The sequence below is a fragment of the Ranitomeya variabilis genome, chromosome 1 (genome assembly GCF_051348905.1).
Source record: "Ranitomeya variabilis isolate aRanVar5 chromosome 1, aRanVar5.hap1, whole genome shotgun sequence".
In the NCBI taxonomy this organism is placed as follows: Eukaryota; Metazoa; Chordata; class Amphibia; order Anura; family Dendrobatidae; genus Ranitomeya; species Ranitomeya variabilis.
This window is the reverse complement of record NC_135232.1, coordinates 1,107,780,632-1,107,924,810: the sequence shown is the minus strand read 5'-3', so window position 1 is coordinate 1,107,924,810 and position 144,179 is coordinate 1,107,780,632.

Here is a 144,179-nt window from a genome sequence, read left to right as displayed (position 1 = left end):
CAAACTTTGTGGTCCATTTTCTCCTCATACTCTTGTGAAAATAAAAAAAAGGGTTCCAAAGTAAATTTTTTGTTAGAAAAGTAAAATGTTCATTTTTTCCTTCCATGTTGCTTTAGTTCTTATGAAGCACCTGAAGGGTTAATGAACTTATTTTATTTTATGTTATATTGACCCCCCAAACTCACTTCAAATGATTTTGAAAATTTCGTTGGAAAAATGAGAAATCGCTGATCAATTTTTAACCGTTATAACGTCCTAACAAAAAAACAATGTTTCCAAAATTGTGCTGATGTAAAGTAAACTTGAGGGAAATGTTATTTCTTAACTCTTTTGTGTGATATGACTCTCTGATTTAAGGGTACAAAAATTAAAAGTTTGAAAATTGCTAAATTTTCAAAATTCTTTGCCAAATTTCCTTTTTTTTTTCATAAACGCAAGTTATATCGAAGAAATGTTACCACTAACAAGAAGTACAATATGTCATGAAAAAACATTCTCAGAATCAGTTTGTGGCGTTGAAGCGTTCCAGAGTTATAACCTCATAAAATGACAGTGCTCAGAATTGTAGAAAATGGTCATTAAGTACCAAATTGTCTCTGTCACTAAGAGGTTAAATAAAAATAACAACAATTATTATTTAAATAAATAAAGTACAATTTCTAATAAATCTTTTTCCCACCGTATTAATATATTTGTGTTCAGCTCATCCTACTTTACAACCTGCTGCCCTCAGACAGTTTTCTTCTTTTTTTTTTTACACGTATACCTGGATGAAATAGAAGAATGTTGCTCTTTACAATAGAAAAGAAATGTTGTTGCTTGTTCAAGTACATCAGAAAAAAGCATTTCAATTCCTTTATGCTGTTGGCTTATGAGAATATACCACTCCTGGCAAAAATTATGGAATCACCGGCCTTGGAGGATGTTCATTCAGTTGTTTAATTTTGTAGAAAAAAAGCAGATCACAGACATGGCACAAAACTAAAGTCATTTCACATGGCAACTTTCTGGCTTTATGAAACACTAAAAGAAATCAAGAACAAAAAATGTTGTAGTCAGTAATGGTTACTTTTTTAACCACGCATAGGGGGAAAATTATGGAATCACTCAATTCTGAGGAAAAAAATTATGGAATCATGAAAACCAAACAAAAAAACACTCCAACACATCACTAGTATTTTGTTGCACCCCCTCTGGCTTTTATAACAGCTTACAGTCTCTGAGGCCTGGACTTAATGAGGGTCACACAGGACTCTTCATCAATCTGGCTCCAGCTTTCTCTGATTGCTGTTGCCAGATCAGCTTTGCAGGTTGGGCCTTGTCATGGACCATTTTCTTCAACTTCCACCAAAGATTTTCAATTGGATGAGATCCGGACTATTTGCAGGCCATGACATTGACCTTATGTGTCTATTTTCAAGGAATGTTTGCACAGTTTTTGCTCTATGGCAGGATGCATTATCATCTTGAAAAATGATTTCATCATCCCCAAACATTCTTTCAATTGATGGGATAAGAAAAGTGTCCAAAATATCAACATAAACTTGTGCATTTATTGAAGATGTAATGACAGCCATCTCCCCAGTGCCTTTACCTGACATTCAGCCTCATATCAATGACTGTGGAAATTTGCATGTTCTCTTCAGGCAGTCATCTTTATAAATCTCATTGGAATGGCACCAAACAAAAATTCCAGCATCATCACCGTGCCCAATGCAGATTTGCGATTCATCACTGAATATGACTTTCATCCAGTCATCCACAGTCCACGATTGCTTTTCCTTAGTCCATTGTAACCTTGTTTTTTTCTGTTTAGGTGGTAATGATGGCTTTCGTTTAGCTTTTCTGTATGTAAATCCCATTTCCTTTAGGCGGTTTCTTACAGTTCGGTCACAGACGTTGACTCCAGTTTCCTCCCATTCGTTCCTCATTTGTTTTCTTGTGCATTTCCTGTTTTGGAGACATATTGCTTTAAGTTTCTGGTCTTGACGCTTTGATGTCTTCCTTGGTCTACCAGTATGTTTGCCTTTAACAACCTTTCAATATTGTTTGTATTTGATTTTAGACACAGATGACTGTGAACAACCAACATCTTTGCAACATTGCGTGATGATTTACCCTCTTTTAAGAGTTTGATAATCCTCTCCTTTGTTTCAATTGACATCTCTCGTGTTGGAGCCATGATTCATGTCAGTCCACTTGGTGCAACAGCTCTCCAAGGTGTGATCACTCCTTCTTTGATGCAGACTAACGAGCAGATTTAATTTGATGCAGGTGTTAGTTTTGGGAATGAAAATTTACAGGGTGATTCCGCAATTTTTTCCTCATAATTGAGTGATTCCATAATTTTTCCCCTATGCTTGTTTAAAAAAAGTAACCATTACTGACTACCACATTTTTTGTTCTTGATTTCTTTTAGTGTTTCTTAAAGCCAGAAAGTTGCCATTTGAAATGACTGTAGTTTTGTGCCATGTCTGTGATCTGCTTTTTTTTCTACAAAATTAAACAACTGAATGAACATCCTCCAAGGCCGGTGATTCCATAATTTTTGCCAGGGGTTGTAGAATAACGATGGGTGCACTTCAAACCTGAGATCAGTCAGTTTCCTTGTTCTGTCCCGATATCTTTGACAATACTACGGTGGCTTTAAATGTAATATGTTTGTAGGAATCATTTGCCTTATGATTCACTAATTCTAGCAATAAGCTTTAAAGCAAGTTGATTAAATGTGAAACTTTCCATTCTGTTAGCAGCATTTACTTTGGATCCAGGCACCGCCTGTTACTTTTCTTTATCAAGCCTTGAATTTGCCATAACCTTGAAAACATCGATGTGCGTACAGTTTTGAAAAGAGCTAATGGATACGATTCCGAACAATTACTGCCACCATGATTGCTGCACCGCTGACCTTGTTGACATTCTTACAGTGTCACTTATTATTTTGAAGATGATGCTTTAATAGCAGAAAAAAAGGAAACCTGTGGGAGGACTCCTTGTGTATGTCAAACATTACAGAGCACTTTCTTTAAGTGACAGCCCATTAACCTTTTACCAAGAGAGTTCATCTAGGCTTTATTTATATAGAGGGCAAAGAGACAAGTTTGCGAATGATTCGCTAGCTAATGATTTTCTCAATATCTCTATTAATTAGACCGGCAGAAGATATTTAGTCTAAGTGCTTGATAGATCACAAATAATGATGCAGAAAAAAAAAATGAATGAGATGTACTGTACATGGCTGTTAAAAATGTGATTGCATAAAATGAAATTAGATGTAAAAAAACTGATGAAAAGGGTGAATTATAGACATATTGCTCTACTTTTTTTTAACTACTTTTACCCATGTGAAAGCTTTTAAGGGAATCTGTCAGCAGGTCCGTCAGCTATGTAATCTGAGAGCATCTTGATGTAGGGGCAGAGATCCTGTGTCACTTACTGGGCTGTGTTTTGTTGTTTCAATTCAATCATTGTTTTATCAGCAGGAGATTATCACTACAGGACAATTGGTCTCAACATCCTAATTCAACTACGTTCCCATAATGATTAGCAGCTTTCCATCACTAGACAATGCGTAAGCCGAAATCTGTGGTTTCATCTGGTGAAACACAATTTAACAATTGCTCCTGTGAGGATTTTTTTCACGGGAAAGGGTGGAGCAAAACAGTTGTGTGTATGTGTATTGGTAACAAAGAGGAGCGATGTACTGCAGGATGAGCTGTATTGCATATAGAGGGGCTGAGAAGAGTAATATGCTATATGGTGCTATATATAAGGGGGCTAAAAAGCGTGATATACCTATGAATGAGGCTGTATGTGGCGGGCTGAAAAGTATGATATATTGCAGGCTGGAGGTGTGTATGGGGTGCTGAAAAGAGGGATATACTGTAGGATATAGCTGTATAGAAAGTGGCGAACATAGTGATATATTGAAGAATGGGGCTGTATTTAGAGAGGGCTAAAAAAAGTGATATACTGCAGGATGGTGCTATGTATAGAGGTTGAAAGAAGGCGTACATTGCAGGATGGGGCTATGTATAGAGGGACAAAAACAGTGATACACTTCCAGATGAGGTTGTCTATATTAGACTGAAAGCAGTCTTATACTGCACAATGGAGCTATGTATAGGGGAGTAGTACACTTCAGATGGGGCAGTATATATATTATGCTGAAAGAAGTGATATAATGCAGGATGGGTCTGTGTATAGGGTCTGAAAAGAGTTATGTACTGCAGAATTGGGCTCGGTATAGAGAGCTGAAATTAGTGATATACTGCAGGATAGGCCTGCAAAAAGTGATATACCAAAGGATGGGGCTATATATAGGGGGATGAGGATGATATACTGCAGGATGGGGTAGTGTAAAGGTGGTTGAAAAGAGTGATGTTCTACAGGATAGAGCTGTATACAGGAGCCTGAAAGGAATTATATACTGTAAGATGAGTCTATGGAAAAGGGACTGAAAGGAGCGATATGCAGCAGGATAGAGCTGTACATAGGGGGGACTGAGAGATGTGATGTACTGCAAGATGTGGCTGTGTTTAGAGCATCTGACAGTAGTTAAATTGTTCAAGATGGGTCTGTATAAAAAGTGGCGGAGTGGAATGGTGTACTGCAAGGTGGGCTATATGTAGAGGGGCTGAGTAATGTATTGCAGGATGGGGCTACACAAAAATGGGCATGTATGAACAATATACTGCAAGATGGGCCTGAAATGAGTAATATACTGCAAGATGGGAATGTGTGTGGGGGACCAGAGAGGAAGGATATGCTGCGGTATTGGACTGTTAAAGAAGGGCTAGGAGGACCTGAACTGTGTTTGTTGCCTGCCGTTGAGAGATTAGCAATATAAAACTAAAAATTCATCTCTGTTGATGCATATGCCTGAAGATAACCCTCTGCCATATGCATTGGCTTGCAAAAATATTCACCCCCTTGCATTTTTTTTCAGTTTTGTTACCCCACAAGCTGAAATTTCATTTTTTTAGTGTAGCATCAGTTCATGTAAAGAACATATCCACAACTATGAATATTTAGTTTTCTTTTTATTGTGAAGCAAACAACAAATAGTACAAAATAACTGAAAACTTCAGTCTGCATAACTATTCACTCCCCTAAATTCAGTACTTTGTAGAGCCTCCTTTTCTGGTAATTACAGCTGCAAGCAATTTTAGATAAGTCTCTATGAGTTTCCCACATATTGCCGCTGTGATTTTTGCCCATTCCTCAAAACAAAACTGCTCCAGCTTATTCAAGTTAGATGGTTTCCACTGATGAACAGCAATCTTCAAGTCTGACCACAGATGGATTAATGTCTGGGCTTTGACTAGACCACTCCAAAACATTTACACGTTTCCCCTTTAAGCCACTCGAGTGTTGCTTTAGCAGTATGCTTTGGGTCACTGTCTTGTTAGAACGTGACCCTCCGTCCCAGTCTCAAATCACTGACAGATTGAAACAGGTTTTCACAGTATTATAGAATCATAGAATGTTAGAGTTGGAAGGGACCTCCTGAGTCATCGTGTCCAACCCCTGCTCAATGCAGGATTCACTAAATCATTTCAGACAGGTGTCTGTCCAACCTCTGTTTGAATACTTCCATTGCAGGAGAACTCATCAGTCACCTCTCATGACAGCCTGTTCTATTCATTGATCACCCTCAATGTGAAAAAGTTTTTCCTAATATCTAATCTGTATCTTCTCCCTTTCAGTCTCATTCCATTGCTTCCTGTGTTTCCATGTGCAAATGAGAATAATTATGATCCCTCTACACTGTGACATCCCTTCAGATATTTGTGGACAGCTATTAAATCTACTCTTAGCCTTCTTTTTTGCAAGCTAAACATTTCCAGATCCTTTAACTGTTCCTCGCAGGACATACTTTGCAGTCCACTCACCATCCTGGTAGCTCTTCTCTGAACTTGCTGCAGTTTTCAACATCATTTTTAAAATGTGGTGCCAGAACTGGACACAGTATTCCAGATGAAGCTTGACCAAGGAGGAGTGGAGGGGGATAATTATTTCACGTGATCTAGACTCTATGCTTCTCTTAATACATCCTTGAACTGTGTTTGCCTTTTTTGCTGCTGCATGACATTGTTGACTCATGTGCAGTCTGTGATCTATTAGTATACCCAAGTCTTTTTCACAAGTGCTGTTGCTTAGTTCTATTCCTTCCATTCTTCATATGTAATTTCAATTTGTCTTGCTCAGATGTAGAATCTCCCATTTCCTGTTACACACCATTCCATTAGTCACTTCCCATTATTCAAGCTTATCTAAATCCTTCTGAATCCTTTTTCATTCTTCTCTAGTGTTAGGGTACCGTCACACAGTACCATTTTAATCGCTACGACGGCACGATCCGTGACGTCGCAGCGATCGTATGATTATCGCTCCAGCGTCGTAGACTGCGGTCACACGTTGCAATCACGGTGCTGGAGCGATGCCGAAGTCCCCGGTAACCAGGATAAACATCGGGTAACTAAGCGCAGGGCCGCGCTTAGTAACCCGATGTTTACCCTGGTTACCAGCGTAAACGTAAAAAAAACAAACAGTACATACTTACATTCCGGTGTCTGTCCTCCGGCGTTCTGCTTCTCTCCACTGTGTAAGCGCCATAGCCGGAAAGCACAGCGGTGACGTCAGACGTCACCACTGTGCTCGCTTTCCGGCTGGCAGACGCTCACACAGTGCAGAGAAGCTGAGACGCCGGAGGACAGACACCGGAATGTAAGTATGTACTGTTTGATTTTTTTACGTTTACGCTGGTAACCACGGTAAACATCGGGTTACTAAGCGCGGCCCTGCGCTTAGTTACCCGATGTTTACCCTGGTTACAAGCGAACACATAGCTGGATCGCTGTCACACACAACGATCCAGCGATGTCAGCGGGTGATCAAGCGACGAAAGAAAGTTCCATACGATCTGCTACGACGTACGATTCTCAGCAGGATCCCTGATCGCTGCTGCGTGTCAGACACTGCGATATCGTAACGATATCGCTAGAACGTCACGAATCGTACCGTCGTAGCGATCAAAATGGTACTGTGTGACGGTACCCTTAGCTATCCCTCCTAGCTTTGCATTGTCTGCAACTTTGATTAGTTTACCTTCATTTCCCTTATCTAGATCATTTGTAAAACTGTTGAACAACACTGGGGCCAGGACAGAGCCTTGTGGTACTCCACTTGAAACATTTCCATTTGGATGTGCAACCATTTATTACCACTCTTTAAGTACAATCACTGTGCCAGTTGTGAATACACCTAACCGTGGGCTTGTCAATTCCCAATTCATCTGGACCAGGAGATTTAAATTCATTTAATTTAGCTAAGAGTTCCCTCACCATGTCTCTGTTTATGGATAGAGTGGATTATTTTATTCCTTCGATGGCACCGTGAAGATCAGTTGATGTTACATTTGCTTTCTTAGCGAACAGAGATGCGAAATAAGGATTTAAAAGTTTGCCCTTCTAACCATCATTTTGACCACTTCACCATTTTCATCCTGTAAAAATCCTATAGCATCTTAGACTATTCTTTTGCTTTTGATATACCCCAAGTTTTGCTCAATAATTTCCCTTTATTTTGCACCATCCATCTTACTTGCTTATTGCTTCTCAACAGCATTGTCCCTGACTTGTTTGGAGATTTCCATGGCGTTGTTTGGTTAGTGGTGTTTCTAGAATGTGTGATGATCTGAAATATACATTTTCACATAACGCGGTCCTTTTAGGGTCCTTTTAGGCCCTTGTGCAAATCATATGGAGGAACTCAAATAAATAAACTTTTACTATTTATTTCAAAATTGCACAACATTGTAATTATATTTGTTTGCAAAAAGTAAGCTACCGGGCCTACAAGGCCTGGGTTACGCATTCTATGATGTTGCAGCCTCTGCGGCCATTCAGAAAAAGTGTGCATATACTTACAGACCATGTGACAAAGAGGTGGACTTCCTTTCACTAAGCATGTTACTTATGAAGGTAATTGCTTTCACCAGAAATGTTTAGGGACTTCATAGCAAAAGGGTGAATACATATGCACATGCCAATTTTTTTTTTTTTTTATCCCTTACATTTAATTTATGCCTATATTTTTCTCACTTCACTTCACCATCTTAGACTATTTAATGCAGATGCATCACACACAAATCAGATTACAAAAATATTTAAACACAGGTTGTAATGTAACAAAATAGGTAAAAAGCCAAGGGGAGTGAATACTTTTGCAAGCCACAGAATATCAGTAAAGCAGCCTTTGTCGTTTCACATCTGTCAACAGCAGTTCTTCTCTTTACCGCCTAGAGTAGTGTTTGGTTGTAGAGGAATGCAGGGGCTCTGAGAAAACAGTTAATGATATGAAAAATACACAGGCAGCTATACTTCAACACATGGCAGAAGATAAAATTGGTTAAGTAGGATATTGTACAAGAACGTAGTGTACAGAAACGTAAAGTGAAATCTACAATTAGGCTAGTCTTGAAGATTACGCACTGATGTCGGAACTAGTCAGGAGTGCACAGGAGGAGGAGGGGCCTGCAGAACCAAGGAGAAGCAAGTACTGCTGGGAAAAGTTGCTTTAGCAGTGTTAAAATTTTACCATCCTATCTACTATGCGAAGCTTCATACATAGAGGAGCAGAGAAATGAAAAAGTCATACAAGTATACAAGAAATAATCTTTATGTTGGGCTTAGTCTGTGTAATAATACAAGTTGTCACTTGAAGCAAGGAAGCAAGCTACGACTTGCCTAATTTGGACACATCATCCAAAGAGAGCGATCACTGGAGAAGGACATCATGGGTGGAAGAATTGAAGGAACAAGATGAAGAGGAAGACCAGTAACCCGATGGCTTGATACAATCAAGATAACAGTGAAATCCCTGGTGAACCTATCTAAGCTTGCACATGATCAATCATCCTACAAAGCTTTCATCCATCAAGTCGCCATAGCTTGAGTTTGAGCTAGAGACGATGACTGTTAAATAATAACAACTCCCTTCTAAAAACTCCGTGAATCCAAAGTCACTGACTATCAAGTCACACACTTAATCCAAACCACACTTTGAAGAACAATACAATATGACTGTCCATTGTATGTCTTCTACACTGTTATGATGCCACCAGAGCTGATGGTCCATGTTCAGCCAAATTATCTACCATTTGATGTTTGCTGCTGCCACCATTGCCCAACCACACAGCGTCTGTGTTCTTGCTTTGTATCATATTGCTACACTGTACTGCTGATGCCAGGGAGGCGATTGCTGGCCCTATACTGCCACACATCTTCTTACCTGCCCCATCCTCATTGTTCTGCTGCCTCAGGTACAGCCATATAAGCCACTCATTTCTTGACTGCTCACTCTACTGATACTGGGAAACGTACACAAACATGAAACCACACCTAAATTAGGGTTATTTTTTAAAAGACTTTTTGACAATCCATTGCTTATTCCCTTTGAAAACAGCTAGCCTTTTCATTCTCCCTAAAAAAATAATCATTTTTTGACAGCTCGATAACAAGTCTTTGTATATGCGTAATCATTGTTAGAATAGCAAAGCTATTACAGATCCCCAAACATGGGAAACATTTTTTAATCTTATTTTTTCTCCTTAAATAAAGGGATAATTTTTGAACAACTTGTTAAAAAGCTATCACTTCTTAATTATTCCTCAAACAGAAATAATTTTTCACCCCTTCTGCGAAATAGCCAAGGCTTTTTACATTTACACTGTCTGCATATAAACACCAGCAAGGCAGACAACTGCCCCACAAAAAAAGATAATTTTTGGAACATTTTTACATTAAGTAGCCTTAAATTAAAATTTTACATTAAGTAGCCTTATAGTCTGATGCTGCAGGTTGTTGTTAAATAGGATGTTGAATAGCAAATATAACCATCCATTTACCCTTAGCCAGATAGTTTGAGGTCACAACAATAAGGCTGTATTTGTAAGATAGAGCTCACAGCAGGTTGGTTCAGTGGTTAGCACTAGGGTTGAGCAAAACAGTTCGTTCATTTTCAAAAGTCGCCGACTTTTGGCAAAGTCGGGTTTCGTGAAACCCGACCCGACTCCAGCGTGGGATCGGCCACGTGGTCGGCGATCTTGGCGCCAAAGTCGCGTTTTGTACGACGCCTTGCCCGCCATTTTTTCAGCCAATTAAGGAGTGTGGGCAGCGTGATGACATAGGTTCCGGCCTGGTTTCTGCGGCATCAAACAGCCATATTACCGTTTGGGCTGCAGTGATTTCCGCTGTCAAACACAACATATGCTTTGCACGGAGGAGAGAGAGAGAGAGAGAGATTAAGTAAATGTAAAAAATAATCCACATTGACTTGCATTGGGTTTCGTGTTCCGGTCCGAAACCCGACTTTACAGTAGAATCGGCCGATTTCACGCGATCCGACTTTCGAGAAGGTCGGGTTTCACAAAACCCAACTCGATCCTAAAAAAGCAAAAGTCGTTCAACCCTAGTTAGCACTACTGTTTTGCAGCACTGGGATCCTGGATTCAAATTCCACCAATTTTCACATCTGCAAGGAGTTTGTATGTTCCCCCTTATTTGCGTTGGTTTCCTCTGGGTTCTCTAGTTTCCTCTCACATACACAAAGGCATACTGATAGGTAATTTACTTTGTGATCCCCAATATTGAGAATGACAATAATAATAAGGTCTGTAAAGTGCTGTGGAATATGTTGCTGCTGTATAAGTAAATAAATAATATGGACGCATAATACACTTGTAGGAAATCTTAATGTTATACACATTTTTTCGGGCAATTAGAGGCTTTGCGGTATTTAATTTATACTCCACAACTTACATATTTTCTAGTTTGCTAGAGTTGTTCAATTCATATTTCAAACAATATGCTCTCATCTATGGATGGGCTGACTCGTGGATGTTCAGGTCCTTCCGGTTCTACTGAACTTTATAAAAAGTTTGGTTTGGGGACCCGAACCGTACCTGAACATGATGCTGAACCCAGACCCCATACAATTGATGCCGAACCCGGACCCCATTCTATATGACAGCATGGGAAACACTGGTTCTGATCGGTGGTAATGTGTAAGGCTACTATATTCACCAGCGTATGCCTGGTCTCACTGATAGTGAGAGGATTCACCAGCCGATGCCAGTGCATAGTAAGAAATATGTCAGTGAGATAGTTAGTGAGGTGCTTGTGTATTTTACTGTATATGTTGTAAGAGTCATGTCGGTCTGGTAGTCGGGGGCAGGTATATCTCGCCCAGGTATTTGTCCTATGTGAATTAGGCCACTCAGTATCTTCAGGATAATGATGGGTTAATAAGTGCAGGAATAAAGGATGACCAGCTGGGGGTTTCCAGCGTCAGCCTGGGGCACACAGATTGCCTGACTGTGTGAGACAAACGTGAGTGAGAGCTGTGCTCAAGAACTGTGTGATGTTAGCTGGGTGGGAGTAGCCCCCCAGTTGTTAGGCTAGCAACGTATTGGTTTAGTTAGTGCCGGACAGGCTAGGATTTATTTTTATGTTTTGTTTTATTTGTGTTGCTTTCACTTTAATAAATCTGACCTGAGGTCAGCTTACTCGGAAACCTGCTGTACGCCTCAGAATCCAATGCACAAACCACGTGACCTTTGACCCCAGCAAAGGCAATCCCGGAGTGTTTTGTCACAATGTATTTAGATAAATAAATAAAAGAAAAAATTATGTGGGATCCCCCTTCTTTTTACTAACCAGCTGAGGGAAGGTGGACAGCTGGAGGCTGGTGTTATTATTCTGGGAAGAGGTCAATATCCATGATGTTTCCCAGCCTATTAATATTAGCTCATAGCCGTCTGCATAGCATTTACTGGTTATTAAATTGGTATATCCCCCAAAAAATGATGTGGCGTCTCCCATATATTTAATAACCAGCAAAGCCAAAACAGACAGCACTTCCCCTCTTTTACCCATTTATTAATGTAAAAATAAAAATAAAAGTTATACTTACCTGTCCACCAATAATTCATAATGCTGATGTCCCATGATGAGCACCAATGTTATATCTGGTTGCATTGGTGAGCGGTGACTTGTTTTATTTTTACGTTAATAAATGAAAAAAGGGGATTATTCAGGGAGTGTTTTGTTCAATTAAAGGACTTTTTTCATTGTATGTCTTTATTATTTTTACTATGGGGTTAGTAAAGGGGATGTCTGATAGATGCCTTTCCATTACTAGCCCCTGAGCCTGGTGTCAGGGGACATAAAACAGCTGACTTCAACCTCAAAATCATTACCCTACTTGCTAATGCACCAGGGCAAGTGGGAAGAGTCGGGCGAAATGCCAGAATTAGAGCATCTAATGGATGCGCCTTTTCTGGGGTGGCTGCAGGCTGCTATTTTTAGGTTGGGGAAGGCCAACAACCATGGCCCCTAACCAGCCTGAAAATACCAGTTCGCAGCAGTCAGCTTTAGCTTGGCTGGTTATAAAAAATGGAAGGCCATCAGGCCATTTTCTTAAATGATTTAATTAAATTATTTTAAAAAATGGTGTGGAGGCCAAGATAAAGCTGACAGCTGAGTGCTGCAGGCCAGAGCTGTCAGCTTTACCTGCCCTGGTTATCAAGAATAGAGGAGACCCCACATTTTAAAAGAAATTATTATTATTTTTTTACACAGTGCACCGGCCAAGCACAGTTATGCCAATGGTTGACATGGCTGTGATGGGGCTGGAAGTGTCCACACAAAAAAGCTTGTGTTTGGGCTGCTGAACCCGAGCAGTCACACAGACTTCCGGGAGAAGTTCAGGGTCCATGAAAGGACACTAGGTGTCTGGTACAGACCCCGAACTTAACCGCTCTGGTTTGCCCATCTCTACTCATATTTTATAATAATGGTCACAAATCTCCTACAGTTGTGCACAATTTGTCTGAATGGATCGGTAGAGTTCAGAGATGAGTGGGTTAGCCAACATTTGAATTCCCCTGGACATGTGTTTTTTCCCCAGGAAATTTGCTTCTTCTTAAGAGAGTTTATACTCTCTAAACCCCAGAGTATATTGAGTGTAATATTTAGAAATAAATAAATACAATATTCATTATGCTCACCCTCAGGTCACCTCTCCAGCCCCTCCGGCTGTTCACCATCACTCATCGATTCATCTTCGGATCTACAGCTGCTCATGTTGGAATCTTTGGTCCTCTAGCACTATGTTGGACTTTTGGATGTAATATAACCTGGTAGGGTTCTGCACAAGCATGTAATAAGTCAGCAGTGTCATAAAGTGATGCCATGCACCGTAACCATTAGTGCACATGGGATGAACGATCAGAAGATGTGTTGAAGACCAGACAGATGGTGGTGAGTAGCAGAGGGGCTAGATAGGTGAATAGGGAGGTGAGAATGGTGGGTTTTTTTTGTAGCCTTTCTAGCTTGATGAGCATCAACAATTTTTCTTCTTACAATGCTTTGCTATGATTAATTTCCACAAACATTTTTTGAAGATCATACTTGATGATAAATCCCTGTTCTGTACATAAAATAGGTAGCCCAGTCACTTCTGATTTGTCATCTCGTTGATTGAAAATACCAGATTGATGGAAAATACTCCAATTTCACCTCCAAGTTATCTGTTAATTGAAAAGGTTCACATAATTTTGCCATTTATTTAAATGTGATGATAATGGATCATTTCCCCAAATAATACAAATTACAATTACAATATTTTTGACTCACTTGTTTGACTGTTTTTTTCTATCTTCTATCTAGACCCTAAAAATGTGGTGCAGTTTTATGTCCAATTTATGCAGAAGTATGGAACATTCTGAAGCATTCACAGATATAGAAATCATATCTATTTGTATAGGTGTGTATAAATATATGTATATATAGTATATAATAGATCTAAGTAACATATTTTCACTTTCCTTAATGTTTCTTAAAAGAAACAATTATAATTAGCAGAAATGTTCCCTGTCAGCCACGTACGAGAAGCAATGTACCTAGTACATATTCCTTTTTATAAGGAAAGTGCTTATAAATTGTTTTTATTTCTTGCGAGACATAAAGGGATGACAAATTTGTTCTTGACAGCATTGTTTCACAACAGTACATTGCTATCTTCTATTAAAGAAGGCGGAAAAAGTTCCCTTTTGTGGTTAGGTCTTGTAAAGAAAGAAATAGAATTCATGCTTTGTGTGTAATGCTTACCATTCAGAAATACAAAGACAAAAAAAACAAGCAAAACAAAAAACCCAAAATTCAATAAAATAAAAAATATATATTTTTTTAACATGTAATAAATAACTGTTTGGACCTTCAATGACAGCCATTCATAATGTATACAATGCTGTTAATGGCTGCAGAAAGCTCATCTCCTATTACCAAGAGTCACAAAGGAGCTCGATGATAAAAGATAATAGAAGATAGAAGCTGTATAGTCTAAATTACATTCTTTCAATACACTATTATACTGTTTCTTCTTGTTGAACCTTTTTCCTCAACCTTTCCTTTGGTTGAATGTGCAGATTCAACCACGCGCACACTCACACTTACACTCATACAAGTTTTAATGTTTTATACAGTATCTCCAGTTACAGACTCTTATGACTCGTCTCATCTCCTAACGTGTCTGTATTAATGGATACTTGTATTCCCAATGAAGTAACAATTCTGTAGCATATTTCCTTAAAACGCATTGTTCCTGTTATTCATCCAGGATTTTTTTTTATTAAATAGATAACTGGGTGTGTCACTATACACTCTGACAATCCTGTAAAATCAGTGCCGTATGGGGACACATACCTCTGTATAACTACTTACATTTTAAAGTAGCCATTCACTAACATCTTAGTTGCTAAATGGCTTGCTGCAATCACTGTGCATTAACACCCACTACTCTACAACTGTACCAATACTCTTTTCAACAATTTTTTTGAGGCTGTCATACCAACTAAATGGACTCCAGACAGTGGAATAGTCTATGAGTGAGAAATACAATACTGATAAATGTTTAACAAGTGTTTTGATTAGTGTTGAGCGATACCGTCCGATACTTGAAAGTATCGGTATCGGAAAGTATCAGCCGATACCGGCAAAGTATCGGATCTAATCCGATACCGATACCCGATACCAATACAAGTCAATGGGACACCAAGTATCGGACGGTATCCTGTATGGTTCCCAGGGTCTGAAGGAGAGGAAACTCTCCTTCAGGCCCTGGGATCCATATCAATGTGTAAAAGAAAGAATTAAAATAAAAAATAGGGATATACTCACCCTCCGACGCAGCCTGGACTTTACCGCCATAACCGGGAGCCGTTGTACCTAAGAATGCGCGCTTGAAGGGCCTTAGATGAGGTCACTGCGCTCTGATTGGTCCGTAGCGGTCGCGTGACCGCTACGCGACCAATCACAAAGCAGTGACGTCACCTAAGGTCTTTCAAGCGCTTGAAATACCTTAGAAGACGTCCGCAGCTTCTGATTGGTCGCGTAGCGGTCGCGTGACCGCTACGCGACCAATCACAAAGCAGTGACGTCTTCTAAGGTATTTCAAGCGCTTGAAAGACCTTAGGTGACGTCACTGCTTTGTGATTGGTCGCGTAGCGGTCACGCAACCGCTACGGACCAATCAGAGCGCAGTGACCTCATCTAAGGCCCTTCAAGCGCGCATTCTTAGGTACAACAGCTCCTGGTTACGGCGGTAAAGTCCAGGAGCCACCGGAGAGGTGAGTATATCCCTATTTTTTATTTTAATTCTTTATTTTACACATTGATATTAATCCCGATACCGATTCCCGATACCACAAAAGTATCGGATCTCGGTATCGGAATTCCGATACCCGCAAGTATCGGCCGATACCCGATACTTGCGGTATCGGAATGCTCAACACTAGTTTTGATGCTTATATAGCATGAAATGTGGCCAAGAACATGTAATACCCTATGGGTGAGCAATATAATACCTTTACATTTTGAACAAGCTTTTTGAGGCTTTTATACCAACAAAATGGATTCCAGACCATGGAATAGTCTATGGGTGAGCAATGTAATACCAATAAGGATATGTGCACGCAGTGAGTACAATTTCTCCACTATTTCTGCATCTCTTGGCAGGAAAAATGCAACTACTGTCTTTGATGTGTTTTGACGCATTTGTGATTGATTTGAGTGAAGTCAAAAAGTGAAAAATGCAGGGTCCCCCTGTAATTAATAACCAGCAAAGGCTGGGCAGACAGCTGCGGGTTGATATTTATAGCCTAGGAAGGGGCCATGGATATCGTCTCTGTCCCACACTATAAACATCAGCTTTCAAACACTCCAGAAATGGCGAACCCATAAGATGTGCCAAATTAGGAACTTAGCCTCGCTCTTCCCACTTTTCCTGGTGCGATGGCAAGTGGGCTGATAATATTGGGGTTGATGTCACCTTTGTATTGTCAGGTGACATCAAACCCAGGGGTTAGTAATGGAGAGGCCTCTATAAGATGCCCCCATCACTTTATCCACAGTTAAATTGTCAAAAAAAACCTCCCAGAACAAAGTCCTTTATTTGAGAAAATGACACAGACTCCTTTATTGACTCTAAATTAACCAAAAACATGTATACCCACCAAACGCCCAATCTATTGAAAGCAATGACCTATGTAAAAGAATTAAAATAATAAACAACCATATTCCTCATCTGTTCATCTAGATGGCACGCTGCATTTTTGCATGATAGAAACAATAGAGAAAATGGAGTTCCATACACATAAATAAGTTTTAAAAATTTATGTTTTATTGCAAATAATACTGCACAAATTGTCACAAAAAGTAACACAACCATGAAACAAAAAAAGACCCTAGTAAGAAATAGATAGGTCTCAGGCATGCAAATTGGTAATATGAGCCATTACCATGGTATTAGTATAACGCACTATAAACTTTAATGACACCCAAAATAAATATTGTTCATATAACATCAGTGTTAACCTTTGGTGTTGGATATCCCTCTCATAATGCGTTCCCCTTAGGCTGTCATAATGAATAGGGTTGAGCGACCTTTACATTTATAGGATCGGGTCGGGTTTCACGAAACCCGACTTTCTCAAAAGTCGGGTCGAGTGAAATCGGCCGATCCTATAAAAAAGTCGGGGTCGGGGTCGGCCGAAACTCGAAACCCAATGCAGTGCATTGGGTTTCCAATGGTTCCCAGGGTCTGAAGGAGTGGAAACTCTCCTTCAGGCCCTGGGATCCATATTTAAGTGTAAAATAAAGAATTAAAATAAAAAATATCGCCATACTTACCGTCTGATGCGCCCTGGTACTAAGCGGGAACCTTCCTTCCTTAGAATCAGCCTTCCAGGACCTTGCGGTGACGTCGCGGTGACGTCGCGGCTTGTGATTGGTTGCGCGGCCGCCCATGTGACCGCTCGCGCGACCAATCACAAGCCGCGACGTCACCGTGATGTCACCGAAGGTCCTGGAAGGGCTGATTCTTAGGAAGGAAGGCTGCCGGAAAGAAGCCGAGGGTGAGTATATTCCTATTAGGTATATACTCACCCTCGGACGCGCCCTGCTTCTTTCTGGCAGCCTTCCTTCCTAAGAATCAGCCCTTCCAGGACCTTCGGTGACGTCACGGTGACGTCGCGGCTTGTGATTGGTCGCGCGAGCGGTCACATGGGCGGCCGCGCGACCAATCACAAGCTGCGACGTCACCGCGACGTCACCGCAAGGTCCTGGAAGGCTGATTCTAAGGAAGGAAGGTTCCCGCTTAGTACCAGGGCGCATCAGAGGGTAAGTATAGCGATATTTTTTATTTTAATTCTTTATTTTACACTTAAATCTGAATTCCGATACCAATTCCCGATATCTTAAACATATCGGGAATCGGTATCGGAATTCCGATTCCAGATTCAGAAGATCGCCGACTTCATGGCCGACCCCACACAGGGGTCGGGTCGGGTTTCATGAAACCCGACTTTGCCAAAAGTCGGCGACTTCTGAAAATTGCCGACCCGTTTCGCTCAACCCTAATAATGAACAATACCTCTACAAGGGAAAAGAAAAATACAGTGCATCTAGTTGCATAATAGCTTACCCATGATGGACGTAACAAAATGCCAAGGGACCGGATCCATCCCCTGACGCGCATTTCGCGTAGGCTTTATCAAAAGGGACACAAATGAACACAATGACATAGGCTCCTTTATTGACTCTAAATTAACCAAAAACATTTATACCCACCAATCGCCCAATCTATTAAAAGCAATGACCCATGTAAAAGACTTCAAATAATAAACAACCATATTCCTCATCTGTACATCTAGATGGCAAGCTGCATTGTTGTATGATGCGACTATACAGCCTGCTATCCAGCAGAGACACTGAGCTGCGCATGCTTACTTATCTGAGTGCCTAGAAGTGACATGCTAAATTTGAGTGGAGCTCATATCGAATGAACTCCTTTAACCTCAGTGATGTAACCTCGGGCATCAGAAAGTTCTCACACTCATGTTACCGTCAGAAAGGTCAGAGCTATTGAACTCAGTTCAACTTAATTACGTCAGCGTGAGGCACTGAGTCTATGGCCGGCATCACACTGGCATGTTTTACGGACATATGAGAGGCGCAGAAAATATGGATTGCATACGGTACAATGATTCTCTATGGCCCAGCTCCTATCTGCTGTATTTTACGGATCCGTATTATACGGTCTTGTACGGCCATAGAAAATCGCAGCATGCTGCGTTTGTCAGCGTATTGCACAAAAAATCCGCCAATGAAAGTCTATGGGGGCGAGAAAATTATGGATTACACACGGACCATCCGTGTGACTTGCGAGAAATACGCAGCGGTGTTCTCTAGAAAAGCCGGTAATTCAGTGTGGTGTACAATAAAATCACACTGACAGAATAGTATAGAATAGAATAGGTAGAATAAATGTGTACACATAGAATAGTTACATAGTTACATAGTTATTAAGGTTGAAGGAAGACTTTAAGTCCATCTAGTTCAACCCATAGCCTAACCTAGCATGCCCTAACATGTTGATCCAGGGGAAGGCAAAAAAAACCCATGTGGTAAGAGTAAGCTCCATCATGGGGAAAAAAATTCCTTCCCGACCCCACATACGGCAATCAGACTAGTTCCCTGGATCAACGCCTTATCAAGGAATCTAATATATATACCCTGTAATATTATACTTTTCCAGAAAGGTATCCAGTCCCATCTTAAATTGAAGCAATGAGTCACTCATTACAACATCATATGGCAGAGAGTTCCATAGTCTCACTGCTCTTACAGTAAAGAATCCGCGTCTGTTAATATGCTTAAACCTTTTTTCCTCCAGACGTAGAGGATGCCCCCTTGTCCCTGTCACCGGTCTATGATTAAAAAGATCAGCAGAAAGGTCTTTGTACTGTCCCCTCATATATTTATACATTAACATAAGATCACCCCTTAGTCTTCTTTTTTCCAAAATAAATAGCCCCAAGTGTAATAACCTACCTTGGTATTGCAGACCCCCCAGTCCTCTAATAACCTTGGTCGCTCTTCTCTGCACCCGCTCCAGTTCAGCTATGTCTTTCTTATACACCGGAGACCAGAACTGTGCACAGTATTCTAAGTGTGGTCGCACTAGTGACTTGTATAGAGGTAAAATTATGTTCTCCTCATGAGCATCTATGCCTCTTTTAATGCATCCCATTATTTTATTTGCCTTTGTAGCAGCTGCCTGACACTGGCCACTGAATATTAGTTTGTCATCCACCCATACACCCAGGTCTTTTTCATTGACGGTTTTGCCCAGAGTTTTAGAATTAAGCACATAGTTATACATCTTATTACTTCTACCCAAGTGCATGACCTTACATTTATCCCCATTAAAGCTCATTTGCCATTTAATAGGTATATATATATATGTCAGTGAGACACATATATATACTGTATATATATTTATATTTCATATAGCGCTAGATAGCAGAAAAGCCAGTAATTCAATTGCCGGCTTTTGCTATCTCCTTCACAAACCCGACAGGATATGAGACATGGTTTACATACAGTAAATCATCTCATATCCCTTCTTTTATTACATATTCCTCTTTACTAATGTAACAAGTGTCTCTGTGTAAAATTTGGGGTATCTAGCTATTAAATTAAAGGGTTAAATCCCAGAAAAAATTGGCGTGGGCTCCCACACAATTTTCTCCGCCAGAGTGCGAAAGCCAGTGACTGAGGGCAGATATTAATAGCCTAGAGATGGACCATGGTTATAGGACCCCCCTGGCTAAAAACATCTGCCCCCAGCCACCCCAGAAAAGGCACATCTGGAAGATGCGCCTATTCTGGCACTTGGCCACTCTCTTCCCATTCCCGTGTAGCGGTGGGATATGGGGTAATGAAGGGTTAATGTCACCTTGCTATTGTAAGGTGACATTAAGCCAGGTTAATAATGGAGAGGCGTCAATTATGACACCTATACATTATTAATCCAATAGAATGAAATGGTTAATAAAACACACACACATCATTAAAAAGTATTTTAATTAAATAAAGACACATGGTGTTTTAATATTTTATTATACTCTTAATCCACCTGAAGACCCTTGTCACCTGAAATAAAGTTAAACAAAACAAACAACAATATTCCATTCCTTCTGTCATTACAGTCTTGTCCCATGCTGTAAATCCATCTGAAGGGGTTAAATCATTTTACACCCAGGAGCTCTGCTAATGCAGCTGTGCTCCTGTCTGTAAAACTTTGTGAATGAATGGAATGCAGGGGAATGCCCTGCAGTTACCTCAAGTCATGGTGATGCGCCCTCTGCTGGATGAACTCATATGAACTCGAGCCTGGGAACTTTTCAGAATATTTTCCCAGGCTCGAGTTCATATGAGTTCATCCAGCAGAGGGCGCAGCACCATGACTCGATGTAACTACAGTACATTCCCCTGCATTCCATTCATTCACAAAGTTTTACAGACAGGAGACACTTGTTACATTAGTAAAGAGGAATATGTAATAAAAGAAGGGATATGAGATGGTTTACTGTATGTAAACCATGTCTCATATCCTGTCGGGTTTGTGAAGGAGAGAGGAAAAGCCAGCAATTGAATTACTAGCGCTGAATTAACCCCTTAGTGACAGCCAATACGTCTTTTAACTGACCTGACATATAAGAGAATAGCCTCCCCATACAGGTGACAATCCAGCATCTGTTGGCTGTACACTATAGCTGACAACTTGCTGTATCAGCCACGATCAGTGTTTGCACCATCCATATCTGTTTAACCCCTTAGATGCTGCTGTCAATAGTGACTACATCATTATAAATGGTTAACAGAGTGTGGGGGCTTCCTCTTTATCCAAATTGGTGCCCTCAGATCATGATTTTGTGGTCCTGATGTTTGCCATGGCAATTCACGACCAAATACCAACCTAATAGTCTGCCGGCTGTAGTAATCTGTTCAGAAGTTAGAGACATTTAGGTGATAAAAATACACATTTTCATTTCTGTCATGCCACTTTGCATTAATTCCTGTAAAGCACCTGAGGAGTTAATAAACTACCTGACTGCAGTTTTCAATAGGTCAGGGGGTGCGGATTTAAAAATGGTATAACTTTGGGGGGTTTCCCAATATATAGGACCCCTAAAGTCACTTCAAACATGGATAAGTCTCTAAAAAAATAAATTTTGTAAATTTTCTTGAAAAAATGAAAAATTGCTGCTACATTTTTAAACCTCCTAAAATGCTACCAAAATAAAATAACATTTTACAAATGGTGCTGATGTAAAGCAGACATGTGGGAAATGTTATTTATTAATGGTTTGCTGTGGTATGACCATCTGGATTAAAGGGATAATCATTCAAATTTTGAAAATTGCTAATTTTTTAATATTTTTCTCAAATTTTTGATATTTTTTATAAATAAACACAAAACATATTGACCTAAATTTACTATTATCATAAAGTATAATGTGTCTCGAAAAAACAATCTCAAAATCAATGGGATTTGTTGAAGCGTTGCAGAGTTATTAGCACATAAAGTGACACTGGTCAGATTTCAAAAATTTGGCTCCGTCACTAAGGGGTTAAATATAAATATATATATATATATATATATATATATATATATATATATATATATACCGTATTTTCTGGTGTATAAGACGACTGGGCGTATAAGACGACCCCCAACTTTTCCATATAAAATATGGAATTTGGGATATGCCCGCTGTATAAGACGGGGGTCATCTTATACACCCAGTCATCTTATACGGCGTGTGGTTCCCAGGGTCTGAAGGAGAGGAAACTCTCCTTCAGGCCCTGGGATCCATATTCATGTAAAAAATAAAGAATAAAAATAAAAAATATGTATATACTCACCCCTCCGAGAAGCCTGGCTGTCACCGCTGCAAGCGTCTGCCTCCGTTCCTAAGAATTGCAGAGCATGAAGGACCCTCGATGAAGTCCCAGTCCTGTGATTGGTCCATGACCGCTCATGTGACCGGTCACCTGACCGTGACGTCATCGAAGGTCCTTCACGCTCTGCAATTCTTAGGAACGGAGGCAGACGCTTGCAGCGGTGACAGCCAGGCTTCTCGGAGGGGTGAGTATATACATATTTTTTATTTTTATTCTTTATTTTTTACATGAATATGAATCCCAGGGCCTGAAGGAGAGTTTCCTCTCCTTCAGACCCTGGGAACCATCCAGGATCGCTCCCTGCACATGCCGTACCTGGCGTATAAGACGACCCCCGACTTTTGGGACAATTTTTAGGGGTTAAAAAGTAATCTTATACGCCGGAAGATACAGTATATAGACTGTATATATGTTTTTAAGAATATTTGAGCCGATGGAATCATGATATGTCCATTTTGCAAGCCTGCGTGAAAAAAACGCCGTACGGAAGCCATACAGATGCCATACGGATGACACACGGATAAATTTGTGCGTAAAAATCGCATACTCACATTGAATACGGAACAGTGTTTGGGGACAATTTCTGCATATTACGGCCATAAAAAACGGACCGTATTTTCATACGCCTAGTGTGACGCCGGCCTAAGTCATTTGTTCAAATAAAGGACTTTATGCTGAGTGTTATTTTTTTGACAATGGGTCAATGGGTATTGCTCCCTTCCCTGGCTATAAACATCAGCCCCCAGTCGTCAGCTTTCCCAATGCTGGTTAAGAAAATTTTGGGGGAACTCTTGCCATTTTTTTCAGCAAATCATTTATTTATTAATAAAAGTAAATGTACAGTAAGCTACGCAAGCAAAGCACTGATCATATGTTTCACTCACATTTTTATATCTATCTTTCTGTATCTAATCTATTACAGTATCTATCTATATATAGAAGAATATTTCCGTTGAAAACTATGTGTAAATTACATAAAGAATTGGTCTATGTAAAAGCATATGTTAAAATCACATTGCAATTGGATCACATTCGCTTGAAAATCGGATGCCATTCGGATGCTAGGTGCTAAATATCACATTATACACGCAAGAAAATTGCATGACACTTGTCCCACTTTTCTGGACGGATATTGGACCTTTTTTTTATGGTGATGGGTATGAGCCCTTAGTATGATGGCTCAGCTTCAGCACCAGTATGAACACTACAGGCCTCTGATTCATTATACTGTGCACACACAGGCCTAGACAAACACTCTCTCCCTCCAATACAAGGTATCACAGAGCTGTGTAATGGTGCCAGTGTGCCGAGCCGGATGGCTCCTGTCTTTTTATAATCCCTGATGATGTGAGATGGCCAGCCAATCACAGTAATGCCTCAACCAAGACGTTTGCTCATCCCTAGTATGAACCGCTGAGGACTCTCAAATTTTTCAAATTTTAATATTTTTCCATCTACTGGTTAACACAGTACAAAGATATATATTTTTTGATACATTTCTGTATTCTTTGATGACACATGCGAATGTATAATATCCTACTTTCATGTCAAAAAATTAGATATGAAATAAAATTATGATCACACCCTCCCCAATGATAAAAAATTAAGACTTGAAAATAAAAAAAAAAATGATTAAAGATTTTTTTTTCTAAGCTGGACTAATATCCTATAAGTCATTGATTTATTTTTGTTTTCATGAGCAGTATACATTGATTGAAATAGAGAATTATGTAATGATCTGCGTTCAGAAAGCTTGCAGTCATTCTTCTACCCTCACTGTTATAATTCAAGGTTTTTCATGTTCTTCAGATATCAGTAAAGCGTTGAACCTTTACCAATACTTTATACAGTTAACATATGACAAAAAACATATACATTCAGTGATATCGTAATTATATCATATACAATAACAATGAAATGATTTAATTCGTTATTGTATACTAGCTATTGAACCCGTTCTACGCCCGGGTGGCGAGCATTTATATTGGTATATGGTCTCCATCCTGGTATGTGCTGCTCCCATCTTGCTCTCCCATCCTGTCATGTGCTGCTCCATCCTGCGCCCCCATCCTGTCATGTGCTGCTCCACCGTGTCATGTGCTGCTCCATCCTGCATCCCCATCCTGTCATGTGCTGCTCCACCGTGCCATGTGCTGCTCCTTCCTGCGCCCCATCCTGTCATGTGCTGCTCCACCGTGCCATGTGCTGCTCAATCCTGCGCCCCATCCTGTCATGTGCTGCTCCACCGTGTCATGTGCTGCTCCATCCTGCATCCCCATCCTGTCATGTGCTCCCATCCTGCGCCCCCATCCTATCACGTGCTGCTCCATCCTGCGCCCCCATCATTGCGGGCGGCTGTGCGGAGTGCGGGCGGCTGTGCGGAGTGCGGGCGGCTGTGCTGAGTGCGGGCGGCTGTGCTGAGTGCGGGCGGCTGTGCTGAGTGCGGGCGGCTGTGCGTGGCGCTGCTGGGTGCGGGCTGCTGTGGGTGACTGTGCTGGGTGCGGTGGCTGTGCTGGGTGCAGCGGCTGTGTGTGGCTGTGGGCGGCGGCTGTGCTGGGTGTGGCGGCTGTGCGCGGCTGTGCTGGGTGTGGTGGCTGTGCTGGGTGCGGCGGCTGTGGGTGGCTGTGCTGGGTGCAGCGGCTGTGCGTGGCTCTAGGCAGCTGTGCGTGGCTGTGGGCGGCTGTGCGTGGCTGTGCTGGGTGCGGCGGCTGTGGACGGCTGTGCTGGGTGCGGTGGCTGTGCTGGGTGCGGCGGCTGTGCGTGGCTGTGCTGGGTGCAGCGGCTGTGCTGGGTGCGGCGGCTGTGCTGGGTGCGGCGGCTGTGCGTGGCTGTAGGCGGCTGTGCATGGCTGTGGGCGGCTGTGCTGGGTGCGGTGGCTGTGCTGAGTGCGGCGGCTGTGCTGAGTGCAGGCGGCTGTATGTGGCGCGGCTGTGCGTGGCTGTGCTGGGTGCGGGCGGCTGTGGGTGGCTGTGCTGGGTGCGGCGGCTGTGGACGGCTGTGCTGGGTGCGTTGGCTGTGCTAGGTGCAGCGGCTGTGCGTGGCTGTGGGTGGCTGTGGGCGGCTGTGCTGGGTGCGGCGGCTGTGCTGGGTGCGGCGGCTGTGCGTCGCTGTGCTGGGTGCGGTGGCTGTGGTTGGTGCGGCGGCTGTGCGTGGCTGTGCTGGGTGCGGCGGCTGTGGACGGCTGTGCTGGGTGCGGTGGCTGTGCGTGGCTGTAGGCGGCTGTGCGTGGCTGTGCTGGGTGCGGCGGCTGTGCTGGGTGCGGCAGCTGTGCGTGGCTGTAGGCGGCTGTGTGTGGCTGTAGGCGGCTGTGCGTGGCTGTGCTGGGTGCGGCGGCTGTGGACGGCTGTGCTGGGTGCGGTGGCTGTGCTGGGTGTGGCGGCTGTGCGTGGCTGTGGGCGGCTGTGCGTGGCTGTGGGCGGCTGTGCGTGGCTGTGCTGGGTGCGGCGGTTGTGCTGGGTGCGGCGGTTGTGCTGGGTGCGGCGGCTGTGCTGGGTGCGGCGGCTGTGCGTGGCTGTGGGCGGCTGTGCGTGGCTGTGCTGGGTGTGGCGGCTGTGGACGGCTGTGCTGAGTGCGGCGGCTGTGCTGGGTGCGGCGGCTGTGCGTGGCTGTGGGCAGCTGTGCGTGGCTGTGCTGGGTGCGGCGGCTGTGCTGGGTGCGGCGGCTGTGCGTGGCTGTGCTGGGTGCGGCGGCTGTGCTGGGTGCAGCGGCTGTGCGTGGCTGTAGGCGGCTGTGCTGGGTGCGGCGGCTGTGCGTGGCTGTGCTGGGTGCGGTGGCTGTGGTGGGTGCGGCGGCTGTGGGTGGCTGTGCTGGGTGCGGCGGCTGTACTGGGTGCGGCGGCTGTGGGCGGCTGTGCATGGCTGTGGGCGGCTGTGCGTGGCTGTGGGCGGCTGTGCGTGGCTGTGGGCGGCTGTGCGTGGCTGTGCTGGGTGCGGCGGCTGTGCGTGGCTGTGCTGGGTGCGGTGGCTGTGGTGGGTGCGGTGGCTGTGGACGTAAGTGGCGTAAGTAACAAATAGCTGTGGCATGAAGTGCCACAGGCTCATGGCACAGCAATTTGTTACTTGCGGAGGGTGAGTATACTTACCTATCCCGTTCCACCGACGCCATTCCGGGACATGAATATCCCCCTGCTCCCGGAATCGGCGCCTGCGCAGTCCGCGCCTTCCGGCGCCATTTTCTTGAAGACACATTGCAGTGTGTCTTCAAGAAAATGGCGCCGGAAAGCGCGGACTGCGCAGGCCCCTTTTCCGGCACCAGGAGGACAGATTTTCTGTGTCCTCCTGGTGCCGGAAAAGGCGCCTGCGCAGTCTGCGCTTTCCGGCGCCATTTTCTTGAAGACACACTGCAATGTGTCTTCAAGAAAATGGCGCCGGAAAGCGCGGACTGCGCAGGCGCCGATTCCGGGAGCAGGGGGATATTCATGGCCCGGAATGGCGTCGGTGGAACGGGACAGGTAAGTATACTCACCCTCCGCCTCCTGGCTCGTCCCTGTTTCTCTGTTGGAGATCGCGGTGTGCATTCAGCGCTTACGCATACCGCGATCTCCTGGGAGCGTCGCTCTGTGGGGTCCAGACTGCGCCGGCGCTTGCGCTTGCGCAGTCTATAAAGGCTTCGGACAGAGTGACGCTCCCAGCATTATATTATAGATGATATAATTACGATATCACTGAATGTATATATTTTTTGTCATATGTTAACTGTATAAAGTATTGGTAAAGGTTCAACGCTTTACTGATATCCGAAGAACATGTAGAGAGCAAGTCAGGTAGCGGGTGTAATCAGTGGTCCTCACCTCTGTGAGCCCACCTCATACCTAGCAGATAATTTCTGTTACACTCAGTCAGTATATGCTTCTAACAGTCATGGGTGGAGTGGAGCAACTGTTAACCTGTTAAGTGCCACTGTCAATCCCTTACGGTGGTATTAAAGAGCTGGTATGTGGCGCATCATTTGATGCGCTCATCGGTGAACATGATGATGGGACCCTGATGGGTTGCTCTGATATCAAAGGATCTGTTGGAGACCTCAGTGACTGTCATCACAGAGCTCTGATGAGAACCAGCCTGTGTCCAGGCTTCAAGGGAGACTGATTTTTGCTGTATAAGTTCAAGTCCTATAACGGGATTTACAAATAGAGTAAAAATTAAAAAAGCAAACCATAACATAAAAGGTCGAATTAACTTACTCTTCATTAAAAATAAATATATACACAGCTCTGTCAAAAATTAAGAGACCACCACATCAAAACCCTGTCATGGGCAGCCCAATCTCCAGACCTGAACCCCATTGAAAACCTCTGGAATGTAATCAAGAGGATGATGGATAGTCACAAGCCATCAAACATAGAAGAACTGCTTACATTTTTTGCCCCAGGAGCAGTGTGATAGACTGGTGGAAAGCATGCCAAGACGCATGAAAGCTGGGATTAAACATCATGGTTATTCCACTAAATATTGATTTCTGAACTCTTCCTGAGTTGAAACATTAGTAGTGTTGTTTCTAAATGATTATAAACTTTTTTCTTTGCATTATTTGAGGTCTGAAAGCACTGTTTTTTTTAAAAAAAATTGACCATTTTTCTTTGTCAGAAAAAAAATACAAATGTATGCATTGCTTGGAAATTCGGAGACATGTTGTCAGTAGTTTATAGAATAAAAGAACAATTTACATTTTACTCAAAAATATACCTATAAAGAGAGAAATCAGACAAACTGAACATTTTGCAGTGGTCTCTTAATTTTTGCCAGAGCTGTATATAAAAAAAAACATCTGTGCCATCGCCGCATCCAGTACAGACTGATCTATTAAAATATAACATTAATTAACTACATAGATAAATTAAACACAATAAGCAGAAAAAAAATTCAAAACTTTAAAATTGCATCAAAATGTCATATTTATTCCAAAATATTATAAATAAAAACATTGTCCAGCCCCCAAAAATAAGCAATAACACAGCCCCATCTACTGAAAATTGAAAACATTACAGGTTTCTGAAAATGATGACATGCTCAATAATTTTTTTTGCAAACTTCTGAATTTCTGATTTTTTAAACCACTAAAATAATTTTAAAAAACTGGTATTGCTGTAATCATACTGACAAGAAGAATCAAATTTGTAGGCCATTTTTATCACACACTGTATGCTGTAAAAATTATTCCCAAAAAACTATGTCAGAATTGCTGGTTTTTTTTCACAATTTCAGAGTGCTTGGATTTTTGTTCCCATTTTCCAGTACACTATGTGGTAAAATAAATGGTATTATTCAAAAATACAACTCCTCCAGCAAAAAAAAAAAAAGCCTTCATACATTTATGTGGACAGAAGCATAATACTGCGTGGCACAAAGATGAAATCAGCCCTGCAGCTATATCATAGAAATGATAAATAAATGTTGAGGCATACGTGTGTGTACAGTTCTCTTCCATGACCCTTTTTTATGAGTCTTGTGTTTAGGTCTCTGTACTCCACTAGCCTAAAGACCTTGGTGAAAGAAGTTTCTTCTGAGCTTGGTGTACATTTACACTGGCCAAACATTTTCCAATAATAAGCTTGTCTAAGCAGGCAGCGAATCTCCTGACGAAAAAGCAAAACGCTCATTCGTCATTGACGAATATTATTTTTATGCTTAAAAATCATCGTTCTCGGCAGCACATTGACCTGTGTAAACAAGTCGTGCTGCCAAAAACAATGATACTTACACGCATATGCAAAAAAAGATCATATTAACAATTGCGTGAGCATGGAAGTGTGGTTGGCCTGTCTAAACAGCCTACTAAACGACTGCCGATCAACTTCATGTCGCCGATCAGTGGTCATGTTTAATGGGCGCAGCCTGGATAATGGGAACACAGCCTTAGATCTTATTGATTAACAACTCTAGTTGGGATATAAAAAAAATCCCTACAACAAGTGGCTGCTAGTAGTCATATGGCCACAGATGCTAGATGAGCAATCCGAATCAGAATCCAGATCAGAATCCAAAAGCCATCAAATACAACTGGGAAGGCTGGAACAACTATACCACCATAACAGGATCAGTTTTGTGGTTAAAGTAATTAAAGTGGTTATTTCCAAAGTATTTAGCTATCCCCTATGTAATCCCAGGATCAGGCATCTGTACCCAGAGAGCTGGGCAGAAGCTTGTCTTGAATGGAGCCGAGACGCTCATGTTCAACCTCCGATACACTCAATGTCCATGGGACTGCTAGAAATAGCCAAACACTTTGCATAGAGAATAATTAAATATTTTGGAATTAACCCTTTCAATAAATTAATAATTCCCAGATTGATTAAGTGCATCGCATACGTGAAGTCTGCTCACGTGGCTCCCTTTGTCCTGTTATATAAACCTGAAGAAAGCAATGGTATACTGACTTATGGGAATGGCAGTATGCATAGATGGAGAAGTAAGCTCCTCACATACAAAGAAAGACTCATTCAAATATGGTAGTGCTAGTTTTTCATAAGTACAGTATGATTTGTTATGTATTTTCTGTTTATTAGCGTGCGGTTCCAAAATATTCTGTTCAAAGCTTGCGGAAACAAATTCTGTAAGTGACTTGTGTGCTTTTTGGCATCTTATACATGTACAAACTGGCTTTTTTCCCTTTCTCAAAAGTTCTCCAAAGGGGGAAAGAGAAATCCTATTGACTATAAGAGCTTAGGAGCAGGGGAAAAAGGACCCCACTTACCATAAGAGCTTACACTCTACAGAAGAGAGAGGACCCCACTGACCATAAGAGCTTATACTCTACAGGAGAGAGAGGACCCCACTAACCATAAGAGCTTACACTCTACAGGAGAGAGAGAGGACGTCACTGACCATAAGAACTTACACTCTACAGGAGAGAGAGGACCCCACTGACCATAAGAGCTTACACTCTACAGGAGAGAGAAGACCCCACTAACCATAAGAGCTTACACTCTACAGGAGAGAGAGAGGACCTCACTGACCATAAGAACTTACACTCTACAGGAGAGAGAGGGCCCCCATGACCATAAGGCTTACACTCTACAGGAGAGAGAGGACCCCACTAACCATAAGAGCTTACACTCTACAGGAGAGAGAGAAGACCCCACTAACCATAAGAGCTTACACTCTACAGGAGAGAGAGAGGACCCCACTCACCATAAGAGCTTACACTCTACAGCAGAGAGAGGACCCTGCTGACCATAAGAGCTTACACTCTACATGAGAGAGAGGACCCCGCTGACCATAAGAGCTTATACTCTACAGGAGAAAGAGGACCCCGCTGACCATAAGAGCTTACACTCTACATGAGAGAGAGGACCCCGCTGACCATAAGAACTTACACTCTACAGGAGAGAGAGGGCCCCCATGACCATAAGAGCTTACACTCTACAGAAGAGAGAGAGGACACCACTGACCATAAGAGCTTACACTCTACAGAAGAGAGGACCCTGCTGACCATAAGGGATTACACTCTACAGGAGAGAGAGAGAGGACCCTGCTGACCATAAGAGCTTACACTCTACAGGAGCAAGAGGACCCCAATGACCATAAGACCTTACACTCTACAGGAGCAAGAGGACCCCAATGACGATAAGAGCTTACACTCTACAGAAGAGAGAGAGGACCCCGCTGACCATAAGAGCTTATACTCTACAGGAGAGAGAGGACCCCGCTGACCATAAGAGCTTATACTCTACAGGAGAGAGAGGACCCCGCTGACCATAAGAGCTTACACTCTACATGAGAGAGAGGACCCCGCTGACCATAAGAACTTACACTCTACAGGAGAGAGAGGGCCCCATGACCATAAGAGCTTACACTCTACAGAAGAGAGAGAGGACACCAGTGACCATAAGAGCTTACACTCTACAGAAGAGAGGACCCTGCTGACCATAAGGGATTATACGCTACAGGAGAGAGAGAGAGGACCCTGCTGACCATAAGAGCTTACACTCTACAGGAGCAAGAGGACCCCAATGACCATAAGAGCTTACACTCTACAGGAGCAAGAGGACCCCATTGACGATAAGAGCTTACACTCTACAGAAGAGAGAGAGGACCCCGATGACCATAAGAGCTTATACTCTACAGGAGAGAGAGGACCCTGCTGACCATAAGATCTTACACTCTACAGGAGAGAGGTGTCATGAATCCCCAATGGCTAGGGATAGCACAGGATAAGCAAAGTGTAATAAATATCGGACGAGCTCTAGGGTGATGGAACCTGGGCTGACCGCTGCCCTACGCCTGACAAACGCAACTAGAGATAGCCAGGGAGCGTGCCTACGTTGGTTCTAGACGCCACGCACCAGCCTAAGAGCTAACTAGTACTGCAGAGAAAACAAAGACCTCACTTGCCTCCAGAGGAATTAACCCCAAAGATATAGTTGCCCCCCACATGTATTGACGGTGAAATGAGAGGAAGGCACATACATAGAGATGATGTATATAGCTTTAGCAAATAGAGGCCCGCTGAAAACTAGAAAGCAGAATGACACAAAAGGGGACTGAGCGGTCAGCAAAAAACCCTAATCAAAAAAAACCCATCCTGAGATTACAAGAACCCATGTGCCAACTCATGGCACATGGGGAGAACCTCAGTCCACTAGAGCAACCAGCTAACAAAGAGACATTCTAAGCAAGCTGGACAAAAAAATCAAACAACTGAAAATCAGCACTTAGCTTATCCTGAAAGATCTGGGAGCAGGTAGGCAGGAACCAAACAGAGCACATCTGAACACATTGATAGCCGGCAAGGGAAATGACAGAGAGACCAGGTAAAATAGGAAACACCCAGCCTCTGATGGACAGATGGAAACCAAAGGCCGCAACCCACCAAAGTCACCCAGTACCAGCAGTAACCACCAGAGGGAGCCCGCAAACAGAATCCACAACAGTACCCCCCCCTTGAGGAGGGGTCACCGAACCCTCACGAGAACCCCCAGGGCGATCAGGGTGAGCTCTATGGAAGGCGCGGACCAAATCAGTCGCATGAACATCGGAGGCGACCACCCAGGAATTGTCCTCCTGACCATAACCCTTCCACTTAACCAAATACTGGAGTTTGCGTCTGGAAACACGAGAATCCAAGATCTTTTCAACAACATACTCCAATTCTCCCTCCACCAGCACCGGAGCAGGAGGCTCGACCGAAGGAACAACAGGCACCTCATACCTCCGCAACAACGACCGATGGAACACATTATGAATAGCGAACGATGCTGGGAGATCCAAACGGAAAGATACAGGGTTAAGAATCTCCGAGATCCTATAAGGACCGATGAACCGAGGCTTGAACTTAGGAGAAGAGACCTTCATAGGGACAAAACGAGAAGACAACCACACCAAGTCCCCAACAAGAAGTCGGGGACCCACGCGGCGACGGCGATTAGCAAACTGCTGAGTCTTCTCCTGAGACAACTTCAAATTGTCCACCACCTGATTCCAAATGTGATGTAGCATGTCCACCACCACGTCCACTCCAGGACAATCCGAAGACTCCACCTGACCAGAGGAAAAACGAGGATGAAACCCCGAATTACAAAAAAAAGGAGAGACCAACGTGGCCGAACTAGCCCGATTATTAAGAGCAAATTCGGCCAGTGGCAAAAAAGCAACCCAGTCATCCTGATCAGCAGAAACAAAACACCTCAAATAAGTTTCCAAGGTCTGATTAGTTCGCTCCGTCTGGCCATTCGTCTGAGGATGGAATGCAGACGAGAAAGACAAATCAATGCCCATCTTGGCACAAAACGTCCGCCAAAATCTAGACACAAACTGGGATCCCCTGTCAGAAATGATATTCTCCGGAATCCCATGCAAACGAACCACGTTCTGAAAAAACAAAGGAACCAACTCAGAGTAGGAGGGCAACTTAGGCAAGGGCACCAAATGAACCATCTTAGAAAAGCGGTCACACACAACCCAGATAACGGACATTTTCTGTGAAACCGGGAGATCAGAAATAAAATCCATGGAAATGTGCGTCCAAGGCCTCTTCGGGATGGGCAAGGATAACAACAACCCACTAGCCCGTGAACAGCAAGGCTTAGCTCGAGCACACACTTCACAAGACTGCACAAAGGTACGCACATCCCTAGACAAGGAAGGCCACCAAAAAGACCTGGCCACCAAGTCTCTTGTACCAAATATTCCAGGATGACCAGCCAACACAGAAGAATGGACCTCGGAGATGACTCTACTGGTCCAATCATCCGGAACAAACAGTCTTTCTGGTGGACATCGATCCGGTTTATCCACCTGAAACTCCTGCAATGCGCGTCGCAAGTCTGGGGATACGGCGGACAATATTACTCCATCCCTAAGGATACCAGCAGGCCCAGTGTCTCCAGGAGAGTCAGGCACAAAACTCCTGGAAAGAGCATCTGCCTTCACATTCTTTGAACCTGGCAGGTATGAAACCACAAAATTGAAACGAGAAAAAAATAACGACCAACGAGCCTGTCTAGGATTCAAACGCCTGGCAGACTCAAGGTAAATGAGATTCTTGTGATCAGTCAAGACCACCACGCGATGTTTAGCACCCTCAAGCCAATGACGCCACTCCTCAAATGCCCACTTCATGGCCAAAAGCTCCCGATTACCCACATCATAATTGCGCTCGGCGGGCGAGAATTTTCTAGAGAAGAAAGCACATGGCTTCATCACCGAGCCATTAGAACTTCTCTGTGACAAAACCGCCCCCGCTCCAATCTCGGAAGCATCAACCTCCACCTGGAAAGGAAGTGAAACATCTGGTTGACACAACACAGGAGCAGAAGAAAACCGGCGCTTAAGTTCCCGAAAGGCCTCCACGGCCGCAGGAGACCAATCAGCAACATCAGCACCCTTTTTAGTCAAATCAGTCAAAGGTTTAACAATACTGGAAAAATTAGCAATGAACCGACGATAAAAATTAGCAAACCCCAAGAACTTCTGAAGGCTCTTAACAGATGTAGGTTGTGTCCAGTCACATATAGCCTGCACCTTAACGGGATCCATCTCAATAGTAGAAGGAGAAAAAATGTACCCCAAAAAAGAAATCTTCTGGACTCCGAAGAGACACTTTGAGCCCTTCACGAACAGAGAATTGGCCCGCAAAACCTGAAACACCTTCCTGACCTGTAGAACATGAGACTCCCAGTCATCAGAAAACACCAAAATATCATCCAAATACACAATCATAAACTTATCCAGATATTCACGGAAAATATTGTGCATAAAGGACTGAAAGACTGACGGAGCATTGGAGAGTCCAAAAGGCATTACCAAATACTCAAAATGGCCCTCAGGCGTATTAAATGCGGTTTTCCACTCATCACCCTGTTTTATCCGCACCAGATTATACGCACCACGAAGATCTATTTTAGTGAACCACCTAGCCCCCTTAATGCGAGCAAACAAATCAGTAAATAATGGCAATGGATACTGGTATTTGACTGTAATCTTATTCAGAAGGCGATAATCTATACAAGGCCTCAGGGAACCATCTTTTTTTGCCACGAAAAAAAAACCTGCTCCCAGAGGGGACGAAGATGGACGAATATGTCCCTTTTCCAAGGACTCCTTAATATAATTCCGCATAGCAGTATGCTCTGGCAGTGACAGATTAAATAAACGACCCTTAGGGAACTTACTGCCAGGAATCAATTCTATAGCACAATCACACTCTCTATGGGGAGGGAGCGAATTGAGCTTAGGCTCCTCAAAAACATCCCTATAATCCGACAAAAACGCAGGGATCTCCGAAGGAGTAGATGAAGCTATAGAAATCGGAGGTGCATCATCATGAACCCCGTGACATCCCCAGCTTAGCACAGACATTGTTTTCCAGTCCAGGACAGGATTATGAGTTTGTAACCATGGCAGACCAAGCACTAGTACATCATGTAAATTATACAGTACAAGGAAGCGAATCACCTCCTGATGAACGGGAGTCATGCGCATGGTCACTTGTGTCCAATACTGCGGTTTATTCATAGCCAATGGTGTAGAATCAATTCCTTTCAGAGGAATAGGAACTTCCAGAGGCTCTAGACTAAAACCGCAGCGTTTAGCAAATGACCAATCCATAAGACTCAGGGCAGCGCCTGAATCCACATAGGCATCGACGGAAATGGAAGACAGTGAAAAAATCAGAGTCACAGACAAAATGAACTTAGACTGCAGAGTACCAATGGCAAAAGATTTATCAACCCTTTTTGTGCGTTTAGAGCATGCTGATATAACATGAGCTGAATCACCACAATAAAAACACAATCCATTTTTCCGCCTATAATTTTGCCGTTCACTTCTGGACTGAATTCTATCACATTGCATAGTCTCAGGTGCCTGTTCAGAAGACACCGCCAACTGGTGCACGGATTTGCGCTCCCGTAAACGCCGATCAATCTGAATGGCCATAGCCATAGACTCATTCAGACCTGTAGGCGCAGGGAACCCCACCATAACATCCTTAATGGCCTCAGAAAGACCATTTCTGAAGTTTGCAGCCAGGGCGCACTCATTCCACTGAGTAAGCACCGACCATTTCCGAAATTTCTGACAATATATTTCCGCTTCATCATGCCCCTGAGAGAGGGCCAATAAAGCCTTTTCAGCCTGAATCTCTAGGTTAGGTTCCTCATAGAGCAATCCCAATGCCAGAAAAAACGCATCCACACTGAGCAATGCAGGATCCCCTGGTGCCAGTGCAAATGCCCAATTCTGAGGGTCGCCCCGTAGGAACGATATAACAATCTTGACCTGTTGAGCAGGGTCTCCAGAGGAGCGAGATTTCAAAGAGAGAAACAATTTACAATTGTTCCTGAAATTCAGGAAGGTAGATCTATCTCCAGAAAAAAACTCTGGAATAGGAATTCTAGGCTCAGACATGGGAGTGTGAACAACGAAATCCTGTATGTTTTGAACCTTTGCCGCGAGATTACTCAGGCTGGAAGCCAAACTCTGGACATCCATGATAAACAGCTAAGATCAGAGCCATTCAAGGGTTAAGAGGAGGTAAGAAGCAGCTAGACAGCAATTAAGGGCTAGGCAGCAAAACTCTGAAGGAAAAAAAAAAAAAAAAAATTTTCCTTGAACACTTCTATTCCTCCTGCTTCAGCCCAAACAATTAACACTTTGTGGGCCGGCTATACTGTCATGAATCCCCAATGGCTAGGGATAGCACAGGATAAGCAAAGTGTAATAAATATCGGACGAGCTCTAGGGTGATGGAACCTGGGCTGACCGCTGCCCTACGCCTGACAAACGCAACTAGAGATAGCCAGGGAGCGTGCCTACGTTGGTTCTAGACGCCACGCACCAGCCTAAGAGCTAACTAGTACTGCAGAGAAAACAAAGACCTCACTTGCCTCCAGAGGAATTAACCCCAAAGATATAGTTGCCCCCCACATGTATTGATGGTGAAATGAGAGGAAGGCACATACATAGAGATGATGTATATAGCTTTAGCAAATAGAGGCCCGCTGAAAACTAGAAAGCAGAATGACACAAAAGGGGACTGAGCGGTCAGCAAAAAACCCTAATCAAAAAAAAACCATCCTGAGATTACAAGAACCCATGTGTCAACTCATGGCACATGGGGAGAACCTCAGTCCACTAGAGCAACCAGCTAACAAAGAGACATTCTAAGCAAGCTGGACAAAAAAACCAAACAACTGAAAATCAGCACCTAGCTTATCCTGAAAGATCTGGGAGCAGGTAGGCAGGAACCAAACAGAGCACATCTGAACACATTGATAGCCGGCAAGGGAAATGACAGAGAGACCAGGTAAAATAGGAAACACCCAGCCTCTGATGGACAGATGGAAACCAAAGGCCGCAACCCACCAAAGTCACCCAGTACCAGCAGTAACCACCAGAGGGAGCCCGCAAACAGAATCCACAACAGAGAGGACCCCACTGACCATAAGAGCTTATACTCTACAGGAGAGAGAGGACACCGCTGACCATAAGAACTTACACTCTACAGGAGAGAGAGGGTCCCGGTGACCATAAGTGCTTACACTCTACAGAAGAGAGAGAGGACCCAGCTGACAATAAGAGCTTATACTCTACAGTAGAGAGGACCCCACTGACCATAAGAGCTTATACTCTACAGAAGAGAGAGGACCCCGCTGACCATAAGAGCTTACACTCTACATGAGAGAGAGGACCCCGCTGACCATAATGGCTTATACTCTACAGGAGAGAGAGGACCCCGCTGCCAATAAGAGCTTACAGTCTACATGAGAGAGAGGACCCCGCTGACCATAAGAACTTACACTCTACAGGAGAGAGAGGGCCCCCATGACCATAAGAGCTTACACACTACAGAAGAGAGGACCCTGCTGACCATAAGGGATTACATGCTACAGGAGAGAGAGAGAGGACCCTGCTGACCATAAGAGCTTACACTCTACAGGAGCAAGAGGACCCCAATGACCATAAGAGCTTACACTCTACAGGAGCAAGAGGACCCCAATGACGATAAGAGCTTACACTCTACAGAAGAGAGAGAGGACCCCGCTGACCATAAGAGCTTATACTCTACAGGAGAGAGAGGACCCCGCTGACCATAAGAGCTTACACTCTACAGGAGAGAGGACCCCACTGACCATAAGAGTTTATACTCTACAGGAGAGAGAGGATACCACTGACCATAAGAACTTACACTCTACAGGAGAGAGAGGGCCCCGGTGACCATAAGAGCTTGCACTCTACAGAAGGGAGAGAGGACCCCGCTGACCATAAGAGCTTATACTCTACAGGAGAGAGAGGACCCCACTGACCATAAGAACTTACACTCTACAGGAGAGAGAGGGCCCCAGTGACCATTGGTGCTTACACTCTACAGAAGAGAGAGAGGACCCAGCTGACCATAAGAGCTTATACTCTACAGTAGAGAGGACCCCACAGACCATAAGAGCTTATACTCTACAGAAAAGAGAGCACCCCGCTGACCATAAGAGCTTACACTCTACATGAGAGAGAGGACCCCGCTGACCATAAGAGCTTATACTCTACAGGAGAGAGAGGACCCCGCTGCCAATAAGAGCTTACACTCTACATGAGAGAGAGGACCCCGCTGACCATAAGAACTTACACTCTACAGGAGAGAGAGGGCCCCCATGACCATAAGAGCTTACACACTACAGAAGAGAGGACCGCGCTGACCATAAGGGATTACACTCTACAGGAGAGAGAGAGAGAGGACCCTGTAGACCATAAGAGCTTACACTCTACAAGAGCAAGAGGACCCCAATGACCATAAGAGCTTACACTCTACAGGAGCAAGAGGACCCCAATGACAATAAGAGCTTACACTCTACAGAAGAGAAAGAGGACCCCGCTGACCATAAGAGCTTATACTCTACAGGAGAGAGAGGACCCCGCTGACCATAAGAGCCTATACTCTACAGGAGAGAGAGAGGACCCCGCTGACCATAAGAGCTTACACTCTACATGAGAGAGAGGACCCCGCTGACCATAAGAACTTACACTCTACAGGAGAGAGAGGGCCCCATGACCATAAGAGCTTACACTCTACAGAAGAGAGAGAGGACACCACTGACCATAAGAGCTTACACTCTACAGAAGAGAGGACCCTGCTGACCATAAGGGATTACACGCTACAGGAGAGAGAGAGAGGACCCTGCTGACCATAAGAGCTTACACTCTACAGGAGCAAGAGGACCCCAATGACCATAAGAGCTTACACTCTACAGGAGCAAGAGGACCCCAATGACGATAAGAGCTTACACTCTACAGAAGAGAGAGAGGACCCCGCTGACCATAAGAGCTTATACTCTACAGGAGAGAGAGGGCCCCATGACCATAAGAGCTTACACACTACAGAAGAGAGGACCGTGCTGACCATAAGGGATTACACTCTACAGGAGAGAGAGAGAGGACCCTGTAGACCATAAGAGCTTACACTCTACAGGAGCAAGAGGACCCCAATGACAATAAGAGCTTACACTCTACAGGAGAGAGGACCCCACTGACCATAAGAGCTTATACTCTACAGGAGAGAGAGGACACCGCTGACCATAAGAACTTACACTCTACAGGAGAGAGAGGTCCCCGGTGACCATAAGAGCTTACACTCTACAGAAGGGAGAGAGGACCCCGCTGACCATAAGAGCTTATACTCTACAGGAGAGAGAGAACCCCACTGACCATAAGAGCTTACACTCTACATGAGAGAGAGGACCCCGCTGACCATAAGAGCTTATACTCTACAGGAGAGAGAGGACCCCACTGACCATAAGAGCTTACACTCTACAGAAGAGAGGACCCTGCTGACCATAAGGGATTACACTCTACAGGAGAGAGAGAGAGAACTCCGCTGACCATAACAGTTTACACTCTACTGGGGAAAGAAGACCTCATTGATCATAAGAGATAATACTATACAGGAAAGAGAGAAAGAATAATAGATAGGACCTCATGACCATAAGAGCTTTCGCTCTATGGAAAATGAGAGAGCAAGAGTTTGAGAGGACCTCACTGACTATAAGAACTTACAATATAGAGTAGAGAAAGTGAGAGGACCCTACGGACCATAAGTGTTTGCACTGTACAGGAGAGAGAGAGAGAGAGGACTCCGCTGACCATAACAGCTTACACTCTACAGGAAAGTGAGACATACCCAGTGACTCTGGAGATTATAAACTGTCCTGCACTGGGAACTGCTGATCTCTGACAGGTACTGACCACAATTAAAGCAAGGTATGATCATCTGTAAGATATCATAGCTGCATGACATTATGGGGAGTCCCAAATGACCACACAAAATGACATTACCCTGCTCTGATACTATAACCGTTTAAGAAATGGTGCCCAGCAAATGGTTTTTAGCAAACTTCAAACCAAATCTCAAAATGTTCAAATTTGCAAAAAAACTTAACTTTCAGGAAACTCGGCTAAAATTCAATCTTCAACTTATAATATAATATATATGGGAATAGAGCATTTTCCTGAAAATTATTACAGATCCTTTTTCTCTGCACACGGTGATCAGGATACTGTAAAGGGTCACTTCATTTTGCAAAAGAAAAAATCTTTTTCTCATTGAAAGGACAAAGTTGATTCGGCTAAACTCCTTTTCTCAACGAGAATGTTTTATATTAATGCAGTTTAACCATTACATTAACTTAATGGCTTTTTTTACTCTGCTCCAAGCAAACTAAATGTGGCGATAATAATGAGGTGCTAATGCTGTCTTTCTGAAGTCTCCACGGTATCTTTACAGCTTTGCTTATCTTCTGCATCATAAAACACCATAATTTAGTGTTCAAACATTTCTTTAAGGAGGAAAAATGTCATATTTCTTCCAGATCAATCTGTGTAAAATAGTTAACATTTTGGGGATACATTTTTAAATGTCGTATTTTGTATGTACCGTAGTTTACATTAAACAGAGAGATGGTGCATGTAATGTGTGGAGTGACTGAGTCTGCATATCATACTGGATACAATCATGGATGTGTATTTTGTATTTATATACTCCATGTACATTATTATTATTTTTATGCTATACATATAGATTTCCTATGCACAAGACAGATATAGAGATTAAGGTGAATGTGTCACTTAATTTCTATTTCATTTATTTATGACTATCGGAGAAAAAAATTGAAGCTATCTAACTTCAAGTCAAGTGCAGACTTTGACTAGATCATCTTAACCCATTATCTACCAATGTCCTTTTTTTGGGATGCCTAATCTTTAGCTTCTAGCAACTAAGATTTTATAATTTTTATAATTAGGTCCAATTTTTGTGTTGTGTTTGTAAAATGATTTTTTTCAAAATAGGAAATCATGTCATTGTCATTTTTAATTGAATATTGGGACGCCCTTTTCTGAAAAATCCGTACTTGTAAAAAATTTTATTTGGCAAGTAATGGGTTAAAATGCACCATATTTATCACAGTGCTTCATGCTGTTTGATAGCATTGGCTCATCTGTCTAATTTATGGACTCCTTTACATTAGTCAATTGGCAAACTGAAAATGCTTATGATGCGCATGGTATGATCACCATTGATTGATCTTTGCACACAGTGAGTGTTCTCAGCAGCAGATGACCTGTTTACACAAGTTAAAACGCATCCGAGAAAAATTGCATTTTTTTTAAGCATGTCAAAAGCTGATTTTACCCTGCGAACGAGCATTTTGCTTGTTCATCGAATGATCGTCAGTTTATTTACACGACATGATCGTCAGAAACAAGTGCTCTTGCTCCTGATAATCGTGCAGTGTAAATGCACCCTGAGGCTAATCTATCAATTTAATTATCTTGGTCAACTATGTTAAAGGGAACCTCTCACCAGAAAAACACTATTAACCTGAATATATGTGGTTAATCTGCAGGATGATAGCATTATCAGCACTTAGCTGAACACTGAAGGGAGAAAATGAACTTTATTCCCCCCAGCAGCATTCCTGTTTCAGTCATGGGATGGTGCTGGTTCAGTCATCACTCTGAGTATACAGAGCAGTGGCTGCAACCACACCCCGGGCCTTGACTGACAATGGCTCTGCATTGGGGCTGGCTGTCAGTCCAGCCTGGGGGAGCGGTTACAATCAGAGCGGTGACTGAACTCACTCTGATGCCGCCCCCGTGGCTGTAACCCGAATTCCATTGGGGGAATAAAGTTAATTTTCTCCTTGCAGCATTCATCTAAGTGCAGGCACAGAGCTGTTAATCTGCAGATTAACGCCATATCTGCAGGTTAATAGCATTTTTTCTGATGACAGGTTCCCTTTAAGCCAAATTTATGGTAGACATTTTCTTCAATATTGGCACAAAGGATCTCTTTTTAAATATAGAGATGACTGAATGTATTTGACTTAAATTTTATGAAAATCTACTTATAGCCAAAATACAGATTTTTTTTGTAATTGACTTCCGCAATGTGGCAGCCACTGACTACCATTTTACTGACTAGAAAAGGGCCATCAAAGGTTATAAGTGAAAAATTGTTATGCTCACTTTACAGCTGACCTGTTTGGTCAATCCGGTCATCATTGTCACCCATCTGGTTCTTCTTGCATCTTTTGATCATCGCCATGAGAGCTGGTGATCAAATACTTATTTCATGCAATAAAATACAATTTAATTGTGTAAAAATCATAAAATTTGATTTTCTGTTTTTCATTTTTAGCTTCTGTCTCCCACAGGTGAGGTGTACCTACAATAAAAATTCAGAGTTGTCCATTCTTTGTAGGTGGGAAAACTTGCAAAATCAGCAGTGCGTCACTTATCTTCCCCACTGTAGATGGTTTGAAAGAAAGACACAAATTGTGCTAGAACTTACTTAGGCTGCAGTCACACTAGCGTATTGAATCCAATGCGAGATGTGCTAATGACCCTCGGCTCCTGCTCTGCTGCGAGCGGGAGCCGAGTGTCATGCGTCTGTGCTCCGAGCCTCTCACAGAGAGCGGGTCGGAGCACAGATGCGGAGGAGGCGGAGAAACTAATTTCTCCATCTCCTCCATTGCTGGGGTCAACATTTAACACACATCACTCGGATGATATCCGAGTGGTGTGCATTGTCTCACTCGCACCCATAGTCTTATATGGGTGCGAGTGTGCCGGGAGTCGGCCGAGTGTCCTTGACAGTCGCAGCATGCTGCGATTGTCTCAGATCGAGGAAAACGGCAGACAAAAAATCAGCTGCTGGGAGCTGCCACATAGTGTAACATTGGTCCGAGTGCAATGCGATTTTTTATCGCATTGCACTAGTCCGTTTTAGTTGCCAGTGTGACCCCGGTCTTAGGGTCTCCCACAACAGTCCTATCTCCCATTATCAGGAAGTTGATAACTGGAGCATTAGAAGATCTTAAATTTTAAATATTTACTTTAATATAAAAAGACCAAAGTTCTTCAAGTTTATTCAAGCGATGGGACAGAACAAAGGGAAGGTGCACATGCGCAACCACATTGCATGATCCAGTCTACCTCAAAAGAGCTAATCTTTCTCTTTTGATCCCAATTGTTGATCCACAGGACCAAGCATTCGGAAAAGACTTTTACAAATTTAAATATTACATGTTATTTTTTTCTAAAAAGGAACCAAGCCTTTTTTGAATCCATCAAAGTTATCTGTTGTGACCAGTTCTTGAGGTCCACAGGTTAATAGTTATCATGGTAAAGACAGCCTGTTGCCTCTAAAGATTGACCCTTTTATTCTTTCAACTGTTGAAGTGCCATCTTCTTTTTAAGGGCTTTTACATAAAGCAGCTTTTCATTGTTTTTTGTTGTATTGACTATATATTGTCTGCCTCATAGCCTCGAACAGCTCATTTGCATATACCATAAGAAAGAAGTTTAAAGCTCCCCTAACCAGGATGGGCATGTGTGGTGAAAACTGAGTGATAGGGCCAACCACCCATGTAATAATGGCTTCGTCAAGGTTCTTGTTTTGCACTCAGTGATGAGTTTCCTGGAAACAGAGTATGTCTACTAGCCTGGTGTGGACATATTTAATCACCAAGCCCCTCTTGTCCCTATCACCATGATACAAAGGAAATCAGCCTTGCCACAGTTGGTATGATGTAATTTGTGTCAGCCATTGGGAGCTTAATGGTTAAATAATTGTAGGGTGGCCCTTCCCAACCAATATACCCACTACAAATCGACCCCATACATAACAGGACACACAATAAACAAAGTAGTAGAATTAACACTTAAAACCTCCCATTCCATCTCCCTCCCTGCACATAAAGATATCTACATCCAAACCATCCACATAGGCATCAATATAAGCAACGCTAAGTGAGTGTCAACATTCAACTATACAATGGTACAAAAGAGAAAGTTACACAGGTTAATTATCCCTGTGGTGTTCTCTCTCTCTCTCTCCCATGTAGAGTGCAAGCTCTTATGATCAGTAGGGTCCTCTCACTCTCTCTCCTGTAAGAGCTCATGATCAGCGAGGCCCTCTCTCTCTTTGACTCTCTTTCTCCCATAGAGTGAGCTGTTATGGTCACCAGGGTCCTATCTCTCTCATAGAGTGTAAGCTCTCATGGTCAGTGAGGTGATCTCTCGCTCCTTATGATGAGCGGTCCTCCCTCGCTATGTTTCTCTCTCTCCCCTGTAGAGTGAGCTATTATGTTCAGCGGTATCTTCTCTCTCTCCCCTGTTCAATGTAAGCACTTATGGTCAGCAGGGTCCTCTCACGCTCTCTCCTGTAAGATCTTATGATCAGCGAGGTCCTCTTTCTCTTTGCCTCTCTCTCCACCATAGAGTGGGATATTATGGTCAGCAAGGTCCTTTCTCTTTTGTAGAGTGTAAGCTCTTATTGTCAGTGACTTCCTCTCTCTCCTCTATAGTGGAAGCTCTTATGATCAGGGGGGTCCTCTCTTCTCTTTGTCTCCTGTAGACTGTAAGCTGTTATCATCAGTGGGTCATCTCTCTCTATGTCTCTTTCTCCTGTAGAGTGAGTTGTTATGGTCAGTGGTGTCCTCTCTCTTTACGGTACAGTGTAAGTTCTTATGGTCAGCAGGGTCCTCTTTCTCTCTCTCCCGCCTGTAGACTGTATACTTTCATGGTCAGCAGAGTAATCTCGCTATGTCTCTATCTCTCTCCTGTAGTGTGAACTATTATGGTTAGTGGAGTCCTCTTTCTCTTTCCTGTACAGTGTAATGGCTTATGGCCAGTGAGGTCCTCTCTTTCTTTCTCTCTTTCCTGTACAGTGTAATAACTTATGGTCAGTGGGGTCCTCTCTCTTTTTTTCTCTCTTTCTTGTACAGTGTAATAACTTATGGTCAGTGGGGTCCTCTCTCTCTCTTTTTCTCTTTCCTGTACAGTGTAATGGTTTATAGACAGTGGGGCCCTCTTTCTCGCTTTCTCTCTTTCCTGTACAGTGTAATAACTTATGGTCAGCTGTGTCCTCTCTCTCTTTCTTTCTCTCTTTCCTGTACAGTGTAATAACTTATGGTCAGCGGTGTCCTCTCTCTCTTTCTTTCTCTCTTTCCTGTACAGTGTAATAAGTTATGGCCAGTGGGGTCCTCTCTCTCTTTCCTTCTCTCTTCCCTGTACAGTGTAATAAGTTATGGCCAGCGGTGTCCTCTCTCTCTTTCCTTCTCTCTTCCCTGTATAGTGTAATAACTTATGGTCAATGGAGTCCTCTCTCTTTTTTTCTCTTTCCTGTACAGTGTAATAACTTATGGTCAGTGGGGTCCTCTCTCTTTCTTTCTTTCCTGTACAGTGTAATAACTTATGGTCAGCGGTGTCCTCTCTCTCTTTCTTTCTCTCTTTTCTGTACAGTGTAATAACTTATGGTCAGTGGGGTCCTCTCTCTCTTTTCTGTACAGTGTAATAACTTATGGTCAGTGGTGTTCTCTCTCTCTTTCTTTCTCTCTTTCCTGCACAATGTAATAACTTATGGTCAGTGGGGTCCTCTCTCTCTCTTTCTCTCTTTCCTGTACAGTGTAATTGCTTATGGTCAGTAGGGTCCTCTCTCTCTCTTTCTCTCTTTCCTGTACAGTGTAATCGCTTATTGTCAGTAGGGTCCTCTCTCTTTCTCTCTTTCCTGTACAATGTAATCGCTTATGGTCAGTGGGGTCCTCTCTCTTTCTTTTTCTCTGTCCTGTACAGTGTAATGGTTTATGGTCAGTGGGGCCCTCTTTCTCGCTTTCTCTCTTTCCTGTACAGTGTAATAACTTATGGTCAGTGGTGTTCTCTCTCTCTTTCTTTCTTTCTCTCTTTCCTGTACAGTGTAATAAGTTATGGTCAGTGGGGTCCCCTTTCTCGCTTTCTCTCTCTCCTGTACAGTGTGAGGGCTTATGGTCAGTAGGGTCCTCTCTCTCTCTCAATTATAAAAGTGTAAACATTCACAAAAATGTGTTTGCTGCGGATCAAATTTCAGGGGAACATTGGTCAAAGTTAGTGATATCGAATTTCAAAAGATCCACCCATCTCTAATTGTCTTCATGAGACAACACCAGTAATATGGCCACCAAATAATCATAAGAGTGGAAAAAGTACTCAGCAATCTCTGTAATACTGCCTAAACTGCAACATGTGCTACCAGCCTCGGCCTTGTTGCCAGCTTTACCCTCTAGCTAAGCAGGAAGACAGTTGTAAATGTTTTTTTTTGCTAAAGATTCAATTATTTTCAACACAGTATATATTTTTAATTAGGCTGTTAAAATATCAACTCTGCTTGCAGATCTTTAACCACCTGAATGGATTTTCATTACCCTGTAAAATAATCCTGAGTGTTCCTGTGGCTATTCGAATAAGGAACCACATTTCACAGCTCTTGGACTAGAAGTAATTGTAAAAGTATTAGCGCAGGATCAAAGTCAGCCAGGTACAACATTGGTGGAAACAAATGCAGGAAAGGAAATTGGCAGGTACAGTCAGCCGAGCTCGAGAATGTTCCTTTGTAGATTATGATGCCTAGCAATGAATTGTTATGCCTGCTTTATCTGTGGACAGTCTGTATAGCCTCGAGGGCTCTATCCTTCAAATGTCATCAGAAGTATCGGAAAAGCTGCTGGTTGAAAAGTCCAAGGCAATATCTATTACGGAAAGGAAGCCAGAACCATAACTTTACATTAGTGAACTTATAATGCAAAGTAATAGAAAGTTGATACATGTAAAAGACATCGCTGAGACAATTAAACACTGAATTCAAAGGAGTCGTATCAACAGCATGAATATTAATTAATGAGGACAGATTGCCATATATAAATACTTATTTTCCACCATAATTTGCAAAATAAATCTTGCCAAGTCAGACGAGGTGATTTTCTGGATTTGTTTTCTCATTTTGACTCTCATAGTTGTGATTTACCTATGATGTCAATTACAGGCCTCTCTCATCTTTTCAAGTGGGAGAACTTGCACAATTGGTGGCTGATTAAATACTTTTTTTCCCCCACTGTATGTTGTATCAATTAGTGCTGCAGCATTCCTATTTCATGGACTAAAAGGTATCACAGCAATTGTACCTGCTCTGATCAGTAGGTTTTATTACATCCTATAATGGTGGAAAGAATCCCCGTATTCATAGCATGAATTTGCAAATAGGGACCCACGCATTTCTGGTTTTGAAAAATGGTCATCCTAATGCCAAGTAAATATTTCATAAGCAAATATTGTGACAATCTTTGAGTAGTTACATATTCTATGAATAGAAAATATCCATACCAATTGCTCAAAAAAAAAGGAAATGTAGTAAAACCGAAAGCAGGTTAATTAATAGATAGCTTCAGTGCTAAGAAATACGTGTGCAATCTCACTAGTAAGACTGTTAATACATAGAGAATTCTTTTAAAGGAAGAATGTACTGAGATGTATAGAATTCCTATGGATTACAGCTGTAGCTCAAATTATTGTCCACTTGAAAAATAAATATTTTTAGAGGGGTTTAAATTGTAAATATATACACCCTACTAATACATTTAAATAAAGGGAATTTCAGAGGTTATTGATCTACAGCTCTGGCAAAAATTTAGAGACCACTGCAAAATGTTCAGTTTGTCTGATTTTTCTCTTTCTAAGTATATTTTTGAGAAAAATGTAAATTGTTCTTTTATTCTATAAACTACTAACAAAATGTCTCTGAAGTTCCAAGCAATACATTTTGTACTTATTTTCTGAAAATGAGAAATGGTCAAAATAGCAAAAAATTGTTTTGCTTGCAGACCTCAAATAATGCAAAAAAAAAAAACCAAACAAGTTCATAATCATTTAGAAACAACAATACTAATGTTTTAACTCAGGAAGAGTTCAGAAATCAATATTTTGTGGAATTACCATGATTTTTAATCACAGCTTTCACGTGTCTTGGCATGCTTTCCACCAGTCTATCACACTGCTTTTGAGTGACCTTATGCCACTCCTGGTACAAAAATTTAAGAAGTTCTTTGTTTGATGGCTTGTGACTATCCATCTTTGTCTTGATTACATTCCAGAGGTTTTCAATAAGGTTCAGGTCTGGAGATTGGGCTGGCCATGACAGGGATTTGATGTGGTGGTCCTTCATCCACAATTTGATTGACCTAGCTGTGTGGCATGGCGCATTGTCCTGCTGGAAAAACCAGTCCTCAGAGTTGGGGAACAATGCCTGAGCAGAAGGAACTGTTTTTCCAGGATAACCTTGATTCGTACGTCCTTCGCAAAGATTAAGCTGCACAATTCCAGCCTTGCTGAAGCATCCCCAGATCATCATCGATCCTCCACCAAATTTCACAGTGGGTGCAAGACACCGTGGCTTGTATGCCTCTCCAGATCTCCGTCTAACCATTAAACGACTACGTGTTGGGCAAAGCTGAAAATTAGACTCATCAGAGAAGATTACCTTACTCCAGTCCTCTATGGTCCAATCCTTATGATCTTTGGAAAACTTCAACCTGGCTCTCCTTTGCTTCTCATTGATGAAAGGCTTTTTTTCTACCTTTACATTTTTTGAGTCTTGCCTCTAGGAGCCTGTTACAAACTGTTCTTGCCGCGCACTTCACCCCAGCTGCCATTTGCCATTTGTAGGTCACTTGATGCCATCCTGCAGTTGCTGAGTGACATTCGAATAAGATGACGGACATCCCAGTCAGTGGAGAGTCGTTTTCACCCTCTGCCAGTCTGTAGCTTTGTTTTCTCCAATGTCTGCTGCTTGACCTTGTTGTAATGGACCGCCATCTTAGAAATTTTAAGGATGGGGGCAACATGACACTCACTGTGTCCCTCTGCTAGTAAAGCCAGGATTGAGCCCTTCTTTTCCTCACTCAATATTTTTCTTTTCATCTTCTTTGGCATGGTTAAAAGTTATTTTTAAATTCCTATTACTTTTGGGATATTACTAGCACTTGTTTTGCCATCCAGCTGGTCCAATTGCAAGAGGATTGTGTACACTACAGCAGTGTTTCTTATACTTTCCTTCGTTAAATAATATTTGGTTCAGGTGATCACCTAATCAGAAGCACATTAAGTAGAATGAGGTATAATCTGATTGGAGTTCAACTGACACTGGATTGGAATGGCTGTCAGATATGTAGAGAAGCTTGATTTTTATAAAACTGTGCAGTAGTCTCTTAATTTTTGCCAGAGCTGTATTGTTTATTTTTATTAAGTTTTTGTTAAATGTATTTTTATTATTTGATATATTTTCTCTTTTTAAAAACCACAATCTTGCAATGCTCACTCAGGCCACCAAGCTTAAGAGGATTACAATGAATGGTAACAATTTCTAGATAGATGCAGTGGCTTGCAAAAGTATTCACCCCCTTGGCATTTTTGGGTGTTTTGCTACCTCACAACCTAGAATTTCACTGTTTTTTTAAAGGTTTGCATCAATTCATGTAAAAAAATGCCTAAAATTGTAAACATTTTGTTTTCTTTTTATTGTGAATCAAACAACAAATTGGACAAAAAACTGAAAACCTCAGTGTGTATAACTATTCATCTCCTTAAAGTCAGCACTTTTTAGAGCCTTCTTTTGTGGCTCTAGGGGTAAATATGTGTAAGTGGTTTAAGAGCTGGCTCAGGAATAGAAAACAAAGGGTGCTTATTAATTTAGCACACTCGGACTGGCTCGCCGTTAGCAGTGGGGAATCACAGGGGTCAGTATTGGGCCCTCTTCTTTTTAACATATTTCTTAATGACCTTTTAGGGGGCATACAGAGCAGAATTTCAATATTTGCAGATGACACTAAACTCTGCAGGGAAATCAATACAGAGGAGGACAATTTTATATTACAGGGTGATTTATGTAAACTAGAAGCTTGGGCTGATAAATAGCAAATGAGCTTTAATGGGGATAAATGTAAGGTCATGCACTTGGGTAGAAGTAATAAAATGTATAACTATGTGCTTAATTCTAAAACTCTGGGCAAAACCGTCAATGAAAAAGACCTGGGTGTATGGGTGGATGACAAACTCATATTCAGTGGCCAGTGTCAGGCAGCTGCTACAAAGGCAAATAAAATAATGGGATGCATTAAAAGAGGAATAGATGCTCATGAGGAGAACATAATTTTACCTCTATACAAGTCACTAGTTCGACCACACTTAGAATACTGTGTACAGTTCTGGTCTCCGGTATATAAGAAAGACATAGCTGAACTACAGCAGGTGCAGAGAAGAGCGACCAAGGTTATTAGAGGACTGGGGGGTCTGCAATACCAAGATAGGTTATTACACTTGGGGCTATTTAGTTTGGAAAAACGAAGGCTAAGGGGTGATCTTATTTTAATGTATAAATTCATAAGGGGACAGTACAAAGACCTTTCTGATGATCTTTTAAATCATAGACCTGAGACAGGAACAAGGGGGCATCCTCTACCTCTGGAGGAAAGAAGGTTTAAGCATAATAACAGACGCGGATTCTTTACTGTAAGAGCAGTGAGACTATGGAACTCTCTGCCGTATGATGTTGTAATGAGTGATTCATTACTTAAATTTAAGAGGGGACTGGATGCCTTTCTGGAAAAGTATAATGTTACAGGTTATATATACTAGATTCCTTGATAGAACGTTGATCCAGGGAACTAGTCTGATTGCCGTATGTGGAGTCGGGAAGGAATTTTTTTCCCCAATGTGGAGCTTACTCTTTGCCTCATGGGTTTGTTTTGCCTTCCTCTGGATCAACATGTTAGGGCATGTTAGGTTAGTCTATGGGTTGAGCTAGATGGACTTAAAGTCTTTCTTCAACCTTAATAACTGTTACTATGTTACTAATTTCCACTGTAATTCACTTTGGATAAGTCTCTATGAGCTTTCTACATCTAGCTACTGGGACTTTTGCCAATTCCTCAACACAAAGCTGCTCCAGCTCTTTCAAGTTAGATGGTTTCCTCTGTTGAACAGCAATCTTCTAGTCTGACCACAGTTTCTAGATTGGATTAAGGTCTGGGCTTTGACTAGACCACTTCAAAAATATTTACAAGTTTCCCCTTAAACCACTCAAGTGTTACTTTAGCAATATGCTTTGATTCATTGCCTTGTTGTTAGGTCAACATTCGTCCCAGTCTCAAATCACTGACAGACTGAAATAGGCTTTGCTCAAAAATATACCTGTATTTCTCATCATCCATCTTCCCCTCGACTTGAACCATTATCGCTGTCTGCTGCCGAAAAACATACCCACAACATGATGCTGCCACCACCATGTTTCACTGAAGGGATGCTGTTCTTTGAGTGATGAACTGTGTTGGCTTGGTGTCAAACATAGCAATTACCTTGGTGGCCAAAAGTTCAATTTTAGTCTCATCTGACCACAACACCTTCTTCCATATATGTATTTTGGAAAACTGAAAATGAGGCTTAAAATTATTGTGTGGAAGTAAAGGTTTTTTTGCCCACTCCTCCATAAAGGCCACCTCTATGAAGTGTACAACTTATTGTGGTCATATGGACAGACACTCCAGTCTCTAGGAACTCTGTGTGTACTTCAGGGTTAGGGTTTGTCTCCATGCTGCCTCTCTCATTAATGTCCTCCTTGCCAAGGCTGAGAGTTTTGATGGGTGGCCCTTTCTTGGCAGGTTTGTTGTGGTACCATGTTCTTTCCATTCGATGATAATGGATTTGATGGTGCTCAGAGATTGTGATAGTTTTTCATAACCCAACCCTGACTTGTACTTCTCATCAACTTTCTCCCTGACTTGTTTGGAGATCTCTATCATGGTTTCCCCAGGAGGTCTTTGGCAGTACTTCAAGGGTTAATACTATGTGGCCTCTCTTTGGTTGGAGGAGGGCTATATCTACCCACCCCTGTGTTGTGTTGGTTGTCAGTTATAAGTCTGTTCTCCACTGGGCAGCTGACCCCTGTATTTCCGTGTGCATTGTCTGTTTCTGTATGTTTGCCTGTGAATGACCCAGTCTGTTTCTCATTTTGCTATCTGCTTGTTTACTCTGTACTGTCTGCTACAATCTTGGTTTTGACCTCGGCTATGTCCCCTGACTTCCCTCTTACTTGTCCTGGTACTCCTCTGTCTTCCAGATTCTGACCCCGGCTTGCCTCTGACCTCTCTACTCATCTGCACCTTTTGGTTACCGTGCTGTTCTCTGGCTTTGGACCTCGGCTAGTTTTGATACTTCTATAGGCTTGCCTGTCCCGCTATAGTCCCTGGGAGTCTGGGGCCTTGCTCCGCCTCGAGCCACTCCCCCATCAGTCACTTGTTGCAGGTCCTGTTCACCTGCAGCACACTTCCAACCGCGCTCACACGTCTCTGTAAGACTTCTCCCTGGGATTCCCCAGCACATTCCTGGACATGTGCAGTCTCTGGTATTGAGTCTGGTACAGTGTCCCTCACAATCTCCTTGGTCTTCATGGTGTTTGATAAGTGGTGCCTCTTGCTTAATGCTGTTGCAGCCTCTGTGGCCTTTCAGAAAAGGTAAAGTGTTTATACTGACAGACTATGTGACACTAAGATTGCACACAGGTAGGCTTTCTTTCAATAAGCTTGTTGCTAATGAAGGTAATTGTTTGCACCAGAAATTTTTTAGGTGCTTCATAGCAAAAGGGGTAAATAAATATGCACAAGCCAATTTCTTGTTATTTAATCCCATAAATTTAATTTATGCCTATATTTTTCTCATTTCACTACAGCACCTTAGACTATTTAATGCTGATGCATCACACACATATCAGATTACAAAAATACTTAAGCACAGGTTGTAATTTAGCAAAACAGGTAAAAAGACAAGGAAGGTGAATACTTTCACAAACCACAGTACATAGAATAGATGCCACATGGGCCATTTAAATCCTATAATTTGCACTATATTTGGATTTCTGCTTCTATTTTTGGGTTTCCTCTATTCAGATTAAGCTTATTCCTGGGAAGCCCCATTTGCTCTTTTTTTATATACAGTACAGACCAAAAGTTTGGACACATCTTCTCATTTAAAGATTTTTCTGTATTTTCATGACTATGAAATTGTACATTCACACTGAAGGCATCAAACCTATGAATTAACACATGTGGAATTATATACTTAACAAAAAAGTGTGAAATAACTGAAAATATGTCTTATATTCTAGGTTCTTCAAAGTAGCCACCTTTTGCTTTAATGACTGCTTTGCACACTCTTGGCATTCTCTTGATGAGCTTCAGGAGGTAGTCACCGGGAATGGTTTTCACTTCACAGGTGTGCCCTGTCAGGTTTAATAAGTGGGATTTCTTGCCTTATAAATGGGGTTGGGACCATCAGTTGTGTTGAGCAGAAGTCTGGTGGATACACAGCTGATAGTCCTACTGAATAGACTGTTAGAATTTGTATTATGGCAAGAAAAAAGCAGCTAAGTAAAGAAAAACAAGTGGCCATCATTACTTTAAGAAATGAAGGTCAGTCAGTCCGAAAAATTGGGAAAACTTTGAAAGTGTCCCCAAGTGCAGTGGCAAAAACCATCAAACGCTACAAAGAAACTGGCTCACATGAGGACCGCCCCAGGAAAGGAAGACCAAGAGTCACCTCTGCTTCTGAGGATAAGTTTATCCAAGTAACCAGCCTCAGAAATCACAGGTTAACAGCAGCTCAGATTAGAGACCAGGTCAATGCCACACAGAGTTCTAGCAGCAGACACATCTGTTGTGAATTTGCTTTTTGCTCCCTCTAGTGGTTACTAGTTTTTTTGACTCTGGTTTTTCTGTCATTCCTTTTATCCGCACCTGGGTCGTTAGTTAGGGGTGTTGCTATATAAGCTCCCTGGACCTTCAGTTCAATGCCTGGCAACGTAGTTATCAGAGCTAGTCTGCTGTGCTCTTGTCTACTGATCCTGGTTCCAGTTATATCAGCTAAGTCTGCCTTTTGCTTTTTGCTATTTGTTTTGGTTTTGTATTTTTGTCCAGCTTGTTCCAAATCTATATCCTGACCTTTGCTGGAAGCTCTAGGGGGCTGGTGTTCTCCCCCCGGACCGTTAGACGGTTCGGGGGTTCTTGAATTTCCAGTGTGGATTTTGATAGGGTTTTTGTTGACCATATAAGTTACCTTTCTTTATTCTGCTATCAGTAAGCGGGCCTCTCTGTGCTAAACCTGGTTCATTTCTGTGTTTGTCATTTCCTCTTACCTAACCGTCATTATTTGTGGGGGGCTTCTATCCAGCTTTGGGGTCCCCTTCTCTGGAGGCAAGAAAGGTCTTTGTTTTCCTCTACTAGGGGTAGCTAGATTCTCCGGCTGGCGCGTGTCATCTAGAATCAACGTAGGAATGATCCCCGGCTACTTCTAGTGTTGGCGTTAGGAGTAGATATATGGTCAACCCAGTTACCACTGCCCTATGAGCTGGATTTTTGTACTCTGCAGACTTCCAAGTTCCTCTGAGACCCTCGCCATTGGGGTCATAACAGTTTGCCAGGCCAGTATTAAATGTTTAATGCATTGCAGAAGAGGGATTATAAGAAAGAAGATTCTGAGTTTTTTTTTTTTTCTTCTTCCCCTTTACCTCAGAGTGGCTATGCTTGCTGCAGACATGAATGTCCAGACCTTGATTACAAGTGTGGACCAGCTGGCTACTCGTGTGCAGGGCATACAAGACTATGTTATCAGAAATCCTAGGTCAGAACCTAAAATACCGATTCCTGAACTGTTTTCCGGAGACAGGTTTAAGTTTAGGAATTTCGTGAATAATTGTAAATTGTTTTTGTCCCTGAGACCCTGTTCATCTGGAGATTCTGCTCAGCAAGTAAAAATTGTTATTTCGTTCTTACGGGGCGACCCTCAGGATTGGGCTTTTTCGCTGGCGCCAGGAGATCCGGCATTGGCTGATCTTGATGCGTTTTTTCTGGCGCTCGGTTTACTTTATGAGGAACCCAATCTTGAGATTCAGGCAGAAAAGGCCTTGCTGGCTATGTCTCAGGGGCAGGACGAGGCTGAAGTGTATTGCCAAAAATTTCGGAAATGGTCCGTGCTGACACATTGGAACGAGTGTGCACTGGCCGCTAATTTTAGAAATGGCCTTTCTGAAGCCATTAAGAATGTTATGGTGGGTTTTCCCATTCCCACAGGTCTGAATGATACTATGGCACTGGCTATTCAAATTGACCGGCGGTTGCGGGAGCGCAAAACCGCAAATTCCCTCATGGTGTTGTCTGAACAGACACCTAATTCGGTGCAATGTGATAGAAAAACCGCAAATTCCCTCATGGTGTTGTCTGAACAGACACCTGATTTAATGCAATGTGATAGAATCCTGACTAGAAATGAGCGGAAAATTCATAGACGCCGGAATGGCTTGTGCTACTACTGTGGTGATTCTACACATGTTATCTCAGCATGCTCTAAACGTATAGCTAAGGTTGTTAGTCCTGTCACCGTTGGTAATTTGCAACCTAAATTTATTCTGTCTGTAACTTTGATTTGCTCACTGTCATCTTATCCTGTCATGGCGTTTGTAGATTCAGGTGCTGCCCTGAGTCTCATGGATCTCTCATTTGCTAAGCGCTGTGGTTTTACTCTTGAACCATTAGAAAATCCTATTCCTCTTAGGGGTATTGATGCTACACCATTGGCAGCAAATAAACCGCAGTATTGGACACAGGTTACCATGTGCATGACTCCTGAACACCGCGAGGTGATACGTTTCCTGGTTTTACATAAAATGCATGATTTGGTTGTTTTAGGGCTGCCATGGTTACAGACCCATAATCCAGTCCTTGACTGGAAGGCTATGTCAGTCTCAAGTTGGGGCTGTCGTGGTATTCATGGGGATTCCCTGCCTGTGTCTATTGCTTCTTCTACGCCTTCGGAAGTTCCGGAGTATTTGTCTGATTATCAGGATGTCTTCAGTGAGTCTGAGTCCAGTGCACTGCCTCCTCATAGGGAATGTGACTGTGCTATAGATTTGATCCCAGGCAGTAAATTTCCTAAGGGAAGACTGTTTAATCTGTCGGTACCTGAACATACCGCTATGCGTTCATATATCAAGGAGTCTCTGGAGAAAGGACATATTCGTCCGTCTTCTTCCCCTCTTGGTGCGGGATTCTTTTTTGTGGCAAAAAAGGACGGATCTTTGAGACCTTGTATTGATTATCGGCTTTTAAATAAGATCACTGTCAAATTTCAGTATCCTTTGCCGCTGTTGTCTGACTTGTTTGCCCGGATTAAGGGTGCCAAGTGGTTACCAAGATAGACCTTCGTGGTGCGTACAACCTTGTGCGCATTAAGCAAGGTGATGAATGGAAAACCGCATTCAATACGCCCGAAGGTCATTTTGAGTACTTGGTGATGCCTTTTGGGCTCTCCAATGCGCCTTCAGTTTTTCAGTCCTTTATGCATGACATTTTCCGGAAGTATCTGGATAAATTTTTGATTGTTTATCTGGATGATATTTTGGTTTTTTCTGATAATTGGGATTCGCATGTGGAGCAGGTCAGGTTGGTCTTTAAAATTTTGCGTGAAAATTCTTTGTTTGTCAAGGGCTCAAAGTGTCTCTTTGGTGTACAGAAGGTTCCCTTTTTGGGGTTCATTTTTTCCCCTTCTGCTGTGGAGATGGACCCAGTCAAGGTCCGAGCTATTCTTGATTGGACTCAGCCCTCGTCAGTTAAGAGTCTTCAGAAGTTCTTGGGCTTCGCTAACTTCTACCGTCGTTTTATCGCTAATTTTTCTAGCATTGTGAAACCTTTGACGGATATGACCAAGAAGGGCTCCGATGTAGCTAACTGGGCTCCTGCTGCCGTGGAGGCTTTCCAGGAGTTGAAACGCCGGTTTACTTCGGCGCCTGTTTTGTGCCAGCCTGACGTCTCACTTCCCTTTCAGGTTGAGGTGGATGCTTCGGAGATTGGGGCAGGGGCCGTTTTGTCGCAGAGAGGCCCTGGTTGCTCTGTTGTGAAACCTTGTGCCTTTTTCTCTAGGAAGTTTTCGCCTGCCGAGCGAAATTATGATGTGGGCAATCGGGAGTTGTTGGCCATGAAATGGGCATTTGAGGAGTGGCGTCATTGGCTCGAGGGTGCTAAGCATCGTGTGGTGGTCTTGACTGATCACAAAAATCTGATGTATCTCGAGTCTGCTAAACGCCTTAATCCGAGACAGGCCCGCTGGTCATTGTTTTTCTCCCGCTTTGATTTTGTTGTCTCGTATTTACCAGGTTCAAAGAATGTGAAGGCCGATGCTCTTTCTAGGAGCTTTGTGCCTGATGCTCCTGGAGTCGCTGATCCTGTTGGTATTCTTAAAGATGGAGTTATCTTGTCAGCTATTTCTCCGGATCTGCGACGTGTGTTGCAGAGATTTCAGGCTGATAGGCCTGAGTCTTGTCCACCTGACAGACTGTTTGTCCCGGATAAGTGGACCAGCAGAGTCATTTCCGAGGTTCATTCCTCGGTGTTGGCAGGTCACCCGGGAATTTTTGGCACCAGAGATCTGGTGGCCAGGTCCTTTTGGTGGCCTTCCTTGTCAAGGGATGTGCGGTCATTTGTGCAGTCCTGTGGGACTTGTGCTCGAGCTAAGCCTTGCTGTTCTCGTGCCAGCGGGTTGCTCTTGCCCTTGCCTGTCCCGAAGAGACCTTGGACACATATCTCCATGGATTTCATTTCTGATCTTCCGCTATCTCAGGGCATGTCCGTTATCTGGGTGATATGTGATCGCTTTTCCAAGATGGTCCATTTGGTTCCTTTGCCTAAGCTGCCTTCCTCTTCCGATCTGGTTCCTGTGTTTTTCCAGAACGTGGTTCGTTTGCACGGCATCCCTGAGAATATTGTGTCAGACAGAGGATCCCAGTTCGTTTCCAGGTTCTGGCGATCCTTTTGTAGTAGGATGGGCATTGATTTGTCGTTTTCGTCTGCTTTCCATCCTCAGACTAATGGACAGACGGAGCGAACCAATCAGACTTTGGAGGCTTATTTGAGGTGTTTTGTCTCTGCTGATCAGGACGATTGGGTGACATTCTTGCCGTTGGCTGAGTTTGCCCTTAATAATCGGGCTAGTTCCGCCACCTTGGTTTCGCCTTTTTTCTGCAACTCTGGTTTCCATCCTCGCTTTTCTTCGGGTCATGTGGAGCCTTCTGACTGTCCTGGGGTGGATTCTGTGGTGGATAGGTTGCAGCAGATCTGGAATCATGTGGTGGACAACTTGAAGTTGTCACAGGAGAAGGCTCAGCGCTTTGCCAACCGCCGCCGCGGTGTGGGTCCCCGACTACGCGTTGGGGATTTGGTATGGCTTTCTTCCCGCTTTGTTCCTATGAAGGTCTCCTCTCCCAAATTTAAACCTCGTTTTATTGGGCCTTACAAGATATTGGAAATCCTTAATCCTGTATCTTTTCGTCTGGATCTTCCTGTGTCGTTTGCTATTCACAATGTATTTCATAGGTCCTTGTTGCGGCGGTACATTGTGCCTGTAGTTCCTTCTGCTGAGCCTCCTGCTCCGGTGTTGGTTGAGGGCGAGTTGGAGTACGTGGTGGAGAAGATCTTGGATTCTCGCCTCTCCAGGCGGAGGCTTCAGTACCTGGTCAAGTGGAAGGGCTATGGTCAGGAGGATAATTCCTGGGTGGTCGCCTCTGATGTTCATGCGGCCGATTTAGTTCGTGCCTTTCATGCCGCTCATCCTGATCGCCCTGGTGGTCGTGGTGAGGGTTCGGTGACCCCTCACTAAGGGGGGGGTACTGTTGTGAATTTGCTTTTTGCTCCCTCTAGTGGTTACTAGTTTTTTTGACTCTGGTTTTTCTGTCATTCCTTTTATCCGCACCTGGGTCGTTAGTTAGGGGTGTTGCTATATAAGCTCCCTGGACCTTCAGTTCAATGCCTGGCAACGTAGTTATCAGAGCTAGTCTGCTGTGCTCTTGTCTACTGATCCTGGTTCCAGTTATATCAGCTAAGTCTGCCTTTTGCTTTTTGCTATTTGTTTTGGTTTTGTATTTTTGTCCAGCTTGTTCCAAATCTATATCCTGACCTTTGCTGGAAGCTCTAGGGGGCTGGTGTTCTCCCCCCGGACCGTTAGACGGTTCGGGGGTTCTTGAATTTCCAGTGTGGATTTTGATAGGGTTTTTGTTGACCATATAAGTTACCTTTCTTTATTCTGCTATCAGTAAGCGGGCCTCTCTGTGCTAAACCTGGTTCATTTCTGTGTTTGTCATTTCCTCTTACCTAACCGTCATTATTTGTGGGGGGCTTCTATCCAGCTTTGGGGTCCCCTTCTCTGGAGGCAAGAAAGGTCTTTGTTTTCCTCTACTAGGGGTAGCTAGATTCTCCGGCTGGCGCGTGTCATCTAGAATCAACGTAGGAATGATCCCCGGCTACTTCTAGTGTTGGCGTTAGGAGTAGATATATGGTCAACCCAGTTACCACTGCCCTATGAGCTGGATTTTTGTACTCTGCAGACTTCCAAGTTCCTCTGAGACCCTCGCCATTGGGGTCATAACACACATCTCTACAACAACTGTTAAGAGGAGACTTTGTGTAGCAGGCCTTCATGGTAAAATAGCTGCTAGGAAACCACTGCTAAGGACAGGCAACAAGCAGAAAGAGACTTTTTGGGGCTAAAGAACACAAGGAATGGACATTAGACCAGTGGAAATCTGTGCTTTGGTCTGATGAGTCCAAATTTGAGATCTTTGGTTCCAACCACCGTGTCTTTGTGCGACGCAGAAAAGGTGAACGGATGGACTCTACATGCCTGGTTCCCACCGTGAAGCATGGAGGAGGAGGTGTGATGGTGTGGGGGTGCTTTGCTGGTGACACTGTTGGGGATTTATTCAAAATTGAAGGCACACTGAACCAGCATGGTTACCACAGCATCTTGCAGCGGCATGCTATTCCATCCGGTTTGCGTTTAGTTGGACCATCATTTATTTTTCAACAGGACAATGACTCCAAACACACCTCCAGGCTGTGTAAGGGCTATTTGAGCAAGGAGAGTGATGGGGTGCTACGTCAGATGACCTGGCCTCCACAGTCACCAAACCTGAACCCAATCGAGATGGTTTGGGGTGAGCTGGACCGCAGAGTGAAGGCAAAAGGGCCAACAAGTGCAAAGCATTTCTGGGAACTCCTTCAAGATTGTCGGAAGACCATTCCTGGTGACTACGTCTTGAAGCTTATCAAGAGAATGCCAAGAGTGTGCAAAGCAGTCATCAAAGCAAAAGGTGGCTACTTTGAAGAACCTAGAATATAAGACATAATTTCAGCTGTTTCACACTTTTTTGTTAAGTATATAATTCCACGAGTGTTAATTCATAGTTTTGATGCCTTCAGTGTGAATGTACAATTTTCATAGTCATGAAAATACAGAAAAATCTTTAAATGAGAAGGTGTGTCCAAACTATTGGTCTGTAATGTATATATATATAATTGGTGCTGGTTTTTTTTTACTTTTTTCTAGATAGATAGGTACTTCAATACAATACATCACATTTTGGTGTGACCAACCTTTGTCAGCAAAACAACATCAAATCATCAACTTTTCATGGTACACTTGTACTTACACACAGTTTATAAAGGAGCTCAGCATTGAGGTTGTTCCAAACATCTTGGAGAACGAACTACAGATTTTCTGTGGATGTCACTTCTGCAAATCCTTCTGTCTCTTCATGTGATCCCAGACAGACTGGATGAGATCAGAGCTCTGCGGGCGCTGGATCATCACTTCCTGGACTCCTTGTCCTTTATGCTGAAGATAGTTCTTAATGACATTGACTGTATGTTTGGGACCGTTGTCCTGCTGCAGAATTCATTTTTAGCCAAACAAACAATATTTTCTAAGGACACGTTGAAAAACCATAATAAATCATCATGATGAGTGATCCCTGCCTACAGCCTATAATTCTAATATGAAGACATCAGCTATATTCACTGTAAAAAGATAATTAGAGTCAAAATAATATGTATAAGTTTCTTCAGCTTAAAAAAATTTATGAACGCCTTCATTTTTTTATGGACAGGACAAAAAAGTGCTGTATTTTTACGGTCTGTCTTGGAATCTTTATGCGGTTGACATCCCTGGTTCCAGATTCCTCCCCAATTGATATGGCATGATGAATACGTGTCTGCCTGTATTCTTCTATTGTAAAAGAAGAATTTGATACATGTATAATCCTGGTCAATGCAAAAGAAAACAAAAAAGATCTAAAATATCAAATATGAAGTAATGAAGACAAAACGAATTCTTACCATTTTATATTCTTTACATAATGCCAATAAAAAGATATCATTAGATATCATAAATCCACAGAATCTGGACAGTATTAAGTCCCATCCAACCTCCACTCAGATGCGGCTGATATAATGGTTAATTGAGCATAAAACAATAGCATACCTTATGGTAAAACATTCTATAGTTCAGGAGAGTTCACAATCATGGCCAAAAATAACCAGCTGCCTGTACGCAAAAATAAACTAACAATTCCCATACATTTAGCAAGTCACAGAGAATTGTCGCACTTTGTAACTTGAAATTTGTATTAAATGGTTTCACTCCCAGTAATTGTGCTTTAATTGTCACTATTTCCTGAGTTTAATGGAGAGTTTAACACCCATGTCCAACAACACGCCTGAATGAAGAACGTTTTAGGTTTCCTGGATGTAGAGCGGGTTATCTAGGTTATCGGCTTATCACGTCCTGCAGTTAGCTCTGACATTTCCTAACATAATTATTTTTCTTTTTTTACCTCTTAAATAAGTTTCATTCTTTTTGTGAAAACCTATTCTTCAATGGACTTCCTTTTCAAAACAAAACAATGAAGCCGTGAAGCCGACTCTGACACAGTTTATACGTTAAGGATGGGAAAATGCCTTATTTTGTCTGAAGGTGAATGCTTTCAAAAATAATTCAGAAGCCAAAGTAATTGTTTTACTGTAATTAGAAAGTTTTTTTTCCAACAAATATGTCATTATTTTACCATGATGATAAGTAACAAACTTTCTGTGAAGCCTCTTTAGCCCTTCCCAAGAAAATTCCATATATGAACACAATAATGATTGAGCGATTCGCTTCTACACACCTTCTCTATTTTCAGCCAAATTCTACACTGTATTGGATGAAGAAAAAAGTGACATAGTGACTCCCTGGTGCCCTACACAGTAACAGAACCTCCATTTTTTCCATAACATAAAATATATATAGTTGTGATGTTCCACTTTGTGACCCGCCCAGTAAAAATGTCTCCCATACTAATGAATATGACCCCTTTTGCGACTTCTGTACAATAGTAAAATTCCTCTTTGTTCTCCTATATGGTAGTAATGTCATCTTTGTGCCCAAATACAGCTGTAATGCCCCCATCTGGGGTAGTATATAGTGATGGGCAAACCCCCCCCCATGTTCGGGGTCGGCGAGTTCGCCCGAGTTTTTCTGTAAAGTTCGAGTTCGGGGCCGGAGATGATGGAACTTGCGTCTGAAACCGAACTTGGACTTTACAAATATGGGATGGGGCTGGGGGGCTGTAAAAGAAAGCATAAAATTAATAATATACATCATAATTATACTTACCTGTCCAGCGACGTGTCCTCCCATCCCTCTGTCTCCCAGCCAGATCTGCTTCCGGGGCCGCTCATTACCTTCTGGCGGTATTCACTGCACTCGGCAGTCTTCGGCTTTTTCCGGCAGTGTTCGTGCAGTGATGTCACCTAGATATGGGACTAGCGATGAACTGCAACTAGGGCCTAAGCTTAGGCAAGATGTTGAGTGAGGAGCTGCCTAATATATCCACTGCTGGCAGGGGATAAGCTTGGGAAGCAAAACTCTGCAAAATACAGTAGTTTTAGATTCCTGTAGAATCTGCCTGTGCCTTTATATAGCCAGGTGGAGACTCTCCAGCAACAGGAAGATGTATCAGCGCTGGAATTATTTTGCTGAGGCAGCTCAGCGAGATGGTCTGACAATGGGAGGAGCAGAGCGATGCATGCAATGAGTAGGATGGCACTAACAAACTGTGAAAGTCACCAAAGTTACAGTTTCCCAGCCCATTATGCTCCCTTTTTTTAGTCAGACTAGCGGAGAACCCTATCAACAATGGTAGTGGCACAGATGTTCTCAGCAAATTCCCAAGATCTCTCCTCAGGACCAAAGCCCTTACACTCAACCAAATAGAAGGTCCTTCCCCTAACCTTCTTACAATCCAGAATGTCTTTTACTGCAAATACATCCAAGTGACCCTCAGGAACAGAAGTAGAAGCAGGGGTATGGGATTTAGAGAAGTGATTCAGGAACATCGGCTTCGGGAGCGAGATGCGGAAAAATTTGCAGTCGGTAGATTCACCAGGAGCTGAAGGCTGTAGGTCACCGGATTTACTTGTCTGAAGATTTTGAATGACCATAGGTGACAAAGATTGCTCTCCAAAACTATTGACAGAGGTCACCATGGCTAGGAAGGCCTCTCTTTAAGCTGCAGCCCATTTAGTCTCTGGCTCTACTGCCAGCATCATACATCAGGAACTAGTTCTTCAACCTCAGCTCCATACACAACAGCAAGGTAATCCCCTGGCTGCTGAGAGAGCCTATCTGACATATCATGTTGCCAGTATTGGCCTTTACTAGAACCCCTGATTATGAAGATAGGCTTGGGCGTTTGGGCCATTAGGGTAGTCACCAGATAATCATCATGTACCATTCAAGGGCAGTTCGTGGACCTGCAGCAGCTGAGCTATGAGTCAAAGGCACAAATGTGAAGCACAGAGGGCGAAGATAGAGATTTGGTCAGAAAGTTCAAGGTTGGAGAGGACAGCACAGCTTCAAAATATGAGGATGGGGTCAGGAGCAGAGGGATCAGACAAAACGAGTATACAAGACGGGTCGGTAAGAGGAGAGTCAAAACAATAAAGCACCCTGACAGTGAGCAAGTGACAAACTGCAACTAGAACCTAAACTCAGGCAAGGTGTGGAAGGGGAAACTGCCTAAAATATCCACTGCTGGCAGAGGATAGTCCAGGGAAGCAAAACTCTGCAGAACACAGTGGTTTTAAATTCCTTCAGAGTCTAGTCTCGCCTCTCTACAGCAGGGTGGAGACTCTCCAGTAACAGGAGGATGTACCAAAGCTGGAAGTGTTGCATGAGGCAGCTGAGAGACATGGCCTGACACTGGGTGGAACAGAGTGGTGCACGCATTGAGTAGGACAGTGCTTACAAACTACGCGAGTCACCATCATGACAATTTGCACAGCTTATTATCAGTTTTTTTGCCTTTTCTCTGTATTTCTATTACTAAACTGTGAGCTTTGAAACATCTCAACAGATTCACCACAAAATGGTTGCTGCGATGCATTCCCTACCTCTACTTTTATAGATGCTATGATAGACTATGCAATACTGTGTCCTTTGTTATACTATGTGATGTACTATACTATGTAATGTGCTATACTATGGGATGTGCTATACTATGCGATGAGCTATTCTATGGGATGTGCCATACTATTAGATGTGCCATTCTATATGATGTACTATACTGCAGTATGTGATGTGCTATAATATGCAATGTGTTATTCTATATGTTGTCCAGCAAATTTCCTAAAAATTTACCTGTACAATAATATTTTGTAATGTTTTACCTTCAGGTACATCTGAATTTTTTCTAACAATTTCACTCCATACTAGTGAATCTTTCATCTCCTTGTCAATCCTCATATGGCCTTGTGGTCAAACATATTTCCACTAAGTGGACACCGTCAGTTCTTCTTTGACACTTAAAATATCACATTGCAAATGTTTGCATCTCACATTGCATTTACAGCTCAGACTGTCATGAATTTCCAAGATCTATGCATCAATTCCTGGATGAAGAGAACCACTAACATATCAGATGTGTTAAAGTTGATAAAGAGATCAAACTCAATGATAAGGTACATGACATGTATGATAACAGATCTTTTCACGCCAACTGCAATACCGCCTGTAGCACTTGAATTTAGAGCCATTTAGTGCTGAATCCCTGAATTTTACATGCAACTTTCACATTGCCTTACCTTTACTTAACAAAAATATATTATTTCTTCCCATTAAAGATAAAGCATAAGCATTCTTAATCAGTAATAATTATTGCTAATAAACTCAGCTGAGATATAATTTATAATTCTGGCAAATCCCAAATTGTGGTCGAAGGAGGTTTCCAGAGCCTTTCGCTCAATTAAGTCACACTTCGCTAGCGCTCCCATTTTACATCGCACCGATGTTGATAAACCTTTTATTATGGAGGTGGATGCCTCTTCCGTCGGTGCTGGAGCAGTCCTCTTCCAGAAGGATGCTCAAGGTCAGAAGCACCCTTGCTTCTTCTTCTCCAAGACCTTCACACCAGCGGAGAGCAATTATTCCATCAGGGACAGGGCATTGCTAGCCATGAAGTTGGCTTTCGCGGGGTGGAGACACTTCCTGGAGGGGGCTCGCTTTCCCTTTCAAGTTTTCACCAGCCACAAGAATTTAGTCTTCATACAGACTGCCCAGCGGCTGAATTCTCGCCAGGCCAGATGGTCCCTGTTCTTCTCCCGGTTCCAGTTCACCCTCCATTTTCTCTCCGGGGAGAAGAACATTCATGCCGACGCTCTCTCCCGCTCCGTGGTGTCATCAGCGGAGGAGAAACCTTGGCTTATTGTCCCTCCTGAGAGTCTGAGGACCATGGCTCTGGTTTCGCTAGAGTCTGTGCCCCCGGGCAAGACTTTTGTGCCATCGAATTTGCGACCAGAGGTTCTCTCTTGGGCTTACTCGTCCAGGGTGGGTGGAAACTTTGGGACCAAAAGCACATCTGAGCTTCTGGTGAGGACTTACTGGTGGCCACATATGGCCCGTGACGTTGGAGACTATATTCAGGTGTGTGTCTCCTGTGCCAAGAATAAGTCCCCTCGATAACGGCCAGCTGGGTTACTTTACCCCCTGCTGGTGGCAGACAGGCCCTGGGAGATGGTTGCGATGGACTTTGTGCTGGGCTCACCCAAGTCCCGTGGCTACACCATCATTTGGGTAATCACCGACCATTTTTCTAAAATGGTGCACTTGGTGCCTCTTCCATGGCTACCTTCTGCACGGGCCTTGGCAGCATTGTTTATCAAACACATTTTCCACCTACACGGTATGCCGGACAAAATTGTCAGTGACCGGAGTCCCCAGTTTGCGTATCGGTTCTGGAGAGAAGCTCTGTCGTCTACTCCACATTGAGCTGATTCTCTCTTCAGCATACCATCCCGAGACGAATGGGTTGGTAGAGAGGGCAAACCAGACCTTGGTCACATATCTGCAACATTTTGTTTCTGCTAGGCAGGATGACTGGGACAGACCCCATTCCTCCTTAACTACGGCCAGCATCCGCGGGTTCCTGTGCCTATGCCCATGTCTTATGCCGATTCCAGGGTGGCAGACTGGGCTGTGGAGGCACGTGACATTTGGGACAGCACTTAGGATGCCATCCGGGCTTCCAAGGAGACAATGAGGTCTTCCGCCGATGCACATCGGTGCCCCGCTCCGACCTTTGCTCCTGGCGACTTAGTGTGGCTCTCCGCCCGTAACATCAGGCTGTGAGTTGAGTCTAGGGTTGAGCGACTTTCATTTTTTTAAGATCGAGTAGGGTTTTGGGAAACCCGATTTTGTCCAGAGTCGAGTCGAGTGCAGTCGGCCGATTATCGCTAAAAGTCGGGGATCGACCGAAACACGAAACCCAATGCAAGTCAATGGGGAAGCATAGTCGGCAGTGAGTGGAGGCCAGGAAAACACCTACAGTGCCCATTTTAATGCCAAAAACATCCATTCTTGTTTCTGAAGCTTGCCAATCTTAATTAACTGTATAATAATAGTTGGGCATAGGGAATTGGGGGAAAGTTGTGGGGGGAGTAGGGCTGGCTCAAGTTTTTCGTGGGCCCAGGAAATGCGGACTACGTCACGGCGGTGTAGCAGGGAAAGGTAAGTATTTAAAAGTTGCAAGTGCTGTGATCCTGAGCAAGCAGGGGGGGGCCCACTCGTTCGCATTGCCACTGGCACAGGGCCCCTCAAAGTACGGCGGTGTGTTTGCATGGCGGGGGCGCCTCCCACCAGCAGCGACACTTTTGCGTACTCTGAGGGGCCCTGTGCCAGTGATGTCGCCAACGAGTATGCCCCCCCACCTGATGAAGGAACCTGCACTTTCATCTGCACCTTCCTCTTTGTCCCTGTGTAAGGTGGTATAACATGCGGGAAGGGGAACCTTACTTTCAGCAGGGTCAGATTCTGGCTGTGTAGAGTACAAGGGGAATGTAGTGGTCTAGGTCAATGTACCAGCAGACTCATTTAGCAGTGGCTGGGCAATGGGCAGGATGAGGAGGAAACAGATATAGGGCCAAAGAATAAAGTAGGCTACATGCAGTTCAAAATTGGTAACAGGACTAAACAGGCGGCATTGCTTTGTTCAGTGGAGTAGCAAACCCAAGAGCAGCAGACACTGTTTCAAGGGCCTAACCACACTAGTAGGCCAAATGCAGTTTAATATCTGATAGTATAGGGCGAAAGCCAGAATGTGGAAGCTCAGCTTTATTTAGTTGAGGACAACACCAGGCAGGGGCACACAGACAGACACCTTTAGTAGGCCGGAAAAGCCTATTGCATTTTTTAAAATGGTAATTTGGAGCAGAAGGTTGAAGCTCAGCTTTATTTAGTTGAGGGCAACACCAGGGAGGGGCAGAAGCCGTTAGTAGGCCCTAACCACCATTTTTTTTTTTTAAAACCACTTAATGAGAGCCGGAAGGTTGAAGCTCAGCTTTATTTAGTTGAGGACAACACCAGGCAGGGGCACACAGACAGACACCTTTAGTAGGCCGGAAAAGCCTATTGCATTTTTTTAAATGGTAATTTGGAGCAGAAGGTTGAAGCTCAGCTTTATTTAGTTGAGGGCAACACCAGGGAGGGGCAGAAGCCGTTAGTAGGCCCTAACCACCATTTTTTTTTTTAAAACCACTTAATGAGAGCCGGAAGGTTGAAGCTCAGCTTTATTTAGTTGAGGACAACACCAGGCAGGGGCACACAGACAGACACCTTTAGTAGGCCGGAAAAGCCTATTGCATTTTTTAAAATGGTAATTTGGAGCAGAAGGTTGAAGCTCAGCTTTATTTAGTTGAGGACAACACCAGGCAGGGGCACACAGACAGACACCTTTAGTAGGCCGGAAAAGCCTATTGCATTTTTTAAAACGGTAATTTGGAGCAGAAGGTTGAAGCTCAGCTTTATTTAGTTGAGGACAACACCAGGCAGGGGCACACAGACAGACACCTTTAGTAGGCCGGAAAAGCCTATTGCATTTTTTAAAATGGTAATTTGGAGCAGAAGGTTGAAGCTCAGCTTTATTTAGTTGAGGACAACACCAGGCAGGGGCACACAGACAGACACCTTTAGTAGGCCGGAAAAGCCTATTGCATTTTTTAAAATGGTAATTTGGAGCAGAAGGTTGAAGCTCAGCTTTATTTAGTTGAGGGCAACACCAGGGAGGGGCAGAAGCCGTTAGTAGGCCCTAACCACCATTTTTTTTTTTTAAAACCACTTAATGAGAGCCGGAAGGTTGAAGCTCAGCTTTATTTAGTTGAGGACAACACCAGGCAGGGGCACACAGACAGACACCTTTAGTAGGCCGGAAAAGCCTATTGCATTTTTTAAAATGGTAATTTGGAGCAGAAGGTTGAAGCTCAGCTTTATTTAGTTGAGGACAACACCAGGCAGGGACACACAGACAGACACCTTTAGTAGGCCGGAAAAGCCTAGTGCATTTTTTAAAATGGTAATTTGGAGCAGAAGGTTGAAGCTCAGCTTTATTTAGTTGAGGACAACACCAGGCAGGGGCACACAGACAGACACCTTTAGTAGGCCGGAAAAGCCTATTGCATTTTTTAAAATGGTAATTTGGAGCAGAAGGTTGAAGCTCAGCTTTATTTAGTTGAGGACAACACCAGGCAGGGGCACACAGACAGACACCTTTAGTAGGCCGGAAAAGCCTATTGCATTTTTTAAAATGGTAATTTGGAGCAGAAGGTTGAAGCTCAGCTTTATTTAGTTGAGGACAACACCAGGCAGGGGCACACAGACAGACACCTTTAGTAGGCCGGAAAAGCCTATTGCATTTTTTAAAATGGTAATTTGGAGCAGAAGGTTGAAGCTCAGCTTTATTTAGTTGAGGACAACACCAGGCAGGGGCACACAGACAGACACCTTTAGTAGGCCGGAAAAGCCTATTGCATTTTTTAAAATGGTAATTTGGAGCAGAAGGTTGAAGCTCAGCTTTATTTAGTTGAGGGCAACACCAGGGAGGGGCAGAAGCCGTTAGTAGGCCCTAACCACCATTTTTTTTTTTTAAAACCACTTAATGAGAGCCGGAAGGTTGAAGCTCAGCTTTATTTAGTTGAGGACAACACCAGGCAGGGGCACACAGACAGACACCTTTAGTAGGCCGGAAAAGCCTATTGCATTTTTTAAAATGGTAATTTGGAGCAGAAGGTTGAAGCTCAGCTTTATTTAGTTGAGGGCAACACCAGGGAGGGGCAGAAGCCGTTAGTAGGCCCTAACCACCATTTTTTTTTTTTAAAACCACTTAATGAGAGCCGGAAGGTTGAAGCTCAGCTTTATTTAGTTGAGGACAACACCAGGCAGGGGCACACAGACAGACACCTTTAGTAGGCCGGAAAAGCCTATTGCATTTTTTAAAATGGTAATTTGGAGCAGAAGGTTGAAGCTCAGCTTTATTTAGTTGAGGACAACACCAGGCAGGGGCACACAGACAGACACCTTTAGTAGGCCGGAAAAGCCTATTGCATTTTTTAAAATGGTAATTTGGAGCAGAAGGTTGAAGCTCAGCTTTATTTAGTTGAGGACAACACCAGGCAGGGGCACACAGACAGACACCTTTAGTAGGCCGGAAAAGCCTATTGCATTTTTTAAAATGGTAATTTGGAGCAGAAGGTTGAAGCTCAGCTTTATTTAGTTGAGGGCAACACCAGGGAGGGGCAGAAGCCGTTAGTAGGCCCTAACCACCATTTTTTTTTTTTAAAACCACTTAATGAGAGCCGGAAGGTTGAAGCTCAGCTTTATTTAGTTGAGGACAACACCAGGCAGGGGCACACAGACAGACACCTTTAGTAGGCCGGAAAAGCCTATTGCATTTTTTAAAATGGTAATTTGGAGCAGAAGGTTGAAGCTCAGCTTTATTTAGTTGAGGGCAACACCAGGGAGGGGCAGAAGCCGTTAGTAGGCCCTAACCACCATTTTTTTTTTTTAAAACCACTTAATGAGAGCCGGAAGGTTGAAGCTCAGCTTTATTTAGTTGAGGACAACACCAGGCAGGGGCACACAGACAGACACCTTTAGTAGGCCGGAAAAGCCTATTGCATTTTTTAAAATGGTAATTTGGAGCAGAAGGTTGAAGCTCAGCTTTATTTAGTTGAGGGCAACACCAGGGAGGGGCAGAAGCCGTTAGTAGGCCCTAACCACCATTTTTTTTTTTTAAAACCACTTAATGAGAGCCGGAAGGTTGAAGCTCAGCTTTATTTAGTTGAGGGCAACACCAGGGAGGGGCAGAAGCCGTTAGTAGGCCCTAACCAAAGTTGAAGGCCAAATGCAGTTTAATTTCTGATACTATAGGCCGAAAGCCAGAAGGTGGAAGCTCCGATTTAGACAGTGGAGGACAATTTGAATTAGGGACTGCAGACAGACTTAGTAGGCTGTCCCCTGTGGACCATGCATCCACCACATTAACCCATTGCGCCGTAATGGACACGTAATCTTCCGTGGCCATGCCTACAGGTCCATGCGTCTGTTGTCAGGTGCACCTTTGTACTCACAGATTGCCAGAGTGCATGGACAATGCGGTCTTCTACATGCTGGTGGAGGGTTGGGATGGCTTTTCTCGCAAAAGAAGTGTCGACTGGTTAGCTTGTAGCGTGGTACAGCGTAGTCCATCATGGCCTTATTAATAGTAAATAAAATATATAACTAGGCTCTATGAACTTTTAAATAGGTTCCAGGGGTACACGGGCAGCATTGGTGTGGTCAGTGGAGGAGTATTGCAAGTAGGGGCTGCAGACAGGCTATCAAAGGCCTAAAATAACAAACAGTAGGCAGTCATGGCAGTTTTACATCGGTTACATGGATACACAGGCAGGCACTCCAGGCAGCATTGTGGTCAGTGGAGGAGTATTGCAAGTAGGGGCCGCAGACAGGCTATCAAAGGCCTAAAATAGCAAACAATAGGCTCATTGCAGTTTTACAGCGGTTACATGGATAGACGGGCAGGCAGCTTGGTGGTGAGTGGAGGAGTATTTAAAGTAGGGACCGCAGACAGGCTATCAAAGGCCTAACATAACAAACAATAGGCTCATGGCAGTTTTACAGCGGTTACATGGATACACGGGCAGGCAGCTTGGTGGTCAGTGGAGGAGTATTTAAAGTAGGGACCGCAGACAGGCTTCAAAGGCCTAACATAAGAAAATGGGCTGGCTGTAGGCACTTTATAATTGGTTCCAGGGGTACACGGGCAGCAGTGGTCTGGCCAGTGGAGGACTAGTGGAAGGAGGGACCGCAGACAGGCTTCAAAGGCCTAACATAAGAAAATGGGCTGGCTGTAGGCACTTTATAATTGGTTCCAGGGGTACACGGGCAGCAGTGGTCTGGTCAGTGGAGGACTAGTGGAAGGAGGGACCGCAGACAGGCTTCAAAGGCCTAACATAAAAAAATGGGCTGGCTGTAGGCACTTTATAATTGGTTCCAGGGGTACACGGGCAGCAGTGGTCTGGCCAGTGGAGGACTAGTGGAAGGAGGGACCGCAGACAGGCTTCAAAGGCCTAAAATAACAAACAATAGGCTCATGGCAGTTTTACAGCGGTTACATGGATACACGGGCAGGCAGCTTGGTGGTCAGTGGAGGAGTATTTAAAGTAGGGACCGCAGACAGGCTTCAAAGGCCTAACATAAGAAAATGGGCTGGCTGTAGGCACTTTATAATTGGTTCCAGGGGTACACGGGCAGCAGTGGTCTGGCCAGTGGAGGACTAGTGGAAGGAGGGACCGCAGACAGGCTTCAAAGGCCTAACATAAAAAAATGGGCTGGCTGTAGGCACTTTATAATTGGTTCCAGGGGTACACGGGCAGCAGTGGTCTGGTCAGTGGAGGACTAGTGGAAGGAGGGACCGCAGACAGGCTTCAAAGGCCTAAAATAACAAACAATAGGCTCATGGCAGTTTTACAGCGGTTACATGGATACACGGGTAGGCAGCTTGGTGGTCAGTGGAGGAGTATTTAAAGTAGGGACCGCAGACAGGCTTCAAAGGCCTAACATAAGAAAATGGGCTGGCTGTAGGCACTTTATAATTGGTTCCAGGGGTACACGGGCAGCAGTGGTCTGGCCAGTGGAGGACTAGTGGAAGGAGGGACCGCAGACAGGCTTCAAAGGCCTAAAATAACAAACAATAGGCTCATGGCAGTTTTACAGCGGTTACATGGATACACGGGCAGGCAGCTTGGTGGTCAGTGGAGGAGTATTTAAAGTAGGGACCGCAGACAGGCTTCAAAGGCCTAACATAAGAAAATGGGCTGGCTGTAGGCACTTTATAATTGGTTCCAGGGGTACACGGGCAGCAGTGGTCTGGTCAGTGGAGGACTAGTGGAAGGAGGGACCGCAGACAGGCTTCAAAGGCCTAAAATAACAAACAATAGGCTCATGGCAGTTTTACAGCGGTTACATGGATACACGGGCAGGCAGCTTGGTGGTCAGTGGAGGAGTATTTAAAGTAGGGACCGCAGACAGGCTTCAAAGGCCTAACATAACAAACAATAGGCTCATGGCAGTTTTACAGCGGTTACATGGATACACGGGCAGGCAGCTTGGTGGTCAGTGGAGGAGTATTTAAAGTAGGGACCGCAGACAGGCTTCAAAGGCCTAACATAAGAAAATGGGCTGGCTGTAGGCACTTTATAATTGGTTCCAGGGGTACACGGGCAGCAGTGGTCTGGTCAGTGGAGGACTAGTGGAAGGAGGGACCGCAGACAGGCTTCAAAGGCCTAACATAAAAAAATGGGCTGGCTGTAGGCACTTTATAATTGGTTCCAGGGGTACACGGGCAGCAGTGGTCTGGCCAGTGGAGGACTAGTGGAAGGAGGGACCGCAGACAGGCTTCAAAGGCCTAACATAAAAAAATGGGCTGGCTGTAGGCACTTTATAATTGGTTCCAGGGGTACACGGGCAGCAGTGGTCTGGTCAGTGGAGGACTAGTGGAAGGAGGGACCGCAGACAGGCTTCAAAGGCCTAAAATAACAAACAATAGGCTCATGGCAGTTTTACAGCGGTTACATGGATACACGGGCAGCTTGGTGGTGAGTGGAGGAGTAGTGCAAGGAGTGTCTGTCCCAGTACTCCCAAAATATAAATAGATGTTAATGTCTCGCAAAACAACCAAAACAAAAAAAAAGGTGGCATACTTAGGTACAGGGGTGGGCTCATCTGCTGAGTTTCTGACATAGTAATTTGGCAGTAACTATTTAATGGTGCCAATATAGGACACAGACACAGACTACTTTAAGTTGCATCGTAGATGTCTACAAATTTGTATTGTCAGTGCCAGACATTGAATGATGTCAGCGAATAGACTAAAGATTGGTGGAGCTGTGCGACATAATTTTGCATGTGGTAGAGCACATTTTGAGCTGGGGTAGGGGGGAACTCTCTAGAGGCCGGCGGGACCGCCCCAGGGCCCCTCATGTTACAACGGTGTGTCTGACGTTGGGTGTGCACCACCACCGCCAGAGACACTACATTGTACTATGAGGGACCCAGTAGCAATGCCGTCAACCAAAAGCGAGCACACCCACCTCTTCAGACAAACAGCAGTCTCACGGGTGCTTGCGCCAAGTCGCGATACCACGGCCCCGTGTGGGGAGTTTGGCCATTTAGGGAGGTGTAAACATGTCGTATGCTGTACAATCAGCTGCAGCAAATTAGACATTAGAAAAGTAATTCACAGGCAAGAGCCTTTCATAGGAAAGCTAGGTGTCGGCCGGGCAAGGTGGGGCAAAAGATTTCGAAATCCAGTTGTGGTTCATTTTAATGAATGTTAGATCGTCAACATTTTGGGTAGCCAGACGAGTCCTTTTTTCGGTTAATATTGAACCTGCAGCACTGAATACTCTTTCTGATAGGACACTTGCTGCCGGGCAAGCAAGCTCCTGCAATGCATATTCTGCCAATTCTGGCCAGGTGTCTAATTTGGAGGCCCAGTAATCAAATGGGAATGACGGTTGAGGGAGAACATCGATAAGGGATGAAAAATAGTTAGTAACCATACTGGACAAATGTTGTCTCCTGTCACTTTCAATTGATGCAGCAGTACCTGTCCTGTCTGCGGTCATAGCAAAATCACTCCACAACCTGGTCAGAAAACCCCTCTGTCCAACGCCACTTCTGATGTGTGCACCCCTAACACTCCTAGTCTGCTGCCCCCTGGAGCTCGTGTGAGAACGATCACGTGCGCTGTGTGCTGGGAATGCCTGAAGCAAACGGTCAACAAGAGTTGATTGTTTGGTTGCTAATATTAGTTCCAAGTTCTCATGTGGCATAATATTTTGCAATTTGCCTTTATAGCGTGGATCAAGGAGGCAGGCCAACCAGTAATCGTCATCGTTCATCATTTTCGTAATGCGTGTGTCCCTTTTTAGGATACGTAAGGCATAATCCGCCATGTGGGCCAAAGTTCCAGTTGTCAAATCTCCGGTTGTGATTGGTTGAGGGGCAGTTGCAGGCAAATCTACGTCACTTGTGTCCCTCAAAAAACCAGAACCCGGCCGTGACACGCAACCAATTTCCTGTGCCCCCGGGAAAGGTTCGGCATTAAAAATATACTCATCCCCATCATCCTCCTCGTCCTCCACCTCCTCTTCGCCCGCTACCTCGTCCTGTACACTGCCCTGACCAGACAATGGCTGACTGTCATCAAGGCTTTCCTCTTCCTCTGGTGCAGACGCCTGCTCCTTTATGTGCGTCAAACTTTGCATCAGCAGACGCATTAGGGGGATGCTCATGCTTATTACGGCGTTGTCTGCACTAACCAGCCGTGTGCATTCCTCAAAACACTGAAGGACTTGACACATGTCTTGTATCTTAGACCACTGCACACCTGACAACTCCATGTCTGCCATCCTACTGCCTGCCCGTGTATCCTCCCACAAATAAATAACAGCACGCCTCTGTTCGCACAGTCTCTGAAGCATGTGCAGTGTTGAGTTCCACCTTGTTGCAACGTCTATGATTAGGCGATGCTGGGGAAGGTTCAAAGACCGCTGATAGGTCCGCATACGGCTGGCGTGTACAGGCGAACGTCGGATATGTGAGCAAAGTGCACGCACTTTGAGGAGCAGGTCGGAGAACCCAGGATAAGTTTTCAATAAGCACTGCACCACCAGGTTTAAGGTGTGAGCCAGGCAAGGAATGTGTTTCAGTTGGGAAAGGGAGATGGCAGCCATGAAATTCCTTCCGTTATCACTCACTACCTTGCCTGCCTCAAGATCTACTGTGCCCAGCCACGACTGTGTTTCTTGTTGCAAGAACTCGGACAGAACTTCCGCGGTGTGTCTGTTGTCGCCCAAGCACTTCATAGCCAATACAGCCTGCTGACGCTTGGCAGTAGCTGGCCCATAATGGGACAACTGGTGTGCAACAGTGTCATCTGCCGATGGAGTGGTTGGCAGACTGCGTTCTGTGGAAGAGCTGTAGCTTCTGCAGGAGGACGAGGAGGAGGAGGGGGTGCGAACGCCTACAGCCAACTGTTTCCTAGACCGTGGGCTAGGCACAACTGTCCCTAAATTGATGTCGCCTGTGGACCCTGCATCCACCACATTCACCCAGTGTGCCGTGATGGACACATAACGTCCCTGGCCATGCCTACTGGTCCATGCATCTGTAGTCAGGTGCACCTTTGTACTCACAGATTGCCTGAGTGCATGGACGATGCGCTGTTTAACATGCTGGTGCAGGGCTGGGATGGCTTTTCTGGAAAAAAAGTGTCGACTGGGTAGCTCGTATCGTGGTTCAGCGTACTCCATCAGGGCTTTGAAAGCTTCGCTTTCAACTAACCGGTAGGGCATCATCTCTAACGAGATTAGTCTAGCTATGTGGGCGTTAAAACACTGTGTACGCGGATGCGAGGATAAGTACTTCCTTTTTCTAACCAGAGTCTCATGTAGGGTGAGCTGGACTGGAGAGCTGGAGATCGTGGAACTTTCGGGTGTGCCGGTGTACATGGCAGACTGAGAGACGGTTGGAGACGGTATTGTTTCCGCCGGTGCCCTAGATGCAATATTTCCTCCTACAAAACTGGTGATTCCCTGACCCTGACTGCTTTTGGCTGGCAAAGAAACCTGCACAGATACTGCCGGTGGTGCGGAAAATGGTGGCCTTACAGTGACGGAAGGGATGTTGCGTTGCTGACTAGCTTCATTGGCCGAGGGTGCTACAACCTTGAGGGACATTTGGTAGTTAGTCCAGGCTTGAAAATGCATGGTGGTTAAGTGTCTATGCATGCAACTAGTATTTAGACTTTTCAGATTCTGACCTCTGCTTAAGCTAGTTGAACATTTTTGACAGATGACTTTGCGCTGATCAGTTGGATGTTGTTTAAAAAAATGCCAGACTGCACTCTTCCTAGACTCGGATCCCTTTTCAGGGATTGCAGACTGAGCTTTAACCGGATGGCAACGCTGTGCTCCAACAGGTTTTGGCTTTGACACGCGTTTTGGGCCAGATACGGGCCCGGCAGATGGAACCTGTTGCGATGTTGATGCCTGCTGCGGCCCCTCCTCCACCTCCGCTTCTGAACTACTGCCGCCTGCACCCTGTTCCCCCAATGGCTGCCAATCGGGGTCAATAACTGGGTCATCTATTACCTCCTCTTCGAGCTCGTGTGCAACTTCGTCTGTGTCACTGTGTCGGTCGGTGGTATAGCGTTCGTGGCGGGGCAACATAGTCTCATCAGGGTCTGATTGTGGATCTGTACCCTGAGAGGGCAATGTGGTGGTCTGAGTCAAAGGAGCAGCATAGTACTCTGGCTGTGGCTGTGCATCAGTGCACTCCATGTCAGAATATACTTGTAATGGGCATGGCCTGTTAAATGTTTCACTTTCTAAGCCAGGGACGGTATGTGTAAAGAGCTCCATGGAGTGACCCGTTGTGTCGCCTGCTGCATCCTTCTCTCTTGTTGTAGTTTTTGCTGAGGAGGACAAGGAAGCGACTTGTCCCTGACCGTGAACATCCACAAGCGACGCGCTGCTTTTACATTTACCAGTTTCGGAAGAGGAGGCAAAAGAGCTAGAGGCTGAGTCTGCAATGTAAGCCAAAACTTGCTGTTGCTGCTCCGCCTTTAAAAGCGGTTTTCCTACTCCCAGAAAAGAGAGCGTTCGAGGCCTTGTGTAGCCTGACGACGAAACTGGCTCCACAGCTCCAGACTTAGGTGGAATATTTTTATCCCCACGACCACCTGATGCTCCACTACCACTACCATCATTACCAGCTGACAATGAACGCCCACGACGACCTCTTGCACCAGACTTCCTCATTGTTTTAAAATCTTAACCAAAGTAACTTTATTTGTTGCTGTCAAACAACTTACACGGTGAGCTATAACTTCAGTATGATTTCAATATCCCTTAACAGGTTGGTGAGACCACAAGGAAAATCAGGCACAATGTTACACACTCTGTTTTCTGTGGCACAAAATCACAGAGATGACACACACGCAGGACTGTCACTCAAGCACTAATGTCAATATTAATCTCCCACCTAATTTATTTATTTTTTTTTCTCAGGGAGACTTTAGAAACCAAATAATATTAAAAAAAAAAAAAAAAAAAAGGCTTTCTATGGCCCACAATTAGAGGGAGAGAGGTGGCACACCCAGGAGTCAAGACTGGCGCACAAGCTGAAAGGGCAATATTACTCTCCCACTGTTTTTTTAAGTTTTTTTTTTATTTCAGGGAGACTTTAGAAACCAAATAATATTAAAAAAACCAAAAAAAAAAATAGCCTTTCTATGGCCCACTGAATGAGAGACAGAGGTGGCACACCCAGGAGTCAAGACTGGCACACAAGCTGAAAGGGCAATATTACTCTCCCACTGTTTTTTTATGTATTTTTTGTTTTTTAAGGGAGACTTTAGAAACCCAATAATATTTAAAAAAAAAAATAAATAGGCTTTCTATGGCCCACTGAATGAGAGGGAGAGAGGTGGCACACCCAGGAGTCAAGACTGGCACACAAGCTGAAAGGGCAATATTACTCTCCCACTGTTTTTTTATGTATTTTTTTTTTTCAGGGAGACTTTAGAAACCCAATAATATTTAAAAAAAAAATAAATAGGCTTTCTATGGCCCACTGAATGAGAGGGAGAGAGGTGGCACACCCAGGAGTCAAGACTGGCACACAAGCTGAAAGGGCAATATTACTCTCCCACTGTTTTTTTATGTTTTGTTTTTTTTTTTTCAGGGAGACTTTAGAAACCAAATAATAAGAAAAAAAATAAATAAATAAATAGGCTTTCTATAGCCCACTGAATGAGAGATAGCACACACAGCAGTGGCACACAAGCCCTGACTGAGGCCAATATTTTTCTCCCACTGATTGATGTAGTGTTTTTGTGTTGAGGTAGATTTTAGAACACAAATCAAGGAAAAAAAAAAATGCTTTCTATGGCCCACTGAATGAGAGAGAGGTGGCACACCCAGGAGTCAAGACTGGCACACAAGCTGAAAGGGCAATATTACTCTCCCACTGTTTTTTTATGTATTTTTTGTTTTTTAAGGGAGACTTTAGAAACCCAATAATATTTAAAAAAAAAAATCAATAGGCTTTCTATGGCCCACTGAATGAGAGGGAGAGAGGTGGCACACCCAGGAGTCAAGCCTGGCACACAAGCTGAAAGGGCAATATTACTCTCCCACAGTTTTTTTATGTATTTTTTGTTTTTTAAGGGAGACTTTAGAAACCCAATAATATTTTAAAAAAAAAATAAATAGGCTTTCTATGGCCCACTGAATGAGAGGGAGAGAGGTGGCACACCCAGGAGTCAAGACTGGCACACAAGCTGAAAGGGCAATATTACTCTCCCACTGTTTTTTTATGTATTTTTTGTTTTTTAAGGGAGACTTTAGAAACCCAATAATATTTAAAAAAATAAATAAATAGGCTTTCTATGGCCCACTGAATGAGAGGGAGAGAGGTGGCACACCCAGGAGTCAAGACTGGCACACAAGCTGAAAGGGCAATATTACTCTCCCACTGTTTTTTTATGTATTTTTTGTTTTTTAAGGGAGACTTTAGAAACCCAATAATATTTAAAAAAATAAATAAATAGGCTTTCTATGGCCCACTGAATGAGAGGGAGAGAGGTGGCACACCCAGGAGTCAAGACTGGCACACAAGCTGAAAGGGCAATATTACTCTCCCACTGTTTTTTTATGTATTTTTTGTTTTTTAAGGGAGACTTTAGAAACCCAATAATATTAAAAAAAATAAATAAATAGGCTTTCTATGGCCCACTGAATGAGAGGGAGAGAGGTGGCACACCCAGGAGTCAAGACTGGCACACAAGCTGAAAGGGCAATATTACTCTCCCACTGTTTTTTTATGTATTTTTTGTTTTTTAAGGGAGACTTTAGAAACCCAATAATATTTAAAAAAAAAAATAAATAGGCTTTCTATGGCCCACTGAATGAGAGGGAGAGAGGTGGCACACCCAGGAGTCAAGACTGGCACACAAGCTGAAAGGGCAATATTACTCTCCCACTGTTTTTTTATGTATTTTTTGTTTTTTAAGGGAGACTTTAGAAACCCAATAATATTTAAAAAAAAAAATAAATAGGCTTTCTATGGCCCACTGAATGAGAGGGAGAGAGGTGGCACACCCAGGAGTCAAGACTGGCACACAAGCTGAAAGGGCAATATTACTCTCCCACTGTTTTTTTATGTATTTTTTGTTTTTTAAGGGAGACTTTAGAAACCCAATAATATTTTAAAAAAAAATAAATAGGCTTTCTATGGCCCACTGAATGAGAGGGAGAGAGGTGGCACACCCAGGAGTCAAGACTGGCACACAAGCTGAAAGGGCAATATTACTCTCCCACTGTTTTTTTATGTATTTTTTTTTTCAGGGAGACTTTAGAAACCCAATAATATTTAAAAAAAAAATAAATAGGCTTTCTATGGCCCACTGAATGAGAGGGAGAGAGGTGGCACACCCAGGAGTCAAGACTGGCACACAAGCTGAAAGGGCAATATTACTCTCCCACTGTTTTTTTATGTTTTTTTTTTTTTTTTCAGGGAGACTTTAGAAACCAAATAATATTTAAAAAAAAAAAAAATAGGCTTTCTATGGCCCACTGAATGAGAGGGAGAGAGGTGGCACACCCAGGAGTCAAGCCTGGCACACAAGCTGAAAGGGCAATATTACTCTCCCACTGTTTTTTTATGTATTTTTTGTTTTTTAAGGGAGACTTTAGAAACCCAATAATATTTAAAAAAAAAAATAAATAGGCTTTCTATGGCCCACTGAATGAGAGGGAGAGAGGTGGCACACCCAGGAGTCAAGACTGGCACACAAGCTGAAAGGGCAATATTACTCTCCCACTGTTTTTTTATGTATTTTTTGTTTTTTAAGGGAGACTTTAGAAACCCAATAATATTTAAAAAAATAAATAAATAGGCTTTCTATGGCCCACTGAATGAGAGGGAGAGAGGTGGCACACCCAGGAGTCAAGACTGGCACACAAGCTGAAAGGGCAATATTACTCTCCCACTGTTTTTTTATGTATTTTTTGTTTTTTAAGGGAGACTTTAGAAACCCAATAATATTTAAAAAAAAAAATAAATAGGCTTTCTATGGCCCACTGAATGAGAGGGAGAGAGGTGGCACACCCAGGAGTCAAGACTGGCACACAAGCTGAAAGGGCAATATTACTCTCCCACTGTTTTTTTATGTATTTTTTTTTTTCAGGGAGACTTTAGAAACCCAATAATATTTAAAAAAAAAAATAAATAGGCTTTCTATGGCCCACTGAATGAGAGGGAGAGAGGTGGCACACCCAGGAGTCAAGACTGGCACACAAGCTGAAAGGGCAATATTACTCTCCCACTGTTTTTTTATGTATTTTTTTTTTTTCAGGGAGACTTTAGAAACCCAATAATATTTAAAAAAATAAATAAATAGGCTTTCTATGGCCCACTGAATGAGAGGGAGAGAGGTGGCACACCCAGGAGTCAAGCCTGGCACACAAGCTGAAAGGGCAATATTACTCTCCCACTGTTTTTTTATGTATTTTTTGTTTTTTAAGGGAGACTTTAGAAACCCAATAATATTTTTTTAAAAAAATAAATAGGCTTTCTATGGCCCACTGAATGAGAGGGAGAGAGGTGGCACACCCAGGAGTCAAGACTGGCACACAAGCTGAAAGGGCAATATTACTCTCCCACTGTTTTTTTAGGTATTTTTTTTTTTTCAGGGAGACTTTAGAAACCAAATAATATTTAAAAAAAAAAAAAAAAAATAGGCTTGCTATAGCCCACTGAATGAGAGATAGCACACACAGCAGTGGCACACAAGCCCTGACTGAGGCCAATATTTTTCTACCACTGATTGATGTAGTGTTTTTGTGTTGAGGTAGAATTTAGAACACAAATCACGGAAAAAATAAATAGGCTTTCTATGGCCCACTCAGTGAGAGATGGCACACACAGGGATGGCACTGTAGCAGAAATGCCAATCTTAATCTCCCACAAAAAAAACAAAAAAAAAACAGGGACTGTCCTACAATTACTATCTCCCTGCAGTAATGTAAGCCAGGTATGGCAGGCAGCAATAGGAGTGGACTGATGCACAAATTAAATAAAAAGTGTGGACAAACAAAAAAGATAGCTGTGCAGAAAGGAAGGAACAAGAGGATATGTGCTTTGAAAAAAGCAGTTGGTTTCCACAGTGGCGTACACACAGCAATACAGCTATCACGGAGCCTTCTAGGGCAGCCCAATGAGCTACAGCGCTGAGGGGAAAAAAAAAAAAAAATAGCTTCCACAGTCCCTGCACACCGAAGGTGGTGTTGGAGAGTGGAAATCGCTGCAGCACAAGCGGTTTGGTGGTTAGTGGACCCTGCCTAACGCTCTCCCTGCTTCTGACGAAGCGGCAGCAACCTGTCCCTAAGCTCAGATCAGCAGCAGTAAGATGGCGGTCGGCGGGAACGCCCCTTTATAGCCCCTGTGACGCCGCAGACAGCAAGCCAATCACTGCAATGCCCTTCTCTAAGATGGTGGGGACCAGGATCTATGTCATCACGCTGCCCACACTCTGCGTTCACCTTCATTGGCTGAGAAATGGCGCTTTTCGCGCCATTGAAACGCGACTTTGGCGCGAAAGTCGCGTACCGCATGGCCGACAAGCACAGGGGTCGGATCGGGTTTCATGAGACGCCGACTTAGCCAAAAGTCGGCGACTTTTGAAAATGATCGACCCGTTTCGCTCAACCCTAGTTGAGTCCACTAAGTTTGCACCTCGCTACTTGGGTCCCTTCAAGGTCCTGGAACAGGTTAACCCTGTGGTCTACCGTCTGGCCCTTCCTCCACGCCTAGGTATCACCAACACATTTCATGTGTCTCTTCTTAAGCCCATTTACATGTCCCGGTTTTCTGAGTCATCTACCGGGACATCGGGTTCATCTACAGATGATTTTGACATGAACGCTATCTTGGGTATTGGGGTGTAAGGTGGTACGTGGCAAGAAATTTTATTTGGTGGATTGGAAGGACTATGGCCCAGAGGACAGGTCCTGGGGGCCTGCTGAGCACATTCGGGCTCCACAACTCATTGCTGCCTTCGAGCGTAGCGAGGCCCAAGGAGGGGGGGTAATGTTAGGTGTCGTGTTCCCGCCGCTGCACAGGGGGAATCTCGAGTCACCTCTACTGCGGTCTCCCATTCTTCTTCAGATGCAGTGGAGCCTGCTCAGCGGAGACGCCGGTCCCAGCATCTAGCTCAGTCAGATACTTTGCGCTTGGTTACTGCTGATCTTCCAGGCTCAGCCATTGTAACCAGCACTGTTCAGCGGCGAGCAGATGCTCCTTGGACTAAGTCCTGCTTTTCTGCTACTGAGCATGCCCAAGGGATGATCTCTCATTGGAGGTCAGGGGTCACATGCTCATTTCCTGAAGCAGTTCCTATTGGACCACTAGGAAGGTCCTGGAGAGCTTTCTCTATAAAAGGTTTGCATGGCCACACGGCCTTGCGCTAGTATCAACTTATGTTTATGAGCGTATGAGCTTAGCTACTTGGTGGTCTGTGTCAGGATGTGCTCAGGGTCGGCTGTATAGCCACTAGAATTCCGGCACCTCTGGAGAGGAGTTTGTGTGTGTGAATTTAGGGTTGGCATATAGCAACTAGAATTCCGGCACCTCTGGAGAGTTGTTTGTGTGCTGTTGCTGACTGAACGACCACTGTATGCTATGACTACCTGCTCTGTTAGTGAGCTGTGATCCTCTGTGAGCTTAACAGAGCACAGCATTACCTTTAATCCCGGCGACTCTGTGAAGCAACAGGGTTCACTCCTATACAGACCGGGTGATGGAACCCATGTCTATTCAGGCGTAGTATCGCCATGTAGTGTCGCCATCTACTAGCAGCAGGTTCCACTCCTGCATGGTGGACCCAGGGCTGCGAATGCACCTATACTATCTCCATATTTACTCGGTGCGTTCCGCCAGCCCTAAGACAAATTATGAGTACATTTATCTTAAAGCTGTTCCTCTCTAATCTAAAAGGGATTGTTCAAGAATAGGCCACATTCACACGTGAGTACTTGGTCAGTATTTCACATTGGGGTTTGTAAGCCAAAAACAAGTGAAAAATTCAGAAGTGGTGACATCCATGTTTGTATTTAGGGTTGAGCGAAACGGGTCGGCCATTTTCAGAAGTCGCCGACTTTTGGCAAAGTCGGGTTTCATGAAACCCGACCCCTGTGTGGGGTCAGCCATGAGGTCGGCGATCTTCTGAATCTGGTATCGGAATTCCGATACCGAGTTCCGATATGTTTGCGATATCGGGAATCGGTATCGGAATCCATATTTAAGTGTTAAATAAAGAATCAAAATAAAAAATATTGATATACTCACCCTCGGACGCGCCCTGGTACTAACCGGCAGGCTTCCTTCCTAAGAATGAGCGCGTGAATGACCTGCGGTGACGTCGCGGCTTGTGATTGGTCACGAGCGTTCACATGGACAAGCCGCGACGTCATCTAAGGTCCTTCATGCGCTCATTCTTAAGAAGGAAGGCTGCCGGAAAGAAGCAGGGCACGTCCGAGGGTGAGTATATACCTAATAGGAATATACTCACCCTCGGACGCGCCCTGCTTCTTTCTGGCAGCCTTCCTTCCTAAGAATGAGCGCGTAAAGGACCTTAGATGATGTCGCGGCTTGTCCATGTGACCGCTCGCGACCAATCACAAGCCGCGACGTCACCACAGGTCATTCACGCGCTCATTCTTAGGAAGGAAGCCTGCCGGTTAGTACCAGGGCACGTCCGAGGGTGAGTATGTCAATATTTTTTATTTTGATTCTTTATTTTACACATTAATATGGATCCCAGGGCCTGAAGGAGAGTTTCCTCTCCTTCAGACCCTGGGAACCAAAGTATCCCATTGCACTGCATTGGGTTTCGTGTTTCGGCCGACCCCGCCCCCGACTTTTTTATAGGATCGGCCGATTTCACTCGACCCGACTTTTGAGAAAGTCGGGTTTCGTGAAACCCGACCCGATCCTATAAAAATAAAAGTCGCTCAACCCTATTTGTATTATAGTTTTTCTGTGACAGGTCCACTTTTGATTTTGGCTTACAAATACTGTTTCAAAATAGTGACCAAATACTGAAACTGTGAACCTAGCCTTAGAAAAAATATTGCTAACTTCTTTCAGAAACAGAGCCACAACAGTACTGCTCAGAACACACCTCTCTGTTCTTTCTACACGGAGAATGGAATAAGCTGTTATCACTCAGTTTATGTTCTGTTGAAACAGCATAATCTGACTTTCTAATTTAAACTTATGTAAAGGAGTGGAGAAGCTGTCGACACCCCCCTTGAAGATCTTACAATATGCATGGTGTTGTTTTAAATGTTAGATATGTTGCTTTTTCTGGTTTGGGGATGGCAGTACTTAGCTAACCAGTGGATAAGCTTAACTAGATGGGCCAGTCCCATGGTAGGAGGAGTTAGATGGATAAAGGAAATTCAGTTCCTGTTGGGAAGATAGATGAGTCCTGAAAAGAGAAGGACCTATGGTCCTAATGTTGGCAGACCTGCATTGAAAAAGGTGTTGTGTGCAAAGAAGGGAGACCATACTCAGATAGCATGTTCTGATGTAAACAAGTATTAGGTGGCAGATGGATCACTTGTCTAGGTCTAGTGGGGCCTACAGCAAACATTATCTATACTAGGTAAGAAATGAAAGTGCATCCATACCGGAAAGTCATGGAAAAAATGGCCAGGCTGGGACACATGTTTTTCTATGGGCAATTGAAGATGCAGTAGTACACCAAGGAGTATGTGGCTCACATGAAATGGACCTTGAGTATAGTTGTGAGGGGAAGTAGCAAAGCACTCCAGCTGGGGAGGTCCTCACATGAATGGAAGATGGAAATTTGCTGATCTAGTGCAACATATAAAAGAAGCAATATACCGCCATGGGTAATTGTGAAGTCCCTGCCTCTGGATTGACCAGAAAAATGATTATTAAAGTATTGTGCCTGATATCTGATGTATATACTTCTCAACTTTTTGTTTAGTAAAGAAAAGTTTATTTTTTCACTCTTGTCTCCCTCATTCATCTCTACCTTGTTCGTTCCAGGCTTGTCGTGTCAGGTGTCATCACGCAGTCTGCAGTGGTGTATCACTAAGATATAAGCACACACACCCAGCCAGGTTCCCATTTTCCTGTAGCATGTCTGGTCGTAGATGGGACTCTTGGTCACAGCCGCTCTGCCTGTTACATTGGCTTGATCCTTCTCCCCTGATGAGAGTTAGGAGGCCTCCATGCATAATAAATCTTATTCTCCAGAATTTTTTGTGCATGGACACCTTAAAGAGGGCAAGACACCTGATGAAAATTGGGCAATTTTTGCTCTTGTTTTATTCCTGCTGATTCCCTGAGTATTTATATTTTTAACATTTTTACACTTATTTTTTAAATCGGCCACACATTCCCAGAGATTTTAGACTTTTTACCTAGCGCATATTTTTCTTATGTTTACTAAGGGATCAGTGCTCATAGGATTCTCTGGTTGCTTGACTTTAGACTTCTCTGCATAATTACCCTTGGAAACAATAACATTTAGCACTAAATAAACAGGCTAAGAAAAAAACAAACAAAACAGAATAAAAAGTAAAGAAAGCGGAATTACTCAGGAGCGAGAACGGAATACTCAAGATCTGGTCAAAAGTGGCCGGGTTTTCATGTGAGAGAATCGGAGTGCACTGACACTCAGATCAAACTCTGACAGAGTTTTATTGCAGAGTATTTGCTCCAGTGCACTATGTCCCGGAACACAGCGAAATACTTCCGAGACATAGTGCGCCGGCGCATGCGCACTAATGCTTTTCAGCTTTGCCCGCAGTTGGGCAAAGCATACTGCGTGTGCGCAAGGCAAGATTGCCTTGCGAAGGCGTGTTATACAGAGGAAAGCAAATCAACTTCAAGACAATATTGCGGCCAGCATGCGGCCAGCGGAAAGGAAGGGGTAAATAAAAGACCCCAAAACACCGCCCATCGGACCAAAAAAAGGGCCCGCCAAATTCAGGCGACAGGTTCCCTTTAATTGCCTGCTGCCAAATCTGGTGTCAAATGGATGTACGTGCACGTAAGTGGAGAATAACCACAGTAGACTGGCAAAGTCAGTCAAATGCAGAAGCTCTCTTTATTAAGGAAGTTACACATACTTATATAGCCCATCTCTTGGGAGTTAAGAAGAGTGCATATCTGTATTTGATAGGTTAAAGCTACAATTATTGCCTTTTATGAGTATATCAATCTGTCCTAGTGCACCGATGGTTGTTTCATCGCTTACGAGACAACCCATCCCTAATGGATGAACTCTGTCCTAATTCCTACCAGAATATCCACCACATACTTTAATTAGCAAATGTGGTGCAATGTCATGCGACAGGTAGAAGGAGGTTTGTAGGGTTCTGGTCTGGCGGTTGCAGGATCAAAGTGTTGCAAATCTTTTTGCTCAACTCTAGTAATTTTAGGGCATTATTTGGATTTTGGTTCATGTTACTGCTGTGGTCAGTGGTGGAGACTGAATGGGTAATAGGAATCAATAGACTCTATGACAGACACATTTTGTAGACAGCTAAAAAGCTTGTTTTTCCTGGTAAATGCAGTGTATTGTCCCAGCAGCCCCTTTGGATAAGCTCTTAAGGTAATGTTATCTTTTTCTATGAAATGCTTTCAGTTTTGTGGTCTGGGGCACATGTGAAGATTCTTTGAATTGTTTTCACATTAAACATCAGTCTGCTAGTGATTTCTAAATTATTTCTAAATGCACAGTATATACCCAATCAAGTAATTTAGGAAAAAATTTAAAACTAGATTACTACATTTTGTCCATCCTGACAACTATAGATAAATGCAGAAAGATTACATGTATACCTATAGGAAACAATGCAATATTATGCCTCATCATCCTAAATGACCAAATTAAAGATGACCTTTTGCCAGGTAAAAAGTGGTCAGTTTTTGCTCTAATTTTATTCCACTGGTCCCCTGAGTATTCAGCTTGTTCTGTTAAAAACAAACAAAAATAAACAAAACATGCATTATGGTTCCAAATATATGGGCCATTTTATTTAGTGTCATTTTAGAGTATTTTAAAGAGGGAGTGGAACACTGAGCAATTACAGGTCCTTCTCAAAAAATTAGCATATAGTGTTAAATTTCATTATTTACCATAATGTAATGATTACAATTAAACTTTCATATATTATAGATTCATTATCCACCAACTGAAATTTGTCAGGTCTTTTATTGTTTTAATACTGATGATTTTGGCCTACAACTCCTGATAACCCAAAAAACCTGTCTCAATAAATTAGCATATCAAGAAAAGGTTCTCTAAAAGACCTATTACCCTAATCTTCTGAATCAACTAATTAACTCTAAACACATGCAAAAGATACCTGAGGCTTTTAAAAACTCCCTGCCTGGTTCATTACTCAAAACCCCCATCATGGGTAAGACTAGCGACCTGACAGATGTCAAGAAGGCCATCATTGACACCCTCAAGCAAGAGGGTAAGACCCAGAAAGAAATTTCTCAACAAATAGGCTGTTCCCAGAGTGCTGTAATAAAGGCACCTCAATGGTAAGTCTGTTGGAAGGAAACAATGTGGCAGAAAACGCTGTACAACGAGAAGAGGTGACCGGACCCTGAAGAAGATTGTGGAGAAGGACCGATTCCAGACCTTGGGGAACCTGAGGAAGCAGTGGACTGAGTCTGGTGTGGAAACATCCAGAGCCACCGTGCACAGGCGTGTGCAGGAAATGGGCTACAGGTGCCGCATTCCCCAGGTAAAGCCACTTTTGAACCATAAACAGCGGCAGAAGCGCCTGACCTGGGCTACAGAGAAGCAGCACTGGACTGTTGCTAAGTGGTCCCAAGTACTTTTTTCTGATGAAAGCAAATTTTGCATGTCATTCGGAAATCAAGGTGCCAGAGTCTGGAGGAAGACTGGGGAGAAGGAAATGCCAAAATGCCTGAAGTCCAGTGTCAAGTACCCAGTCAGTGATGGTGTGGGGTGCCATGTCAGCTGCTGGTGTTGGTCCACTGTGTTTCATCAAGGGCAGGGTCAATGCAGCTAGCTATCAGGAGATTTTGGAGCACTTCATGCTTCCTGGCACCTGCTCACAGTGCCAAAACCACTGGTAAATGGTTTACTGACCATGGTATTACTGTGCTCAATTGGCCTGCCAACTCTCCTGACCTGAACCCCATAGAGAATCTGTGGGATATTGTGAAGAGAAAGTTGAGAGACGCAAGACCCAACACTCTGGATGAGCTTAAGGCCGCTATTGAAGCATCCTGGGCCTCCATAACATCTCAGCAGTGTCACAGGCTGATTGCCTCCATGCCACGCCGCATTGAAGCAGTCATTTCTGCCAAAGGATTCCCGACCAAGTATTGAGTGCATAACTGAACATTATTATTTGATGGTTTTTTTGTTTGTTATTAAAAACACTTTTATTTGATTGGACAGTTGAAATATGCTAATTTATTGAGACAGGTTTTTTGGGTTATCAGGAGTTGTAGGCCAAAATCATCAGTATTAAAACAATAAAAGACCTGACAAATTTCAGTTGGTGGATAATGAATCTATAATATATGAAAGTTTAATTGTAATCATTACATTATGGTAAATAATGAAATTTAACACTATATGCTAATTTTTTGAGAAGGACCTGTAATTATGCAGAGCGGTCTAAAGACACCAGAGAATCTTGTGAGCAATGCTCTTTTGGCAAAGACTAAAAAGATAAAGAATAAAATAACAGAAACATTTGGCCACTTTTGTCCTGAAAAAAACAAAAAATGAGGTTCACTTGAGTTGGTACACATGCAGCTCATAAGTGCATGTTCACATTGGCCGTAAAACATATGAAACCTACAAGAGAAAAAAAGAGCAAAAATCCTGCTGTAACTAAGTAAATAAAAAGCAATAAGTGCATTTAAGTAACACAGAGTTTTTAGTAATACTGTTTTTGATAAAAAATAGCATAAAAGCCATCCCACCTGTTGTGAAATTGGATTCTGGGCTCCCCCGGTGGCCACTTGTGGAATTGTACTTGTGTGCATCATCCCCTCTGTTCACCTGCTCCTATCAGGATGTGGGAGTCGCTATATAACCTTGCTCCTCTGTCAGTTTCATGCCGGTCAACAATGTAATCAGAAGCCTTCTGTGCATGTTCCTGCTACTAGACAACTCCTAGCTAAGTTGGACTTTTGTCCTTGTGTGTTTTTGCATTTTGTTCCTGTTCACAGCTGCTGTTTCGTTACTGTGTCTGGAAAGCTCTTGTGAGCGGAAATTGCCACTCTGGTGTTATGAGTTAATGCTAGAGTCTTTCTGGATGGTGTTTTGATAGGGTTTTCTGCTGACCATGAAAGTGCCCTTTCTGTCTTCATGCTATCTAGTAAGCGGACCTCGATTTTGCTAAACCTATTTTCATACTACGTTTGTCATTTCATCTAAAATCACCGCCAATATATGTGGGGGCCTCTGTCTGCCTTTTGGGAAAATTTCTCTAGAGGTGAGCCAGGACTGTCTTTTCCTCTGCTAGGATTAGGTAGTTCTCCGGCTGGTGCTGGGCATCTAGGGATAAAAAACGTAGGCATGCTACCCGGCCACTTCTAGTTGTGTGGCAGGTTTAGTTCATGGTCAGTATAGTTTCCATCTTCCAAGAGCTAGTTCTCATATATGCTGGGCTATGTTCTCTCGCCATTGAGAATCATGACAGTTTGACCGGCCCAAAAAAGGGTTAAATTACTGGCTGAGAAAGGAGAGAAAAAAGAAGTCTGCTACAATTTTTTTTTTTTTTTTCCTCTAGTTCTGAGTGTGCTCTTAATTGAATCACTTGCTAGTTTGCCTATGCTGCAGCCTTCCTCTCTTTCTCTCCTTCTAATCCTTGAATGGCTCTGTGTTCACCTGTTTCAAATGGATCTTCAGAGTGTAGCTACAGGTTTGAATAATCTCGCCACAAAGGTACAAAATTTGCAAGATTTTGTTGTTCATGCACCTATGTCTGAGCCTAGAATTCCTTTGCCTGAATTCTTCTCGGGGAATAGATCTCACTTTCAAAATTTTAAAAATAATTGCAAATTGTTTTTGTCCCTGAAGTCTCGCTCTGCCGGAGACCCTGCACAGCAGGTCAGGATTGTAATTTCCTTGCTCCGGGGCGACCCTCAGGACTGGGCTTTTGCATTGGCACCAGGGGATCCTGCGTTGCTCAATGTGGATGCGTTTTTTCTGGCCTTGGGGTTGCTTTATGAGGAACCTCATTTAGAGCTTCAGGCGGAAAAGGCCTTGATGTCCTTGTCTCAGGGGCAAGATGAAGCTGAAATATACTGCCAAAAATTCCGCAAATGGTCTGTGCTTACTCAGTGGAATGAGTGCGCCCTGGCGGCGATTTTCAGAGAAGGTCTCTCTGATGCCATTAAGGATGTTATGGTGGGGTTCCCTGTGCCTGCGAGTCTGAATGAGTCCATGACGATGGCTATTCAGATCGATAGGCGTCTGCGGGAGCGCAAACCTGTGCACCATTTGGCGGTGTCTACTGAGAAAACGCCAGAAAATATGCAATGTGATAGAATTCTGTCCAGAAGCGAGCGGCAGAATTTTAGACGAAAAAATGGGTTGTGCTTCTATTGTGGTGATTCAACTCATGTTATATCAGCATGCTTTAAGCGTACTAAGAAGCTTGATAAGTCTGTTTCAATTAGCACTTTACAGTCTAAGTTTATTCTATCTGTGACCCTGATTTGTTCTTTGTCATCTATTACCGCGGACGCCTATGTCGACTCTGGCGCTGCTTTGAGTCTTATGGATTGGTCCTTTGCCAAACGGTGTGGGTATGATTTGGAGCCATTGGAGGCTCCGATACCTCTGAAAGGGATTGACTCCACCCCATTGGCTAGTAATAAACCACAATACTGGACACAAGTGACTATGCGTGTTAATCCGGATCACCAGGAGGTTATTCGCTTTCTGGTGCTGTATAATCTACATGATGTTTTGGTGCTGGGATTGCCATGGCTGCAATCTCATAACCCAGTCCTCGACTGGAGAGCTATGTCTGTGTTAAGCTGGGGATGTAAAGGAACTCATGGGGACGTACCTTTGGTTTCCATTTCATCATCTATTCCCTCTGAGATTCCTGAATTCTTGTCTGACTTTCGTGACGTTTTTGAAGAACCCAAGGTTGGTTCACTACCTCCGCACCGGGAGTGCGATTGTGCCATAGACTTGATCCCGGGTAGTAAATACCCTAAGGGTCGTTTATTTAATCTGTCTGTGCCTGAACACGCGGCTATGCGAGAATATATAAAGGAGTCCTTGGAAAAGGGACATATTCGTCCTTCGTCATCTCCCTTAGGAGCCGGTTTTTTCTTTGTGTCTAAGAAAGACGGCTCTTTGAGGCCGTGTATTTATTATCGACTTTTGAATAAAATCACGGTTAAATATCAATATCCGTTACCACTGCTTACTGATTTGTTTGCTCGTATAAAGGGGGCCAAGTGGTTCTCTAAGATTGATCTCCGTGGGGCGTATAATTTGGTGCGAATCAAGCAGGGGGATGAGTGGAAAACCGCATTTAATACGCCCGAGGGCCATTTTGAGTATTTGGTAATGCCTTTTGGTCTTTCTAATGCCCCTTCAGTCTTCCAGTCCTTTATGCATGACATTTTCCGTGATTATTTGGATAAATTTATGATTGTGTATCTGGATGATATTCTGATTTTTTCGGATGACTGGGACTCTCATGTCCAGCAGGTCAGGAGGGTTTTTCAGGTTTTGCGGTCTAATTCCTTGTGTGTGAAGGGTTCTAAGTGTGTTTTTGGGGTTCAAAAGATTTCCTTCTTGGGATACATTTTTTCCCCCTCTTCCATCGAGATGGATCCTGTCAAGGTTCAGGCTATTGGTGATTGGACGCAACCCTCTTCTCTTAAGAGTCTTCAGAAATTTTTGGGCTTTGCTAACTTTTATCGTCGATTTATTGCTGGTTTTTCTGATGTTGTAAAACCATTGACTGATTTGACTAAGAAGGGTGCTGATGTTGCTGATTGGTCCCCTGATGCTGTGGAGGCCTTTCGGGAGCTCAAGCGCCGCTTTTCTTCCGCCCCAGTGTTGCGTCAGCCTGATGTTGCTCTTCCTTTTCAGGTTGAGGTCGACGCTTCTGAAATCGGAGCTGGGGCGGTGTTGTCGCAGAGAAGTTCCGACTGCTCCGTGATGAGACCTTGTGCCTTTTTTTCCCGTAAATTTTCGCCCGCCGAGCGGAATTATGATATTGGGAATCGGGAGCTTTTGGCCATGAAGTGGGCTTTTGAGGAGTGGCGTCACTGGCTTGAGGGGGCCAGACATCAGGTGGTGGTATTGACTGACCACAAAAATTTAATTTACCTTGAGTCTGCCAGGCGCCTGAATCCTAGACAGGCGCGCTGGTCGTTGTTTTTCTCTCGGTTTAATTTTGTGGTGTCTTACCTACCGGGTTCTAAGAATGTTAAGGCGGATGCCCTTTCTAGGAGTTTTGAGCCTGACTCCCCTGGTAATTCTGAGCCCACAGGTATCCTTAAAGATGGAGTGATATTGTCTGCCGTTTCTCCAGACCTGCGGCGGGCCTTGCAGGAGTTTCAGGCGGATAGACCGGATCGTTGCCCACCTGGTAGACTGTTTGTTCCTGATGATTGGACCAGTAGAGTCATCTCTGAGGTTCATTCTTCTGCGTTGGCAGGTCATCCTGGAATCTTTGGTACCAGGGATTTGGTGGCAAGGTCCTTCTGGTGGCCTTCCCTGTCACGAGATGTGCGAGGCTTTGTGCAGTCTTGTGACGTTTGTGCTCGGGCCAAGCCTTGTTGTTCTCGGGCTAGTGGATTGTTGTTACCCTTGCCTATCCCGAAGAGGCCTTGGACGCACATCTCGATGGATTTTATTTCGGATCTGCCTGTTTCTCAGAAGATGTCTGTCATCTGGGTGGTGTGTGACCGTTTCTCTAAGATGGTCCATCTGGTTCCCTTGCCTAAGTTGCCTTCTTCTTCCGAGTTGGTTCCTCTGTTTTTTCAAAATGTTGTTCGTTTGCATGGTATTCCGGAGAATATCGTTTCTGACAGAGGGACCCAATTCGTGTCTAGATTTTGGCGGGCATTCTGTGCTAGGATGGGCATAGATTTGTCTTTTTCGTCTGCTTTCCATCCTCAGACTAATGGCCAGACCGAGCGGACTAATCAGACCTTGGAGACATATTTGAGGTGTTTTGTGTCTGCGGATCAGGATGATTGGGTTGCTTTTTTGCCTTTGGCGGAGTTCGCCCTCAATAATCGGGCCAGCTCTGCCACCTTGGTGTCCCCGTTTTTCTGTAACTCGGGGTTTCATCCTCGATTTTCCTCCGGTCAAGTGGAATCTTCGGATTGTCCTGGAGTGGATGCTGTGGTGGAGAGGTTGCATCAGATTTGGGGACAGGTGGTGGACAATTTGAAGTTGTCCCAGGAGAAGACTCAGCTTTTTGCCAACCGCCGTCGTCGTGTTGGTCCTCGGCTTTGTGTTGGGGACTTGGTGTGGTTGTCTTCTCGTTTTGTCCCTATGAGGGTTTCTTCTCCTAAGTTTAAGCCTCGGTTCATCGGCCCGTACAAGATATTGGAGATTCTTAACCCTGTGTCCTTCCGTTTGGACCTCCCTGCATCCTTTTCGATTCATAATGTTTTTCATCGGTCATTGTTGCGCAGGTATGAGGTACCGGCTGTGCCTTCCGTTGAGCCTCCTGCTCCGGTGTTGGTTGAGGGTGAGTTGGAGTACGTTGTGGAAAAGATCTTAGACTCTCGTGTTTCCAGACGGAAACTCCAGTATCTGGTCAAATGGAAGGGATACGGTCAGGAGGATAATTCTTGGGTCACTGCCTCTGATGTTCATGCCTCCGATCTTGTCCGTGCCTTTCATAGGGCTCATCCTGATCGCCCTGGTGGTTCTGGTGAGGGTTCGGTGTCCCCTCCTTGAGGGGGGGGTACTGTTGTGAAATTGGATTCTGGGCTCCCCCGGTGGCCACTTGTGGAATTGTACTTGTGTGCATCATCCCCTCTGTTCACCTGCTCCTATCAGGATGTGGGAGTCGCTATATAACCTTGCTCCTCTGTCAGTTTCATGCCGGTCAACAATGTAATCAGAAGCCTTCTGTGCATGTTCCTGCTACTAGACAACTCCTAGCTAAGTTGGACTTTTGTCCTTGTGTGTTTTTGCATTTTGTTCCTGTTCACAGCTGCTGTTTCGTTACTGTGTCTGGAAAGCTCTTGTGAGCGGAAATTGCCACTCTGGTGTTATGAGTTAATGCTAGAGTCTTAAAGTAATTTCTGGATGGTGTTTTGATAGGGTTTTCTGCTGACCATGAAAGTGCCCTTTCTGTCTTCATGCTATCTAGTAAGCGGACCTCGATTTTGCTAAACCTATTTTCATACTACGTTTGTCATTTCATCTAAAATCACCGCCAATATATGTGGGGGCCTCTGTCTGCCTTTTGGGAAAATTTCTCTAGAGGTGAGCCAGGACTGTCTTTTCCTCTGCTAGGATTAGGTAGTTCTCCGGCTGGCGCTGGGCATCTAGGGATAAAAAACGTAGGCATGCTACCCGGCCACTTCTAGTTGTGTGGCAGGTTTAGTTCATGGTCAGTATAGTTTCCATCTTCCAAGAGCTAGTTCTCATATATGCTGGGCTATGTTCTCTCGCCATTGAGAATCATGACACCCACCACGACAAGGTAACTCTGATCGGGACGGGTCCTATACTGTCTAGTGTTAACTTACCATGTGTCAATGTTGAAACACCAGTCTGCGAAAGACTTACAGTATATACAATCTCTAGCTCAGGAATTGGAGGCCACACCTTGGGACCTATTAAAATCCTTAGGAAGCCTTTGCAGATGTTTTTGTAAATTATTCTAATTTACTGCGATAATGACTTTTGGGTTTTCATTGGCTGTAAGCCATAATCATCAGCATTAACAGAAACAAACACTTGAAATAGATCACTCTGTTATGACTCTATATAATATGTGATTTTTACTTTTTGTTTTGAAGAACTGAAATAGATTAACTTTTTCATGGTATTCTAATTTTGTGAGAAGCACCTGTATATGTATATTGTGTACCTTAGCTGGGAAGGAAAGGGTTAAATTCCAGCTCTGCAGGATCTTGAATTAAATTAAATTTTAGCTATACATTTGCTTTCACAACAATCCCATACACAAGTTGCCAAACCAGGTGCTCATCTCTGTGGCCTGACCTGAACTCAATTTTAGCAATTTAATAAGCCTAGAAAATGGAAATATTTAGCTTCTCTCTCTGTTTATAGCGGCAAAGGCTTTTATATTGTTGTCTAAAATGGATCAGAATAGGATGAATTGCTGCATTATTTCCCATTCCTAATCTGACGCCCTAAAACCTCCGAGATGGCTCTTCGATAATGTGCTCATCTTAAAAAAAAAAAAGGTCATTACTCACAAAGTAGGCTTGACAAAAATGAGCAATTACATTTCTCCTACTTTTCTAAATTGCTCGGTAATTTAAAAGACAATTAACATTTAAAATGAACAATTGAAAAGATAATTAGATCTCATTATGTCTGCCGGGTTATTGAGATGAAGAATATGTGGTATAGGACAGCAATGATTTAGTGGAAACATATGATGTGAGACATAGAGCAGAGTGTTGATTAGTAGCTGCGAGGGATTTCAGCTTGACTATTAATGCAGGTTATTGACTAGGAACATTTCACATTATCAGAAATAATATAGGTATACAGAGAATGTTTCTGCTCTGCAAAGCAACTGATCTTTGCAATTCACATTAAGATTGCACAGGACTCCCATGTGCCCTCGATTTCTCAGGGAAATCATAGTTTTTACAACAGAAAATCTTTAACTTATAACGCTTGCATGCATTTTGTATAGCTTCATCAGATAAGCGTAATTACTAGGGGAAGTGTCGTCTTGCTCCTTGAGATGGGAAAATGCTGTTAAATATTGTACAGTATTTTTCCATTTTAGTTTTGAAATATAATAAATAGAAAAAGTAGAAATATAATATTTTATCACCATTGGCTCTGCAGGATTCTTTATTTAGCAATATGGTTTTATTATTAAGTGTGTGGAAAGTAAAGGACTTGATCATTTTGTATTTCTAAAATGGTTACAAATAAAGTTTGCTGCACAGCGTAGCGCCTAAACATAAGTTCTTTAACCCCTTCACCCCCGGAGCTTTTTCCGTTTTTCCGTTTTCGTTTTTCGCTCCCCTCCTTCCCAGAGCCATAACTTTTTTATTTTTCTGTCAATTTGGCCATGTGAGGGCTTATTTTTTGCGGGACGAGTTGTACTTTTGAACGACATCATTGGTTTTACCATGTCGTGTACTAGAAAACGGGAAAAAAATTCCAAGTGCAGTGAAATTGCAAAAAAAGTGCAATCCCACACTTGTTTTTTGCTTGCCTATTTTGCTAGGTTCACTAAATGCTAAAACTGACCTGCCATTATGATTCTCCAGGTCAGTACGAGTTCATAGACACCTAACATGACTAGGTTCTTTTTTACCTAAGTGGTGAAAAAAAATTCCAAACTTTGCAAAAAAATAAATAAATAAAATTGCGCCATTTTCCGATACCCGTAGCGTCTCCATTTTTCGTGATCTGGGGTCGGGTGAGGGCTTATTTTTTGCGTGCCGAGCTGGCATTTTTAATGATAGCATTTTGGTGCAGATACGTTCTTTTGATCGCCCGTTATTGCATTTTAATGCAATGTCGTGGCGACCAAAAAAACGTAAATCTGGCGTTTCGATTTTTTTTTTCATTACGCCGTTTAGCGATCAGGTTAATGCTTTTTTTTTATTGATAGATCGGGCGATTCTGAACGCGGCGATACCAAATATGTGTAGGTTGGGTTTTTTTTTTATTGATTTATTTTGATTGGGGCGAAAGGGGGGTGATTTAAACTTTTATATTTTTTTTATTTTTTTCACATTTTTTTTTACTTTATTTTTTAACTTTTACCATGCTTCTATAGCCTCCATGGGAGGCTAGAAGCAGGCACAGCCCGATCGGCTCTGCTACATAACAGCGATCATCAGATCGCTGTTATGTAGCTAAAATGCAGGTGTGCTGTGAGCGCCGACCACAGGGGGGCGCTCACAGCCACCGGCGATCAGTAACCATAGAGGTCTCCAGGACCTCTATGGTTACAATGTACAAGCATCGCCGACCTCCGATCATGTGACGGGGGTCGGCGATGCGCTCATATCCGGCCGCACGGCCGGATGCGGTAGTTAAATGCCGCTGTCTGAGTTTGACAGCGGCATTTAACTAGTTAATAGCGGCGGGTGATCGCGATTTCACCCGCCGCTATTGCGCGCACATGTCAGCTGTAAAAAACAGCTGACATGTCGCGACTTTGATGTGCGCTCACCGCCGGAGCGCACATCAAAGCGGGGGTCCCGACATGTGACGTACTATTCCGTCACATGTCGGGAAGGGGTTAATCTTTGAAACAGGAAAGAAATATATCTTGGTACCGTGTTAGCCAGTAGATAGAAAAATATTTAGAATTGAGAGTCCTCAGTGGTTGATACCTTTTAATGGCTAACTGAAAAGATGGTAACAAATTGCAAGCTTTCGAGACTTCATCAGGCAAAGACTAAAACAAATTCTGAAGAATCACATATTTATGCACAACATAGTATAGGAAAAATAAAAAAAATTAAAAAAAAAAAAAGGGTGAGGGGAAAAAAAAAACATGGATAAGCCAGGTGACATGAAGCAGAATTACCATGGGTGATAAACAGTTACGTCCATAAATATTGGGCCAATTCTTAGATAAGGAATGTTTTATTGTCCTGTGATTAGGGTCTGTTGTGATGACCCCACATGGTCTGATGGGCAAGTTCCTTAGTTGTAGTTAGTTGATGTAAAAAGACATAAATCCGTGTGACACATTCATTCCTGCATTTAGAGTGTCAAAGGTCGTCATCAGTTTATATTCCCAGACTCTCCTGTCTTTCTGCGAATTGAAGTTACTTTTTAGTACAAGTAATTTCATGTCCATAATGCTATGATTTGGGAGACAGAAATGTATTGCCACAGGTATACCCATTCTTTTTTCTTTTATTGTATGGCGATGAGAGTTCATCCTTGTTCTCAGTTTCTGCCCTGTCTCCCCCACATACAGACCCCCAGTTGGACATTTAGTACAAATAATTAGGTACACCACATTAGAAGTGACGCAGCTGAAGGTACCTGGGATCTTGTAGTCCTGATGTGAATTGGGGATCTTTATCTTGTCCGTGGTCATTATAAGTGGACAGGTTTTGCATTTTTTCTGTTTGCAAGGAAAGGTACCTGCAGCTGTTGGAGAGGACAGGGAGCTTCTGACAATGATGCTTCTTAGATTTGGGGGCTGCCTAAAACACAGTAGTGGGGGGTCTGGAAAAATGGATTGTAGTCTGGCATCTTTTTGCAGTAAAGGTTGTAATTTCCGTGCAGCTCCCCTTAGCGCCTCCAGATTTGGATTGTAGGTAACTACTAGAGGTACCCGGTTATTTTCTTCTTTAGTTTTGTAATGTAGCAGGTGATTCCTTGATATTCTGGTGGCTCTTGTGATCTGATTTTCAATTGTTCTTGGATGGTAGCCCTGATTCAAAAAGGTCTTTCTGAGGCAACCAAGGTGTTCATCTCTATCCATTGGGTTGGAACAAATACGATTGTATCTGATGGCTTGGCTGTAGACAATGAAGTTTTTTATGTGTTTTGGATGGAAACTGTCCCATTTAAGGTATGTTGGACGGTCGATTGGCTTCTGGTACAGTGATGTCTCTATTTTATTGTTCTGCAGCTTAATGATGGTGTCCAGAAAGTTAATTTCAGTGCAGTAGTAGTTGAGTGTCAAGTTGATGGTGGGATGAAATTGATTAAACTGTTCATGGAACGTCTTTAGCTGTGGCTCAGACTCCGTCCAGATGATTAAAATGTCATCAATGTAGCGGTAGTATGCCAGAGGCCTGGTGGGACATGAGGACAAAAAGTCGCTTTCAAGCTTGGCCATGAAAAGATTTGCATACTGTGGGGCCATTTTACTTCCCATTGCTGTGCCAGTCTCCTGTAGATAGATCTTCTTGTCAAACTCAAAGTAATTGTGGGTGAGGATGAATTTTATAAGTTTCACCACAGAATTTGCATCAGTCCCTGTGTTTTCCAGGAAGAATTTGCAGGCATTTAATCCATCCTGGTGTGGGATATTGGAGTACAAAGATTCCACATCCATGGTGGCCAGGATGGTTAGAGACATCACTGTATCAGAAGCCAATCGACCGTCCAACATACCTTAAATGGGACAGTTTCCATCCAAAACACATAAAAAACTCCATTGTCTACAGCCAAGCCATCAGATACAATCGTATTTGTTCCAACCCAATGGATAGAGATGAACACCTTGGTCGCCTCAGAAAGACCTTTTTGAATCAGGGCTACCATCCAAGAACAATTGAAAATCAGATCACAAGAGCCACCAGAATATCAAGGAATCACCTGCTACATTACAAAACTAAAGAAGAAAATAACCGGGTACCTCTAGTAGTTACCTACAATCCAAATCTGGAGGCGCTAAGGGGAGCTGCATGGAAATTACAACCTTTACTGCAAAAAGATGCCAGACTACAATCCATTTTTCCAGACCCCTCACTACTGTGTTTAGGCAGCCCCCAAATCTAAGAAGCATCATTGTCAGAAGCTCCCTGTCCTCTCCAACAGCTGCAGGTACCTTTCCTTGCAAACAGAAAAAATGCAAAACCTGTCCACTTATAATGACCACGGACAAGATAAAGATCCCCAATTCACATCAGGACTACAAGATCCCAGGTACCTTCAGCTGCGTCACTTCTAATGTGGTGTACCTAATTATTTGTACTAAATGTCCAACTGGGGGTCTGTATGGGGGAGACAGGGCAGAAACTGAGAACAAGGATGAACTCTCATCGCCATACAATAAAAGAAAAAAGAATGGATATACCTGTGGCAATACATTTCTGTCTCCCAAATCATAGCATTATGGACATGAAATTACTTGTACTAAAAAGTAATTTCAATTCGCAGAAAGACAGGAGAGTCTGGGAATATAAACTGATGACGACCTTTGACACTCTAAATGCAGGAATGAATGTGTCACACGGATTTATGTCTTTTTACATCAACTAACTACAACTAAGGAACTTGCCCATCAGACCATGTGGGGGTCATCACAACAGACCCTAATCACAGGACAATAAAACATTCCTTATCTAAGAATTGGCCCAATATTTATGGACGTAACTGTTTATCACTAGTGTTGAGCGATACCGTCCGATACTTGAAAGTATCGGTATCGGAAAGTATCGGCCGATACCGGCAAAGTATCGGATCCAATCCGATACCGATACCCGATACCAATACAAGTCAATGGGACTCAAGTATCGGACGGTATTCCTGATGGTTCCCAGGGTCTGAAGGAGAGGAAACTCTCCTTCAGGCCCTGGGATCCATATAAATGTGTAAAAGAAAGAATTAAAATAAAAAATATCGCTATACTCACCCTCCGACGCAGCCTGGACCTCACCGAGGGAACCGGCAGCGTTGTTTGTTTAAAATTCGCGCTTTTACTTGGTTACGTGAAGTCCCGGCTTGTGATTGGTCAGGGCGGCCATGTTGCCGGGACGCGGACCAATCACAGCAAGCCGTGACGAAATTACGTCACGGCTTGCTGTGATTGGTCCGCGTCCCGGCAACATGGCCGCCATTGACCAATCACAAGCCGGGACGTCACGGGAGGCTGGACACGCGCCCATTTTAAAAAGCGCGCGTGTCCAGCCTCCAGTGACGTCCCGGCTTATGATTGGTCACGGCGCCATGTTGCCGGGACGCGGACCAATCACAGCAAGCCGTGACGAAATTACGTCACGGCTTGCTGTGATTGGTCCGCGTCCCGGCAACATGGCCGCCATTAACCAATCACAAGCCGTGACGTCACGGGAGGCTGGACACGCGCGCTTTTTAAAATGGGCGCGTGTCCAGCCTCCCGTGACGTCCCGGCTTGTGATTGGTTGCGCCGCGGTCAACCAATCACAAGCCGGGAGGCTGGACACGCGCGCATTTTAAAATTTTAAAATGGGCGCGTGTCCAGCCTCCCGGCTTGTGATTGGTTGATCGCGGCGCAACCAATCACAAGCCGGGACGTCACGGGAGGCTGGACACGCGCCCATTTTAAAAAGCGCGCGTGTCCAGCCTCCCGTGACGTCACGGCTTGTGATTGGTTGCGTCTCCCATGTGACTGCGACGCAACCAATCACAAAGCCGGGACGTAATTTTAAAATCCTTAAGGACCTGAAATTACGTCACGGCTTGCTGTGATTGGTTGCGTCGCCCATGTGACTGCGACGCAACCAATCACAACGCCGGAACGTAATTTTAAAATCCTGAAGGACCTGAAATTACGTCACGGCTTGCTGTGATTGGTTGCGTCCCGGTCACATGGGCGGCACGCAACCAATCACAAGCCGGGACTCACGTAAAGGAAAGAAAAGCGCGAATTTTAAACAAAGAACGCTGCCGCTTCCCTCGGTAAGGTGCAGGCTGCGTCGGAGAGATGAGTATAGCAATATTTTTTATTTTAATTCTCTCTTTTACACATTTTTACATTAATGTTGTTTCGATACCGATACCCGATATCACAAAAATATCGGATCTCGGTATCGGAATTCCGATACAGCAAGTATCGGCCGATACCCGATACTTGCAGTATCGGAATGCTCAACACTATTTATCACCCATGGTAATTCTGCTTCATGTCACCTGGCTTATCCATGTTTTTTTTTCCCCTCACCCTTTTTTTAAAAAATTTTTTTTTTATTTTTCCTATACTATGTTGTGCATAAATATGTGATTCTTCAGAATTTGTTTTAGTCTTTGCCTGATGAAGAGACGTATGTAGTCTCGAAAGCTTGCAATTTGTTACCATCTTTTCAGTTAGCCATTAAAAGGTATCAACCACTGAGGACTCTCAATTCTAAATATTTTTCTATCTACTGGCTAACACGGTACCAAGATATATTTCTTTCCTGTATCAAAATGGAGGATACCAGAATGTACCGCATCTTTATGGAACTAAAACCACTTCTGAAGGAACGTGCAAAAATGGACAGTGACATTTTTTTCCTATCTACATGCAAAAAGGAGAATCTAATTCCCAAAGGACTCTGGATTACAAACCCAATTCTTCATACCTACAACACCCATTATGCACAGAACCTGTGTCACAGGACTTCTGAGAGATTAAGGAATCATCTTTTGCATGTCTGCTACAGCATAAAGAGTAAAGTCCAAGGGCAATTTGAAACCCTGAGGAAAACACTTACAGCGGACACAGAGCAAAAATTACAACAATACTACAACAAACTACGGACCCATCTAATTCATAACAAGGAAAAGAAACTGCACAGATTGCGCCTCAATTCAGGCCTCTATGCAAACAGATACAAAACAAAGCCTAAACCTGACAACTTGGACAACCACTCCATTCCAGGCACAAATAACTGTGTCATTAATCTCTCAGATTATAAACCCAACAAAGTGGAGCTGGCCATGCTTTCCAGAGGACTCTCATTTTGTCCCACTAAGGCCCTGGATAAAACTGACCTCTGCAGTGATATGGAACATTTTTTCAGGAGACTGCGCCTGAGGGAATATTTCAATGATACAGAAGATTCAGAACCCACCTGGACTGAAGGAAAAGGGATCCTAACAACAAAGAAGAGGTCAGACTGGACACCTCCACTGGGACGCAACCCTCATTTGGATAACTATATAGACTCCTTCAGACATTTGATAAAATCCACCATCATAGATACTAACAGGACACAAGCTTCCAACATCAGTGCCCAGGAGAGAAAGGCCATACAGTCTCTGAAAACCAACAAAGAAATCATCATCAAACCTGCTGACAAGGGAGGTGCAATAGTCATGATGAACACATCAGACTATATGAGGGAAGCAAACAGACAACTTATGGACACACGCTACTACAAAAAATTGGAGTCGAATCCTACACAGGATTATTACAAAGAACTAAACAAGTTGGTATCTTGTCTGCCCGACGTATCCATAAGAGCCAATGACCTGATACCAGAAAGTCCAAGAACAGGGATATTCTACATGCTTCCCAAAATCCACAAATCTGGAAACCCAGGAAGACCAATTATCTCATGTGTGGGCACCCTTACTGAGCAGGTATCTGGATGGGTAGAGGGTATTCTTAAACCCCTGGTAAAAGATACACCCAGCTTCATTCAGGACACAACTGACCTATTGAATAAACTATCAGCAATAGGTCCTCTACCAGAAGGAACCATCCTGGCCACCATGGATGTGGAATCTTTGTACTCCAATATCCCACACCAGGATGGATTAAATGCCTGCAAATTCTTCCTGGAAAACACAGGGACTGATGCAAATTCTGTGGTGAAACTTATAAAATTCATCCTCACCCACAATTACTTTGAGTTTGACAAGAAGATCTATCTACAGGAGACTGGCACAGCAATGGGAAGTAAAATGGCCCCACAGTATGCAAATCTTTTCATGGCCAAGCTTGAAAGCGACTTTTTGTCCTCATGTCCCACCAGGCCTCTGGCGTACTACCGCTACATTGATGACATTTTAATCATCTGGACGGAGTCTGAGCCACAGCTAAAGACGTTCCATGAACAGTTTAATCAATTTCATCCCACCATCAACTTGACACTCAACTACTCCTGCACTGAAATTAACTTTCTGGACACCATCATTAAGCTGCAGAACAATAAAATAGAGACATCACTGTACCAGAAGCCAATCGACCGTCCAACATACCTTAAATGGGACAGTTTCCATCCAAAACACATAAAAAACTCCATTGTCTACAGCCAAGCCATCAGATACAATCGTATTTGTTCCAACCCAATGGATAGAGATGAACACTTTGGTCGCCTCAGAAAGACCTTTTTGAATCAGGGCTACCATCCAAGAACAATTGAAAATCAGATCACAAGAGCCACCAGAATATCAAGGAATCACCTGCTACATTACAAAACTAAAGAAGAAAATAACCGGGTACCTCTAGTAGTTACCTACAATCCAAATCTGGAGGCGCTAAGGGGAGCTGCACGGAAATTACAACCTTTACTGCAAAAAGATGCCAGACTACAATCCATTTTTCCAGACCCCCCACTACTGTGTTTTAGGCAGCCCCCAAATCTAAGAAGCATCATTGTCAGAAGCTCCCTGTCTTCTCCAACAGCTGCAGGTACCTTTCCTTGCAAACAGAAAAAATGCAAAACCTGTCCACTTATAATGACCACGGACAAGATAAAGATCCCCAATTCACATCAGGACTACAAGATCCCAGGTACCTTCAGCTGCGTCACTTCTAATGTGGTGTACCTAATTATTTGTACTAAATGTCCAACTGGGGGTCTGTATGGGGGAGACAGGGCAGAAACTGAGAACAAGGATGAACTCTCATCGCCATACAATAAAAGAAAAAAGAATGGATATACCTGTGGCAATACATTTCTGTCTCCCAAATCATAGCATTATGGACATGAAATTACTTGTACTAAAAAGTAACTTCAATTCGCAGAAAGACAGGAGAGTCTGGGAATATAAACTGATGACGACCTTTGACACTCTAAATGCAGGAATGAATGTGTCACACGGATTTATGTCTTTTTACATCAACTAACTACAACTAAGGAACTCGCCCATCAGACCATGTGGGGGTCATCACAACAGACCCTAATCACAGGACAATAAAACATTCCTTATCTAAGAATTGGCCCAATATTTATGGACGTAACTGTTTATCACCCATGGTAATTCTGCTTCATGTCACCTGGCTTATCCATGTTTTTTTTTCCCCTCACCCTTTTTTTTTTTATTTTTTTATTTTTCCTATACTATGTTGTGCATAAATATGTGATTCTTCAGAATTTGTTTTAGTCTTTGCCTGATGAAGAGATGTATGTAGTCTCGAAAGCTTGCAATTTGTTACCATCTTTTCAGTTAGCCATTAAAAGGTATCAACCACTGAGGACTCTCAATTCTAAATATTTTTTTAATCTTTGAAGAAAGGCAAAGTATTGGCAAAATTATAGACTTTACCCCCTTACCCCAATAATTTATGTAGTGCAATAGTGCCATAAAGTCTACTGTACTTTTGCACAGTACTCAAATTAAATAGCATATACATTGTATAAAAGGTTTGGAAGTTTATCGAGCAGCTATCTTTAGGCGTCACATAGATAATGACTGGAGCGAAGGTGCCTATGGCTGACCTCAACTCCATTGAAACAAATTCTTGCGATCAGTGGGGATCCCAGCAGATGTACTCCCAGATGTCAGGAAATTATCTACTCTCCTATAAAAATTTGGCATAAACCTACAAACATGCAATATTGCACCTGTTGAGTTCTAAACATAAGACCATAAGAACAGAGTCAGGTGAGCACAGTGTCAGACTGGAGAACATTGGGTCCACTGGAGGATTTGATTCTGAGGGCCCACATTTCTGCCCAACTGAAGTGCCCCATAGGAACTGCAAAGTTTGCACTATGAACTCTTCTGAAGCAGAAGCCAGGACCCACCGGAGGATTCTCTGGTTCTCTGGTGGGCCAGTCCAACCCTGGGTGACCATATAAAAAATTGTCCAATTTTCAGCCTGAAAAATTATTTTTAGGCTTGTTTTCATCCATATTCCTTCTATGTGTCTGTTCTTTACATCTGTGTGCCTTCCATATTCATATATCAACAACGTATCCATCAACATTAACAGATATTATTGGCCCCAAACTCCTCCCTCTCTTATACCATCTTAGCTTTCGAACATTATAATAAGATGTTGGAAAGTGCCCTGTATGAGGCCGTATCCATTATAGACAAGAACTACCCGATACAGACAATGGTAGCCATGGCACACTCTGCAAACATGTTTCACACCAACCTGGGAGATCTAGGGATAAAATATCATTGCATATTGTGAATCACAGATCTTCCATTTAACTTGTGTGTATGGATCCAATATTAAATTGGTGCTGAAGAGGTCTCAGCTGTTTTTTATCTGGTTGTTAGCTCTTCCTATAAAACCCAGCCAGACTCTCTCTGCCTTGCCAGTGAAATCTCTGCTTCCTTGCTCTTAGGAGATGCTGTGCTGAGGACGGAGGAGTTTGTTGTTGCTTTTAGAGATTCATCTTCCTGTGCTGTGTGCTTAAGCTAAGTGTTTTGGAGAGAAGTTGTTGTAGAGGTGGTCTGTACATGTGTGTTTATCTCCTGGTCCTTGCTCCTGTTTAGTTTATTGTTCCCTGTCCTTATCCTCTTTCCTATTGTTGTTTGGTGATTTTGTAGGACAGAGGTTTTCTGTTATCCCTGTTTAGTCTTTTGCATCTTGTTTACCTTACATTTCTCTCGCAAGTTCCATGGGGTGGGGGAAGATTAACAAGTGAGGTCGGAGACTTGGGACTCTCTACCAACAATAAAACTCCCGGGACATGGATAATTAGAGTCCCATGGGGTTCCAGGGACAGTTTGAAGCCCCCCTCCCCTACCCACGTCCGTCAGAGCGTGATGTTATGTGTTTCTCCAAAGGTGGTCTAGGTGTGGAGAACATCTGTGGAGAAAATAAAATTTGGTAGAAGACTTCATCCATTATAAGTTTATGCTCAAAACATATAACTCTGTAGTGATGAGAAAGAACATTCGGCACTATTTGTTACTTGCACGAATAGTACATTATTGGGGCTATTTGTTACTCAGCGAGTAATTTGGTATTCGCCTTGGTATATTTGAGTAACCTGCCCAGCATGTTTGGCGCTTTTTATTTGCAGCCAATGAACATGCACGGTGGACTGTAAATCACAGTAATACCGGCGCCATCTTGCTGACATTGCAGCCGGAAACTGCATAGGGAGAGCGTGTGATTAGGCAGACTGAGGGATTAGGGTGAAATAGGGAGGTTTTCATCCACTACCAAAATATAAAAATCAGCTATTTGCAGAAGGAAATAATATTAGTTAGTACCAATATACTGTATACAAAACCATTTTTTGGGGAGCTACATAATATTACTATGTAGCAACCTATAATTTTTTCTTTTTACCGTAAAATAATACTCCTCAGTGGCAGCATATAGTAACATAAATTTTAAAATCTAATTGCTAAATAATATTCCTTGTCTATTGCTTAAAATACCTAATATTTGTCTAGCAGTTGTGCAACTGGCACAATCCGGGTACAGATATTCTTACGTGACAATTTAGCAGGGGCAATAATCTTCTTCATTACTTCGCTGTTGGAGTGTGTCAGCAAGGGAATTGATAGAAAGTTTCCCCATTGCGCAATGTGCCAAGTTTTTCACAAAGTACAAAACATTATTCACATGGGGTATACAGACATGACATGACCAGTAGGAACTTGTTGCTAAAAAATAGCGTATCTTTATCTAACAGTTGTGCGACTGGTGTAATCTGGGTATAGATCTGGGTGCAGATTACACGGTGGCGCAGTGGATAGCACAGCAGCATTGCAGCGCTGGAGTCCTGGGTTCAAGCCCCACCAAGGACAACATCTGCAAAGAGTTTGTATGTTCTCTCCGTGTTTGCATGGGTTTCCTCCAGGTACTCCGGTTTCCTCCCACATTCCAAAGACATACTGATAGGGAATTTAGATTGTGAGCCCCAACGAGGACAGTGACAATAATGTAAAGCGCTGTGGAATATGTTAGCGCTATATAAAAATAAATAAATATTATCACACGACAATTTAAAAGGGGCAATAATCTTCATTAGTTACTAGAAAAACATATTAATATACTGGGAATCAAACATAACTTAGTGAACATATATCCCCTTAAAAGCAAAAGAATTTTATTATGTAAGGCAGGTGACAGAATAGGCTATTGCAGGGTATGCGCTAGACCTTGGTCCCAATTAGGCTTTGTTTGCCATAAAACACTGGGTGGTGTATTTTTAAACATTTATAATAAAATTCTTTTGCTTTTAAGGGGATATATGTTCACTAAATAATCTTCATTACTCCGCATTTGGAGTGTGTCAGCAAGATGATTGAAAAAAATCATAATTTTCTATTGTTCTAAAAAATAGCGCAGAGCTGCAGAGAACTGCAGCATGTACAGTACAGACCAAAAGTTTGGACACACCTTCTCATTTAAAGATTTTTCTGTATTTTCATGATTATGAAAATTGTAATTTCACACTGAAGGCATCAAAACTATGAATTAACACATGTGGAATTATAAACTTAACAAAAAAGTGTGAAGCAACTGAAAATATGTTTTATATTCTAGGTTCTTCAAAGTAGCCACCTTTTGCTTTGATGACTTCTTTGTACTCTCTTGGCATTCTCTTGATGAGGTTCAAGAGGTAGTCACCGGGAATGGTTTTCGCTTCAAAGGTGTGCCTTGTCAGGTTTAATAAGTGGGATTTCTTGCCTTATAAATGGGGTTGGGACCATCAGTTGTGTTTAGCAGAAGTCTGGTGGATATACAGCTGATAGTCCTACTGAATAGACTGTTAGAATTTGTATTATGGCAAGAAAAAAGCAGATAAATAAAGAAAAACGAGTGGTCATCATTACTTTAAGAAATGAAGGTCAGTCAGTCCGAAAAATTGGGAAAACTTTAAAAGTGTCCCCAAGTGCAGTTGCAAAAACCATCAAGCGCTACAAAGAAACTGGCTCACATGAGGACCGCCCCAGGAAAGGAAGACCAAGAGTCACCTCTGCTTCTGAGGATAAGTTTATCCGAGTCACCAGCCTCAGAAATTGCAGGTTAACAGCAGCTCAGATTAGAGACCAGGTCAATGCCACACAGAGTTCTAGCAGCAGACACATCTCTACAACAACTGTTAAGAGGAGACTCTGTGCAGCAGGCCTTCATGGTAAAATAGCTGCTAGGAAATCACTGCTAAGGACAGGCAACAAGCAGAAGAGACTTGTTTGGGCTAAGGAACACAAGGAATGGACATTAGACCAGTGGAAATCTGTGCTTTGGTCTGATGAGTCCAAATTTGAGATCTTTGGTTCCAACCACCGTGTCTTTGTGTGACGCAGAAAAGGTGAACGGATGGGCTCTACATGCCTGGTTCCCACCGTGAAGCACGGAGGAGGAGGTGTGATGGTGTGGGGTGCTTTTCAGGTGACACTGTTGGGGATTTATTCAAAATTGAAGGCATACTGAACCAGCATAGCAACCACAGCATCTTGCAGTGGCATGCTATTCCATCCGGTTTGCGTTTAGTTGGACCATCATTTATTTTTCAACAAGACAATGACCCCAAACACACCTCCAGGCTGTGTAAGGGCTATTTGACTAAGAAGAAGAGTGATGGGGTGCTATGCCAGATGAGATGGCCTCCACACTCACCAGACCTGAACCCAATCGAGATGGTTTGGGGTGAGCTGGACCGCAGAGTGAAGGCAAAAGGGCCAACAAGTGCTAAGCATCTCTGGGAACTCCTTCAAGATTGTAAGAAGACCATTCCCGGTGACTACCTCTTGAAGCTCATCAAGAGAATGCCAAGAGTGTGCAAAGCAGTCATCAAAGCAAAAGGTGGCTACTTTGAAGAACCTAGAATATAATACACATTTTCAGTTGTTTCACACTTTTTTGTTAAGTTTATAATTCCACATGTGTTAATTCATAGTTTTGATGCCTTCAGTTTGAATTTACAATTTTCATATTCATGAAAATACAGAAAAATCTTTAAATGAGAAGGTGTGTCCAAACATTTGGTCTGTACTGTACTTGCAATGATCAGAATACCCAGCTGCCTGCCTTTCACCCACCCTCCCTCCCTCCTATTAAAATCTCTCCCTACTAAATCCCCACCTAACAAACAAAAATAAGTAATCTTGACAGTCTTCAGCTCTTAAAAGACTTGCAACAGGAACAGAATAGCCAGTCTCAGGAGCGCAGAAGGAGAACACAGACACCACTTAGGGTAAAACCACAACGCGTTTCAATGGCGTGTGCCGTTATATTCTCCTGAAGAAGATGGTGCACGCCATTGAAACGCATCGGGGACGTTCATGAAGGAAATGGAGGCGGCGCCCGGCGCACGGAGGCCCTGAGTGATGACTGGGAGGCGTTTGTGTCAGGGGGAAAAGACATGCCCCCCTGACAAATTCAGGTATGAGGGGCACATTATAAAAGTGATTATTTGAGCATTGGAAGGGACCCCAAATAAAAGAGCCACCTTGACAGAATGCAGCATTAGTGCTGCACAAGGTGTCTCTTTTAGTTAAAAACGCCTGGGGTGGTGAAGGGTTCCCTTTAAGTTGAAAAGAGAAATTGCTAAGTAACAATAGTCCAATTATCAAACTTATCATGTCCTTAGGTTCCTCAGCCACAGATGATCCATTGAGGGTTGCAGTCCTGACAAAGGCCGGAGTAGTATCCACGGGTCGGGTTCCACAAATAATGTTCCGACTTCTGGTGGCAGCGGGCTTTCACCGATTTTACCTATTAAAATAAACCTGTACACCTAAAGCAAAGAGAGCTGCAGAAATTCTGGCATCAGGTGTCGGCTGCAGCGCTTTGGCTGGCAGAGGGGACCGCAACTCAATGTCCCACAGCTGTCCCACGTTTCCCTGCTCGAGTGCGATCTTGATTTTTGCCAGGCACACCGCGCACTCCACTCTCACCGTCCTGCTCGAGAGTCCAAAGGATGTCAGCTGCAGTACATCGTGGCGCAGATGCTCGGGGTGTGGATCACACTGCTCACCCTCCTGCGCTCTCCCTGACAGTGGGAAACTGACTGCTGCTTCACGCACTTTAGGCTCTGTATTCGGTTTTAACATACCCCCTCTTGCTGGGTCATGGGGTCTGTCCAGTCCCCTATTCCTTCCCCCGGGCAACATGAGACGCAGCCTCGACAGTTCCGGACTCGACTCAATACAGGCACATGCAGCCCGGCCCTTCTCATTACACGTGCTATAAGAGAAATTGATATTCACTGCCAGCACAGTGAAAATTAATTTCTCTTTAGCAGCGGGCACAGTTACAGCCGCAGCCGCCGGCTCTTGCCTCTGGACGCCAGATTGCAGACTCTAAAATCTGACATTGATAACACCTATGCAAGCCTATCTAAATTTGAAGGCATAGCAAGTTTTGATGCTTCTATGAAGGAACATCTTACCTCTCTTGAGGAAGCCATCATTAAGACCAAAAGCTTGAAACTAACTAGAAATACCTCTGACTACCAACATTATAGAGTCTATAATTGCTACAACAGTTTTTTGGACAGTTCACATGACAAACCAATATTAAGATACCACACATCCTGCAAGCGCAATAAAGGGGTGCAATCTAAATCGGTCTCTTTCTTCTGAGTGCCTTACAGTGGATTATGATTCGGATTTATCCCCTAATGGCTCAGAGACCAGACATGTGAAAGCCTCATCAAAAAATGCAGGAGGAGGAGGAATTGCTGGTGATCCAGAAAGAGAAATGTGGAGACGTTACCCGGCCAGTGACAGGATAATGAGATGACATCTTTGAATTACATTTTTACCAATGTTTTGATCCTCATTCCTACTATACTTTCCACCACACGGATCAAAGTTCTGGCCATCCAGGATGTGAACAAATTCACAGTTAAAAACAGTTTTTTTCTGAACAATCAACCCGAAATCAATTATCCATGTACTAATTTCAAGGTTCAGGACACCTCATCTTTTTCTCCGAAGGAGCATGTGGCTCTTTTAACTTTACAATCTCTGCAGGATATGGACAGTTATGAACAATTGATCAAATACATTGACATCAAAATAGCTCCCAAAAACTCCACTCATTACCTGCTACAGTCTAGGGTACCCTTCCTTGATCTATTCCAATCCCTCGTGGAACATGATCATTGGACCAGCCTGTCCAGTATGCATAAAAACACCACCCATGCTGAATTTCAAGTTATCAGGGTCATACAAGCACATGTCAATTTAAATGTGCGGCTATCGGATAAGGGGGCTGTGTGACTGTTATAGATTCTGCATTATATATTCACTTGGCATAAAATATTCTTACTGATACCCTTACCTACAGGCCACTAACAGTTGATCCCACTCCAGCTTTCAAATACACCTTATCAACTTTATTAAATGAGGGAACCTGCGCAGATGTCATTTCCACAACCTGACCTCCTGGTGTTTCTAATTTTTCATGGGTTACCCAAAACTTATAGGGGCAATTTTTCTTTTCTGCCCCATAATTTCAGGCATTGGCTTTCTTAATGAGAATTTGAGTGAATGGCTTGATGAGCATCTCCAGCACTTAATTGCCAGGACCTCCGGCTATCTTAAAGAAACCACCAGTGTACTCCAGGTGTTTGATAAATTTAAAGGGCATAATGATTTTTCCTTTGTAACTAGTGATGTAGTTAATTTATATCCCACTATCCCTTACTCTCTAGCTCTGGTTGCAATTCAATACCATATCGATAGATATAGTTAATATTCTCATCCCTTAAAATCATTAATTCTTGCTGTACTAGAATATTTACTTAACCCCTTAAGCCCCGAGGGTGGTTTGCACGTTAATGACCGGGCCAATTTTTACAATTCTGACCACTGTCCCTTTATGAGGTTATAACTCTGGAACGCTTCAACGGATCTTGGCGATTCTGACATTGTTTTCTCGTGACATATTGTACTTCATGATAGTGGTAAAATTTCTTCGATATAACTTGAGTTTATTTGTGAAAAAAATGAATATTTGGCAAAAATTTTGAAAATTTCGCAATTTTCCAACTTTTAATTTTTATGCCCTTAAATCACAGACATATGTCATGCAAAATACTTAATAAGTAACATTTCCCACATGTCTACTTTACATCAGCACAATTTTGGAACCAAAATTTTTTTTTGTGACGGAGTTATAAGGGTTAAAAGTTGACCAGCAATTTCTCATTTTTACAACACCATTTTTTTTTAGGGACCACATCTCATTTGAAGTCATTTTGACGGGTCTATATGATAGAAAATACCCAAGTGTGACACCATTCTAAAAACTGCACCCCTCAAGGTACTCAAAACCAATTTCAAGAAGTTTATTAACCCTTCAGGTGTTTCACAGGAATTTTTGGAATGTTTAAATAAAAATGAACATTTAACTTTTTTTCACACAAAATTTATTTCAGATCCAATTTGTTTTATTTTACCAAGGGTAACAGGAGAAAATAGACCCCCCAATTTGTTGTACAATTTGTCCTGAGTACGCTGATACCCCATATGTGGGGGTAATCCACTGTTTGGGCGCATGGCAGAGCTCGGAAGGAAAGGAGCGCCATTTGACTTTTCAATGCAAAATTGACTGGAATTGAGATGGGACGCCAAGTTGCATTTGGAGAGCCCCTGATGTGCCTAAACATTGAAACCCCCCACAAGTGACACCATTTTGGAAAGTAGACCCCCTAAGGAACTTATCTAGATGTGTGGTGAGCACTTTGACCCAACAAGTGCTTCACAGAAGTTTATAATGCAGAGCGGTAAAAATAAAAAATCATATTTTTTCACAAAAATGATCTTTTCGCCCCCAATTTTTTATTTTCCCAAGAGTAAGAGAAGAAATTGGACCTCAAAAATTGTTGTGCAATTTGTCCTGAGTACGCTGATACCCCATATGTGGGTGTAAACCATTGTTTGGGCGCAGGGCAGAGCTCGGAAGGGAAGGAGCGCCATTTGACTTTTCAATGCAAAATTGACTGGAATTGAGATGGGACGCCATGTTGCATTTGGAGAGCCCCTGATGTGCTTAAACATTGAAACCCCCCACAAGTGACACCATTTTGGAAAGTAGACCCCCTAAGGAACTTATCTAGATGTGTGGTGAGCACTTTGACCCAACAAGTGCTTCACAGAAGTTTATAATGCAGAGCCGTAAAAATAAAAAAATCATATTTTTTCACAAAAATGATCTTTTCGCCCCTATGTTTTTATTTCCCCAAGGGTAAGAGAAGAAATTAGACCACAAAAGTTGTTGTGCAATTTGTCCTGAGTACGACGATACCCCATATGTGGGGGTAAACCACTGTTTGGGCGCATAGAAGAGCTCGGAAGGGAAGGAGCGCTATTTTACTTTTCAATGCAAAATTGACTGGAATTAAGATGGGATGCCATGTTGCGTTTGCAGAGCCCCTGATGTGCCTAAACATTGAAACCCCCCACAAGTGACACCATTTTGGAAAGTAGACCCCCTAAGGAACTTATCTAGATGTGTGGTGAGCACTTTGACCCAACAAGTGCTTCACAGAAGTTTATAATGCAGAGCCGTAAAAATAAAAATTCTTTTTTTTTTCACAAAAATGATTTTTAGCCCCCAGTTTTGTATTTTCACAAGGGTATCAGGATAAATTGGACCTCAAAAGTTGTTGTCCAATTTGTCCTGAGTATGCTGATACCCCATATGTGGGGGGGAACCACTGTTTGGGCGCATGACAGAGCTCAGAAGGGAAGGAGCGCCATTTGGAATGCAGACTTAAATGGATTGGTCTGCAGGCGTCACGTTGCATTTGCAGAGCCCCTGATGTACCCAAACAGTACAAACCCCCCACAAGTGACCCCATATTGGAAACTAGACCCCCCAAGGAACTTATCTAGATGTGTTGTGAGAACTTTGAACCCCCAAGTGTTTCACTACAGTTTATAACGCAGAGCCGTGAAAATAAAAATTCTTTTTTTTTTTCACAAAAATGATTTTTTAGCCCCCAGTTTTGTATTTTTACAAGGGTATCAGGATAAATTGGACCCCAAAAGTTGTTGTCCAATTTGTCCTGAGTATGCTGATACCCCATATGTGGGGGGGAACCACTGTTTGGGCGCATGACAGAGCTCGGAAGGGAAGGAGCGCCATTTGGAATGCAGACTTAAATGGATTGGTCTGCAGGCGTCACGTTGCATTTGCAGAGCCCCTGATGTACCCAAATAGTACAAACCCCCCACAAGTGACCCCATATCGGAAACTAGACCCCCCAAGGAACTTATCTAGATGTGTTGTGAGAACTTTGAACCCCCAAGTGTTTCACTACAGTTTACAACGCAGAGCCGTGAAAATAAAAAATCTTTTTTTTCCCACAAAACTTATTTTTTGGCCTCCAGTTTTGTATTTTTCCAAGGGTAGCAGGAGAAATTGGACCCCAAAAGTTGTTGTACAATTTGTCCTGAGTACGCTGATACCCCATATGTGGGGGTAAACCACTGTTTGGGCGCATGGGAGAGCTCGGAAAGGAAGTAGCACCGTTTGACTTTTCAATGCAAAATTGACAGGAATTGAGATGGGACGCCATGTTGCGTTTGGAGAGCCACTGATGTGCCTAAACATTGAAACCCCCCACAAGTGACACCATTTTGGAAAGTAGACCCCCTAAGGAACTTATCTAGATGTGTTTTGAGCGCTTTGACCCACCAAGGGCTTCACAGAAGTTAATAATGCAGAGCCGTAAAAATAAAACAAAAATTTTTTCCCACAAAAATTATTTTTTTAGCCCCCAGTTTTGTATTTTCCCGAGGGTAGCAGGAGAAATTGGACCCCAAAATTTGTTGTCCAAGTTGTCCTGAGTGCGATGATACACCATATGTGGGGAGAACCACTGTTTGGGCGCATGGGAGGGCTCGGAAAGGAAGGAGCGCCATTTGGAATGCAGACTTAGATGGAATGGTCTGCAGGCGTCACATTGCGTTTGCAGAGCCCCTAATGTACCTAAACAGTAGAAACCCCCCACAAGTGACACCATGTTGGAAAGTAGACCCCCTAAGGAACTTATCTAGATGTGTGGTGAGCACTTTGACCCACCAAGGGCTTCACAGAAGTTTATAATGCAGAGCCATAAAAATAAAACAAAAATTTTTTCCCACAAAAATTATTTTTTAGCCCCCAGTTTTGTATTTTCCCGAGGGTAACAGGAGAAATTGGACCCCAATTGTTGTTGTCCAATTTGTCCTGAGTGCGCTGATACCCCATATGTGGGGGGGAACCACCGTTTGGACGCATGGAAGGGCTCGGAAGTGAAGGAGCGCCATTTGGAATGCAGACTTAGATGGAATGGTCTGCAGGCGTCACATTGCGTTTGCAGAGCCCCTAATGTATCTAAACAGTAGAAACCCCCCACAAGTGACACCATGTTGGAAAGTAGACCGCCTAAGGAACTTATCTAGATGTTTGGTGAGCGCTTTGACCCACCAAGGGCTTCACAGACGTTTATAATGCAGAGCCGTAAAAATAAAACTAAAAATTTTTCCCACATAAAATATTTTTCAGCCCCCGGTTTTGTATTTTCCCGAGGGTAACAGGAGAAATTGGACCCCAAAAGTTGTTGTCCAATTTGTCCTGAGTGCGCTGATACCACATATGTGGGGGGAACCACCGTTTGGATGCATGGGAGGGCTCGGAAGGGAAGGAGCGCCATTTGGAATGCAGACTTAGATGGAATGGTCTGCAGGCGTCACATTGCGTTTGCAGAGCCCCTAATGTACCTAAACAGTAGAAGCCCCACACAAGTGACCCCATTTTGGAAACTAGACCCCCCAAGGAACTTATCTAGATGTGTTGTAAGAACTTTGAACCCCCAAGTGTTTCACTACAGTTTATAACGCAGAGCCGTGAAAATAAAAAATCTTTGTTTTTCCCACAAAAATTATTTTTTAGCCCCCAGTTTTGTATTTTCCCAGGGGTAACAGGAGAAATTGGACCCCAAAGGTTGTTGTCCTATTTGTCCTGAGTACGCTGATACCCCATATGTTGGGGTAAACCCCTGTTTGGGCACACGGGAGAGCTCGGAAGGGAAGGAGCACTGTTTTACTTTTTCAACGCAGAATTGGCTGGAATTGAGATCGGACGCCATGTTGCGTTTGGAGAGCCCCTGATGTGCCGAAACAGTGGAAACCCCCCAATTATAACTGAAACCCTAATCCAAACACACCCCTAACCCTAATCCCAACAGTAACCCTAACCACACCTCTAACCCTGACACACCCCTAACCCTAATCCCAACCCTATTCCCAACCGTAAATGTAATCCAAACCCTAACCCTAACTTTAGCCCCGACCCTAACTGTAGCCTTAACCCTAGCCCCAACCCTAGCCCTAATGGGAAAATGGAAATAAATACTTTTTTTTTATTTTTCCCTAACTAAGGGGGTGATGAAGGGGGGTTTGATTTACTTTTATAGCGAGTTTTTTAGCGGATTTTTATGATTGGCAGCCGTCACACACTGAAAGACGCTTTTTATTGCAAAAAATATTTTTTGCGTTACCATATTTTGAGAGCTATAATTTTTCCATATTTGAGTCCACAGAGTCATGTGAGATCTTGTTTTTTGCGGGACGAGTTGACGTTTTTATTGGTAACATTTTTGGGCACGTCACATTTTTTGATCGCTTTTTATTCCGATTTTTGTGAGGCAGAATGACCAAAAACCAGCTATTCATGAATTTCTTTTGGGGGAGGCGTTTATACCGTTCCGCGTTTGGTAAAATTGATAAAGCAGTTTTATTCTTCGGGTCAGTACGCTTACAGCGATACCGCATTTATCTCATTTTTTTATGTTTTGGCGCTTTTATACGATAAAAACTATTTTATTGAAAAAATAATTATTTTTGCATCGCTTAATTCTCAGGACTATAACTTTTTTATTTTTTTGCTGATCATGCTGTATGGCGGCTCGTTATTTGCGGGACAAGATGACGCTTTCAGCGGTACCATGGTCATTTATATCAGTCTTTTTGATCGCGTGTTATTCCACTTTTTGTTCGGCGGTATGATAATAAACCGTTGTTTTTTGCCTCGTTTTTTTTTTTTTTTTTCTTACGGTGTTTACTGAAGGGGTTAACTAGTGGGCCAGTTTTATAGGTCGGGTCGTTACGGACGCGGCGATACTAAATATGTGTACTTTTATTGTTTTTTTTTATATATTTAGATAAAGAAATGTATTTATGGGAATAATATTTATTTTTTTTTTTCATTATTTTGGAATATTTTTTTTTATTTTTTTTTACACATTTGGAAATTTTTTTTTTAACTTTTTTACTTTGCCCCAGGGGGGGACAATACAGATCGGTGATCTGTCAGTTTGCATAGCACTCTGACAGATCACCGATCTGAGAGAAGTGCAGGCTGCTTCACAGTGCCTGCTCTGAGCAGGCGTCTGTGAAGCCACCTCCCTCCCTGCAGGACCCGGATCCGCGGCCATCTTGGATCCGGGTCTGGAGCAGGCAGGGAGGGAGGTAAGACCCTCGCAGCAACGCGATCACATCGCGTTGCTGCGGGGGGCTCAGGGAAGCCCGCAGGGAGCCCCCTCCCTGCGCGATGCTTCCCTGCACCGCCGGCACATCGCGATCATGTTTGATCGCGGTGTGCCGGGGGTTAATGTGCCGGGGGCGGTCCGTGACCGCTCCTGGCACATAGTGCCGGATGTCAGCTGCGATATGCAGCTGACACCCGGCCGCGATCGGCCGCGCTCCCCCCGTGAGCGCGGCCGATCGCGTATGACGTACTATCCCGTCACCGGGAATTAAGTCCCAGGTCACCTTGACGGGATAGTACGTCATACGGGATTAAGGGGTTAAACACAATTGTTTTCAGCTTGAGTTCAGAAGTTTTTTTTGCAGATATTGGGTCCCCTGCTCCAAATTTTCCCCCTCCTTGGCAATTCTCTACATGTCATGGTGGGAGGAAAATTACATTTTTACTAACACTAATCCTTTTTCTCCCTTACATCAAATGGTTTGGCAGATATGTGGATGACATTCTACTTGTCTAGGAGGGTCCCACAAATTAATTTGAGGGTTTTTCTTCTTATGTTAAGTTTAATGATTTAAACCTACATTTCACAGTCACTAGTCCCTCTGCCCAAATTTCCATTTTGGATGTCACTTTGAAAGGCAATCCTCTGACCAACAAGGTTGAGACATCCCATTTTCGAAAAGATGTTTCGGGGAACACCATACTTCTTTCCAGCAATTCCTATCCTGCCATATCACTCAAGCAATATCATTAGGCGAATTCACGCTTGCCAGACGCATCTGCTCTACCGAGGATGCGTTCAAGGAAAGTGAGGTTTTTAGGAAAAGATTCATCACCAGGGGTTACAGCAGTTCTAATGTCAAACATGCTCTAACAAAGGTTTCTGACAAATTTAGGTCTAAATTATTGTCTAAAAGAAGTTCTGCAGTAGTTGATGATCATTCCCCTATTACCTTTTCAACCGCTTTCAGCCCCCAATTCAAAGCAATAAAGAGGATTATTGTGCACTATTTACCTGTCATAAACAAGGACACCACCCTGTGCACCATTCTGACCAATGGATGCAGGGTAGTTGCCAAGAGAGGTCTTATCCTAGGCAATATGCTATCTCTGAGAACGTTAAAAATGTCTCCCCCTTCCCCCACTTGGTTAACTGTTAATGGGTTTTATAAATGTGCTCGGTCTAAATGTAATGTTTGTCAATTTGCTTGGGACCAAACACGTTCAATCGCCATTTCTCCCAATATTCAATACACAATTAATCGACTCATTAATTGTAATTCTAAATATGTGGCCTACTGCATAACATGTGTTGCTTGCAAAATCTACTACATAGGGCAGACAATCGGAAAAGTCAAACAGAGCATTGTTGAGCACATAGCCAATATTAATAACAGGGACAGTCCATATTCTGGAGCTTATAAACACGTTGTCTCTGTTCATTCAGGTGATCTCTCTCATCTTGCTTTTTTTTCGCTTGGAAAAGGTACCTTGATTCAGCCCGCAAAAAAAAGCCCTCATATGGCCATTTTGAACAAAAAATAGAAAATGTAAGGCTCTGGGAAGAAGAGGAGCAAAAAATGAAAATACAAAAACAAAAATGCCTTTGGTCTTTAAGGGGTTAAGTATTGCATGAAAAGAGGGATTGCGATAAATTTTTTACTACAGTTTATTTAAGGCTTAATTGTTCTCATATTGCATTTTGCACATCTGGATTGTTCTCCTTTATGAATCAGTCTTTTCTTTTTCATGGTATGTTGTGTTATCTCTGTTGTAAGTCACATTCTTTCTTACATTTCTTTCCATGCAATAAAACAAATACTAAGCTCTCTTTCAAATTTCTTGTATTAAGAAAATGTATTGGCGATTTAGGAGTTGAATTGATGGTGTCAGCATGGGGGGAGTTAAATGGATTTTTCTTATAACAAGCAGTTCTTCATTACTCTTTAAGTAGCAATATATCCATTATGCCCATTATTTTACACCTTATCTGTCATTTTACGATCTACAGTTGATTCATTACTGTTCGGAAGTCCAAAATAAGTACTATATATCTACTATATAATTGTCTATGGGTCACCGTCTTTCTGTCTGTCCTTCTGTCTGTCACGGAAATCCCAAGTCACTGATTGGTCGCGGCAAAACAGTCACGGCCAACCAGCGACGGGCACAGTCCGGCGGCAAAATGGCCGCTCCTGACTCCCCGCAGTCAGTGCCACCTCCATACTCCCCTCCAGTCAGCGCTCTCCCAGTGTTAGTGGCAGCGTTAATGGACCGCATTATGCCGCAGTGTAACGCACTCTGTTAACACTGCTATTAACCCTGTGTGACCAAATTTTTACTATTGATGCTGCCTATGCAGCATCAATAGTAAAAAGATCTAATGTTAAAAATAATTTAAAAAATAAAAAATCATTATATACTCACCTTCCGGATCCAGCCCAGGCCTTTCCCGCTCCTCACGACGCTCAGGTCGATGCCTTGCGGTCTCGCGAGATGATGACGTAGCGGTTTTGCGAGACCGCTACGTCATCATCTCGCAAGACCGCAATGCACTCTTGGGAGCGACGGGCACAGTCCGGTCTTGAAATGGCCGCTCCCTACTCCCCTGCACTCAGTACCCCCTCTATACTCCCCCCCAGTCAGCACCCGCCACCCACATAGCATTGTAGCAGTCCGTTAAAGTGACCGCGTTACACCACGACATAACGCAGTGTAACGCAGTGTGTTAATGCTGCTATTAACCTTTTGTGACAAACTTTTTACTATTGATGCTGCCTAAGCAGCATCAATAGTAAAAAGATATAATGTTAAAAACAATTAAAAAATTAAAAATCGTGATATTGTCACCTTCCGTCACCACCGCAGCAGCTTTTCCTGCAGCTCGCGATGCTCCGGTCCCACCGTTTCGCTGATTGGTCACAGCCAGCCGGCGCGACCAATCAGCAACATTGCCGCGGGATTTAAATCACGCTTCGCTGATTGGTCGCTCCCAGCCAGCGCGACCCATTTGCAACATTGTTGCGGGATTTAAATAACGCTTCGCTGATTGGTCGTGCTCAGCCGGCACGACCAATCAGCGACATTGCCGCTGGATTTAAATCATGCTTCGCTGATTGCTCGCGCCCAGCCGGCGCGACCACTCAGTGACATTGCCATGGGATTTAAATCCCGCTTTGCTGATTGGTCGCGGACAGCAGGCGTGACCAATCAGCAACATTGGCACGGGATTTAAATCCCACAGCAATGAACAATCAGCGACGGACCCAGTCCGGCAGCAAAATGGCCGCTCCTTACTCCCCGCAGTCAGCGCAAACACAGGGTTAATGGCAGCGTTATCGGACCTCGTTATGCCACACTTCGTTAATGCTGCTATTAACCCTGTGTGTCCAACTTTTTACTATTGATGCTGCCTATGCAGCATCAATAATAAAAAGACCTAATGTTAAAAATTATAATAAAAAAAAATCATTATATACTCACCTTCCGTGGGCCCCCGAATCCAGCCGAGGCCCTTCCCGCTCCACGTGATGCTCCGGTGACCGGTCCATGCATTGCGGTCTCGCGAGATGATGATGCGAGACCACAATGCACTCTTGGGACCGGAGCATCGCGAGGAGCATCGGTAAACGCCTCGGCTGGATCCAGGGGGCCGACGGAGGGTGAGTATATAACTATTTTTTATTTTAATTCTTTTTTAACAGGGATATGGTGCCCACATTGCCATATACTACGTGGGCTGTGTTATATACTACATGGGCTGTGCTATATACTGCATGGGCTGTGTTATATACTACATCTCTGCTATATACTATGTGGGCTGTGCTATATACTATGTGGGCTGTGCTATATACTACATGGCTGTGGTATATATTACGTGGCTGGGCAATATGCTACATCGCTGTGCTCCATACTACGTGGCCTGTGCTATATACTACATGGCCTGTGTTATATACTATGTCTCTGTGTTATATACTACGTCTCTGTGCTATATACTATGTGGCTGTGCTATATATTACGTGGCTGTGCAATATACTGCATGGCTGGGCAATATACTACGTGTCTGTGCTATATACTACGTGTCTGTGCTATATACTACATGGCTGTGCAATATACTACGTGGCTGGGCAATATACTACGTGTCTGTGCTATATACTAAGTGGCTGGGCAATATGCTACGTGGCTGAGCAATATACTATGTGGCTGGCCAATATACTATGTGGCTGGGCAATATACTACGTGGTTGGGCAGTATACTATGTGGCTGGGCAATATACTACGTGGGCTGTGCTAAATAGTATGTGGCTAGGCAATATACTACATGGCTGTGTTATATACTGCGTGGGCTGTGCTATATACTCCGTGGGCTGTGCTATATACTACGTGGCTGGGCAATATACTACGTGGCTGTGCTATATACTATGTGGGCTGTGCTATATACTATGTGGCTGGGCAATATACTACGTGGCTGTGCTATATAATACATGGGCTGTGTTGTATACTATGTGGCTGTGGTAAATATTCTGAAAACTTCAGAATACCCAAGGCATTAGAATCGGGCCACCATCTTGTATATACAGTATATATATATATATATATATATATATATATATATATATATATAGCACGTTAGACAGTAGATAAACTCTTAATTTATATTAATTTTCCAAGAGAAACATGTGTTTTTCCTATTTTAAAGGGAACCTATCACATTTTACATGCAGTCCGATTTGAGCCTGGGATAGAGAAGAAGCTGTTAAGCAGAAATGATATGAAGGAATTAGTATAAGTTGAATTTTATCCATTGAAATCCTTGTTATTTGTCTGCATGCAGGCACTAGTTTCAGTGGGTGGTCCTGCTCACTGATTGACAGCTATTTGCATGCACAGTCATACAGGGAAGACAGTCACTCACTGAATAAGGTCACTTATTGGACACAAAAAGCTGATCAGGCTCACACAGGCCCACTGACTCACTTCTGGTACCGGATGACACATTTCCTGTGATGCAAGCGGCGCCGCCCATTCAGGAAGTATCACCCACTATAAGTAGATGCTATGGCCAACGCACAGTGCTCCTTGCCTTCACACTGAAGTAGTCACTAACAAGGACACAGGTACTGTCTACCTTCTACTGCTATATCCCTCTGCAATAGCTAATGCCTTCTCTGCCTTTTCTACTGCTACTAGGGTGGGAGCCACATGCCAGCTGCAGTCTTCCTTATGGTATGTGCCCCATATAGATACACAGTATACTTAGATGTAGCATCCACAAAATTGTTTTCTTCCTTTTTCTTTGATACAGAAAAGTGAATAAGGCTCATTGTTGTCTAACTACCTCTTACAATACCTTATGCGCATTCCATTACTTTTGAAAGGTAACTTGACTCATTTTTACCGATCCATTGTACACTGACCATATACCCTATACCCATGGACTGCTATACTTACATGATATCTTTCCAATCTCTAGACACAAAGGCAAAGTCTACCTCAATACATCTGTATTCCTAGCAATTCATAACGAAGGATAGTCTGCTATGGGTGTGAACAATTTCATTTAATTCCATTCTGCTGGCCAATCAAGGTAGTTATGAGAGCAATGTAAATAATGTAAGGAAAAAAAGTGAATAGGTAGCCTTCTTTCTTTCTTATAGACCACTTTTGACAGACTTCCATAAGGCAATCTGAGAGCCCAGGACCTACATACGATATAACTACCATAAGGTGGACCATACTATGCATTTCCTTACCTCTATTTATGTGCTTTTCCATCTGCTCCATTTTAACACCATTTCTTATAATCTATGACCTTTTTTTTCTTTTCAATCCTCTTGTTTCCCCACCCAATCACTACAACACCATCTCACTTTCACGATAACGTTATATAGTAATTAGTAATGAGCGAATATACTCGTTACTCGAGATTTCCCAAGCATGCTCGGGGGTCCTCCGAGTATTTTTTAGTGCTCGGAGATTTAGTTTTTCTTGCCGCAGCTGAATGATTTACATCTGTTAGCCAGCATAAGTACATGTGGAGATTCCCTAACAACCAGGCAACCCCCACGTGTACTTATGCTGGCTAACAGGTGTAAATCATTCAGCTGCGGCAAGAAAAACTAAATCTCCGAGCACTAAAAAATACTCAGAGGACCCCCGAGCATGCTTGGGAAATCTCAAGTAACGAGTATATTCGCTCATCACTAATAGTAATATCATATGTAGAATACATGAGATAAATAAAACATGTACCTATGTTTTCTTTTATTATTATTGTGATTGTAATATATGCTTTTTTTTGTTATTACGTATGAACAGATTGTCTTCCTGACGAAGACTCGTGCCTGAGCCGAAACGTTGGAAACCATTCTCTTTTGCACAAGATATATTAAAAATAAAACTTTGAAAGCAACAGTTCTGTCTTCACGTTTTTGGAGTGTGTCGGGGTTAAATCTTTTGTATGTACTTCTTGGACACAAACACCAAGGATTTCAATGAGTAAAATGCATGTTTTAGTGAAATTTTCCCAAAAAATGTTTATCAATCTAATCAGCTCTTCCTGCTCTTCAACATTCTGCCTGCAGATCAGACTCCATATGACACGTTCCATTTATAGGAAACATAAATTCCTATTTATGGACAGAGCGTATAGAACAGAAAGAACACAGCAGATTGATATATCATTTGGTAAAGAATTAAAATAATTTGTAATTTGTTATTAAAATGCTTATTCATTTTGGGATTAGCAGTCAAGTGAGTGGTACTATTCAATTATTGACAGCTACAGTGGCTTGAGAAAGTATTCAACCCCCTTAGGCTGGGTTCACACTGCGTCTGTGGCATCCGTTAGACGGACTACATTACACTGCGGCATAACGTGGTGTAACATCCATTAACGCCGCCATTATGCCCTATGTCAAATGCATCGCCATTGTGGGCGTGCGCTAGCGATGTGCCGTCATTGAGTGACGGACCCTGGGACGCGGGCTGCAGCGTTTCCGGGTCCGTCACTGCTAGTGCAGATAGAGCATCTGCTAGCTCTATCTGCGCTAGCGCGATGGAATTAACAGCAGCCCGTTAAAGCATGTGTTGAACAGGCTGCTGCTAACGCAATGTGAACCTAGCCTTAGCATTTTTCTTGCTTTGTAACCTCATAACCAGGAATTTCACAGGTTTTTTTAGGTTTTGCATCAGTTTGTGTAAAGAACATGCCTACAACTGTGAACATTTTTTTTTTATTGTGAAACAACAAATAGGACAATCTAACTGAAAACTTAAGTGTGCATAACTATTCACCACCGTCACTGAGTACTTTGTAGAGCCTCTTTTTGCAGAAACTACAGTTGCAAGCCACTTTGCATAAGTATCTATCACATCTTGTCACTGGAATTCTTGCCCATTCCTTAAAGGGACTCTGTCACCTGAATTTGAAAGGAACAATTTTCAGCCATAGAGGCGGGGTTTTCGGCTGTTTGATTCACCCTTTCCTTACCCGCTGGCTGCATGCTGGCTGCAATATTTGATTGAAGTTCATTCTCTGTCCTCCATAGTACACGCCTGTGCAAGGCAAGATTGCCTTGTGCAGGCATATACTACGGAGGACAGAAAATGAACTTCAATCCAATATTGCAGCCAGCATGCAGCCAGCGGGTAAGGAAAGGGTGACTCAAACACCCAAAAACCCCGCCTCTATGGCTGAAAATTGTTCCCTCCAAATTCAGGTGACAGAGTCCCTTTAAGGCAAAACTGCTTCAGCTCCTTCAAGTTAGATGGTTTCCTTTGGTGAACAGCAATATTCAAGTCTGACCACAGATTTTCAGTTGGATTAAGGTCTGGGGTTGACTATACCACTCCAAAACATTTACACATTTTCCCTTAAACCACCCGAGTGTTGCTTTAGCAGTATGCTTTGGGTCTATGTCTTGTTGGAAGGTGAACCTCCATCCCAGTCTCAAATCACTAACAGACTGAAACAGGTTTTATACAAGAATATCAGTGTATTTGACACCATCCATTGTCCCCTTTTCCTTGTCCATGCTGCCAAAAAACAACCCCCCAGCATGATGATACTACCACCATGTTTCACTGTGGGGATTGTGCTCTAGAGGTGATGATCTCTGTTGGTTTGGTGCCAGACATAGCGTTTACCTTGGTGGCCAAAACCCTTAATTTTGGAGCCTTCCATATGCCTTTTGGCAAATTCAAAATGAGTTGAGTCTTACAATTTGTGTGTAAGTAAGTGCTTTTTTCTGCCCACTCTTCCATAAAGGTCACCTCTATGGAATGGAATGGCTTTCTGTGGCTGTAAAGACAGATACTCCAGTCTCTGCCTGGGAACTCTGAAGCTTCTTCAGGGTTATCTTTGGTATCTGTACTGCCTTTCTGATTAGTGTCCTCCTTGCTCAGGCTGAGAGTTTGGGTGTGTGGCCCTCTCTTGACAGCTTTGTTGCAGCATCATGTACTGTACATTTAGTGATAATGGATTTGTTGGTGCTCCCGGCAGAGGCATAGCTAGGGTTTTGGTTCAAGGGGGGGTGAAACTGCTGAGTGGGTCCCTAAACAGGTAACCTTGATTACAACTCGGTGACGCACCCTAGTAGTTGATGTAGGAGAACCTCAGCAGATGACCGCGCTGTTACAGAAAATATTTTCTATATAAAGACCAACATGGAAATTACTGCCATATTGTCAGTGGTATGTACCAGTCCTACAGAACATGTAAGATATTACTGCACAGTTATAGATGGTGACTTACAGAGGCTTTTTTGATAGAATCGTTCACTTTTCCCATCTTTTCCATCAGGTCCATACAGACATGACAACATACAGCTGACACCTGTAAGCGATGGTCCCGGTGCTCAGCGTGCGGCCGCACCTCCCGCAGAGCACTAGTACAGCGCATGTTGCAAAGGGGTTAATATGGAGGCATACTATGGATTTTTCCAAAAATTCCATGTAAATTCTGTAAAATAATGATTGCATGTTCCATCAGACTCTTTGGCCGTGATTCACCAAGACTGGTGTTTCATTCACCTGTGCATTGGAGTAAGATGCACCAAATTCATTAAGATGTATTTCTTGATTGCAACGCACGGTCACAAGAAATGTTCACCAGTCAGGAAAAGGAGTACATTTTTAACTTATGTTGCATTTTTGATGTAAATTATGATGAGGGCAGCATGGTGGGTCCGTGGTCAGCAATGCAGGATTTCAGCACTGGGTTCAAATCCCACCAAGGACAACATATGTGAGAAGTTTGCATGTTCTCCCCGTGTTTGCGTTGGTTTCAAACAGGTTCTCCGGTTTCCTCCCACATTCCAAAGACATACTGATAGGGATTCCAGATTGTGAGCCCCAATGGGGACAATGATGATAATGTCTGTAAAATGCTCTGGATTATGATAGTGCTATAAAAGAAAAGTGTAAGAATATGAATTTGTGTTTGACTGATTTTTGCCGATCTGGCTGGAATTATTGTAATAATGTAAAAGTTGCCAAATTTTTGCAAAATTAAAAAATGCAATATTTTTTTGGTAGATTTCAGGAAATTTTGCAGTAGGAAATTGGCATAAAGTCCCTTTATGTACAGAATTTTCTTCTGTAAAAATTCTGTTGCTAGAGAATAGCTCAGGACAGGAGCCTGCACTGCTCTGCCATGTGAATGAGGCCTTTACTTTGCACAATAAGTTTTCCTAAAAGGACAAGAAAAAAAAAGGTTATCTCATCTATATTTGGTCGATGATAATAGTAACCTCTGCTAAAAAAAATAAACATTTAAATTCCATCATATATTGGTTATTATGAAGCCATTTAGTACAAAGATTAAAAGATAATATACTTTTATTTCTAGTGAGCATTTATCCAGCAGAAATATTAAAAAAGGAAATGCCTTATTACTGTAGACTCATTAGCCCCTGCTGAGGTTTCCAACCTGATGAACAAAGCCATCTGTCTTTTATAAGCAAAAACAGCCCATTTACACGATGCGTAGAAAAGGTTTGCATAAATTAAAACACAAATTGAAAACACACTTAAGAACCAGCGCTTCCTTTATTTGCAGTTGATATTACCTAGGAAGGTATCTAAGAACTTTGGAAATAAAAAATCAGTTGTGGAAAATGTTTAAGTTTGCTAATCAGCAGGATTGTCTTCTTGTGCTAAATGATAAAAAGATTACCGCGTTATTTTGAGAACATAACAACATTTTTATATAATCTATTATAGGTGAGTGAATGTGATGAAATTCGATTTGCTGGAATCTCTCAAATTCATTCGGGAAATTTGATTTGTGCTGACAAGAATTGAATTGCAGGTAGATGTGAACAGATCAGAGGCATCCCAGCACATCCGATTGGACGGCCGAGCTGTCAATCAAAACACTGACAGCTCAGCATGCCCTTGCACTGGATGACTGAGCTGTCAATCACTGGGGAGATCTCAAGTGCACAGTTGTTGCTAGACAGCCCAGGAATTTACATGAACTGGAGGCTTTTTGCCAAGAAGAGTGGGCAGCTTTACCAATCTGAGAAAATAAAGAACCTCATCCACAACTACCACAAAAGACTTCAAGCTGTCATTGATGTTAGAGGGGGCAATACACGGTGTTAAGAAATGGTGTATGTAAACTTCTGATCAGGGTCATTTGGAGGCTTTGGTTGTCATTATGATTTAAACAGAGAAAACACAGTAGTTTGACAATAAATGGCTTCACCCAACCACTAACCATGAGTGGAGAAAAACCTTTGGTGTTATCATTCATATTCTCTGAAAAAAGGCCAAGTAAGCAAAGATTTGGAGGGGGTATGTAAAGTTTTGAGCACAACTGTAGCTCATGGATAGCCCTCCAGCCAACAACCGATCTCCAAACTCCATAGGCCATCCATCCATGTGCTCCAGGACGTCATCCCCGATCCTCTCCCTTTGAAGCCACTCTCCCAACTCCTGACTAAACATGTTTCTTCTTTCTTTGCCTCCCCCTTAAATATTTGCCTTTAGCTCAAAGAATGAGTCATATTCCACAGGCCACTCACCTGTGCATGTGAGACCCCCTGTAGTGACAGCTCTATTTGGTCTACCATCCCCATCCACACAACTGGACTAGTGGCTGTAAGAACAATGGAATGATAGAGTTCTTTGATGGCTACTCTTGAGTTTGGCCTTATGTATGCATAAGATCTAGCCTGCATGTCTTCCTCTGCTTACTGTTACTGAGCGGAAACATAGATTCCTGAGGCTAAACTGATGAGCAAGCAAAACACTAGTAAAACACAGCAAGCAAATCTGTAATAAAGCACAATAATATTGACGCAACCAGTGCTTCATGCTGGAAAAATTCTGCATCCTGTAGAGCAGTGGACTCTGCTCTACGTGCATTGGTCAAATAGTCTTTAGTCTGTGGCCAGCTCTTCACAGGGCCAATTGCTTCTTCTCAATAAATAAACCAGTATTAAATATGACTTCACTGGTAAGTGAAGGCCTAATTACAGATTTTGCGCTGATTGCCAGGAGCGTCACGTACTGTATGCCATGCAACATGATGGGAAGAATTAGTCTGAAACTATGTCAATATTAAAAAAAAAAATCTACAAGATTACTCTAAATTCTTTGGGGCATATTTCCTTCGACTATCACATTCCAATGCAGAAATGTATGTGTGACCAAGTGCTAACCGTCAGTTTGGCACAGGCTACATCTGTAGACATATTTAGTTATAATATGCAATTAAAAGTTAAGACGTCTACAAAGATTTTTCAATGCAGACTTTGTAAATGTTACATCGTTACATCCAATACAGAGAGAGTTTAATTAATTGTTCCCTTCGGCCAGCTCATAAGACAAGTGGATGTTTCCTTTAGATTTATTGGTAATGACATTTAGAAATCTAACAAGCATTGCTACAATAGAGGTGTAAAGTAAGTTTAGCTGATAATCTCTAATTAAAAAATGTCCACAATGTTCTATCTTCCAGACAGTGAGGTCAGGTGTCAGAAAGATAATGTAAGAAACTTCAAAACACTGTGTCTGAACATGGCTTGGATCTGCTCAGAGATATCCGAGAATACAAAACTCTGGGATTACATGAGGTTTATCCTATACATTTATTATCCTCCATATAATTATCCTGACAGTGATCCCCGCAGGATACATGAAAATAAAAGAATTAGCTCAAAGATAGAATCACATGTCCTTGGTTCAGAAATAGCACTTAGGTGGCTGCAGAAATTGCAGTGGACCCCAAAGACTCAAGCAAGGATGGCTATTACATTCTGTTCACCTGGGCTGTGACAGTAGGACCATCTGTATAAATCAATTAAAATGTAATTAACAAATTTAATACCAAATGAATGTTCAAATTTGAAAAAGAATAGCGTTTTCCTTAAGATTCGTTCAGGCGAACGTATAATCTGTCTGTGTACTCTCTGTATGCAAAACATAAAGCATACGGCCAGAGCACTGACCAACGCAAGTCATGTCTTAGTTCACATGACCGTTTTTCTATGTGGATTGATGGTCTGCATGTAAAACAAAGGACAGCATGCACTATTTTAATCTGTTTTGAGGAACACACACTGGTTACCATTAGTGATGAGCGAATATACTCGTTACTCGGGTTTTCCCAATCACGCTCGGGTGACCTCCGAGTATTTGTGAGTGTTCGGAAATTTAGTTTTCATCGCCTCAGCTGAATGATTTACAGCTATTTGCCAGCTTGAATACATGTGGGGATTTCCAAGCAACCAGACAACCCCCACATGTACTCAGCCTGGCTAATAGCTGTAAATCATTCAGCTGAGGCGATGAAAACGAAATTTCTGAACACTCACAAATACTCGGAGGACACCCGAGCGTGATCGGGAAAACCCGAGTAACGAGTATATTCGCTCATCACTAGTTACCATCCAAATGTCGTGAATTTGAATTATTCACATTGAAAACTATATTTGGACTTTCATTATTTTATAGATTGTTCATGTAAATAATGAATGCCATACAGGTGATAATTGCAGCCCTGGAGATGACTATTACAGATGAAAAATTGTCTTTTTTTCTGGATAAAAAAACAAATGATTTGGCTCATTTGAACCCAACCTTAATGTTTGATGGTCTGCAGCATTTCCAGCAGAGATCTAAGTAGTTGATTTGCTGATCAGTTCCATCCTTGGTTGGTGGTCATATAAAGCACTACCTCCTTAGCCAAGGTCTTGTCAATCTTTTGCCAACAGTATGAAGAGGAGAGCAAAAAGGTTTCTTCTTAAACCAGATGTCTTCCAGATACACACAGGACAGTGAGGAGGATATGTCTGAGCTCCTGAGGTGCAGAGCATAATTCTTTATATATTTCTGTTCTTTTTGTAATAGTAAATTAAATTGGATAAAAAAGGGAGGGATTTACTGGAGTGCAGTTATGTGTTTGTTTTTTTTAGTCTTTATTACGTATTCCTGATTAGTGATAAGCGAGTATACTCGTTGCTCCGCTTTTCCAGAGTACGCTCGGGTGGTCTCTGAGTATTTGTGACTGCTCGGAGATTTAGTTTTTGTTGACTCACCTGCATGATTTACAGCTACTAGCCAGCCTGAGTACATGTGGGGGTTGCCTGGTTGCTAGGGAATCCCCACATGTATTCAGCCGTAAATCATGCAGCTGCGGCGACGAAAACTAAATCTCCGAGCAGTCACAAGTACTCGGAGAACACCCGAGCGTGCTCTGGAAAAGCGGAGCAACGAGTATACTCGTTCATCACTAATCAGGAGTACGTAATAAAGACTAAAAAAAAAAAAATGGAACAGAAATATATATTCCCTGCTTTTTCTATGCCTGTTGTTTGCCTCTCTTCTCTGATTTATCAGTGCTTGAAATTTGAGTGAAGTGTCAGGCTGGGGTCACACATGCGTGTTTTACGTACGTAAGAGCGCATAAACTACGTCCGTAAAACTCGCATTACATACGGCACAATGCTTCTCAATGGGGCTGCTCCTATTAGCCGTATATTACGGTTCAGTATTATACGGCTTTCTACGGCCGTACAAAATCGCAGCATGCTGCGTTTGTCAGCGTACTGCGCAAATAATACGCCAATGAAAGTCTATGGGGGCGAGAAAAATACGGATTCCACACGGACCAGCAGTGTGACTTGCGAGAAATACGCAGCGCTGTTAGTGAAAAGTCGGAAATGCAATTGCCGGCTTTTTCCTTCTCCTGCACAAACCCGACAGGATATGAGACATGGTTTACATACAGTAAACCATCTCATATCCCCCTTTTTTTTGCATATTCCACACTACTAATGTTAGTAGTGTGTATGTGCAAAATTTCAGCGCTGTAGCTGCTAAAATAAAGGGTTAAATGGCGGAAAAAATTGGCGTGGGCTCCCGCGCAATTTTCTCCGCCAGAGTGGTAAAGCCAGTGACTGAGGGCAGATATTAATAGCCTAGAGAGGGTCCATGGTTATTGGCCCCCCCGTGGCTAAAAACATCTGCCCCCAGCCACCCCAGAAAAGGCACATCTGGAAGATGCGCCTATTCTGGCATTTGGCCACTCTCTTCCCACTCCCTGTAGCGGTGGGATATGGGGTAATGAAGGGTTAATGCCACCTTGCTATTGTAAGGTGACATTAAGCCAGATTAATAATGGAGAGGCGTCAATTATGACACCTATCCATTATTAATCCAATTGTAGGAAAGGGTTAAAAAACACACACACACATGATTTAAAAGGATTTTAATGAAATAAACACAGCGGTTGTTGTAATAATTTATTGTTCTCGCAATCCATTTGCAAACCCTCGCTTGGCAAAATAATAAACGCACAAAATACATACCTTCAGATGTCAGATCACGTCCAACGATGTAATCCATCTGAAGGGGTTAACTAATATTACAGGCAGGAGCCCTGCTAAATGCAGCGGTGCTCCGTGCCTGTAATCCCCAGCGAATGAATGAAATGTAGGTCATTGACCTACATTTCCTTCAGTCGCGGTGATGCGCCCCCTGGTGGATGTCCTCATATGACCTGGAGCGTGGGAAAAAGTTCCCAGGCTGCAGTTCATGAGAACATCCACCAGAGGGCGCCTCACCGCGACTGAATGTAAGTATAGATCACTGCTTTCCTTTCAGCACCCGGGGATTACAGGCACGAGCGAGTGGTTTATCGCAGCTCTGCCTGTAATATTAGTTAACCCCTTCATATGGATTACTTCGTGGGACGTGATCTGACATCAGAAGGTATGTATCTTGTGCGTTTATTATTTTGCCAAGCGAGGGTTTGCAAATGGATTGCGAGAACAATAAATTATTACAACAACCGCTGTGTTTATTTCATTAAAATCCTTTTTAATCATGTGTGTGTGTTTTTTAACCCTTTCCTACAATTGGATTAATAATGGATAGGTGTCATAATTGACGCCTCTCCATTATTAATCTGGCTTAATGTCACCTTCCAATAGCAAGGTGGCATTAACCCTTCATTACCCCATATCCCACCGCTACAGGGAGTGGGAAGAGAGTGGCCAAGTGCCAGAATAGGCGCATCTTCCAGATGTGCCTTTTCTGGGGTGGCTGGGGGCAGATGTTTGTAGCCAGGGGGGGCCAATAACCATGGACCCTCTCCTGGCTATTAATATCTGCCCTCAGTCACTGGCTTTACCATTCTGGCGGAGAAAATTGCGCGGGAGCCCACGCCAATTTTTTCCGCCATTTAACCCTTTATTTCAGCAGCTACAGCGCTGAAATTTTGCACATACACACTACTAACATTAGTAGTGTGGAATATGCCAAAAAAAAGGGGATATGAGATGGTTTACTGTATGTAAACCATGTCTCATATCCTGTCGGGTTTGTGAAGGAGAAATGCAAAGCCGGCAATTGAATTACCGGCTTTTCACAGATATCGCGCTGAATGAAATCTAAATACAGAATATATATATATATGTGTGTCTCAATGACATATATATATATATATATATATATATACTGTATATATGTTTTAATGAACATTTGAGCACATAAATCCATTAGATGTCGGTTTTGCAAGCCTGCGCGAAAATCTCGCAGTACGGATGCCATACGGATTACATACGGAGGATGCCATGCGCAAAATACGCTGACACACCCTGACTACGGATCAATATTTTGGGAACATTTCTCCATATTACGGCCGTAGTACGGACGTATAATACGTGGCGTATTGTCTTACGCCATGTGTGACCCCAGCCTCAGAGAGAGACAGGAGGCACTCATAGAATAGGGAGAGGGGCAGGAAAGGAGCGAGTGCAGGGCCCACCCACTGCATTTGTAACTCATTAGCATACAATTTTAACTATATATTTTTCTAAAATATCAAAATTTATTTCTACAAGAAAGATGAGTATGTATTCAGCATTAAAGCACCTTTGCATGCATACCATTAGATGTGGTATGGAATTCTGGTGAAAGATTCTATTTCACCAGGCAACAGGCAAAAGTCCCAACATTTTTGCTCAACTCCAAGTTACACCAAAATGTAATGATTTGCCGAAGCGTTTATAACAATTTTTGGTGTAAAAGCTTTAATGGATTGGTCACTATTTAATTTACCCTTATCACCCACATCCAAATCATCAGGAGCATGAATCAGGAACAAGCTAACTCAATATGGGCATCTATGGGTTATTTTCACCTAATGTGTCAGCTAGAATGTCAGGATTAGGGAGTGGAATTCGGCTTTGGCAATGCCACCGCGGATTTCATATGGCCTCATAGGCACCATGCTGTGTTATGAGCCTTCTGTATATAAGAACTGTTGGCTTCTATGAATTGCATTTAATGTAGTCATACATCCCATTTTTATTTCCTAGATTATCTGTCTCTGCACAGTGAATTACATAAATGTGCAGAAAACAACAGAATCTGCCTTGCATGATGCAAAAACTTTCTTCTCATCTAATTACTGTGTGGAAAGGAGGAGCACATTTTATTTAACATAAGAATAGATTAGCATTACAATAAAGTTAATCGCCCATAATGCTGGCTTAGTGCTTTTAATTAAATGGGGTTCATTAATATCTTTTTTTGTAGAGAATCTAAATGAGAATGGGCACACTTCACTACTTTTCTCAATAGGATCACATTAGAACAGAACAATATCCTCCAAGGGCTTCCAATGAAGAAAGAAGCATATACAAAGCGTACCACTATATTCACTTTTAGATTAAAAAAAGACAACATAGTATAAGAATATATCAGACTACTAGAAATAATGCAAATTAAGTAAATGTTTAATTTTATATTTGGGGTTTTTACTCCTCTCAACATCACTTCTGGAAATGTTTCTTTCTGCAGCTGTGCTGATGTTATGGACTGACCTGGGTTGGAGTAGTGGTATGGCAACCACTAGGGTACTAGGGGCATCACCGGCCGATAGTATAGCCAGGGATTTCCAGAAGTCGGTACACAGGAGCAGCAATGTAATTTTAAGTGCATAGCCCTTCAGGCTGGAAGCTCAATGATCTCACAGGATGTTCAATCAGGGTGGAGCCAATCAGCAATGGGGTGGAGTCAATCAGGAACTAGTGGTGGAGCCAATCAGGAACTCGGGGTGGAGCCAATCAGAAACAACAGAGATACAAGTATTTGGGTTAGCACAGAAACATCCATCGAGTTGAGTAGCTCAGAGGGAACAGCTGCCGCCTGGTGCACAACAGGTACTGGGTTTGAGTCCTGATAGCTGAGTTGGTGGGATTGTTCTGGTGTTGAGCTAGAGAGTTTTTTGCTTTTGGCATGTCATAAAAAAACACAGTGAAAAGTGGGGTCAAGAACGTGACAACTAGTTCAAGAGGCATGTTTTTTTTATCCATTCAACTGTGCTAGGCCTCTTTCAGACATCAGTGTGTCCGGTATGTGTGGTGACAGTTTTCACACGTACAGGACACACTTACACGAGTAGAACCATTCAAGTGAATGGGTCTGTGCACATGTCAGTGTGTTTCCAAGGACCTTGTGTCCGTGGACAAAATATGCTGACATGTCCATTTTTTAACAGCAACACTGGCCGCAAACCACTCCACACATGTGCACATGGATGATACACAGGGATGTCATCTGTGTGACACACACCGGCTACAAAGAAGCAGCGGTACAGTTAGCGCTATTACTTGGCGCCGGGTGCTAAAGACCACTCGCATCATTCTACCCTGCTCTGCCAGTGATCAGCGCAAGCAGGAAAGAATGATAAGAGTTATATTTAACTGATAACAGTGACAGCAAGCAGCAGCTGATGGGACTGGCAGCAGTTGATGAGAGTATTCATCACCCACCGCCTGCACTATAAATAAAAAAAAAATCTGGAATAGGTTCCCCTGTATTTTTGATAAAAAGCCAGGCAAAACTGACAGCTGGAGACTAAAACCCTCAGCTGTCAATGTTAGCAAGGCTGGTAATCAAGAATAGAATAGTTACCACACTGATTTTTTTAATTATAGTAATAAATAATTAAAATTAATGGCTTGGTTTCACCCCATTTTTGACCACCAGCCTTGCTAAAGCAGACAGCTGGGGGCTGGAATTCTCAGGCTGGTAAGGGGTCATGGACATTGCCCCCAGCCTAAAAATAGCAGCTAAAAAAAAAGCACATCTATTAAATGCCCCAATTCTGGCACTTTGCCAGGCTCTTCCCACTTGCCCTGTAGTGGTGGCAAGTGGGGTTCATATTTATGGGGTTAATGTCACCTTTTTATTGTCTGGTGACATCAAGCTCACGGGTTAGAAATGGAGAGGCGTCTATAAGACACCTATTAGTGATGAGCGAGTATTCTCGTTACCCGAGATTTCCTGAGCATGCTCGGGAAATCTCGAGTAACGAGTATACTCACTCATCACTAACACCTATCCATCATTAATCCTATAGTTGTACTGTAAATAAAAACAAAGCACGTATAAAGTCCTTTATTTGAAATCAAAACCAAACATATTTTTCTATTTTTATTTAAAAATAATAAACAAAGATATACTCACCTAATGCCCATTGCATTGAAGCCCTTGCCTCCTGTAATAAAACAAAAATTAAAAATCAACAATTTCCCTCACCAGTCAGACGTTCTGTCCCACTCCGTAATCTATGTCTGAGGATTAATAATTTTCAACCTGGATGGTTCCAAGATGCGATCATTTAGGCTGAGAACTGCTGCTGCTGTGAGTACAGCATCAGTGACTAGTGGTGACCTCATCAAAGTTACCGCTGATCACTGAGGCTGCATTCCCAGGCAGGCTGAACTGCGGTGACCTCAGTGTCGTGAGAAATAGTCACTGAGTTCACCGCAGTTCAGCTCAGTGAGTTCACCACAGATCAAAAGTTAAAGATAAATGATCAAAGATTAATTTAAATAATTAAAGAAACTCATGGGGACCCTTCTATTCTTCATGACCAACCTTGCTAATGCTTACAGCTGAAGGTTGCAGCCTGCAGCTGTCAGTTTTGCCTGGCTGGTTATCAAAAATACAGGGGAAGCCATGCTGTATTTTTCAGTTAGTGATCTATAGCGCAGGCAGCTGATGATGAATATTCCCATCAGCCGGTGCCTGCTCTGACTATTATAAGCAGTAGTAGTAGTCCCATCAGCTGCCACCTACTCTCACTGTTATCAGTAAACCTATAAAGAGGGCACTAAGGGTAAATGCTCCGCCATCGTAAGTATCAAAAAAAACAAAAAAGAATGGACACCATAGCTCAAAGTAACAAATTTATTAGAAAACCATTTAAAAATACATAAATACAACAAGTACATATCACAATAAAAATGATGCAATGGAAAAACAGAGAGGCGACACTAGTACCACGTACGTTATACCAAACTGAAGAGCAAGAGAATTAATGTATACTCATCCCACAAAAGTGTATATAAATACACAAAAATAACCTTCAGTAATAATAAATACTTATGGTAGCACATAACCAAACAGGCATATAACAGCAATACTAGCTCTCAGATAGTAAGCAGGTGCAGGGAGATACTAAGTATATATCAGAAGCAAAGTGCGAATAAGGTGCCTAGTGCAAAGTTTAATACGGCAAAATACCCTATATGACTATACTGCCCTCAGCGCATGGGCACAAATATGACAGGGAAGTCCCATAAGCATAAGTGGGTAAAGCCATATTATACTTACAACGTAGTAGTAAGAGGCACATACAAAAGGAATCACCCTGCGGCCGTACGTGGAAAGAGGAGCCCCGACGTGCGTTTCGCAAATGCTGCTTCCTCGGGGGGCGCTCACTGTTATCAGTTGAATATAGCTCTAATCAATAGTGCTGAGTGAATAGTGAAATATTAGGATTTGGGAAAATTGGCACAAATAATTTCTAATATCTGTGTATTCGTACCGAATAACGAATCCAATGCAAGTCAATGGGAAAGCAGAATATTTTTCTGCTGGACCTAACAAACCGGTCTGGGGGCATGGTAAAAAATCTGAAATGGATGGGAAGGAGCTAAAGCTAAATGGAAACAGCATGGAGAAGATGCCTACATGCCTTTATGATGCACATATGGTATCTGGGAATAAACTTGTCTGACTATTGCGCCGGTTTTACGGATTTTTAAAAAGACCTACCAAACCAACATTTTTTTTAAAGAATAAAAATGCTAAGAAACATTTTTTCTGTCATAGATACATGTATATAATACAAAATAATAATAAAAATTATACCTCACCTTTAGCATATGTTCACACGGAGCGTTTTGGCTTTAGTTTTTCCTTTAACATTTCTTAGGGCTCTCACTCCTCCATTTGGGAGGTCCCTCCCTCATGCCAAATAGTTATCAAGATAGTGGAATACTCACCATCCCTTTGCAATGTCTTTTTAAATATGCCCATTTGAATTATAGACTTCGCCCACCACCACCACCATCTCCACCGCCATGTCATTTTGTGGCCCTCGCTGACAATTAGAAGAGTGCCAGCAGGTGCCATAAATCCTGAGTTTGGGAAGGACCCCCCCAGGTAGCCCTGTATCATACATTTGGGAGAGCTCTCATTTCGAGAATTGGGAGGTCCCTCCCTCATGCAAAATAGTCAGCAAGATAGTGAAATACATATTCCCCAGTACTTTAAAATGCCATTTCAAACATACCCATTTGAATTTTGGGCTTTGCCTGCCACCACCACCATGTCCATAGTCATGTCATAATGTGGCCCTCGCTTGCAATTTACACAGTGCCAGCAGGTGCCGTGAAACCTGAGTTTGGTAAGGGCCCTCAGGTGGCCATGTATCATACATGTGGGAGAGCTCTCACTCCTACATTTGGGAGGTATTTCCCTCATACCAAACAATTAGCAAGATAGTGGAATAGATATTGCCCATCCCTTTACAATGCCATTTCAAACATGCCCATTGGAATTTTGGGCTACTCCCACCACCACCACCACCATGTCACCACCATCTCATTATGCAGCTCTCACTTCACATTTTCAGAGGGCCAGCAGGTGCTGTGAGACCTGTTTTGCCACCGGATCCCAATGGAACAACTGTCCTAGCAGATAAAGCCGCTGTAAGGTGAATATATTACAGGAGTTGGGGGAGCTGTATGATCAGTCAGGAAATTGAATTCTACCAGGCACCAAAAGCATTAGAATTAAATTCTGAATACAGTGTATGTAAGAAAGGGCCGATATTGTGGTCAGTCTGTCAGGCCTGAAACCCATGTCAGGAACATGTACAAGCCTCATTTTACTTGGAAGCAGCCTCCTCAAGGGAAAGTGATAGGAGTGACGTTGACTAATCTGAACAGGCCTACGCACTTCTTCTGGAAACTACCCAACCAGGCAGAATGTATCTTTTGCATGATTTTCAGCAGCAGTGTTGAGGTCTGTGGAGTGTATTGCTCAGGTGACAGGCAGTGCTACTGGGCTCAGGTAAAGGCCTTAGCGTGGCAATAACCATGTTACAATACAGATGTGCTCAAAAGTTTACATATCCTGGCCGAATTTTTGCTTTATTGGCCTTTTTCAGAGAATATGAATGATAACACCAAAACCTTTTCTCTACTCATGGTTAGTGGTTGGGTGAAGCCATTTATTGTCAAACTACTGTGTTTTCTCTTTTTAAATCATAATGACAACCCAGAACATCCAAATGACCCTGATCAAAAGTGCACATACCCTGGTGATTTTGGCCTGACATGCACAAAAGTTGACACAAATGGGTTTGAATGGCTACTAAATTTAACATCCTCATCTGTGACCTGTTTGCTTGTAATCAGTGTGTGTGCATTAAAGATGAGTGAATTTCTAGGATACAGACAGACTCTTGCGTGTTTCATCTAGCCACTGACATTTCTGGATTGTGAGTCATGGGGAAAGCAAAAGAATTGTCAACGGATCTATGGGAAACGGTAGTTGAACTGTATAAAACAGGAAATGGATACAAAAAGATATCCAAGGAATTGATAATGCCAGTCAGCAATGTTCAAACTGTGATTAACAAATGGAAAATCAGGGGCTCTGTAAAAATAAAACCATGGTCAGGTAGACCAACAAAAATGTCATCCACAACTGCCACGAAAATTGTTTGGGCTACAAAGAAAAACACAAAAATAACATTAGCTGAAACACAGGAGTCTCTGAAAACTAGCGGTATGGCTGTTTCAAGATGCACAATAAGGAGGCACTTGAAGAAAAATGGACTGCATGGTCAAGTCGTCAGAAGAAAGCCATTACTGCACAAATGTCACAAAATATCTCGCCTACAATACGCAAAACAGCGCAGAGACAAGCCTCAAAACTTCTGGAAGAAGGTAATTTGGAGTGATGAGTAGTGTTGAGCGATACCGTCCGATACTTGAAAGTATCGGTATCGGAAAGTATCGGCCGATACCGGCAAAGTATCGGATCTAATCCGATACCGATACCCGATACCAATACAAGTCAATGGGACTCATGTATCGGACGGTATTCCTGATGGTTTCCAGGGTCTGAAGGAGAGGAAACTCTCCTTCAGGCCCTGGGAACCATATTAATGTGTAAAATAAAGAATTAAAATAAAAAATATTGCTATACTCACCTCTCCGACGCAGCCTGGACTTCAGCGAGGGAACCGGCAGCGTTGTTTGCTTAAAATTCGCGCTTTAACTTCCTTACTTGAAGTCCCGGCTTGTGATTGGTCGCGCGCCGCCCATGTGACCGCGACGCGACCAATCACAGCAAGCCGTGATGTAATTTTAGGTCCTTCAGGATTTTAAAATTACGTTCCGGCGTTGTGATTGGTTGCGTCGCGGTCACATGGGCGACGCGACCAATCACAAGCCGTGACGTCACGGGAGGCAGGACACGTGCGCATTTTAAAATGCGCGCGTGTCCTGCCTCCCGTGACGTCACGGCTTGTGATTGGTCGCGTCGCCCATGTGACCGCGACGCAACCAATCACAATGCCGGAACGTAATTTTAAAATCCTGAAGGACCTAAAATTACGTCACGGCTTGCTGTGATTGGTCGCGTCGCGGTCACATGGGCGACGCGACCAATCACAAGCCGTGACGTCACGGGAGGCAGGAAACGCGCGCATTTTAAAATGCGCGCGTCTCCTGCCTCCCGTGACGTCACGGCTTGTGATTGGTCGCGTCGCCCATGTGACCGCGACGCAACCAATCACAACGCCAGAACGTAATTTTAAAATCCTGAAGGACCTAAAATTACGTCACGGCTTGCTGTGATTGGTCGCGTCGCGGTCACATGGGCGGCGCGCGACCAATCACAAGCCGGGACTTCAAGTAAGGAAGTTAAAGCGCAAATTTTAAGCAAACAACGCTGCCGGTTCCCTCGGTAAGGTGCAGGCTGCGTCGGAGAGGTGAGTATAGCAATATTTTTTATTTTAATTCTTTATTTTACACATTAATGTTGTTTCGATACCGATACCCGATACCACAAAAGTATCGGATCTCGGTATCGGAATTCCGATACAGCAAATATCGTCCGATACCCGATACTTGCGGTATCGGAATGCTCAACACTAGTGATGAGACCAAAATTGAGCTTTTTGGTCACAACCGTAAACGCTACATTTGGAGAAATGTCAACAAGGCTTATGATGAAAGGAGCACCATTCCTACAGTAAAGCATGGAGGTGGATCGCTGATGTTTTGGGGATATGTGAGCTACAAAGGCACAGAAAACTTGGTCAAAGTTCAAGGAAAGATGAATGCAGGACATTATCAGTAAATACTGGAGGCAAATTTGCACACATCAGCCCGGACGCTGCACATGGGACGTACTTGGACATTCCAACATGACAACGATCTAAAATAATAGGCCAAGTCGACCTGTCATTGGCAACAGCAAAACAAAGTGAAGGTTCTGGAGAGGCCATCTCAGTCTCCTGACCTCAATATCAGTTAGCCACTCTGGGGAGATCTCAAGCACGCAGTTCATGCTAGACAGCCCAGTAATTTACAGGAACCGGAGGCTTCTTGCCAAGAAGAATGGGCAGCTTTACCATCTGAGAAAATAAAAAACCTCATCCACAACAACCACAAAAGACTTCAAGCTGTAATTGATGCTAGAGGGGGCAATACACGGTGTTAAGAAATGGGTATGTGAACTTTTGATCAGGGTCATTTGGATGTTTTGGGTTGTCATTATGATTTAAAAAGAGACAACATAGTAGTTTGACAATAAATGGCTTCACCCAACAACTAACCATAAGTGGAGAAATAGTTTTGGCTTTTATCATTCATATTCTCTGGAAAAAGGCCAAGAAAGCAAAAATTCTGCTGTGGTATGTAAACTTTTGAGCACAACTGTATATGTGTCCTCCATCCTGGTATATACCAAGATAGAGCCAGGATGAGGGACATATAAACCAGCATGGAGGGCATATATACTGTATAAATTCCCTGGATGAGGGACACATAT